Genomic DNA, 144,179 nt, shown 5'->3' on the forward strand with positions numbered 1-144,179 from the left:
GTTTAGTTTGTATAATTTATGTGTTTAGTCTGTATTGTTTTTCGTGTTTAGTTGGTATAATTTATTTATGTGTTTAGTTTGTAAGTGTATAGTGTAAGCTCTCTTGGACTGGCTCGCCAAGTGTAGTAGACCTTCAGCTCACCCTACACTCTCCTGTAGGAGGCCGTTGCCCTTATGGGATTTCAGGCTTTTCATATATATATATACAGAGTGATCCGTAACTAATGTCATTATTTCTTTGAGATATTTCAGACAAAAAAATTTAATACAATTTTGCTCCTTTTTGCTTCCTTTTCGAGATAAAAATAGTTTTATTTCTTCGTCTTCCTTTTATGTATTAAGTCTGGTGGCCTGTTACGGTCTCACTCCATCGTTTCAGTGGATGGCCCATCTTTGCAGAGAGAACAGTTCGACCAGGACCATACCTGGACATGTTGAAAAACTTATTCGAACCCCAACTGCAACAGGAATACAACATGGGTATTGTGTTCCAACAGGATGGTGACCACTTCATTGGGCAACAGACGTCCGTGATTATCTGGATGACAACTGGTGTGGTCAAGGAGGGTTAATTATGTGGCCTCCTAATTCCCCAGACCTGACACCACCGATTTATTTCTCTGGGGTTTCGTGAATAATGATGAGTATGATCTCAGAGCAAAGATTTTCTCAGCTTTTGAGAAAGTTACCCCTGGGATGTTAGACCACACGTGGGAGGAATTAGCCTCAAGATATGAACTGTGTCTTGTTCACAATGGTGAGCACACTGAGGTCTAATGTGGACAAAATTCCCATTCTTCTAGAATGCATGTACAAATTATTTAATAATAAATAGCAACAGTTATCATTTTATCACGTTTTTATTTTATGTCTTCCTAAATGGATCACTCTATATATACAAATCTTCGATTAACAGTACCGTAAACCAGGGTTAGATTGACCCAGTGCGTGTTACTTTGGCCCACACATGATAAAAAGTTTTTCGCACTGCGATTTTCATCCACATCATTTCTATGCGTCATACAATAGTCAGATATTTTAAGAATAACTTCCACTATAAGGATTGTCTGTAACGGCCTTTGTTGGACACCTGTGATGTTCATAGCGTTTGTTGTTGTAGAAGTAGTAAATTAATATTGTGTAAACTTACTCCTTCTCAGCCGATACCGGTGATTGAAAAAATCAAGTAAGTGTATTTTTTGTAAGCTCAAAGTATTGGCATACAAGATATGAAGAGTCCACTGCAAGAATGATGGATGTCATTTGGAATACATTTTGCAGGAGAAGCAATTGAAAGTTTGAAATGCTTAGCACTCAAAGCTTAACTGTGATTTTCCGATCATTACTGGACAATGACTATCAGTGTTAATGCCATATAACTCTGTATGTACATTCTATATGTCTTAAGCTATGCATTGACAGTCTTGGTTCATTTTCGACAAGAAAGTGACATCCATCATTCTTGCAGTGGACTCTTCATATGTAAAATAATATTTGATTATTTTAAAACCTCTTGACAGTATTTTTCATCTAAAAATAAATAGCACCTATTCATGTGGATAAGGGCTACATTGATCCAGGCCAAAGTAATCCCTAGCGCTAAATTTTCTTTTGTTGTAACCAATGCTGTCGTGGAGGCCATACGGGGCCATAAATTGTATGGGAACCTATAATTTTTTTAATTAATCTTATGGGGAAAAGAAAATTTTGTCTGTACGGAGCCATATGGCATATGGGTGCCTAAGTTTTGTACACGGAGAACTGTGCAGATCTTAGATCATCTCTTGCTGTTCCTAATGTAGTTTGTTTGATGTTCATAAACAAAAATTGTCCACCTCTGCATTGCTGGAATCCAGAATTAATATAAAATAGTGGTTGAAAAACAAGAAGTGCTGCAAATACACACTCCAAGATTCATCAAGACAAGTGTGCATCTACTGTGGAGCTACATGGTGTATTCTTTATATAAAGCTTGTTTTACAATTAAAATGTAAAGCAAAACATTTTCTTTATTTCTTCTTTAATATAAAAAAAATCATTAAATGACAGTCAGATAGAGAGAGGGGAGTGAAATATATTTCAGGGGAAAAAACAAGGGGTGGAGCGTATGGCCAAGAGAAAAATTACCATGACAGCACTGGTTGTAACTGTTTGCAGGTCATGTCAGACCATTGAAATTAAAATACCCAATCATTGGCTGTTGGAAACTTTGTGTAACTTGGAAAAGCCAGTTATATCCAGCTGTTATCACGAAAATGGAATTTAAGTTGACTATATGCATGCAAGTCCTACTGGTCGGTATTGGGTATGGTCCCAACCAGGACCTCCTATATTAATATAGGAGGTTCTGTCCCAACAGAAGAACATTTTATTTTACCAGTGGAAAAGAAAATACTCCCCCACCTCCAAAAAAAAAAACAGTTAAAGAGGAGTTTTCTCAGTCTTCAAGGCATCAACTCAATATAAAAGATCTGTAGTTTTGTTTATTATTTTGTTTTGCAGCCTTATCAATGTAATATATCTTTGTGTACCTCATACCATACCATACCATTTTAACATTGTACTGTAAACATTTTACTTGTAAACAAGAATTTGTAGCATAAAACATTGGAAAGGTTTAAATATTTGTCTCAAAATAAATATCTTTCATGTTTCACACAGACTTATTTTTAAGAATATTACTCCTTAATTTCCCAGATGCTGTATTACATTGGCCCAGTTTAATTTTACTATGGTTATATATGAGAAAACATAGGTGGGTCGAAGTAACCCCATGTGTCAGGTAACTTTGGCCCACAGCTTTGAACTGAGTTTTATCACATGTACTATTATCAGTGACTATTATGATTGTTGAAATCCTTTTAGGAAATGCTCCTGCACTCGCATATGAAATTTGAAGCTTTATCTCCGACATGTTTACAAGAAACCAGCAAAAGAACATTTAAAAATGTATTTCAGTGGGTCAAAGTAACCCTGGTTTAGGTACCATTAAGTTTAAAAGTGGCTTCATCTGATCGCGTAATTAAATCTTGAAGTTGCCTATCTGGATTGTGCTTTTTCATTGCATGAAGCAGTATTGGAATGTCTCACTCAACAAAATGCAATGAACAGTGAATCTGCAACACCAGTCGCTTCTTCTTCTTCTGATTTAAGGATGTATGCAGTAGAGCATCGATTAACCAAACAATTGGGGAGGAGGGGTGTACGGATAACCGATAATTTACGAAAATAAATTGTATTGGTGTCATAGAAACAGTATGAAACAAAGAAACACTGATATTAAACACAAAACTGTACATATATATTTTGTATTACACGTCTTACAAATAACACAGAGAACTGACTAGCCTAGTTTGACAAGTTCAAAATGACCATTAAAGTAGACCTACAGTTTAGGAAAAGAAGTCCAAATTCTTTTTTTTGTTTCAGAGCTGAGATTCTTTTTTGCCACCAAATCTCGCAAACAGCGCCAGCAGAACTTCTACATGGTGCACGCGCAAATTTGAATTTGCAGACTAGAACGCTTTCGGTTAACCTATGTTTCGGTTGGTCAGTATTCAGATAATTGATGCTCTACTGTATTACAAATATCGCACTTGGGCACAAAGGGCTCGTTGTGCACCCCATGAGCTGGAAATCAACCCAGAAGACTGCAATGTGGCATTGGTCTTGTGATGCTACTGGGTTTAATTTCCTGAAATTCCGAATGTTTCCCAAGATAACGATATCTGATTTGGCTTATAGCTGGGCTGTCCAGGAAATGTGAGGTGATGATTCAATCTCCGTCCCACATTTCCTACAAGTTGAGTCACCACTAAGGCCCAATATATTTTTTTTAAGCCCAGATCACATATATAACAGACTGCTCAGTCTTATAGGCTTTGACAGTAACAACTTTTGTTAGGTTTACTACACTGCCATCTAGTTGTTACATAACGAGTCACGTCATAACTCCATTTTAATTGCATTAACGACTGTACTGCCATCTCGTGTTCGTTTATGGCGGACAGGTGGCGATCCTGGCGGTTGTTCTCTTCAAAGTGCTACCGCTTTTAACATAAGGATGAGCAATCTATTATATATGTGATCAGGGTTGTTTAGTCAACTGTCCGAAGACAGGTCTGAACCTCACAAGTGATACCAACATGACACCACTTTTGAGGCTACTAGGCCAGGCCAGGAGATAATGGGGTAGGGTATAGGTGCTTATTTAGATGGCAATGTCTAGTCAAAAGTCTGGTTACCCATCTTAGAATTTTCCTTTCCAAGACCAGGGGTCGATTAGTTGTCAGGTTTTGGTTCTCCAATAAGAAGTTTAGCTTGTCTCATATCTGTTGCAGATCTCTGCAACAACCTATCATTACTGAATTCACTCAAAACCTGCAGAGTGATTTGATCTAAAACCCAGTCTGTAATCTGCAGCGACCTATTACACAAAAGATCTGCAACAGCATTGTTTTTGTACACTAGTTACCTTTAGGTAAGGTTATTTTACTTTCAAATTGAACGTAACTTTTAGCAAATAACTCCTCCTCTTCTCCCACTCCCATGGAGGGGAGGAATGATGCTTTTGATATTGCGGCCCATCCATAGATGTATTCTGAGGCCATTCACTTGGTTTATCACTCTCTACAGATCATAGAACTGGTACCTACACTGTATTGCAATAAGTTTAAAATCAGAATTAGCAGCATTTCACTTTATTTTTCACAATTAAGCATTGTCATCTGGTGAATTAACAAAATCAATGCCTAGATTAATATCAACCAAAATTGATTGTTCGAAACTAGTCATTTTGGGGATGCCACATTTCTGACAATCCGTTTGGACCGAGTTCCACCAAGTTGATCAGGTACAGACAATGAGGGACGTCACCAAAGAAACATATGCACATTCCTGGACCTCTTTGCCACACAGTCCCTTGGCGAGAGAGAGTGTGAAGCGTGCTGTGGAGTAGGCAACTGACAGGGATGTTCTTCCGATCCTATCCTTGGCATTTATGACATCCAGCACTGTATTTCAAATGCAGCATACAAGGAATGTGGACACATCTTCCTGAAAGCATAACAGATCCATCTCAAAACTAAAATTATTCATCCATTTCTCTATAATTGACATACATAGCAGTGGAGATTTGGGGAAAAAGAGTGAAAAGATGTAATTCGGGCAGCAGAGGTAATATATATACTTTATATACTTAAGAGAGTAGGTACAGCTTTGTGCACTGAAAAATTGACAATATGACTTTTTTTTTTCAGTGTACCGGTACATAGTTGATACATGGTTGTAAATTAATACACAAAAAACTCTATGCTTTCATTATATTAAAATAATGATTTAAATGCATAATGTAATTATTCAAAATGGCGGCTACTCCATAATACAGATTTTGCCACAGGTGTAGCTCAGTCGGCTAAGGCAATTGCCTGCCGATCCAGAGTTGTTCGCGGGTTCGATTCCCACTTGGGCTGATTACCTAGTTGGTAAGGCAAATGTCAGGTAATCTATTGCGAATCCTCGGCCTCATCTCGCCAAATATCTCACTATCACCAATTACATTAATGCTAAATAACCTCGTAGTTGATACAACGTCGTTAAATAACCAAGTAAAAAAAATACAGATTTTCGTTCTTAACCAATTTTCAACATTTCCATGTTCTGTTATTTTCATTTTAAAACTGAGATATAGCTCTATAAGACTGACCATAATCAGTATATTTTTAATTTATGTAACAAATTTTCTAGATATTTTACCTTAAAATAATTTTTTAGACAAAATAACACATAGCTGCAGGGGCAGATGCAGGATTTTTTTTCGGGGAGGGATTTGAGGAGATAGTAAAAATAGAATAATGAGAAATAAGTTTATATACTCACAATTTGTTTCCGAGTCACAAACATTTACAAGTTGGCCTATGTAGCGTAGTCGGTATAGCCTTCTGTGCTCGAAGTTGCGGGTTCTGTCCCAGCACAGTTCGATGGCATTTAAGTGTGCTTAAATGTGACAGACCTCATATCGGTAAATTTATTGGCATGTAAAAGAAGTCCTGCGGAAAAAAAATTCTGGCACACCAGTGATGCTGATATAACCTCTGCAATTGCGAGTGTTGTTAAATAAACAATGACAGAGTGATATTTACAGAAGAAGGTGACGAGACTTCTTAGACATTTCATCCAGTACTTCATAAGCTTCTATTTCTACATTTTTATGTATCATCATCAAGACCAGTCCATTTAATCTGTCTGCTCCTCAAGTAAGTCTTCAAATACCACAATGTTGAGAACGACCGTTCTGGTGTTGCTGTAGTTACAGGCAACATACAGAAAAGTTTTAGTGCCTTGTAAGTGCAGGGAAAAATATTTTCATTGCACCTGTTCAAAGATGATATAAAATCAGTAGGCATTAGGTGAAGATTTTTCTGATCAAGGAAATTTCTTTTCCACATCTTCAATTCATTGAAGAAAGACTCTGGTGATGCATCAACATCATTGGACCACTGATTTACTATAGCCTCAACAACAGTTTCTAAATCTTCATCTGATGCTCGCACTATGTTTTAGGCAACAAAGTTTGTATGGACTTTAGGATTCCCTTATGGTTTAAAAACCTGTCCTTGAGCTGACTAATGAAATAGTCTAAGAAGGTAAGGAGAATTGGAAGCCTAAAATACTCTTCAGGACTCTCTGTCTTGAAGTTAGAATGCTGTGTTTGTCTCCCTGCACTTCTTGGAATTTCCAGCGTAATTCCAGTCAGTTCAGCAACACTTTTTGCCTCTAGGTTCACTGACTGAAAATTTAAACGAAAATCTTCCAGTTCTCTTTCTAGATTCTTACATAGTTCAATGCATGTCTTAAGGTCCATCTGTTCTGACTGTAGTAGACTGGCTAAACTATGTGACAGGCTAAAAACATGGCTAGCTACATTCATAGATACCAAAAATGTTGGTTTCTGTATGGCTTATATTATGATGTACCGAAGTACATATGATAATATTTTAGTGCAGAAATTCTGCGTCATCATATGATGATGGAAGAGTGGAACAGAGAAAAATTCTCTCCGGCACCGGGATTTGAACCCGGGTTTTCAGCTCTACGTGCTGACACTTTATCCACTAAGCCACACTGGATTCCCATCCCGATGTCTGATCGAATCTTCTCAGTTTAAGTTCCACCTATTGGGTTCCCTCTAGTGGCCTATCCTCATGCACTGCGTCATAGAGATGTATGACAATGGCACAATGTCCATACATGTGCAGAGGTGCATATCATGATATGCGAAAAATAATCACTTTGTGATTTAAGATGGTGCTTATTCCGTCGGATCCTGGCCACTTTGTCACTCATAACGAGTTATATTATTAGTCCTCTTGCATTGGAATAATAATAATATGGGACAAGGAGGAGACGTTTGTAGTGCTATAAATTGTAGCAACAGTAAGAGAAAGAGGCCAGAGTTATCCTTTTTCCGAAAGATTCAGAAGTAGTAAGTGCCAGAGAACAGTGCTACTCTTCAGTGGGCAGCAGATCAGAGTTGCGAAGCAGAGGCAAGAAAAATCCCAGATACAGGGATACATTTATTTAACATTTTAGCAAAGAGAATATACCTGGAAAACCCTCTAATTCCTATGTACATTCACGAATTAAAATCAATATCATTTTTGTTTCTTGTTTCGTATTTTTTCAAAAATTTCGGGAGGGGATATATCCCCTTAATCACCCCCCTTGCGTCCGCCCCTGCATAGCTGATACATGGTTGTAAATTAATACACAAAAAACTCAATCTTTTCATTATATTAAAATATGTTTCAATTTTTTACCAATGATTTAAATAATGTAATTATTCAAAATGGCGGCTACTCCATCATAATACAGATTTTCAACATTTCCATGTTCTGTTATTTTCATTTTAAAATTGAAATATAGCTCTATAAGACTGAGCATAATCAGATTTCTAGGCAAATATATTTTTAATTTATGTAACAATTTTCTAGTTAAAAATATTTTTTTAGACAAAGTAATAGAGGGGGCTTGAGTCTGGTCATTTTGGTATATAATGTACGCTATGTAAATATGCAAATCAAATTTTTTTCATAAATTTCTGTTTAATAGTTTCAGAATTATCACTGATATGGATTTTCAAAATGTAGTTAACCGGAAGAGAGCATTGAAAATATAACATGCAATCACAGTCTACTATTAGTAGACTGTGTTTATAGTTTTATGAATGTGTCCACAAAATTTTACGGCCGAATTCCAATTATAAATGGGCTTTAAAAATTTAAAGAGACATGGCCGCTCTGTGCCACGCCCACTTTTTTACCAAATACTCCAGTCATCCTTCATTTTCTCTCTTTTTGTACATGCAAACACCCGGAAATGCTGTATGTTTGAGTGTAGATGGCTGTGAGCAGGTGTACCACGTGATTTTAGGCGGGAAGAGCATGCTTGCTTTGATTTCTTGGTTTGGAGGTAGTAAACACGCGTTTGTTGTGAAGTTGATTTTGTAAGTTTTGTCTTTCACGAGTGTTATTTATACAGTATGCCTCGTTTCAGTAACAGTGTGTTCAGAAAAGTGAAAAAAAGTATTATAACTAATACAAAAAAGAAACGTGTGTGTGTGTTCAAGAAAAGGTTAGGGCTGTACCAACTCTCAATGTAGAAGGACAACTGAGCAGGTCTAGCATAAAGATTGGAGAAGGAATTGAATTGCAAAATAATGTTGATGAAAGTAAATTGAATACAGGGTTTAGAATAAATGATTTGTCCATTCTTTCCTCTGCCATAAACAATGCCTGTTGTTGCTCAACTTGTGGCTCCAAATCATTCAAAATTCATGATGATGAAAACAGGTTTGGTGTTGTTTGTACTCTCCATATAGTGTGTGACAATTGTGGATTCGATTCACAATTTAAAACTTCTAATAGAAAAAATAATGCATATGAAGCCAATGTTAGATTGACTTACAGCATGAGATGTGTTGGTGCTGGGAGGGAAGGAACAAATTTGGTTTGTGATCTCATGAACATGCCTCCACCAACAATACGTTACACTGATACTAATAATGTGCTACTAAAATCCCTGAAAAAAGTGTGCGATGAGTCTATGACAAAAGCAGTACAACAAGCAGTCTCTGTAAATTATTGTGATGGAAATGATCTATCTGTGTCCTGTGATGGTACTTGGATGAGGCGTGGATTTTCCTCCCTCTATGGTGTATCGACCGTAGTCAGTATCGATACAGGTAAAGTATTAGATGCCCAAGTACTGAGTAAGTACTGCACTACATGCCCCACCAGAAAGAAAAGTGGAAATAAAAATGAAGAGGAGCAATGGGAAGAAAATCATAAGTCTTGCTGCAAGAATTATCATGGTTCTAGTGGTGGGATGGAGGCAGCAGGAATTAAATTAATTTTTCATCGTTCCCAAGAGAAATATGGTGTACGCTATGTAAACTACTTGGGAGACGGTGATTCCAGTGCCTTCAAAAGTGTGTTTGAAAGTGAGCCATATGAATCAGATTGCCCTATTGAGAAGCTGAAGTGTGTTGGACACGTCCAGAAACGTATGGGTTCTAGCCTAGATCATATACAAAACAGATCAGCCAAGCTTATATTAAATTTAGACGCAACTGGAAAATAACGGACGCTATGCGTCGCTAGTGTCGAGAAATGAGCTTGCACTAACCAACACTAGATGGCAGAGTACCTGAAAAGTACATAGAGTAATACGACTGTGGGATGACTTTTTTAGGTCATGCCACCTCCAAATATCTTTCTCATTGTAATGTGAAGTTATGTTACTTTGATGTGTCGCTAAATTGTAGCATACAGAAGCTTGTTTTACCAAAATTCATCAACACACATAGATGACATTTTGGTACATGGCTGATATAATGTTATATAATATCAGTTTTTGTTTACCACCTGTGCTTATCTTAATATTAAGATAATATTAAGATTAAGATAAGCACAGGTGGTAAACAAAAATTGATATTATAATACAGTGAGCTTATCGGCATCTCCAAAATGAAACTGATATAATGTTGTTTGCGTTCAATATATAATCTGTCATCATTTGATGTACGATATCTAATTGTTTTTAATTTTCAGTATACAATACCTCACTAGCAACAATTAACACAAAATACTAAAAAGAGCAGATTTGTCTGCGTTTGTTGAATGCACATCATGATGCTCACGAAAAGGCACTAATTTATTTTGTGTGCACAAGATTACAATTTTTTAATATGAAGGAAAAGCAGGTATTCGTCTTCTGAAATTTATCCGATAGGGGAAGAATTACAACTCCCTCCACCCCCCAAACATGTTTCCTCTTTGCTAGGCCTACATGTTTTCATTTTACAGGTGTATTATATGATGCGATATGGAAGCAGATAAATAATAACTGTACGTTTCTCGTCCACATTAAATTCAACGTGTTCATAACGTAGGCCTGATATATTGCTTCATGTAGGCTACACAGCTGGCAGTGTTCTTTTTACGAATAAGCGGTCGTACAAATCATTTTCTTTTCATCTGAACTATTGCTAGAATATGCGTTTGTTTTTTTATTTGCTCTGTATGTTGTTAAATAACTACTGAACATCGTCTTTGGTTAACAAATTGTTCTAGTATTCGTTTCATATCAGTCTTACGGTATTGAATTATGTCCATAACGTGGGCGAGATGATATCAGGCTGGAAAATTCGCTCTGAATGCATTTTTTTACACAATTTTCTAATTTTCAGCAGATTTACGATATCCTATGTGGTTTCTCTGCCAATGCAGAGTTAATTGCAATATACGGTAATTCTGTTATTTTCCTGGCACTTTTATATCCGTTCTCATAAACGTACTGATTTAGATTATTTACCCTACTGTAGGTATTTTGCTATCTACAAATCATCGTTAGTCAAATGAAATAGTCTATAATAGTTGTTTGTAACGAATTAGTAGACAACCTCAATCCCTCCTGATCGCCTCCCTTACGAATTTCTTTCTCACTTTAATCAAATTTCATTTATACTGGTCCTTAAATTACATAAACTAGTGCTGAGGTAGTTACGGTGATTTCTGAAGTGAAAATCGTTCAATTTATAAGGGTGAAATCAAAAATAATTTTTGTAGCCTTTCCTTGTCCTTAATTGAAAATTTGAGTAACTTCATATTACGACAATATTTCTTCCTTCTTCTGCAGTTAACATAATCGCAGATGGACATTTCTAAATGAAGTTTGTTACACAGAAACCTTTGAGACAATATTGACACTTGAAGTTCTTTATATATATATATATATATATAGTTCATCTATAAGAGTTAAACTAGCGCTGCATTATGCCATGCACCCCACCCCTTGTTTTCTCCCTTGAAATATATCGGTGCCGGGTAGAGTTCCCGGGTAGCTCAGTTGGTAGAGCGTTGGTACGTTAAACCAAAGGTCCCGAGTTCGATACCCGGCCCCGGAACAATTTTTCCCTATAAATTATTCAAATCAACTTTGCAGGGAGGTATACCTGAAAATCTTGATTAGCGCTGAGGTAGTTTCCTTCATACTCAGCTTCTTCACCTTGCATACATGAGTCTGTAACAGGTTAGGTTTGGTCAGTGCTGTCATGGTAATTTTTTTCTTGGCCATGCACCCCACCCCTTGTTTTCTCCCTTGAAATATATTTTACTCTCCTCTCTCTATCTCTCCAATTGTCATTTAATTATTTTTTTTTTAATATTAAAGAAGAAGTAAAATTGTTTTGCTTTACAATTTAATTGTACAAGTTTGATTTAAAGAATACACCATGTAGCACCACCATTGATGCACACTTGTCTCGATGAATCCTGGAGTGTATATTTGCAGCACTTCTCGTTTTTCAACCATTATTTTATATAATTCTGGATTCCAGTGCTGAAGAGGTGGATAATTTTTTGTTTATGAACATCAAACAAAATACCGGTAGGTACAGTATGAACAGCAAGAGATGATCTAAGATCTGTATAGATCTCCATGTACAAAACTTAGGCACCCATATGCCGTATGGCTCCTTACAGACAAAATTTTCATTTCCCCATACGATTAATTAAAAAAAATTGTAGGTTCCATGCGATATATGGCCTCGTGTGGCCTCCATGACAGCACTGGGATCAGTTAGTTTAGGCACTTTTACACCTTGCATATACAATCAAATGCATCTCCACAAAAAAATTCCTTATAAATTGAACAGTTTTCACTTCAGAAATCACAGGAACCGCTTCAGTGCTACTTTCACCCAGGTAGTAGTTAGCAGTTAATCATTTCAAAGCTCTTGTTATATTATGAAATAGCATCACACAATGCTACCAAAATAAATGTTCCCAGTGTTAAAATTACAGAGTGTAAATTTCGCTTAGGACAGCTTTTGCTCTGGAAAATTAAAGGAAACAAACCGTACGTCAAACCAGCAGCTGAGACACAAAGCACCTGAAATTCGAAAATAGTTAAAAATTTTTATATTTCGTTCTTTCTTATTTACCAGCAACAGAAGTACCTGTATCAGATTTTTTGCAGAGCTAATATCAGAGGCCCCTCCTATTAGAGAATGTTTTGAATATTATTATATTCTGGAAAACTACATTGGCACATCAACCTCCCCTCCCCCCGCCTGAATTCTGAGCTGAAGCACGAAAATTTCAAAATGTACAAACTACAGATGCGGCAGAATGTTACCACAGTGGTCTTCAGCAAGAATTTTGTAAGACATATCCAAATATCTTCATGGTCATTATATGTATTAAAGTAAAACATATACTACATGTGAAGTACCTACTAAAAATGAGAGAAATAGAAATGGGAAGGACAATAAAAAAAAGTGGAATGGACAAACACTAAGAAACTATTCATCTTGAATCAGTATGAACAATAGGACACTTTTTTTTTTGGTGTTAGTGGTATAGAATATAAAATTAAGTTGCATCAATAAGTTTTTCGAGTTTAGCATTACTTTAAGTGTTTATTGTCCCCCTGTTGGAAAGATGGAATTACTTTGTTTGAAACTTGATGAAATTGTATTGTACCTTAACTCAATTTATTAAGGTACAATAAAATTCAAAATAATAACTGCAGGCCATTTTAAAATAAATCTGTTGGATGTAAATTATTTCTTAATTTATTAGGACCATAAAGGTATTTTTACAAGCGATAGATTGAAACATTTTTATCTTAATAATTTAATGTAGGATGATTATTTCGGGAATTGTTATGCTCTAAATTGTGAGGATATTTTAATACTTTTTTAAAATATAAATTTGGAATATTTTTCCAGTTAGTAAAGAGTAATTCAGAGAGACAGAGGTCTCAAGCATATTTATTGACACATGCCAGAATTAGATATGAAAAAAAAGAGTTCTTGCACTAACATACTGTTTATAAAGTAACCAAATCTTAAGAAATACAGTATATGTACTGGTATTCTATATAAAGGCATAGGAGTGAATATAAATCTGTTTTAAGGAATTCCTATTTAATATTCCTGCTATAGGAACATGACAAAATAAATACAACGCAGCATGGAAGCTAATTCAACTCTTTATCGAGTATTGTTGATGAGATGTGTTATGAAGGTAGACCGAATCATTCAATATAAATGTATAAATAGGACGAATAATAATAGATTAATTTCAATGTATTTAGTATCAAAACTGAAAGCGGTAACTAGTCTATGAATGATGTCTTAACAAGTATAAATAAAATGGACTCTTGACAAGAGACACACATTTGGCTTCAGTAATAACTAGGACTTCAAGGAATTTATGGTAGCTCACCTGTCAGGCAAAACTCTGAATAGTCATCATTGTCAAACTATAGAAGCGCGATTAAAAAGTATTTTTTTCCCCACCCATTACATATGATTGCTTTTTTCAAGTTCCGGTAATAACTTTAAATTAATTATCCCACATATTTGGGTGGGGCCTTTCTTTGTTTCTGACATAATTTATGAGAGTTTCTCTTTTACACTTCAATAGAGAAATACAACTTTCAGTGGACAATGAATGTGTAACTCTAATGGAACTCTGAGAACCACAGCATTAATGTTTTCTTCTTTTCTTTCTTGCCCTTTAGTTTTTGATGCAGATAACATCATGCTATTGGATAATTATACATGCACCTTTCTAATAAAATTGGCATATATTTCACTGGTCTCAGAAGTAAAATTAAATGTATAATAGCTTCTCGGTGAAAAATATTTACTGAAAATTATTGTAGGATTTGAATAGAAATGCCACTTCTCAGGCAAGGTTATTCGTGGATGACTGTATGATATATAGAAAAAAATTAGTGATAAATCTTATATCACCACCTTGCAAAACTAGCTTGACGTTATTGAAAACTGGACTACAACAAATAAAATTAAAATCAATGTGAGCAAAAGTAAATCAATATGTATCCTTCTGTAAAACAAAATTAAATTCGTCTCACATACCAATTAAATGGATCACCAGTGCCACAAGTAAACACTTAGGTGCTGTATATATTTTAGTAACAAACTGGTTGAAATAAGTCACTAATATTACAAGGATAGCTTGGAAAGCACTACATTTCTTTATGTGTATTCTTAAGAAAGCTAACCGAAAGTCAAAAGAATTAATGTACAGTTTCCCTGGAAAAGGATGAGACGATTGAATATTCCCAAATCTCAGATGTAAGACACTGCGCATGATCGGAGACCAGAGCACTGATACACAAGATAACGAATATTGAGTTACTTAAATGCAGGCTATTTGGTTTGTTACTACCATCGTTCCGAAATTCACTTCAAATACTGCAAAAAATATGATAATATTACGTAAATAAAATATAAATATATACGTAAATCGTGTAGTAAAATCGACAATGGACCTTCATGACTAGATCGACACTCCGCACAGAAAGGAAAGCTTTCGTGTCGTTTCAATAGCTCAGATGCTAAGACTTCTGCCTGTTGTGTAGAAGAGAGCGAGTTCGATTCTTAGTCTACGTCAACGAATTTTTTTTGTCTAAATAATGTTGAAATAGTTAAGTAACGTTAAAATAGAGTTTTACAAAGCCCTGAAATTAAAACTGATCACAGACAATACAAAATTACAAGTTATAATATTATAAACGTTAATCTAGTGAATGCATTTACATACACACACATATACAATGTAAATGCATATATATTAAAAACTAACAATTAAAATGAAATTTAAAAATATTCCTAAGCCACACAGACAAACTTTTACAAAGGTTTAGAGTCCTTAGGCTATGTCATTTGCTGAGTAATTATTACAATATTTTATTAGTAGCTTTCCCATATGTGTAAGAAATGCACTCGCACAAAACACTTTTTGTTAAAAGTGTGGCTTTGGATTATTTCACTCTCACCCCTTGAGTTGATTTTAACTATTTTATCTACGTGTTTCCAATAGTGTTTAATTTAATGTGCATTCAATTTTATTCATGTTATGATTGAATGAAAAAGCAATGTTGCAATTATTGACTAATTACATATATTAATACTAATTATTAAATGCAACTGTTAAGTAACCAATTGCAGTGTCTTTTGCAAAATCTTTAATGTTTAAGTTGTCAATAATATTTCTGTACCATATACTATAAGACGTTAAAAGAATTTGCAATAGATTTGGAATCCTCTACTTTATAATCACTTGTTTTAATGGAAAAATATTTTCTTTCTTAGAATATCTACAAGTTTAACTTTAATAATATTCCGAATAGCTTTAATTGCATTATCTGAATTTTGTACTTTTCTATTCAAATGTATTCTATTTCCCTCTTTCATTATTTTTGATAAATTACACTGTACTTCTTGTAATATTTAAGAACATGAGGATCATTACATTTCAGCTCATTACATAGAGATTCTTCTTTTTAATACATTAGATTTTTAAGTCCCTACATTATCTACATTTTTTTACTTTTGAATTTTTTCACAACATTCAGTGGAGAACATCCACTGAAGTGATTCTGAAATTAAGTGAAAGATACAATACATTTACCCTTAATACCAGTAGTACCAGTATCATATACGTTTTTCCAAGATTCATATTGTAGACATAAATGTAAATAATCACTAGATACTTGAAATTGCTCAGTGACATTGGAAACACTTAGGATTTGTTTATCATGTTCAGAAAAGCCATTGATTATAGATTCTGTCGAATAGAAATTCAGTCTAATTCTATGTACAAAACTTTTATCAATGGCTGTGCTACTTCAGCTTGTATGCTGGTAGGAAAATTACGCTACAACTAAGGTTGTCAGTTTCAAGGAGTGAATTTAATTTACTTTTACGGAAAAGTTCCGAGAGATAATCTATGTTTATGTCACTACAGAGTAGCCACCTATGCCCACCGACGCCCTCGAAATCGAGACGAATTGTGGAATCAAGTTATTGACACCTGGGAAGATCTCGCCGAGGATCAGAACCTATTGCACAATCTTGTGACATCCATGCCGGATTGACTTAGAGCTGTAATAGAAGCTGATGGCATGTGGACAAGATTTTAAGTTAACAGGTCTCGTTTTGTTTCTTATGATTATTGTTTCAGGAAGAATACTTTTAACTTCCAAGTAAGATTTTTTTTTTGACGAGGTTCAGCCCACTTGTAAGACCCAGAATTTGGGCATAAATTATTCCATATTTTTCGACAAATTAGACAGTCGAGGAACTGTGAAGAAATTAATTACACATCAATAAAAAAAAGTTTTACCCGGGATCGAACACGAGACGTTTCGGTTATATAGTAGAACCGACACGCTACTATATGAGCTACCGAGACAAGACAGTGACAGCAGCAGTCCAGAATGTAGATCCCATAGCAGGCGTTTGCCATTTGGTACAGAGAAGCAATGATATTTTGTGACTCGAGCTATGTTGTGAAATCGTGGCCTTAAATCGCTATCTTCTTCGTGATTCTTATTCTGGTCCTTGCCCTTGTTGTGGTCCTTGTAACAATTCTTGTTGTATATGTCATGGTATTTATTGTTACGTCGATATCGAGTGAACCGTGCTGTAGAACTTTAACTTCCGACGACCAAGAGTCGTCTCATTCCTTTTAAGGGTAACTGTACATAACCCATGTTCGGTCCACTGCTGTGGAGTAATGGTAGGCACATCTGACCGTGAAATGAGTGGGTCCGGGTTCAAATCCTGATTGGGACAAGTTACCTGGTTGAGGTTTTCCCCAATTGTAAGGCGAATGTCATGTAATCTATGGCGAATCCTCAATCTCATCTCGCCAAATATCATTTCACTATCACCAATCTCATCGAGGCTAAATAACCTAGTAGTTGATACAACATCGTTACATAATCAATTTAAAAAAGACGTCAGATAAGCAGAGGAAGTTACAAAAGCTTGTGGTGGCGAATTTAAAGTTTCCGTGATGTTCAAGAAAGGAAAGTACTACAAATGGGAGGAAAAGTAGATAGCCTATATTGGTGTATTCATCACATGATATTACACAGGAGATATCACCACATATGGTTGTAAATAACCAAGGACATTTTAAATCTGAATGTGTATTTTAGTGTAATCAAGTGTTGCTTTGTATAGTAAGAACTGTAGGCACTGTGTATAAATCTCGATATGCTTACTTACTTACTTACAAATGGCTTTTAAGGAACCCGAAGGTTCATTGCCGCCCTCACATAAGCCCGCCAGCGGTCCCTATCCTGAGCAAGATTAATCCAGTCTCTATCATCATACCCCACCTCCCTCAAATCCATTTTAATATTATCCTCCCATCTACGTCTCGGCCTCCCTAAAGGTCTTTTTCCCTCCGGTCTCCCAACTAACACTCTATATGCATTTCTGGATTCGCCCATACGTGCTACATGCCCTGCCCATCTCAAACGTCTGGATTTAATGTTCCTAATTATGTCAGGTGAAGAATACAATGCGTGCAGTTCTGTGTTGTGTAACTTTCTCCATTCTCCTGTAACTTCATCCCGCTTAGCCCCAAATATTTTCCTAAGCACCTTATTCTCAAACACCCTGAACCTATGTTCCTCTCTCAGAGTGAGAGTCCAAGTTTCACAACCATACAGAAGAACCGGTAATATAACTGTTTTATAAATTCTAACTTTCAGATTTTTGGACAGCAGACTGGATGATAAGAGCTTCTCAACCGAATAATAACACGCATTTCCCATATTTATTCTGCGTTTAATTTCCTCCCGAGTGTCATTTATATTTGTTATTGTTGCTCCAAGATATTTGAATTTTTCCACCTCTTCGAAGGATAAATCTCCAATTTTTATATTTCCATTTCGTACAATATTCTGGTCACGAGACATAATCATATACTTTGTCTTTTCGGGATTTACTTCCAAACCGATCGCTCTACTTGCTTCAAATAAAATTTCCGTGTTTTCCCTAATCGTTTGTGTATTTTCTCCTAATATATTCACGTCATCCGCATAGACAAGAAGCTGATGTAACCCGTTCAATTCCAAACCCTGCCTGTTATCCTGAACTTTCCTAATGGCATATTCTAGCGCGAAGTTAAAAAGTAAAGGTGATAGTGCATCTCCCTGCTTTAGCCCGCAGTGAATTGGAAAAGCATCAGATAGAAACTGACCTATACGGACTCTGCTGTATGTTTCACTGAGACACATTTTAATTAATCGAACTAGTTTCTTGGGAATACCAAATTCAATAAGAATATCATATAATACTTCCCTCTTAACCGAGTCATATGCCTTTTTGAAATCTATGAATAACTGATGTACTGTACCCTTATACTCCCATTTTTTCTCCATTATCTGTCGAATACAAAAAATCTGATCAATAGTCGATCTATTACGCCGAAAACCGCACTGATGATCCCCAATAATTTCATCTACGTACGGAGTTAATCTTCTCAAAAGAATATTGGACAAAATTTTGTACGACGTCAACAAAAGTGATATTCCTCGAAAGTTACCACAGTTGGTTTTGTCCCCCTTTTTAAAAATAGGTACAATTATGGACTCCTTCCATTGTTCTGGTACAATTTCCTTTTCCCAAATAGCAAGTACAAGTTTATAAATTTCGCTATATAATGCGCTTCCGCCCTCTTGTATTAATTCTGCTGGAATTTGATCGATACCTGGAGACTTGTACTTTTTCAGATTTTCTATCGCAATTTCGACTTCTGAAAGCGTGGGTTCGGGTATAAATGGCTCAGCAGTTTGTATTTCAATTTCGTCCCGATCATTTCTATTTGGCCTATGTACATTTAGTAGTTGCGCAAAATAGTTTTTCCATCTGTTTAGGATTGATGGAGAGTCTGCAAGCAAGTCACCATTCTCATCCTTGATCACGTTTACCCTTGGCTGATATCCGTTCTTAAATTCCTTTATACCCTTATATAAATCTCGAATGTTTTTATTCTTACTATTTGTTTCTACCTCATTCAGTTTTTCCTTCAAGTAACCTCTCTTTTTATTCCTAAGTGTACGACTTGCTTCCCGTCTTTCATTGAAATAATTATCTCTCTTCTCCTCGACTGGATCCTGTAAGAATTTCAATTTTGCCTGTTTCCTTCTTTCTACTACCATGCAACAATCTTCATCAAACCACGGTTTCTTTTTCTTAGTTTCATAATAACCTATGCTCTGCTCAGCTGCAATTTTGATACTATCTCTGATATTTTCCCACACGCTATTAACATCTAATTCTTTCTCAACTTCGTCGGAACTTTCTAAAGTGGCAAACCTATTCGAAATTTCGACCTGATAATTTTGCTTAGCTTCCTCGTCCTTTAATTTCAAAATATTGAATTTAGTAATATTAACTTGTTGCTCTACTCGCTTGGCTACTGATAATCTTTCTCTTAATTCTCCAATCACCAAATAATGGTCAGAATTACAGTCTGCACCCCTGAAAGTTCGAATATCTACTATACTAGTATGTCTCCGTTTATCTATCAAGATGTGATCTATTTGGTTGTGTGTCAATCCATCTGGAGAAGTCCAAGTATATTTATGTATATCCTTATGGGGGAATGTTGTACTTTTGACAATTAAATTTTTCGATGTAGCAAAGTTGACTAATCTAACTCCATTGTCACTACTAATTGCGTGTAGGCTCTCTTTTCCAATAGTTGGTCTAAAAATATCCTCCCGTCCTACTTTAGCATTGAAATCCCCCAATAAAATTTTCATGTGATATCTAGGGAAATGATCAAAAGTATGTTCCAATTCCTCATAGAAGCTATTCTTTATATGGTCGTCTTTCTCTTCTGTAGGGGCGTGAGCATTTATAACTATGATGTCGCACCATCTACCCTTAAGTACTAAATATGATAACCTGTCACTGATAAATTCGACCTTTTTTACTGCTGATTTTATTCTTTTATGAACAAAGAATCCTGTTCCTAATTGGTGATTATTGTTTCCTTCCCCATAATACAACAAGTAATCTCCTATTTGTGATATGCCATTCCCATCTAACCTAACCTCTTGTACTCCCACGAAGTCTATTCTATATCTAGCTAGTTCTTTAGAAATCTCGATATGCATCTGAAAAAAATAGTAATCAACTTGGCAGAAATGTTCGTGTGTCACAATATAATTCGTAATATTTTATTTGTTAATGGCACTGTTATTTTTATTAAAGTACGTCAGCAGTTACATGTACTACACAAGTGTCTTAATTCTTTGGAAAACAACTATTTATGTCATTTGGCACAATAATATGAACATTTTCCATTTTGGTAATAAATTAAGTGGCAAGAAAATGTTCATATGTCACACCATATAATATTTCATATTTTTTACATTATTAATTATTCCTTTTCATTAAGATTTTCTGTTTATATTTTGGAATGCTTACGTTAAAAGACAGTGATGTCTCTTTCATAAACTCTTAAGTATTTAATTAAATATCCTGTGACGATCATAGTTACTTCGAAAATGTTATGTGTGTCACTATGGAATGACCCATCAGTATTGATAGTATTGTTACAAATTACAAAACCTGAAACTGTTAGAATGGGATCAGGAGTAGTGACAAAAAAAATGTAATGTTGTAGGCCTACATCAACATGACTATTTTAATCCAGTGTCTAATAAGGTGTGAAGGCCTTTTGAGGTAAACAGTATTGAAAATGTGAGGGAAGGGGTATTCCTTGGTAATGGATTAGGCCTGTATACTTTATAATATTATTAACTATATATTGTTAAAGTACCTAGTAAATATCGTAATATGTATATTATATAATACTGTAAACGAGACATCACAGGCTGCAAACTAGATTATTCTTGTGTTTGTATAATTATACGAATATGTATGAAATAAACAAGACTACTATTGCTTAGGTTAGGATAGTATTATTTATATATTGTAATCAGGCTATATGCACAAATTTTCCAATATACTACTATCATAACTAAATAGGTAATGTTAACATTAATTTTCATATGCTTTTGTGGTGCAAGTTAAAATAATTCAAAGTAAAGTATAATAAAACTCTGACAACATTATAATCATGAATGTCAAATTCTCTTATTTCATTTATTTTTCAGTCCCTTATTTTCCATGGTTCTTTGGATTTATCATTAATAAAATATCAATTAACGGATAAATTATGTTATACACTCAGTTGATAATATAAATAATATTCACGACAAATATATAAAAACAGAAGAGATAACGAATCATATTATTGCCACCCGATACGGTACCATTACAACATGGTCTACATATTGCTTTGCCTGGCAGAAATTCTGAATTATATTCAATATAAAGGTGTACTTTATCTTATCTCTTCGCTTCGCCCACGTGACAACTATAAATAGCTGCCTCGTTCCGAACTTGTCTATGTTCCGAACTTGCCAAGTTGCCAAGGTCATATAGGCCAATAATATTTATCCATGGTCATCAGTTGTCGACAGTACATACCGAGATTATCCCGTAAGCAAGAAATAATCTATTTAGAGTTCGTGTCTCGTGATGGTGTTGGTCATTGTGCCATCTGTTGACGATTATTGAACTACATCAAGCCGGCCTCGACTGCAAACCCTAAAGCCTATATAAAAGAGCTATCTGTTAGTATATATGATCTAGGGTTCTAGGCTGCTGAAACTTACCAAGGATATGAAGGGTAAGAAACTGGAAGATGGTAAGGTGATTGGAGGAGCTGGACGACTAACTAAGAAGAAAATCCAGTCAATACAAATGTATTATGGAGCTGCCATCAGACAGAATGTGGGTAATTTGGACAGTATGCAGCATGCTGTATGGGCAATCTACTTCCACAAGTTATCCACAGATGCCAACCCCCAGCATGGTTTGTGTGGCGAGTGGTGTCCGTACAAGAAGGCACAAAACAATGCACAACAATACAGCCATACACATAGTCTACCAGAGACAGTCATGAATGCCATGAAACCAACTTTTAGGGCTCTGGCCAAGCCAGATCTCCTAAAGAAATGCATTCATGGCAAAACTCAGAATCCCAATGAGTCTTTGAATCAGCTGATTTGGAAGCGCTGCCCTAAAACTCTGTGTCTTCAACAGTAGTACAAATAGCCACATTGGATGCTATTTTGGTCTATAATGATGGCAATGTAGGGAGAATAAGAACTCTTCAGGAACTTGGATTTGAACCAGGTGCGTTCACAATAAACATACTCCAAGGTATCAACAGCAGGAGAATCGACAGTGCCAACACTGCTCTTCAAAAAATACAACAAGAGGCACGGCAGAGAAGATCCCTGAAGAGGAAGGAAGCTGAGGACCTTTAGGAAGAACAGGAGTATGGTGCAGGGGATTTTTAGAGGTACAAAAATGGATATGGCATGTCGCATGTGTATAGAAATCTTTACAATAAGTTTTCCGTACTTTACATTTTTCTATAGTTAAGGAACATTTTCTCAGAAACTATTTAAGATAAAGCAATGAAATTTTGCACATATATTTATCACTGAATTATACAAGTTTTCCTGCAGAAAATTTTATTTCACATGTGAATTGAAAGTTTTTACATTAGATAAAGTAGTAACATTTAATAAAACAAATTACCATACATATAAAAAAAAATATTTTGAAAAAGGTATTTGATATTTTAAACTTCTGTCTGCAGGGATTGGTTAGATATAGTATTGAGAAAATGTACACAAAATTTAAAATCAATATGTCCAATAGATATTGAGAAAATGTTCCTTATCTTCCTACACATCAGGTTAGGATACATTGGCTTTTAACTCCGCTTCCATATATGCTAGGATATTGTGAATCGGTACTGAAGCACATACATTCATTGTCAATTATCCTACCAAATTTCAATTTATAGCTTCAAAACTGTGGAAACCATGATGAATACAAAAAACGGTGCGTTTCCGGCCTAGGCCTACATCCCCCCTTAATTCTCTCCTATTTTTCTTTACAAATTATGATCACTAATTTTTAAATATAATGTAATAATACCCACCCAATATATTTAGACCTAGATACAAACTGGCATTAATATTGATAGTTTGGTAGGCACCAATGAATACAATTCTTTACTGATGATCCAGTAATCTTTCATGTAACTGTATGCACATATGATTGTAAAGATTTTGTTTTTCAGTTTGCATAGTAAGAAAAACATAATCTTGTTGACAAGTATAAATAATTTAAAACTAAGAAACATGCATATTTTAAAATATTGTTGTACTGAATATTGTGACCTAAATCATATTTGCATTATAATTAAATTGACAGTTTTACATAAACCATTCCATCAAATGGTCCCACACCGTGGTGTTGCGGTCTAAGGCATCCTGCCTAGGACTCGCGTTACGGAATGCGCGCTGGTTCGAATCCTCATGGGGAAGAAATTTTCTCATGAAATTTCGGCCAGTGTATGGGACCGGTGCTCACCCAGCATCGTGATGCACTTGGGGAGCTACGATAGATAGCGAAATCCGGTTGCGAATGCCAGCTATAACGGCTGGGGGGATCATCATGCTAACCACACGATACCTCCATTCTGGTTGGATGATCGTCCACTTCTGCTTCGGCATGTGGGCGTGAGGCCAGCAGCCGGCTGGTCGGTCTAGGCCCTCCACGGGCTGTAGCGCCACGGATTATTATTATTCCATCAAATGAATCCTGACTTCATATCCCAAAAAATTGCTCCAAAATTTGTCACGTCTAATTGTCCCGTATTTTTTGTGGTCAAAAGTTGGTTAAAGTTTATGAGAGATAACATGAACCTCCCATATTGTTTGATAGTTGGGTTAAAGAAATTGAATGATCCAGATTGAAGCACTGACTTAAATTGTTGTATCACTACATAAACATTTTCCATATTGTAATTTAGAGATACACAATATTCATGTTCATTTTCAGAAGTTATTTGAAATTTTATTTTAATGGAGAGAAAATTTGTAATACATGTGAGCAACATTTATAGTTGAGGAATGAAATGTTTTATCCCACACAACAACTTTAAAATGTTTTATTGAAATTGTTTCTAAAATAATATCGAGTGATCGTACAATTGAATTGGTCATTTGTAAAACCACATGAGTCACAGAAAATAAGTTTCGAGAAAATACAAAAAAACTATCTATAGCTAATGGATTTTATGTTAGCTCTGTGAAATTTTTACAGGATGACCATACTTTAGTATGTCTGATTTTAAAAACATTGTACAGTGAAACCTCGATTCATCGTTTTGTTCTGGACTTCTGAAAAAAAATCGGTGGAAACGGGAAAACGATTGATACGGGAACCTGTCTAAAATGAATATAAGCAGTCAAATTTACTTATAGTACACACATGTATTCATATACTAAAGAATGTGTCATACATGAATCATTTTTTGTTGAAAAAGTCACTAATTTTCATTTGCTTACTTGCACCTTTACTTTTTAAGCTAAACAGTAGCTTCTCAATATTAATAATGTTCATTTGGTCTCTGTCTGCGATCTCGTGAGCATATATGAACGCTGTCATGGTCTCGAACGCACTTAGTGCTTCTTGAAAACTCGGCACTGGTTTGGGATCAGCTTCATCATTATCATCCCTGTCGACTTGTCCCTCCTCCATGGGACTTCCACTCGCCACTTCCTCACACATTTGTTCCACAGACAGCACACCACATGTCGCGAGTTCTTGGTCCACAGGCACATAAGCATCGAAATCAACGCCAGCGATTCCTGTCTCCAGCTGAGTCCAGTCTTCGTCTTCATCATTTCTGTTGACTTCCGACATGTCTGACTCTTCATTTCTGTTCCCATAACCACATTTTACGAAACAGTTCTGAATTGTGAACTGAGTCACTTGTTGCCATGCCGAAACAATAAAGTGAATGGCTTGTAATATGTCTATCTTCATTTTGACCTCTTTCCTTTCATCCATAAAAACATAAAGCCCTCTGTACTAGCTGCTTCCTATACGCCTGCTTGAAGTTCTTTATAACTCCTAAATCAAGTGGCTGTACAACACTGGTGCAGTTTGGGGGATAAAATATCACCTTCACATTCTTCAACGAGGATGTGTCTGGAGAATGTGCAGCACAATTATCAATAAAAAGGAGGATTTTCCTGCCTTTTGCACCAAAGAGAATTTATCAAGAGCGTGAAGATTGTCTCTGAAAATCTCCGATGTCATCCATGCTTTGGTATTAGCATAGTATTTCACAGGTAGTTTCTTCACGTTTTTGAAACACCGTGGTTTTACAGACTTGCCAATAACAATGGGAACTTGTTTGTCTGAGCCATCAGAGTTTGTGCACAGCAGTTCAGTCAGTCGCTCCTTCGCACTTTTGCCTCCGTGGCAGGATTCTCCTTTAAGTGCCAGCGTACGGTCTGGAAGACAGTTGAAGAAGAGGCCTGTTTCATCTGCATTATAGATGTCCCGAGGCTCGTACTCTTCCAGCAGCTCCGGGAGTCTTTGCAACCAGAGATCCGTGGCGTTGGTGTCCACAGCAGCACTTTCCCCAGCCAGTTTCTTAAACACCAAGCCATGGCGTTGTTTGAAACGAGAGATCCAGCCATTCGATGCAGGAAAGTTCTCAATCCCCTTTGTTTCATCTATTTTCAGAGATTTCTCCTTCAAGATGGTCCCATCAATGGGAATGCCTGATGCTCGTGCCTGTTGATACCAGGAAAAGAGGACATTTTCTAGCTCGCTGTAAGTTGACTCCTTGCCTGTCTTCCTCTTTTTGGCTGCTGTACCACACTTATCAGCCTGCTGTCTGATTTCTATTTTCTTTGCCATTATGCAATTTAGAGTTGAAGGTGGCAGGCCAAGATGCTTAGCTATGTCAATCCTTTTCTCTGTTGGATTTTACTCACCTCTTCTATAATACGAAGTCGTTCTTCTAAAGTCCGAACTTTTTTACACGGAAATGCCATACCTGAGAAAATCAGATTAGAAACTGCCAAATTAAAAATACGAACTATCGAGAATCGAACACGTGTGAAAGACTGCGTACACAACTTGGTGGAAGCGCGGACTGGAATGTTTTACAATAGAAAAGATCGATAGGACACATGGACCCTTCTACATTGTCTTGCCAGGCAAGCTGTGAGGAAGGTCAGTGCGTAAGCAGGCCAATAACCATAAAACTTCACAATTGGAGCTTGCAGCACAACATTCTGAAGACATCAACTGCTACAAGCATTTGTAAGCTTGTCGCTATTTCTTAAAACTGATCAATCCGGGATTTACACACTTCAGGGCTAAAAAATCTGGCGAATAGATGGGGGAAAACGATAAATCGAGGAACGATAGATGCGGGCTTTATAGTCGTAGTTTAAATAGCATTTGTTCAGGGACCAACGAATTTGAATGATGGATCCGGGAAAATGATACATCCGGGAACAATAAATCGAGGTTCCACTGTATCTTAATTATCTCATTTCATACGATCTTAAAATGTTTTTTAAGTTCTTGGACTCATGTTGTTTTAACAAGTACTAATAAGAACAACTCCAGTATCCTGTTACAATATGTAATGCATCATTTGTTGCAGAGTAAAATGCATTATTATACAGATTTAAATCAATTTATATTGTTATTTTTATTTGAGATTAAAAAATGGTTCATTTCATTCACATTATAAATACAAAATATCATAGCCGATTTAAAAAAGTTATTTCTGAGTAATTCATTTTCAAAGCAGTATGTCACATGTTTAAAAGAAATGTATGAGTACATACAAATCTTTAGTTAACAATAAGTAAATAACATAAATTGCATATTATCCCTCCAAAAAAGATGGTGTTTCTTGTTTGCACTTCTACAATTGAGGACCGTTTTTGCAAAACTTGCTACTAACTGAAAAAACTAAATTTTACAGGAGAGACAAAACACTATAGTAAGCGAATTTTGCTGCTAACTCTCACTTAGGAGAAAGCAAGTTTTGAAAAAACGATCACACTTTGACACACTACAATGAAGAGAAATAATCCAATTTTACTAAGACGCCTTTAACATAATGTAAAGGCCTGCCTTATGTTAACGAATCCATCAAAATCTCAATTTTGCAAATTTTGCAGTTAGCAAGTTTTGCAAAAACGGTACTCAATTCTTGAAGGTACAAAACTTGCTCATTTTTGCTTTCAAATGATGTAGTTTTGTTAAAAATCTCTATTCTATTTGGTACAGGTATTTTCATAGAACACTGTTGCTTGCGCCTGAAAGCAACAAAAATGACAATATTAATATCTGTGCCATGTTTCTGATCATAACCCTATTTAATTTCACATAAATGCTTCTCGTTGACAGAACTAACAACGAGGTCATTGTGACAATGTAAATATTCCCATAAAAACTTCATACCGATAACATAAATTAAACATTCATATTGTACTTACATGCATGAATCTCCTTGCTTCCTTGCAACTATATTATTCCCTCTGTGAGAGACCCTTCTCTTTGCAATGCTTTATCCTCTCTTTTGTACACATTTCTGTTAATGACACCTTTTTGCGTATTTTTTCTTCTACAGAACTCTTGGAATTACAGTAAAACCCCGATAAGATGCTGTTCAAGGGACCGGGTGTAAAACGCGTATTAACTGGGACCGCATATTAGGCGGGTATACTAATTTTGACTTATATATAGCCTAGTATCTATTAGCATTTTTCTTTGTTGAAATACATAGTTCATGAAAGGTAATACAGTATTACTTCATTATGTAATTACTGTACTCTACGTCAAAGACATTTACATTATGTACTGTACTTAATTCTTTCGAAAAAAAAAAACATTTATAGTTGTTTGCCGTGTGCGTGTTCTCCAAATCCTCATGTTTACCACACTTCACTTTCTGCACTTACATCCTCCCGACGTCGCAGCTGTAGTGATTGAGTCGCCATTTTTTATTACCGTTCTTAATGTCGATGATGGGATTCTTAATGCATCAGGGAGTTGTTTCTGAGTAAGAGTACTGTTCTCATCGTACTTTCGTAAGATTTCCAATTTTTCCAACACAGAAAGGACTTTTCGTTAAACACTCATTGTAATCACATTCACAGGCACTTCAGTACACAAAAGGACAACAAACTGCGCAGCAAAAATTTCCAAAATTTTATTACGGCCAAGTGAGGAATGTTGTTTGAGAGAGAGGGTTAGCAAAAGGTTGGGGTATTGTAACTGAATGTAGACTTTAACCACGCAGGTAAGGAGTCGAATAAGAGAGCATAACAAGAGGGTGGGGTATACTAAGTTATGAAGTATGAAGGTTTAAATGCGCAGGTAAAGGGTCGAATACCAATACTTTTCAGGTTAATGGCACCAGTGAGCTCAATGACCAAGATGTTTCAATGCTGTTACAGTACATTGCTGAAATTTACATCGAAAATATTCCACAAAAACAGCGTATTATGCAGGACTTGAGCTCAACAAACTGGGGTATTTTATAAAGGCGTTACATATGAAATGTGCAGGGACCGGACAAAAAAAAGCGTATTACACGGGATAGCGTAATAAGCAGGCGCGTCTTATCGAGGTTTTACTGTACACTCACTGTCCAATATCTTGACAAAGAAGTGCATGGTAGCAAATACATCAGAGTGCATCATGCGTTAAGTGTTAAAACCACATGAGTCTGGGACTGATGTGGTTTTGAAAGAAACTCTATATATTAATATTTTATAGACTGCTTAGTAATGATCGAACTCATGTTGTTTCGACTGGAAATGATGCGTCTACCTCTAGTGCTTGCCATAGTACCAGTAACTCATTTTCGTAAAGATGTGGACTCATGTGGTTTTACAAGTGACCGATTCAATTTTACATTACACTACCTGCTCCCATCTAATGATAGTGTTCCTCATAATAATTCATGCTCTTTATTTGATTTAATTTTATTTCAGTTCTTTACATTTGAGCAGTACAAGAAGTTCTTCCTATTTGGTTCACCTACACCAACACCATTGGTATGTTTTCAATCCATTATATAACTTTTTAAAACTCTTACCAGAAAGTTGGGGTATAAATGTATATGGATCTTTTATCTTTGCAGACATTTTCACTAGCTGGATTGGATGCTGGTGTAACAGAAGCTGTACTCGTAAATCCTTTTGAAGTAGTGAAAGTGACTTTGCAGTCTAATCGTGCTCACCTGAAAGAGATTCCAAGCACGTGGACAGTTACCAAACAGATTGTCACCACTCAGGTATAATTCAAATCCTTCTTGTTTCGCTTCTCTTTCGTCCTATCCATCATAATTTCCTCGTACTTTTTCTACTTATTCTTCTCTTTTGCCTTTTCTTCGTTCGTTTTCATGTTTTTCTCTTCTTCCCCTTCTTCTTCCTAGAGGAAAAAATGTTTAAACTGAGACTAGAGAGCGGATTTTTATGACCTGAAAGCTAAAAAAAACACTGAGTATATCATTAACTTTGCTAAGGGTTCAGATCCATTGTGGGCCAAGTGCCATTTACTAAAACCGTAGAAAACAAGGGTTAAATTGAAGTTATCACCATAATTCAATGGAAACATATAGCAAATAATATAAAGTATCTGTCGGATACAGGAGGGAGAGCCATTAATCCTTCCCATTGAAGGCTTTAAGGAACCAACCTGGACAGATACCCAATGTCCCATCCCTACCTTCCTGTGGTGCAGCTGTTAGTAAGCATAATTTTACAAGCTGAACTAAAGGGAGGGGCTACTCATCAATTAGCACTGGTCAGCTTGATGAGTTAATGACTGAATTTGGTATAATTTTCCTCTATTCAATACCTAATTCTCTCTTTACCCTTTCCTATCCAGTCCTCTGACTGAACTCTTACTTTCTTCGACCCCGACGGCATTAGAGCATTCAAGGCCTAGGGGTTCATTTCACTTTCCTTCCTCCTCTTTCTACTTTTCTAGTGCTGGCCTGCTATGGCACTAAAATCGTCCTCCAGTGGCTTCAGGAGGGGAAGCTGGTGATCAACAAGATCTCCCAGCTAGGTCCAATGGACCCGTCGACCAACAGCAGGTGTGATCTGCAGACATTCTGGGGGTTGTGTGTGGATGAAGTAGCCACCAAAACATTAAAATATGGTGTTCACTTAAATCGGCTACAACTTGCCATTTTCACTCCAATATGAAATGAGTACCATTAAGGTAAAATTATCCGGAGGTAAAATAGTTATTTTACAGACCTGTTACTAAATCTACATATTACTCTGTGAAAAGATTTATTAAATCTACATACTTAGACTTCAACAAACAAAATTTGATAACACAGTCACAAGGGAAAAAAATGGAACTCTCTGCATCATAATCCACAGTTAATTCCCGATTTACCACGAAAATCGTCTGTAGCTGCATTTAGATTGGCAACAGGCCATGATTGTTTAGCCAAACACCTGCATAGAATTGGAATATATCAGTCCCCTAACTGCCCATCGTGCAATTCAAACCAAGAAATGGATTCGGAACACTCAAAATCTGTGCTTCAGTGGCTGATCATGATAATATCTTTGAGAAATATTGGAGTGCAAGAGGTCAAATGACTTTATTGTCAAATGCCTGGCATTAGAAAACAACAACTTATTTACAAATTACTAATTTGACTACTCCTTAACTAAAATAGCCTTTGTAGAGAGAAGAATTCTCTCACATTATAATCTGTCTTCACATTATTCCTTTATTTTCTTTTCCCATCTAATTTTACTGTGAACAGAAATTTACTTAAATTATTTTGCTTGTTGATGTTTAATGGCCCACTTAGTATTATGAAAGCTATCTTCTCATTCATCTTCAAAAATTTATTTTCTTTTCCGCTGATTCTCAGGTTATTTGTTGCTGTGCATTTTAAGAGTATATGGATTGCGTCTTCCAAACACATGCATAGGGGACAAATATCCTTACCCACATTACTTACTTACTTATGGCTTTCAAGGAACCTGGAGGTTCATTGCTGCCTTCACATAAGTCCGCTATCGGCCCCTATCCTGAGCAACATTAATCCAGTCTCTACAATCATATCTCACCTCCCTCAAATCCATTTTAATAGTACCCCCCATCTTCGCCTTGGTCTCCCCGAAGGTAATTACCCACATTATCTCTTCTATTTTTGAGTCGGCATACTGACTTCACCAAATTGTCTGTTATGCTGTCAGGAGCAGGAAATGGATGTGAATCATCTGGCAAGCTGCACAGCCCTTCAAATAGCTCAAAACGTTGGGAAGCACGAAGGAGAATGACTTCATTGTTAAATCAAGGGCATTAGATACATAACATAACATTTTTGAGTCTCCAAATACCTAATCTCCACCATGATAACCTATTCTCACTTCTCTTGTGTTTAATCTGACATACTCTTCCTGTAGCTAGAAAGTTTTCATTTCTCTATAATACCTTAGTGAATTCAAGTTCGTTATGTTACTAAAAACCTCCTCTCTTGAGATTTCGTATTCTTTATCTTTTATAGTTTTTTCAATAATCTTGGCATTTAGAGTCTCTGTTTCTTTCCATAATTGTTTTAGACCTAATATGTTTACTTCTGATTGTAATTCTTTTAACCAGTTCGATTTAAAGCAATTTTATCTAGAAATACAATAATTTTTTTTTAAATCGACGTATTATCCCTCACCATAATGTTACATAAATATTTTATTTTCCTTTCGAAGATTATTCCTAGGCTACTATCAATCCCCATTTCCAGTCTCGCTACCAAGTTGGACACGTTGCATGGTACACCTAGAAATTTTTTGCACAGTTTAGCTCTAAATTTATCAATATTTATACTAGTCTCTCTGCTGCCTCATATTTCAACGTTATATAATATTTTCTTAATGCCCTGTACACATTTAGAAAATCATTCACTCCCAAATTTCGGCCATTTATTTAAACATTTATCTACTACTTGTAGATCTGTCTCTGATTTTTTGAAATTCAAAAAATTTTATTGAACATTCTTAAGGATTCAATCCAAATATTACATTACCATTTATATTTTTTGGCCATTAATGATTCTATTGGATTTTCATTTCTCTGGATTTTTTTACTTAATTCCTGTATTTGATCATTTTTGTCTTTCAAATTATTCTGTAGTGCTTTTATCCTGGATCTTTATGGTCACCCTCATTGAGGGCAGATTATTTTGTTAAAAAATAAAACCCCCTTTCCTTTATTTTACGTTTCGTTGTTGGAACGCATTGCTGTGAATGCATGATCTTGGTCGGCGTGCAGTCAGCCCGGGTGCTACGGAAATCAAAGATAGCCATATGCAGTTATGGAGCATGATGAGTGCCGTTCACAAGCGTGCGGCCAAGTGTACTCAAGCGGACGGTGACATTTTTTAAAATGTGTTGTAAACTCGCCAAGACTGTAAATTAGGATGCAAAATTGAACTGCAAATAATTAAGTCGGTGGAAGTGGTGTGATTTGTAATAATTGTTGTGATAAGTGCGTAAGAATAATGTAATTTTCTAGTTGAAAATAGAAAAAGATGTCTGTACGAAGCAACTAAGGAGTTCACAGTACATTTTTAGCCTCATAATACTTGCCAATTAAAGAAATGATACTTCTGAATGGTTCATCTTCTGTTTGTATTATTCTTTTACCTTCAAACTAAAGAAAAAACGTATTTTACAAACAACTTTAAATCTGTGTAACTCTGAAAATATTGAGAATAGGAACTGTGTTTATATGACTTTTTTGCTCAAAATGTCTTTAGAAATAAGCTCCGTAAAGGACGGTAAACCCTCGTGAATCACCCTGTATATTGTTTACATTCACTATCAAAGAATTAGTGAATAGTTTTCAGAGTAGATGTTCATAAGAACATAACAAAGTATCCAGTGACAATGGGGATTCTACCTGGGATAGAGGAAATGTTTGCTGAGCTTGAACTGTAGCCTATTATGTTACAAAGCTAATTTTTAGGTCACAGAAATCCGCCCCCTATGTAATTACACTTCGTCGGAACATGTATTAAAATTTTTTATACCTAACTATATATACTGAAAAATCCTAATTGTTTTCTTTTTTGTTTTACAGGGCATTGGCTTCCGAGGTCTTAATAAAGGGGTGACAGCAACGATTTTAAGAAATGGAGTATTCAACATGGTTTACTTTGGATTTTACCATTCTGTGAAAGGATATCTACCAGAATATGAGGTTAGTTGTATATTACTGTGGTCGCATGTTGTGAGATCATATGTAGGCCTAATGCACGAGCTTGCTCTATAATTAAATAGTGATAATTGCGTAATATTTATAATTTTAAAATTATCACTCTTTAATTTAATGTAAAAAAACCATAATACATACAAATGTTCGCCTTATTTGGATAACACTACATACTGTATAAAGATTGAAGTTCTTACACGTAATTCACACCAAAAATTAATTTTGATTCTCATTGTGATTAGTAGAGCCCGGATGTTTAGACATTTATAACAGTTAAAATAGGTACGCAAAAAAGGCACAATAATCTTTGAAAAAGGCATAATATATTTTAGCAATAAATTTAAATTATATCAACATAATTCACATATTTACTTCGTAGGTGACACATGTTGACTTATAAAATACTTTTTTTCGTGATTAACTATCTTTTCACAAACCTTACATAACAAAACTGTTCCATCAGTTGAAAACACATGGACACCAAATTCACTAACATAAGCATGAAGTTTACTTTTCAATGGTTTACTGAATTTAGGCATTCTAGCTAACCAATCTTATACCTTCTGTCACTCGACAATAACTGACTGTTCTTCACTCAGATTTCTTTCTTCTACAATAATAAACACGTGTAGCACAAAATTGTAACAGTAAGACTTGAAAATATGAAAGCAAACAATTGGAAATGCTACGTGACAACTTCTATGAGAACGAGCTTAATATATAAAATTATAAAGCTGATTGTTGGAATCATGATGACATGACAATATTACATTTGTAACTGTGGATTGCCGATCATTATTCATATTATTATCGCTGCGCTCTCATGGTTAACATTCAGCAGGTCTTTGAGTGGCCTCGTGCATAACATTCGGCAGGTCTTTAAAATTTAATTGCATTATTGTTTTCAATTTCTTATGTCGCCGCTCCAATCACTCGCCTCAATTTCAATATTGCAACCAATAAGCTGCTTCCATTATTAAATGACACCTACTTGTCTAATCCACATGGACTAAAACCGAGGTTGCAATGTCTTGTGGTGAGGACGAATATTAAGGTACATATGTGATTAAAAATTATTATTAAGAGTTAAGGATGTCAACGTACTTATATATGAAATAATAATAATGATAATTATAATAATAATAATAATAATAATAATAATAATAATAGCCATTTAACAATATAACAAACTGGTGCTTATTCTTATCGAGGAAGTAGACATGACAACGTGACGCTTAGAGTGAAGCCTGCAGAGCAACAATCGGTTGGCAAAATTATGTTTTAAAAGCACACCGCACGTTATTGTATGATGCCGACATGTTAACTGTGAGAGCGCGACGATAATACACCAATAGTGTTGAAGCACGATTATTAGCAGATTAAGCATCAAAATAAATTACTTTTATTTACTGTTGTTAGTAAAGTTAGTCATTGTTTCAAATATTTAAATTTCATACACATTACATTACAATTAATTAGAAAATAACCAATAAACAAGAAATATTTCAGCATGAGGAAAGTTAAATTTCCAGGATTAACATAGTCGACCTGGTTGGCAAGATGGTATAGCGCTGACCTTCTATGCCCAAGGTTGCGGGTTCGATCCCAGGCTAGGTCGATGGCATTTAAGTGTGCTTAAATGCGACAGGCTCATGTCAGTAGATATATTGACATCTAAAAGAACTCTTGCAGGACAAAATTCCGGCACATCTGGCGACGCTGATATAACCTCTTAAGTTGCAAGCGTCATTAAATAAAACATAAAATTTTAACAGGATTAACATCAGAAGGCTATACACATTGCTCTCCGACAATTATTAAATCTTCCCTTAAATAAATATAACAAGACAGTAATTCTTTCAGATTCTAAAGCTGCAATTTAGGGAATATGTTCAAATGCTACAAAGAAGTCAACAAAAATAAGAGAATGCTACAAAATGTTAACACAACTCCAAAAAGTTAATAAGATTGTCCATCTCCAATGGATTCCAGCACACTGTGGAGTCATGGGAAATGAAACCGCAGACACACTTGCAAAGAAAGGCACAACAATAAAACAAAAGTCTAAATTTAATTTCTCATATTCCTCAATAAAACGCTTGATCACTACAAAATTTTCTCATTCATACCTACAAGAAATAGAATCAAATGCTAAAGACAAAAAATGGATTACACTACTTTCCAACCCAGATATAATCCCCCAGAGACCAAGGAAAACAGCAGTTGCAGCCTTCAGACTATTGACAAATCATGACTGTCTAGCAAGTCATCTCTACAGAATAGGTACCTCAGCTTCACCCATATGTGTCCTGTGTAACGATCCAGCAGAAATGGATGAAGACCACTTGAAGACCTGTGAAGCATTAAGATCAGAAGAAACTACAGTTCAAAAGTATTGGAAAGCACGACTGCTAATGACTTCATTGCCAAATGCAAGGCACTAGACAACAACAACAACAACATCAGAAGGAACCTACACTAAATTCTATTGATCATCTTCTGCATGAATATGATAAGCTCTTTTGTACTTTGATAACTTTCATACTGAATTTAATCTTTTAGTTTCGCTGTTGTCAAAATTCGGTCAGCATCTTTCTTGTCCTAATTTTTGTTACAAAATAATGCTTATCCTTTATTGGCTTATGAACTATTTTGTTTCATATAGAGATTGGAGTGAGCATACCAAATTGTCAACAGTTTTCAGGTGTTAAATGTTATAAATGGGTCCCCTTTGTTGGGATATGGGATGAAATTTGAAGGAGAGGAAGTGACCTCAATTTTAATATTTCTCGCTTAAATCCATCACCAGCTCATCTGTTTGTTAAAATAACTTGAGTAGTCGTCATTGGTATACCATGCCTTCTATTGAATACAAATAATAAAGATGTAAATCTGGTTAAAGAACATAATGTTTAAAGGGACAGTAATAGCCTTAGCATACTCTAACTTCCTTCAAAAAGGAAATAAAAGCCTTAAGTTTTAATTTTCATAATACAGTGAAACTCTAATTTACAGACATCGAAGGAACGTAACAATCTGTCCGCATCTGGGAGGTGTCCTTTATTGGGAGGGAGACTCCCCAACCTAACATTAAATTTATAATAATATGCTAGAATTTATAAAACAGTTATATTACCGATTGTTCTGTATGGTTGTGAAATTTGGACTCTCACTTTGAGAGAGGAACAGAGATTAAGGGTGTTTGAGAATAAGGTTCTTAGGAAAATATTTGGGGCTAAGAGGGATGAACTTACAGGAGAATGGAGAAAGTTACATAACATAGAACTGCACGCATTGTATTCTTCACCTGACATAATTAGGAACATTAAATCCAGACGTTTGAGATGGGCAGGGCATGTAGCACGTATGGGCGAATCCAGAAATGCATATAGAGTGTTAGTTGGGAGACCAGAGGGAAAAAGACCTTTGGGGAGGCCGAGACGTAGATGGAAGGATAATATTAAAATGGATTTGAGGGAGGTGGGATATGATGATGGAGACTGGATTAATCTTGCACAGGATAGGGACTGATGGCGGGCCTATGTGGGGGCGGCAGTGAACCTGTAGGTTCCTTAAAAGCCATTTGTAAGTAAGTAAGTATTATGTATCCCTTCACACTTTAAATGAAATGTATTACTGTAGTTTAATTCTAAATACTACTAGTACTACAGTAAATTCTTTGCAACTTTGAACTACAGTAGATAAGACTGAAAAAGGAAAATACAGTACTCTCGAAACAGAACAACTGATTCTATCTTCGTAGTGTATCCAGCTATTTGCTGACAACATGTGTTCCACTATGTTTCGCTGTGAATTTCCTCTTCTTACAAATGTTGGGTAAAAAGCACGATGCTGGTTGTATATTTCAGCAGCCACATTCCAAAGATGAGGTGTATTAGGGATTGCAGATTTTAGATTAGTTCTATGGATGTTTGTGACAGAGCAACAGAGCAGTTTAAGAGGATATGTTCCAAGAACAATTGATTGAAGTGAAGAGAATAATCCTACTAACCTTATCATGTGTCGAATACAATTTCATGATTGCAGAAACTTTGGATCCATCAGACAGGTTAAATTTTATGACTTCGTTTATCCACCCACTTCCAGTTAACAAGGGGTAGGCAGCTGAGTTAGTGGTAGCCTACGAAACCCTTATTGTCTTCTTTCATGTTAAAGAATTTCTGTACACTTCTCAAAACTAAATTTTCCATTTTTGTAACACTTTAGGTTTTGAAATTCAAATTCTGTCCGCAGTCAGGAGGTAAAACAAGCTTTAGGATTGTGAAACAGCTGTCCGTGTCCGTGTGTGTCTGTAAACGAGAGTTAAATTCATCATTATTTCTATATTATTTCAGTTGGGACATAAAAATCTGTCTGTATATGAGGAGTGTCCATATCTCGGAGGTGTCCATAAGGAGAGGTTTCACTGTAGTTGGCAAAACATTAGGTACTTCTGAATTGCAGTTGTGAATCATTGGTGGAGAGAGAGAAAATGTAGAGAGGCGAATTCATTAATAATTCTCACCCTTAATGTGTTTTTTTTTTCATTAATGTGTGTTTGTAATAACTGTTAATTTTAATCAAAATGAATGACATTATTGCATGTTGTTTTACTTTCATAGTGCGTGATTTATTTTTCCTAATGCATACAAATCTTGAAAAATTCTGTAAGAAAGATTTGCACATCCCTTTTCTTTATATATTTTCTAAGTCATACTGAAATAATAAAGGACGTGAGGATTAGAAATAAATTGACTGTGTCAGATAAAAGAAGGAAGCCATTAAGCCTTGTAATAAAAGATTCATTGTATGTGAAAGACACTTTGTTCATGAATGAATATGAACAGAGGCAAAAGTCTATGTGTAGCCCACAATCACTAAATTATTACAGTTCGCGTCGCCATTTTTGGTGTGTGAAATAAGTAATGGGAACATTAAGTGCTAGTGTCTTACCTTTACCGTAGTCAGTCTGACAACTATGTGTGGAAAATGGCTGATGTGACGTTTATAGGAAGTGGTACCATTCTCAGCTGCACTAGCAACATGTTCACAAACTGGGCATTATACTCTAGGACACACGCCATATGTATCAACTCCTGGTAACAGTTGTCATCCCACTAACAATTGGGCATAATTCCTCTGATGTGCTAGCATGAGGTGTAAAATTGAAAATGGATATCAATTAAGCTGACACGTTGAGAAGAGCCACTGATTTCGTTACCAAGTACTCAGCATTAGGAAACAGAAACAACATAGTTCAGAATAGAGAATTTAAGTGAAGTTATATTCAGTTATGGATGAAAAGAAAAAGGAATGTGGCCTAATTTCCGTATGATTTTTGTTAATGTGAACATTGATGTGCAGTATAGCTCCTATGTTCACATACAAGTAGATTTACAAGATGTGATCAAAAAGTTTTCGGAATGACTCCATAAAAACAACACAACACTTCAATTTGTCTATTCCACACCAGTGGCATTTCCCCATGAAGGATATGAGGATGATCCTACAGTTTAATTTCGTGCCTCTGAGGATAGAAAACATTTTAATTACAGATTTTGATTTTTAATGCGTCCCGACCTAATAATTTCCTTAAACTTCCAGTTTCTGTCGTGAGTTGTCGCCACTGCACATCTCAGACCTTAGAAATACTTTCCGAGGAACCATCCAAATATCTTACAGCAAACATTTTTTTTCTAGCAGTGAAGTTATGGACAGGGGAGGGTGAGGAGGGCAGGGTATGGCTTAACTTTAATTGCCTTTGAGAATGTGACTACGACCCTTCTTTCTGGGTGGTGAAGACCTTGTCAGAGACTACAATACGAATTTTCAAGTACCCTTGCAGCCTCCTTAAATGCAGTTCATTGGTCATTTTAAAAGATCAGAATAAACGAAATAATAAATAATTTTAAATGACCTTAAAAGAGAAAGATAGAAAGGTATCCCTGTAACATGCCATGAAGGCACTTGGGGGGCATGGAGGTAGAGCCCCATGCTTTCCATGACCTCGGCACTAGAATTAGGTGGTGTGGTCGGCACCATGCTCTGACCGCCTTTTACCTCCGGGAAAGACCCGGTACTTAATTTTATAGAAGGCTGAGTGAACCTCGGGGCCATTCTGAAAGTTTGGCAACGAGAAAAAAAACCTGTTACCACCTGGGATCGAACCCCGGACATTTCAGTTCATAGCCAGCTGCTCTACCAACTGAGCTACCCTGCCGCCTCGACTATAGGTAGCTGAAATGCAATTTCTTCGAAGTGTAGTAGGAATAACTCGACTGGATCACATCAGGAATGAGGAAATAAGAAATAATCTAAAAGTTAACAGTCTGTTAGAAACTGTAGATGACTATAAACAGAAATAGTGGGAACACGTACAACGCATGAGCCAAGATAGAATCCCGAAAATAATTGCTATGTACCCACTGGAAAAAGAAATATCGGCCGACCAGCAAAAAGGTGGATACAAGAAATAAAGGAGCCGCAACGGGCTTAAAGCTTACAGCTTGAAGCAGAAGAAGAAGAAGAAGATAATATAAAAATAAAAGGAATAAAAACCAAAATTACATGAAAATAAATAAAATAAGCTATAATAAAACACAAGAATTAACGAGACTTTCAGATGACAGGACTGCCGAAAGATTGTCTGAAGTTGTATTTGATCATTTAGAAGAATTTAGCTGTAGCAAGAAATTAATTGTGTATACTCTATTACTATTATTATTATTATTATTATTATTATTATTATTATTATTATTATTATTATTATTATTAGTTTCTGTCTTGGTCATCAGTCATCAATCTCATATCCTACATACAAAAAAATATCACGAGTCGCCACTGTTCCACACTGTCACCCTCGAAGTAGTTTCCTTGGGATTTGATACACCTGTTTCAGTGCTGTTACCACTGCTCGAAGCACTTCTGTAAGTGTTCCTCTTTAAACACCTCCAAAGCCTTCTGCAATTCGTGCTGGGTAACAGTAATACCCTCAAAATGATGTTTCTGAAGTCTCATTTTAAGTTGCGGGAACAGAAAAAGTCAGCTGGAACTAGATACGGAGAACAGGCGATGTGGGGAACAATAGACATCTTATTCTTTACGTCTTTTCATGATGCAGGAACCCTGCCATCAGCACTCCATTTTTCTTGCCCTTTGCGTCGCACTCTCTCCCTCAATCTTTGTGATACTTATTTGTAAATACTTGATTCACTGTTTGACTCTGTGGTACAAATTTTTTTGTGAACAATGGCTTTAATGTCGAAAAAAAATCATTGACTTCACATTGGATCGAACTTGTCTGGCTTTTTTTTTGGACATGGAGATGAAGGCCTTTTCCGTTGGGAAGATTGTTGCTTTGCTTCTGGATTATATCCATAAATTCACGTTTAATTGCTTCTAATAACCTTCTCCATAAATCATGGGTTATTTTGAAGGTGTTCTTTAAGATCTGTGCAGGAAATCACACGGTTTTGCTTTTGGACATTTGAAAGGAGGTGAGGCACGAACTTTGCTGCAATTCTTCTCATGTTCAAATAGTCTTTCAAAATGCTTTGAACACTTCCATATGAGATTCCTAGTGCATCAGATATTTTCCGTATCGTAACATGTCTATCATTTAACATGATATCTCTCACCCGAGCAATATTTGCATTAGTTTTGTTTGAATAGGATCGTTCTTAACGATTTGCATCCTGAACTGACGTCACATCACTTTTAAAGTTAGAAAACCTCTGAAATGCTTTAGATTTACCAATTGTTTTCTCCCCATAAGCTGTTCTTAGCATTTGATACGTTTCTGTTGCACTTTATCCTAGTTCAAAGCAAAATTTGATGCATGTTCGATATTCTCTGTAATCCCGAAATTTTGCGAGACATAAATATCGCCACATGCATAAAACATGTGTTCACTTCACAGGTTGTAACTCTACACTGGAAGGTCATAACAGATTGCGCCACCTCTCATTTTAAACAGAAGGAATTGCTGCATGTATAGTTTGGGAAAAAATAAAAGACATCTCACTGACAAATTCTTTCTGAAGGAATTCCGAAAACTATTTGATCGCACCTCGTATAATGGAACAAGAGGATGTAAAATATAATTTTAATTATATTTCTGTATTTAACATCCCTTTTTAATGATTGAGACTATTCAGAGATAAGGCCTGGTGATAATGAAACAAATATGTAGGCCTAATGATATGATATGATATATTTATTTCTACAGCTCTTATTTAGTAATGGGTCGCCATCACATCTCTGTATTCGTGCTCCCTATCACCTTCTAATTACAATAACACATACAAACTTTCATCAACATGTGCAGTCATCTTATTTTACCTTCGCTACCCCTATTACTATAATACATACCCTCAATTTGCTCTCTAACCTCTCACCATAAAATTTTCCCTCCTATCTAATGAACACCTCACCACTTTTATGGTTTACTTATATTGAAGTACTTGCTATCGTCTAAAATTTCCCTAATTTTAAACTAACTTTCACTAACACTATTTAATCATAATCATTCACTTTCATCTCTAATTTACAATCACTTCTACTTCTGCTCACTTCTGTCATCACTCTTATCCCCCATTTCTCCATTAGTCACTGAATCACATGTTTATTTGTTCACTTTCACCCTGATAAATTTTTAGTTAGGCATTATTTTTGTAAGTCAACTCAACCTTCATTTGTAAACTTACTCTCTTTCTATCATTTCAATTTCTCTGATTGTACGCTAACTTAGTCGACACTTCCAATATTAGTAACATTTCACTACCAATTCCTATTTCTTCTAGTCACCTTCTTTTTCATCTATTGTTTCTCTGGACACTAATTTACTTATTCGTTCATACATTTTCCCTCCAATTATTTTAATAGTTACTCTTACTCCTTGAACACTCACTTAATTGTTTCTATGTCTTTTGCCATTCTTTTATCACTTCCCCCCTTAAGCACCAACTTCGTAGACTGTAGTTCTGCAGTTCCTTATTTCCTCCTTTCTTCCTCTCACAAGTAGATGGACTACCCAAATCTTCTTTACTTCCCCTCCTTGTCGACTCCGGACGTCTTGCTTGTTTCTCCTTAACCACCTTCTTGATCTGTTTTCTATGACCTACTCTTCCCGCCGTCAGCTGATTTGTCATCTTATCCCTTCCGCTATAAATATGTAGTGAAAATAAAAGAGCTTGTCAAAGCACTCAGAAGAACATGATCCATAATTAATTGAAGGGGTAAGAATGAGATAGCCCAAAGCCACAATTTTAACAAAAAATGTTTTTTGTGCGAGTTCATTTCTTGCATACATATGAGGAAGCTACTAGTAAGATACTATAAAAATTACTCTACAAATAATGTAAGTATATCTGAAGAAATTATGATACCACACCTAATATCATTGGACTCTAAGGTTGCTATGCATAGACATTTCGCTAGCCCGCGCTACGAGAGTGCTAAACTAGCCCCGGCTATTGACTGGTTACTTGTACAGGATTCATATCATATAATATCGCTAACACTGGTTTATGAATACGAAAAACGTTAGTTCGCTGATCATCCACCGGAAGCCTGCGCTAAGAATGTCTATGAATATGGCCCTAAGAGTGCTATTCATAGACATTTTGCTAGCCCACGCTACGTGCGTGCTAAACTAGTCCCGGCTATCGACTGGTTACTTGTACGGAATTCATATCATATCGCTAACACTGGTTTATGTATACGAAAAACATTAGTTCGCTGATCATCAACCGGAAGCCTGCACTAAGAATGTCTATGAATACGGCCCTAAAGCTTTAATATGCTCTCCTGTAAAGTTTTGTTTATGTGGCTTAGGACTATATCATTCTCACCCCTTCAGTTCTTTTATCACAGTTGTCACAGGATCTACTTGTCCTTGTATCCGTACATCTTTCTGTGAAACATCTCAGAGAAATATATTATCAGAATATAATATGGGGATCTTGTTTTGGAGATTGGCATAAAACAATGGAAATTTTAAAGTCATTTTAAATCTGAAGATGAATGTTTTTATATTGCGTATTGCATTGCTTTAAGTCTGCATTTTCACATTACTGTATTTGTGCGTGGCATTGTGATTTATCAGTAATTGTTTTTCAAGCTCTCGTACTGAATAATTGCATATCTCTTCAGGAAAAATTAGGCTTGCTGATGTTTTCATACGTTCTTAAACAGTATTTTAATTTTAATAAGGCATATCTTTGGTATGGTTGGCAATTATTTTTGGCCGTATAGTGGCCACCATCTTTTCTTCAGACCTAAGTATTGTGCATTCAGAGCTGACCAACAGGAATGTATTTTCTGGATAAAACAAAATTATTAAACATGGTTTATTTCGGGAATAAAGCCTAGAGTCTCGTGTGATAGATTTATGGAACATAAAAGAATCCACTCTCTGATTGAGAAGATTCTAGGCATTGTTTCAACCAGTTATTTCATATGCCATTACTTTCTTGGTCATATGACTCAAAATCTCAATTGAAATTGACATTTCTACAGAACGTTCCATGAAATCACTGACAAACAAAGCTGGAACAGAGCTGGATAGCTGAATAAAAATTAATTTATTAAAAAATGTTGGGCTGAAAATGCACATTAAGATCTCTATTGATTTTGACCATACATATTCATATTCTGAAGACTGAAAACAAACAATCTGATTAAAGTTTTGTATTTGTTTATATTCTGTCATTCTATATCCTTTTCTATAGCAAAAAATGCTTTATTATGTGTTTCAGTTTGGTTTAGATTCTGTTTACTCACTTTAATTTCAAATGGCTTTCATTTACTCAATTCTTTTATCAGTTTTCAAACATTGAAGTGTTTTGGTAATGTAACTACTTCTTAGGTCATAAAATGCAGCATGCATGCATTAGCTTTTACGTAACTTTACTGTGGAACTGTTCAGAAGAGCTACATTTAATAAGATCATTTATTGCAGAAAATAACAACACCTACAGAAATTTGTTGTTGTAAATGTTAAAATATAATACCGCTCCTATACCTTAAAACCCTTTCCTTTTCCCATTTGTTTTCGTTCGTATTGTAAAATCGTTTAATTCTCACCACAATTAGCAAGTTAGGATTAAAATATTGTTTTCACAATATGCATCTGGCGTCTAGAACTTTTGATATCACCAGTTAGAGAAATTTTGGATACATTTTTGGTATACTCTCTGTTAGAATAACAATATTAATCTTAAAATAAATTGTAAAAAGAAAATTGTTAAAAAATAATGCACATGTTGTCACAAAATTTGGCCTACCAACATCTAGGGCGTGTTTTCTGGAGGAGGGGGGGGATTGAACTGAAAACTTATGTGGGGGAAAAAAAGCCACGTTTTCGAAATATCAAGGTTTTCAAGTTGAACTATTGTGGTGTGTACAGCTTCATTTGCTTTCCCTACTGTACATAATAATGTGATTGAAACATGTGGAATTGTGCTAACAAACACTACAAGTCAAGTGGTTTATGTTCTATATGTTTTGTGCTTTATGCTTTCCTGTATACAGATTGTCATTATACCATATTTCATCGCGTAATAAACGCCATAGCATAATGGTTGCATCTTCATTTATAGACAAATTCATCAGAACTTTAAAATTACACTGCATAATCATTGCATGGATATTTCTGTTGTATCACGATCAAGAATTATTTAAAAATAACGTGCCGCTACTGCAACACAAAGTATCTTTACACTCAAGGTCGAATGTGCGAGCAACAGTAGTGGCAGCTGACGAAAATGAATGGAATGGGGGTGCGAGATGTTAGCACCGAGCCAATAGCCAGAAATGCCTTCAGTTCAGTACAATTGTTGGTCCCGAGTGTTCGAGATACTTTTTTTTTAGGTCTGGACCAATAATTTTTCTGCAGACTGGTCCAGTAGTCAGATAATATCGACTTCTTTGTATCAATTGTGCTGTTACATGTGATTCAACAATACCATGAATGTTTTTAGTCAATAAAGGCGTGTTTTAATTCAATAACAGCACAGTAATTTTTATTTTTCAAGATATTGTTCGTGTTACATTTCCAGCGTCGCACACTAATACTGATGCCCCTCTCTCTCTTCTTTATGCGATGAAATTTGGTATTAGTCAATGACCATTAGAATGACTAAAGTGTCAATACTTTTTATAGATATTCGACTTATGCTTCAGTAGACAGGGAATGATCTGCATCTTCTAGTCACATGCCATGATTACCAGAGGTGATGCCAAAACTTAGTGGCCTTTTCTCTCTTTTCTCACAGAAATTAAGAGAAAATAGTGAGAGCATATAGGTTTTCATGGCCGGTGTCTATGTGATGAAGGTTTTACAGGCTGAGATTCCGTAGTCTACTGGTGTCATTTGTACCTTTCAGACGTTTCGTCTGCTACTGCAGCAGACATCATTAGTGGTGAGGTATCCTTGGGCGAAGTGTTCTCCTTGATGTAATTGTGGCAACTGATATCGCAACTGTTTATCTCCTTATTAATAGGGCCGGGGACGGGGTATGATGTTCTGTTGACAGTGTAGTTTGCACCCACTAGAACTTGGTTTTCATTCATTGTTCCATCATTGTGTTGTTGTCGATATGCTCTTGCCATTCCGTATACATTGCAGAACATCTATGAAACTCAGGGTTACCATGAAAAGAAATTTTATAGGAGGACATGGAATCTAAAATCAGAGGACATTGCTGAAAAAAGGAAGACTTTTTAAAAATTGGTATGAACAAAATTAAAGATAAAAACAAGGCTCACCTTAGTTAGTTTTCTCACTAGTTGCTGGATAAGTATTACATCTGTACCCTACTTATCGGTGGAGCCCACTTTGTGCACAAGAGCCTGAAGAGGCAAACTTATATCTTGCAACAAATAACTATGGAACTGTTCACAGGAGATGTCCTTGTAATTATATTTCACCATGATGATACCTCTTGATATCTCCGTTAGCATGCAATTTCGTTCTTTTGTCCATTGAGCAGATATTATATATTAGGGAAAATACTCTCTCAACACTTCCATTGTGACTTGGGATAAATACATTTAATAGAATTGACATATTTTTAACAGTTCTGAGAAAGTTCAGTGCTCGCAGAACTATTGTAATTGAAGAATTTGCACCATTGTTAATCTAAAGTTAAATCGTTGTCCAAATTAACTTGATTGGCATATCTTTGTACATTGCAGAATAAAATGGATAAAATAGCTTAGAATCATGAATAGTGACATTTTTAGATTGCAAGAATTCAATGCATGTCAATAGGTCATCATATTTTATGTTTTTTTATGTGCTCCAGCTTCAGCCATTGAAAGCAGTTAAATTCTTTCATAGGTTTTCACCATTTGTTTAGATATTTTTTTTAAATGCCTGCCGGATGGGATAAATTGATTAAAAAAGAGGACATGTCCTCCTTTTGCCAGGAGGTAACCCTAATGAAACTGCGGGTTGGGACAGATAAGTAAGTGGTGGCAGAACATGCATTCCAAGACGGGAGTAATGACATACTGTTCAAGGACACAGATATCCTCAGCAACACTGTTCATGTTTTCACCCGCTTAGATTGTGAGGTGATCGAGATCCACAAACATTAATAACTTTAACCACAAGGGGGAAGGTCTGGAGCTCAACAAATGTTGGCATCCAGTCTTGAAACATACACATAAAATCCAATCATCAACAACACGACGGAACAACAAATGAAAACAATTTTCCAGCAAATGTTGACAACACAACACCATATCATATCCCCGGTGTATCAGTTGCCACCGGTACATCAAGAAGGCCACTTCGCCCAAGGATACCTCATCACTGATGGTGTCTGCTGTAGTAGCAGATGAGACATCTGGTAGAAGCAACACCAGTAGACCACGGCATCTCATCACACAAAAATAATCACATTTAACAAGCAAACATTCTGATGGGGGCAGATAGAAAAGTTAATTTTTTTTTCTTCCACCATGTTAATAATGTCAAAACAAGTGCTTATACAAATTTTGGCCACTTGACTGCAATTACGAGGGCCGTAAAAAAATAAGTTCGCCGGGGGCCGTTAACAGAGAAAAAACACAGTTTCATTGGAAAAATTTGTTGGAACAGACACAGAAATTGTGGGCTATTTTCAATATATTTCCCACTGGAATTGAGACTTTTTCATATCATGGAATCGACAGAGAGGTGCAGACGGCTGTCAAACACAGATTCCGATCCCAGGCAGCTACTTCTACGACACCAGGATACAAAAATTGATTCCATGGTATGACAAATGTGTCAATTCTAATGGGGAATATGTTGACAAATAGCGCAACAATTGCTCTATCTCTTTTAATAAATCTTTCCATGCAATTGTGCTTTTTTTTTCTATAAACGGCCCCAGGAAAAGTCACTTTCTGGATGGCCTCGTAATTGTGGGGGAGTGGCCAAAATTTGTATGAGCACTTCTTTTGACATTGTTAACATGGTGGAAGAAAAAAAATTAACTTTATCTACCCCCATCAGAATGTTTGCTTGTAAGACATTTCTTTTTTACTCAGTTTGTCAGCAGAACAAGCCCTAATAGTTTGCCAGTCGAATTTCGTGACATCATGTGTAACTCATAATTTTCAACAGTAGCTCTGTCTGATGATAGTGGATGTACTGTTTGTATTTGTTTCTTACCTTTGCAGCAGGTCTTTGCCTGTCCTCTCTAGTACCACTAACCACCAGCTATGAGTAGTACATGTGGTGGGCCTTGTGTGGTCGGATGAGGAGCTTTCTGGGTCGAGCACCGATATATGTACTGTATTAGAAATTGCGGCTCAGTTAGCAACAGGTCTCTGTTTCTCAGGTCTGAAACTGTAAATATCCCACTTAATTTTCAATTCCCAGTTTCATTGATGTTTTCAATTTTTGGTCTGTTCATAAAATCTTTTATTCATGTAGTTGTACAGTTGTGCATTGTGTGATAATTGTAGGCTAGATGCATGCCACTTTTTTGTGTTACATGTTATTCGTCACTTGAAACTTGATACAATGAAGCATTTTAGAGTAGTTGTCAGTTAAGGCTGGTTCACAATAAACCGGGAACGAGAACCAGAATGAAAACGAGAAGCAGAGGACGTGAATATGAAAATTTTTGATTCACAATAAACCGAGAACGTAGACGACTATGCATATCGATATGTATATCAATAACGATATGTAAAGTCGATATTACACATTCTGATGTTACTTGTATATAACTGACCAATGGCGTTCTCTCGTGAGTACAAGGCAGCCAAATTAAACACAGGTTAACCAACTTCGAAATTTCAACTGAAACATCATTAGGTACGGTACTATAAATATGCCCATGATCTTTATTATCATACCCTATTTTAAGTCTATCATAACATAAAATAATTAGAGAAGAAACATTTGTAATAGAACAAAAATGAACACAACAGTAGTTATTGAATTGAAGCGTGAATATGTAGTGTGTAATACAACCAATACAGTAATAAAATATGATTCACTTCCGATCGGTGTTCAAAGATGCAGTTATTGAAAGCCACGTTTTTTCCTTCATTTTCTCATCTTTATACGAGGCGCGCCGCTGATCGAAAATGTGAGGATTTCAATATTAGAATCTCATCAAATAAAACTTGCTCCATGATGCACAGCACAGAACAAAATAATGCATAGGTTATGTCACGGTCTTCTTGCTACAAAATATACGACGACAAAATAGCTTTTAGATGGCAGTAGAATGGATCTAGTGGGCTGTGATCGGAAACATGAACGCCAGAGTTGAAACTTGGCCAACTCTCCGTTCCTGATCTCGGGCTCTGGCAAGCTTTTCGTTAATTGTGAATGCTCACATTTAAATTTCTACATTTTAACAATTTTACCGTTTTCGTTTTCGTTCCGATTCTCATTTCCAGTTTATTGTGAACCAGCCTTTACTCAAGAAATAAATTACTGCTTCTCAGAAACTAAATCTGATCAAGAGCACCAAAGAGAGGAAAGATCTCTACAGGCACTATACTGTATTTATTTAGTGAATAATTGGTAAAACAGAGAAAAATTCTCTCCGGCACCAGGACTCGAACCCAGGTTTCCAGCTTTATGTGCTGTTGCTTCATCCACTAAGCCACATCAGATTCAAGTTCTGATGCCGGATTGAATCCCTCTCATTTTTAAGTTCTACTTACTGAGTTCCCCTTTGTTGGCCTACCCTCGTGCACCATGTCACAGTATGTGTGACAGTAGACACAATGTCCAACCACAAGTACAGAGGTGCACTCATTACTAGAGTTGGGCCGATTCGTGTACGAATCGTTCATTTGAATGACTAATAATAAAGATCGTAAGAATCGTTTTGTGATATCAACGAATCGTTGTTCAAAAGAATAATAATGAATCAACATGGTATCGTAACCCACGATTCTATTTACTTGTTTGATGTAACCTGTCAGCGGACATTTCCGAACTGTGCTGAATGCTCCCGAGGGAAGTGAAATCAGAATACTGATTTATTAAGTGTGAAAAATAATGAAGACGAACCTGAAATTTACATGGTTAAATAGAGATGTAATGTAAAAAATGTACTTGATAATAAGTTTCAGTTAATAAGTTATAATTAAGAAACACTAACTTGAATAATTTTCTAGACTAATGGAGGCCATGATGAATGGTTCCAGCCAATGAGAAAGAGACAATCCAATGTCTCGCCTCATATGCCATCTATGCGAGAGATGTAGAACGTTTTTGTTCTACCCATGGTTTGCAAAGGAAAGTGTCATTTAAGTCGTTCGTTGAAGATTCAAAAGAATTGTTGGAATCGCAGACTAGGAAGAATCGTGAACTCGTTGACGATTCAAAAGAATAGTTGAAATCGCAGACTGGGAAGAATCGTGAATGAATCATTAGAATCGATTCATAATGTATGATTGAATCATTGGAATCGACTTCTGAAAAAGAATTGTGTTGCCCAACTCTACTCATTGCGAGTGACTAAGTGGCAGGGGTCCGACAGAACATGGCACCGTCTTGAATCACGAAGTGATTATTTATGCTTTGTCATATTACTATGATGTACCGAAGTACATATGGCGTTTTAGTGCAGTAATTCTGCATTTCCATATGGTGAAGAATCGGTAGAATGGAGAAAAATTCTCTCCAGCACTGGGACTCGAACCTGGGTTTCCAGCTTTATGTTCTGATAAGTAGAACTTAAAAATGAGATGGATTCAATCTGGCATTGGAACTTGAATCTGGTGTGGCTTAGTGGATAAAATGCTAGTAATATACTGTGACATGGTACACGAGGGTAGGCCAACAAAGGGCAACATAGTAGGTAGAACTTAAAAATTGAGAGGGATTCAATCCAGTATCGGAACTTGAATCCAGTGTGGCTTAGTGGATAAAGTGCCAGCACGTAAAGCTGGAAACCTGGCTTCGAGTCCCAGTGCCGGAGAGAATTTTTCTCCATTCTACCGATTCTTCACCATATGGAAATGCAGAATTACTGCACTGAAACTCCATATGTACATCATAGTAATATGCATTTATTTAGTCCATCTGAGTTAATTACCTTTGATTAAATGCTTTCCTAAATTATCATAAATGTGTTTGTGTATTAATTTAGCTCTGAAAATTGCTTAAATTAACGATTACCTTCTAACCGAACTAACCTTCACTTGGTTTCTGAACTGAGGGACTGTTGTGATTAAAAGCATGTTTTTATCAACATTTCAATTTAAAGGAGAACTTCGGCATTCGAATCTCATCCAGTCACTTTTTCTATTTCATTTTTCCTCAGAGCATTACAATTTAATTAAAATTACTGTAAATGAAATCATTTATTAGCAGGCCTTCAAAAATACTCTTGTGATCGTCTTGATTTAAAGAAGAAAGAAAATAAAATAAAATGAAAGGGAACAATTGCAATAAAAATTAGTTTTTTTATTAAACACTAGCATTCACTCAAAAATTATAGTATACAGAGTGGAAGGTAACCTTTTACAATCTTTCACACACATAACAGATGATGTTATTTGGTAATGTTTTGTCAAATAATATTTTTTCATACGACCAAAAGTTTTTGTAATATTTCAAGAAAACGAAAGTCGCAATGTTGCAACATTATAGACAGCATCAATGTTTACTTCGCGAGTTCATAGCATCCCAGCATACTGAATGCTGCTCCACTCATCTACTTGGCAGGGGTTTTGAGAGAATGTACACACATACCGTTTTGTAAACAAAAACATCAGTTGAGAATGCAGTCAAATCAAAATTTATGTAATCGTAATACATGAACTATGTTATTTGGTATCTATGATGAAACGTTCGTTATTGTATCGTTTCAGCACTAAATTTAGTATGAACAAACACGTAGTTTTCGTTACATTTTAAGGCAATTTCATCAATAATACAGTAGAATGAAAAATTATGCATAAAACAAAATTAATCCTTTAAATACAGTATTATTTTACATTGAGGATCACAAAGTTGATGTCACTCCAACTCAATGACAATACAGTGTTTGAAAGAAATAAACAACTTCGAAACTAAATGAAAATGATACGCATTAATGTGGGGTACACTGTTAAACTTTGTACACCATTCTCTACAGTGTCTTTTAAAAGTACTGTTCAAAGTGTCCATCAGTTGCGTGTCTACAACTTTCACACTCCTGATCCAGTTATCTGTCACGGTATACCCATAAGCAAGCAGCTGCAGCGGCATTGTGACCAGTTTCGCCATAAATTAATAACATGTCCAGATACTCACGATTAGAAAACTGTGGCATCTTGTTGTGTTTCAACTCCTTCGAACTGCACATAGCCTGCAACTAATGACGAAGTGAATGTAAGTGTATCGTCCACTCTGTACATCTAGCTTGCTTGGCCACATGGTTTGCGTATGTAGGAAACAGTGTTGCCAGCATGTCACAGCTCTGTTCCCATGCAGTGTGTACACGACTATTAACGCGATTTATTCGAAATCTGTGTTATTTTCCATGCAAATACTTCTGTAACATGGCCATACATAGCTTACTCTATCATCCTACATGAGATAAAAATCCAATTTTGAGCAGTTTCATGAAAAACTCAATCATAATTTCAAGTTACAAAAGCCCATTTTTTTTTCGAAAACCACCCTTCTGGGAACAAAATATTATATTGGACTTCCCTGTTTGTCATAATTCGAGATATCATATCCCAGAAGGATAGTAAAAGGTTACCTTGCACCCTATATATATATATATATATATATATATATATATATATATATATTCAATGTTCCATTCAGACTTAGGACACATAGCAACATTTGATTTATTAATAGGATTGTAACTTGATTAATGCTGTCGTCACTTTGTTGGGCCTTTAAACTGGGAACTAAACCAAACAGCTGGTCAGAAACAATTGTGAACTTTTTTGATGCCTGACATATTTCCAAATGCACATAAGTTATTCTGCAATGCCAATGCCTCGTATTAAAGTGATTAAAGAAACGGAATATTTTTGTGTTAATTTTAGATTTCTCACTGACTGTCCATTAAAGGAATATGGACAAAAAAACTTCTGCAATAAAATATTTATTATCCACTCTAAAATAATAGAAGAAGTTGAAGTTCAACAGAGCTGTCTTGTAGCATAGGAATAACATATCTGACTCATATTCTGAAGATCCCAAGTTTAAATATATTTCCAGTACTATTTTACATATTTATTTCAATTTCAGAGCAAAGTTCACATTTATGTATACATTATTTTTAAGCAGCAGCAAGAATTGAACGTCAAACACTGTGTTTAGTTAATATCTTAAGGCCACAGCCAATAAAATTATTCTTAATATGTTTTTGGGAAAATAGAACAAAATTATAACAAATTTGTAACCCAAGACTACTTTGTGGGAGGTGGATATGTATGCCCTTATCCAGATATCAATCTACATGATATTGTATTTGATCTCTTGTGGAAATTCATCTATCTCAGCTTTGCCCACTAGACTAACGTCTGCCATCTAAATGACTTCGAAAGTGACGCAATAGATACTTCTGATACATTTCCATGCATCCATGCATGCATACAAACATACATACATACATACATACATACAATACATACATACAGTGCTGTCATGGTAATTTTTCTCTTGGCCATATGCCACACCCCTTGTTTTCTTCCTTGAAATATATTTCTATTTCTCAGACTGTCATTTAATGATTTTTTTAATATTGAAGAAGAAGTAAAGAAATTGTTTTGCTTTACATTTTTATTGTACAACAAGGTTGATTTCAAGAATAAACCATGTAGCCCCATCATAGATGCACACATGTCTCGATGAATCCTGGAGTGTGTATTTGCAGCACTTCTTGTTTTTCAATCATTATTTTATATAATTCTGGATTCCAGTGCTGCAGAGGTGGACAATTTTTGTTTGTGAACATCAAACAAAATACATTAGGAACAGCAAGAGATGATCTAAGATTTGTACAGATCTCTGCGTACAAAACTTAAGCATCCATATGCCGTATGGCTCCATACAGATAAAATTTTCTTTTCCCCACACGATTAATTAAAAAAACTGTAGGTTCCCATACGATGTATCGCCCTGTATGGTCTCCATGACAGCACTGCGTACGTACATACATACATACATACATACATACATACATACATACATATGTATGTATGTACACACACACACACACTTAAAAAAAATTACCTCACAAATAGTGCTGAAAATTTCGACCAACAAACTTAGAGAGATAAATAATCGATAGGATTACAGCAAGTAATTTTTAAGAATAAACCATGCTTTAAAATACCACATTTCATTGTTAAGAGGTCGTTAAAATCGACAGTATTGTGTCCCTTTAAATATGCAACCTGGACAGCATATTATTGTATCCTGTGCTTACAAAGGGACATTTCATTGGTTGTAATGACACAATTACAAGGAAGAGTTGTACACATCATATACAGTAGGGTAGCATTCGCAGGAAGTGAGAAACTGAGTCTGGTGATGTAGATTGTTACTGTTGCAGACTCCATTAGGCTAATGGCAGCATGTGTGTGTTAGCATGTCTGGTAGTCCATGCTGCATCAGTACTGCAGACTGGTGGATTCTAATTTGGACAATTTTTGTGAAATTTGCTGTGTTCTGTGGAAAACTTGCTACAGGATATTTGTTTTTCTTTAGTCTTATGAAAAGCCTTTTTAATTTATGTCACATTTGTATTCGTTTTTCTATTAAAGGTTTATTGTAAGCATCTGAAATCTTTCCCCCTTCTTCACTTCTCACAAATACAGCCTGCTCATAATTACATTAACTACTCATAACCATAAACTACTTAGGCATTTTTAAAAAGTGTTCACTTCAGTACTTCTAAAAACATAGGGTGCGACGCACACACACACACACATATGCACATGCACGCATCATAAATTATCTTAAAACATCAAGGTGCACAGTTTGGAAATCACTTAATTACGAAATGTTTTCTTGTACAGTGACGACACATCTAAATGGGACTTAGACAAAATATATCAGTAATGCCTTAATATGATATGGTCTGAAAGCCGCTTCATATTCAAATCCAGATTTATTCATATAAAAATACAGTCACTAAAATACAGTGGATCTAGAAAGAGCATTATTCGCGTCGGTTCATTAGTTGAAAATATTTAAAAAGCTACAAAAATCAATGATCTTGTCTTAGAAAACAATAACATAATGTAGTAAAGACAAAATGTAGAACCATTTAATAATTAATTATAATTAGTAAAAAAAAGAAAATAAATAAACAAAATGCAGTAAAAACAAAATTTAGAACCATGTAGTAGTTATTAATCGTAATCAGTAAAAAATAAAAATACCAAACAAAATGTAGTAAAATCAAAGTATTTAGTAATCATTAGCTATAATAAATATACAAATAAAAATAATTGACCAATATGTTTGTAGTTTGATGATATAACCTGCCATAACTGTATTGCAATTTCCAGGCATAAATAGGTATATTGCTGAATTTTTTACCAGTGACTTCTAAGCTCTTATTTATTTTGAAAAAAATCACTTTTGTTGATGTTTTAATGCTTTAGATATCACGTTAACAATTTGATAAGTGCATGTAATCTATAGGCTATAGCATGTTGACTGTCACAGTATCTCTTATCTTCTGCACATTGTTACGAATTTCTGGGCTTCTAATGATATAGATAATAACTGAACACATTTGCACTTTATTTAAACAGGCCGATGAATCCAAGGCCACAGCCTGAATAACACATGTTCATGTCCTGCACATATCTCGTGTATTGTTAGCAAAAGCATCAATACTAGCAACAATATAGCGATATTTAGCTGCCGCAAAATAAAGCAAATATTACATAGTGTTACATGATATGAAAAAAAAAATTATCTTTCTAAAAAGAACTATGACTAACTATCTCTGCATTCAGTATAGTTAAATGGATAATCATTTACACATTCAAATCCAAGTTGTGTGCATTAGTTTTGAAATGGTAACTTTACATTAAGATTTGGCGCGAACTTTAATTTGTGTGTTCATGAAGGTCTGCGCTTGATGGTCCCCCCCCCCCCCCCTAACGTCTTAGAGCTCTATAACGTCTCCAACAACCCTGCCATCTGGTGAAATTTCTGCATTACTGCTCTCTAGCGGGCAGAATGTTAACTACTGAGTCAAATTGAATTCGGCTCAGTGTCTGCCATAAGAAACGCATATAAACTAGAATCAGTAGCCTTTTGTGCAGTGTTATATGGACGTAGACAGTGCTACACCGAACTGGCTCCAACGTTCGGAAAAACGCTGCAAGAGTGCGTCCAATCTGTGTGCGCGCTCGTTCAGATGAAATACGAATGTAGAATGTGTAGAAATAAACAATTACAACTCCCTTTTATGATATTATTTTTTGTTTCTTTCATTGGTGGTGTTATGGCACACTGGCACTGCCTCACAAGCTGCCCCTGTTAAATGGTCATATTCCGATATACTGTACTGTACCCCAGTCAAGCTATAACGGGGGGAGGGGGTACATGGTGTCCCCATAACCCCGTTATATGGGGATTCTATGGTTTTGCTTTGCCCCCCCAAGGAAACGGTTCTTTCTCCGCCTATGGTGCAGTGGTGTTATCCAGCTGGAAGTAAGCATACTGTTTTTAATCTTCAGTCAACATTGCAAGAAAAGGCTGCAGCATGTCTCGCACTTAACATTGCAAGTTGACTGTATTGTAAAAGAAAATGGAGCCAATTACTCTGCTTGCACTAATGCCACATCACACACCTACTTTCTGATCGTAAAGAGGAACTTCATCCACTAAAAGAGAATGTTTGATGTCCCAGTGCCTTGTATTCTGAAAGTTGACATAACCACTTAAATGGAACCAAGCTTCGTCATTATTGAACAGATTGCAATATCCACTCACAAAAATTCACGTGAATAGCTGGATCCCCTTGCTGTAATGGATGAACCACTGTAATTCTATAAAGATAAAAGTCCAGCATTTTCAGTCCTCTTAATGCTGATCTTTATGACATGTCGCATTCTTGTGCTAATCAACGTGATGATTTTCTAGGACTTAGCTGCATTCTTGCCTGAATATCTGTAAGTTTCCTCTCTGTCAAAAGTGTCCTCCTTTGGATTCTCTTTTTGTCTAAAACAGACCCTATTCCTCCCACTTTCTGAACAATTCAGTTATGCACTGTCTTGAAAGACTGTAGCTTCAGGAAAACGATGTCGAAATATACATGCACAGTTGTCTTAAGAGTTCTTCTTTAACAGATAAGACTCAACAATAATATTCATTGTTCGACATTGTATCGCACCATTGTGATATCGTAACTTGCATGTGTTAGAAATGACACTGAGGGATTCACTCCTGTAGCGTGGTGATACGTTTTCTTACTGTAAGGGAGTGTTCAGAAAATGTAATCAGGCAAGTGCTGAGTTAGATTATAGATAGAGAATTGCAGAAGGTGTTTCAGAATTTTCTACAATGTGACTCTTGCATCTAGAAAGGTGGACATCATTTTCAACATAATGCTTTGATAAAAGATAAGATTAACATAACGTTTTCTTATTACCTCTTACCAGCGCATTATTTGTATGGGACTATAGGCCTAAATCACAGCCATTCACCACTGATTCGTTTTCTTCCCATGTGAGAGAGCAGTCAGATCTCCGCACTAAATATATGCGCTACAATTGGTCATAATGGCAGTATGTTTTATGTGTTGCACATTGTAGAATACAGAATATGCATATTTGTGGTCAGTAAGTCGTGGATGTGTTTGTTTCCTTCAATCTGCAATTAAAGGAACAATTAGATATCCATACAAAAAATAATACGCATAATTACATGTAAGGTAACAATACAAATCATGTTACCATATAATAGAACTAAGTTACGCATTACCACCTCCTCACATTGGCACTCTAATAGATAGTACATCCTTTAAAATCCAACGGCTATATGCCTTGGTTGTAAACTCTGCCAACCACACCAATGTATTTGTGGAGGAATTGCTGATATTTACGGCCATCATTCACTCAGCTGTGCGAGGAGCAAGGGTCGCATTCCCAGACATACATCACTCAATGATATCATTAGAAGATCTCTGACTTCTTGTGGCATCCCGTCTCTTTTGGAACCATCAGGTATTAGTCGCGAGGATGGTAAACGATCCGATGGTCTCACCTTAATTCCATGGTCTAGAGGAAAATCTTTAATTTGGAACTCCACTTGCATTGACACTCTACTTCCATCTCACTTGCCGAATACCTCCAGACACACAGCATCTGCTGCTGAATTAGCCATGAAGAAAAAAGTCAATAAATGTGCTCATCTTTTAGACAATTATATCTTTGTCCCCTTGTTGTGGAGACCTTCGGTCCTTGGAGTCATGATGCTAAAGTTTTGGTATCTCAAATCGGCCAAATTTTGATCTCCATTACTGGTGATCGTCGTTGCACTACTTATTTGCGTCAACGCTTAAGTATTGCTATTCAACGCGGAAATGCAGTGAGCATCTTAGGTACTCTTCCCGAGTCCAGCCCTTTGGATGAACTCTTTCTCCTGTAAAATTTATTAAATATTCCGTATGTAAATATTTTTATATAGTTTTATATACCATATGTGTAATATAATGTATATTAGTTTATATAACTCCATCATATACAATATAGTTACGAGAAATCAAAGTGTTTTCAAACTGCATAAAGTCTTGTTAATATTGTTATGAGATTGTGTTTTTAGTTTATTACCTATAACCTTTTTTATACTGTAAAGGTTCGTGTGCTAAATATTTTGTGTAATTATTATAGTGGTCTGCCAATGCATTTACAATACCAAAATCCACTCTTACATGCTTTGCATGAAAAGTTTTGTACTTTTCTTTCAACTTGCATGTATTTACTTTCTATTAGTTTTGTGATGTTTTGAATTTCTTAGTTCTTTTGTAGACTTCTTATGTTTATTCATAAAGCTTTTATCAGCAGCTACTATGCACTCATATTCTTCTCAGATTTCTTTTCTCAAGTACTTTTGACACTAAGGTTTAGAACTTGTATATACCTACAATTAAATGTAATTTTTTTTATTAGTTTGCTTCCATGAAATTCGCATTTTGAAATATATGCAGTATCCACATACAAGTTTTATATTTAGTTTCTAATTATTATTGGAAATATTTCATATGAAATAATTATTTCATTTAATTTTAACAAGTATACTGATATTAATCATACAAATGACAAATACTTGTACAGTAAAACCTTGGATTATGAGTAACTTGGTTTGTGAGTGTTTTGCAAAACAAGCCAACAATGAGGAAACATTTTTGTTCGATAAATGAGCAATGTCTTGCAATATGAGCAGTATGATTTGTACATAACTTGCGAGCAACAGCAAGAGGCAATAGAGGGGATCTCGTCTGAGAGGAAGAGGAGAAAAGAGCAGACAAATTCCTCGCTTCAAATGAGATTAAAGAGGTGTGTAAAAAGTGGTAAGCAGTACAAAATTTTGTTCAAATTCACTAGCCTGATAAGGTTGTAGCAGTGCGTGTGATAAATCTGTTTAATGAAAATGCAGTGCCACATTTCCGCAAAATCCTCAAAACTAGGTAAAAGCTGATGTCATTGGATAGGTTCTTAGTCAAAGCAAAAGATTTCAGTCAGTCAAACATTCAAAAGTGATTCTGTTAGTGATAGTGAATATATTTTCTTTAAATAGTCAAGAAGTTTACTGAGCAGTAAAACAGATGAAAGACACTCAAAAACAAAATACAGTGAAGTAATTTGTGTTGCATTTATTATTTTTATTTTGAATAAATTTTATTCAGCTTCCTCCAAGTGAAGGCTGCCTAGAAGACAAAGCTTATCATAAAATCGTTGTTAGTAAATGGTAGGTAAACAATTATAATGGGGGGGGGGGGAACAACAATGAAGAAGGAAAAGAAAAAGAAATAACACAATTATAAATAATTGAAGACGACTAAACATAATTAATTCCAGAAGAAACATAAAATTTCCTACTATCTATTTGCAATCAGGTGATCACAGTCGTCTATTTAGCACATCGCCATAGGAAAGAGATCAATCTATTTAAGTGTAGAGATGGTTTCTTCTGCAGATAGAGATACTTCAGTGACAAGAGTTTGTCCTAGACCAAACTGCTTGCAAAAATGAGCGAACCGTTTTGTGATGGTCCCTCTAGCCCCAATCAGTAATCCAATAACTTCGATCGACGTTAGATGATATTTTTCCTTATAATATGGTATAGTGGGGTCGTGTATGTCGCATTTTTCCTGATGTAGGTTGATATTCGTATGTTTCCATCCTTACAGTTGGATCAATTATGAATCCGCTTATTGATTTTGTTGGGATAGCAATGATGTCAGTGCGCCTTGAAGACCCATTTGTGGACAAACCACGGACCTTCTCTTCTACTTGGTCATTTTTTCGTCGTAGGCCGATACTAGGAGGGATCGAATCTTGTGATGATGACTATTTCTCAGTAGTTCTCCATGAGGACAGGCTCCCAGAATGTGAGCAAGTGTTTCTTTCTCATTCCGACAATGTCGGCAGTGGGTTCCATTCTGAGACCTACCTGGTATATTGAATTTTACCTAAATTATACTGTATTTTATATGAATAAGAGGTTGTGAAACGAATTAATCTGAGTTTGCATTGTTTTTTATGGAGAAAATCCCTTTAACATGCGAGTGTTTTGAATTAAGAGCACGTTTTCGAAATGAAGTATGCTCGTAATCCAAGGTTTTACTGTATAAGTAAATAAAATAAATATTACTTAGATTTAATATGTATAAAGTAATTGAATCTGATTCATTTTTTGTGACTATTAATTCAATCATATGAAATGTCAATGACAGTTTTTTTTAAATAATGGACACCCAAAATTCGAAGTCAAAATACTTAAGTTACAGTTTGTCTTTTTACGTAGTGAAATGATTATTTACTTATGTAATAAATTCCTGGAATTGTACAGACTCAGAAACAAAATTTGGGCCACCTTAATTTTTCAAGTTCCAGTTATAACATACTGTTCATGCCAGTAAGCAGTTTTGCAGTCATAAAACTAGAGACTGCGAACTAATTACTAATAGTTAACAATAGTCATAATAGCCTACATATTCTCCCAGGGCCTCTGAGATCATTAAACTCAAAATCATGTTTATACTAGCTTCCAGAGGGAAATTATAACTCATTGAAATTGCAAAGATTTATATGGATCACTCTGTATAATAACATTTAATTCTAATCTTAGCAAAGTTTTTAAATTACAGCTATGGAAATATGGTACATGAATAAAGTTCTAATTAGTTGTATTAAGAATGAAATATTTGGCTTCTTGTAGATACAAGAATAGTTCCAAACAATAATGCTCTATAGAACTGGTGATTTTTGGAAGTAGGTAATTTGAATTTAACTATTAAAGTCCGTGTAATGTAACAGAAAAAAGAGATTAGTGAAGTATTGTTTTTTTACAGCTGTAAGACACATTTTGTAGGACTGAACTAAAAAAAATAGAGATTTGGAATAAAGTTTAAGGGGTTAGGTATAGCGTACAGCAGTAAAATTTTTTAAATATTCAACATTTTTTTCCTCCATTACCATATCTTGTACAATAATGAAAATTAGTATGTGTGAAACACTGTTTTTCTGCTACATAAAAAAAAAACTTTTTTTTTTGCCCCCCAAATTCAGTTCACTGTGCAGTGATGAAGCATTTCCCACATAACTCAAAAACTATCCAACATTCTGTGATGAAATTTTTTTTGTGTATTTATGCATGTCATATCTACAATATGATGCAAGATTACTTCTCTACCTTTGATAGATTGTCTGACGAAAAATAAATTCGTTTTAAAAAATGATCAAATATCACTATTGTCTTCTAACACAAAATAAAAAAAAAATATTATTTATTAAGGAATGTATTTGAAAGAGCATGATATTGTAAACATGAGTTTCAGCAATAAAATAGAAGCGAAAGAACATGAAGAAGTTAACAAGTTTATGAGTTATGAAAGAAATGCTTCATCATTGCACAGTAAACTGCCATCATTTTGAATTAAAAAAAAATAAATAAATAATAATTTTTTTTAATCGTAAAAATATTTTTTTCAGATAGCAGAAAGACAGTGTTTTACACATACCAGTTTTCATTATTGTACAAGATACAATAATGGAGGAAAAAATGTTGGATATTTCCAAAAATTTTACTGCTGTAAGTTATACCTAACCCCTTAAGTCACTGTGAATTGAAATGTTTAAGCTATTTATCGTAGAAGTATTACAGGTTGTTATAAAAAGCTTAAAAATTGCATTAACGTAACTATAATTTGATTGTAATTGATGAAAACACATAATTACAAAAATAATTAATTGTATATAAATTAAATGCTTCTTGTGATTACATTTATTATTGACAACTCGAGAATCTCTCATATAAAATTTAACCTGTTTAATACTGGAATGCTATTGGAGATTTATTTGCAATTCACTAATATGTTTATAGGATCATCTCCAAGAATTTTTCCGTAAAGTGGGCATTGGCTTTGTATCTGGTACTTTGGCATCTTGTGTCAATATTCCATTTGATGTTGCTAAAAGCAGGATCCAAGGGCCACAGCCAATAGCAGGACAGATTAAATACAGGACTACATTAGGTTCTATGGCAATTGTATACAGAGAAGAAGGGTAAGTACATACCTTTTTTACTCTTTTCTTCAGTATTAAACTTAAAAATTATTATAAGAATGTAAGATACTGAACTATAGACGTTTCATTTATATATCTGTGTGTGTATGCACTTGTGCTAATATGGAAGCAGGAGGATTAATGTATTAGGCTAACATTCATCATTCTGCTATTGTAAACATAAAGATTTTGTGATTGGTATACTGCTTAGGCTAATATTTTAATAACAGACTTATTTTACTAACATTTAATGGGGAAAATTGGGATAACACTTATTTAATTGCTAGCAGTGGAATTAACATAGCGAAAAATTGGCTTGATTGTAATCTCTTGTTCTTAAATACAATAAAACTACCTATATTCCATTTTCTTTAACAACGAAAGGTTTACCTACACCTATGAATAATTATCACTTAGTAATACATAATATTTCATGTAATGAATTAACAAATAATTATTGTAATTGCCCACATCTGACATCTTCCACACAAGTCAAATATTTAGGTATTATTATAAATCAGCATTTACGTTGGGATAAACAAATTGATTTCATGTGTACGAGTATAAGAAAGACAATTTATAAATTCATAATACTTCGAAATTTTATGACTAAGGAGGCATTGAGAATAATATTTTTAGCTTTAGTACAATCATTAATACAATATGGTACAATAAATTGAGGTGGAGTAACATCATCTGCACTTAATCCATTAATTTTATTACACAGAAGATTAATAAAAATTTGTCTAACCAAAAATATGGATTACCCAACAAATTTAATTTATACAGATTTTAAAGTATTAACTACTGAAGAAATTTATAAATATAGTTTACTAACTTACTACCATAGAAATCAAATAAAGCATAAATCTAATTGACATGAATATCGTACTCGAAGACAAAAGTCTGCTTTCCCATTAATTGAGCCTAAATGTCATACAAGTGCAGCTCTTAAACATGGTGCTAGTTTCGGCCCAAGATTTTATAATAAAATTACAAACCATTTTCCAAATTTGAAATATTTAAAAATCGAAGCTTTTAAAAAAGAAATTTATAAAATTATTCATGATATATTGTCATCTGAATGTAAGAACTAGGTAACTCGAAATTTGGGTTTTTTAGCTATCTCTGTTATAGCATAGGAAAAATCGCACAGAATGTAATCCAAGAACTAGGTAACTCATCGAATGATACCAGCGACATCTATTTTCCACTGTAACAAATAGGTAAAAGAAAATGAGACATATTCCTTAGTGCAATATGTAAGTAAATAGGCAATATCTCAAAATAGGAAGAATCAAGTTACCTAGATCTTGCATTCAGGTGACGATATAATATTAACAAATGTGTGTATTTTTTTACCTTTTATTTCTGTCGACTATATTCATGTTTTTATTGAATATCACTGGCTTCTGTCTGATTGTCAATTTATATTAAATGTGTTTTTCTCTTTCTTCTTTGTTTTTGCTCTTGTGTGTTATTTATTGGTTTGAATTAAGTTACTTACTGTATTTACTGTAAATTTTATGTTATATTATTGACTAAGACCACACCGTACATGAGCCTGGCTCTTACGGTAGTAGCTAGAAACATTTTTGTTTTATAATTTTAATTTGTACTCATTAGCTAATTCAATTAATTATACTTAATCACTCATTTAAAGTTTGTGTGACTGCAACCTGTGTATATTTTTGTGTGACTTTACTTTGTTTATAGTGTTTTTTTTTTTTTTTTTTCCTTTTTATTTCTGTTATTGTATTTGTAATTCTGGTGGTGTGGAAGAGAAGGCCTAATGGCCTTAACTACACCAGAATAAATAAATAAATAATTAAATAAAAATTGTTTTCAGTTTTAGGGTTAGCATATGCCACTACTTTATACGTCAAGGAGGATATTACTAATCTGTATTTTTAGCAGTATTGGGTAATAACTGTTCAATGCTATTTCTGTTATAGGTGGCATGCTCTGTATAAAGGTCTTCTTCCAAAAGTTCTGCGACTTGGTCCAGGTGGTGCAATAATGTTGGTTGTGTATGATTACGCATACCAATATCTGACACTCAGATTTCCAGATTAGATGATCTGAGTTGGGTTTTATTTTAGTGGACATAGCAACGATGATACTATCATTGTTAACTAATGCAATTGTCTATCATGCCAGCAAAGTGCCTGTAAGATTTTTATACTTAGTTGCTTGCAAGCTTGATGCTTAAATTGAAGTTAATCTGTTACACATTAGGTAGAGATAACTTATTGTAATTTATATGGTCTAACAGGTGTATAGAAGGAATTAATTTGGCAGAAGGTTACGGTGTTTCTAAGGTTGTCAAAATGGTTCCTTTATCTTTTGAAATATTGGGCATCACGAAAACACAATAAGGATTCAGTGAAATATACTTAATTCATTTTACAGTGAAGGATGCCAATTTAGTTTTGTATAATTTATAACGAGCTATTTTGGATGTCTTTGTTATTAAACATTTCAAATTACAGTAGAGCATTGATTATCTGAAACAATTGGGGACGGAGTGTTTGGATAACTGATCATTTACAAAACAAATTGTACCAGTGTCATAGGAGCAGTATGAAACAAAGAAACACTGATATTAAACACAAAACTGTACATACAGTATATATTTTATATCACATGTCTTACAAATAACACAGAGAACTGACTAGCCTAGTTTGACAAGTTCAGATCGGCCATTAAAGTAAGCAAGTCCAAACTTTTTTTTTTTTTTTGCTTCAGAGCAGAGACTCGTTTTTTTGCCACTAAATCTCGCAAACAGTGCCAGCGAAACTTCTATATGGCGCACACGCAAATTCAAATTTGCCGACTGGAATGCTTTCAGTTAACCAATGTTTTGGTTGATCGGTATTTGGATAATCGATGCTCTACTGTATCTGCTTTTGTGCTAATGGTAACTTATGTACTGACTCTGGGTCTTATGAGAAGTTATCTTTGGAGTCGTAACAATAATAAAATATGAAACTAATAAAAGGAGGGGAATAAAAATAAATATGAATAATCTTGCGGTCAAAGAAGAAAGATCATAAAAATATTAATAAAAAGTTATAAACACAATTTCTTGAAAACAAATTTATACTTACAGAAAATATAACTAATTAAAAACTTGAAATTGTTTAGTCGACATGTTAAAATTGTTAAAATTTAAAATAGGTTATGTACTTTAGACAGACGACCTGTTTCGACGCCGGTGCTGCATCATCTTCTATGTCTAGTACAGTAGTTCGTAGGACACTGAAGATGACACGGCACTGAAACAAGCTGTCTGTCTAAGGTACATAACCTATTTGTGGATAACTCAGGGAATTAAAATATCATGTGCTAGAAAAAGGAATCTATATTTAATGAGTAGGAATAGTGATGATCCTCATGTTCTTAATTACTACAAGAATTACTGTAAAACTTTGACAAAAAAGTTATAAAAGATGCAAAGAAAATGTATCTGAATGAAAAAATACAAAATTCAGATAATAAGATTAAAACTATTTGGGATATTATTAAAAATGAAACTAATCGATATTCAAAGAGTGAAAATATTACTTGCATTAAAATCAATGATAGTACAATAGATAACCCAAAATCAATTGCAAATCATTTTAACGACTTCTATATAAATATTATTCAGAACTTAAACATTCAAGATTGTGCAGAAGATGCTGCACTTGGTTACCTAATTGATGCATTTAACACTGAGTTTTTAGGTCTCAAATTTATTCCCACTACCGCAGCAGAAATCATGCATGTGATAAAACAACTAAAAACAAAATATTCCTCTGGATATGATGAAATTCCAAGTAAAGTTCTGAAAGCTTGTTCTGAAATATTATCCCCTCCGTTAAGCTATCTATGCAATTTGTCAATGCAATGTGGTATTTTTCCAGAAAGACTCAAATATTCAATAGTAAAACCAATATACAAAAAGGGAGATAAATGTACTATTGCTAATTACAGACCCATATCATTATTAACAACATTTTCAAAAGTGTTTGAGAAAGTTATGTATAATAGATTATATCATTACCTGGAGTCCAACAATATATTAGTTTTAGAACAGTTTGGATTTAGAAAACAAAAATCGACAGAGAATGCTGCTTTTAGTTTGGTGGATGAAATACTAAATTCATTAAATTCGAAACTACATGTAGGTGGGATTTTTTGTGACTTGGCTAAAGCATTTGATTGTGTAGACCATAGTATATTAGTAAAAAAATTGAAGTTTTATGGTATTAAAGATGAGATGTTGGGTTGGTTTACGTCGTACTTATCAAATAGAAAACAAAAAGTAGAAATAAATGTACCAAATAGTCATAAAGTTACTTATTCAGAATTTAGAAATATTAAACATGGTGTTCCGCAGGGGTCAATTTTAGGTCCATTGTTGTTTCTAGTTTATATTAATGATTTAGCCTTGACCATAAACAATTCATCCCATGTAATTTTATTTGCAGATGATACAAGTGTAATTATTTCAAGCAAACAATACGATCATTTTATAAACACTTCTGATACAGTGCTGAATCTAATGAATGAATGGTTCCATGCAAATAAACTAGCACTTAATGTTGATAAAACCAGTGCAGTCAAATTTAGTACACACAATAGTGCTCAGGTTTCCTACAGTATTCGATTAAATGGAACTCATCTCAAAGAATCTATAAGCACAAAGTTTCTTGGTTTAGAATTGGATAATCACTTGAACTGGAAAACGCATGTAGAATGTATTACTCGTAAATTGAGCTCTGCCTGTTATGCATTAAGATCCTTATCTACTATTGGTGATATAAACTTACTTAAAATGTCATACTTTGCATATTTTCACTCTGTAATGAAATATGGATTAATATTCTGGGGTAACTTCTCTGAAGCTAAACACGTTTTTGTTTTACAAAAGAAAGCTATAAGAATAATGGCCGGTGTGCATAAAAGGACCTCATGTAAAAATATTTTCCGAAACTTACAAATCTTGACTTTACCTTGTGAATACATTCTTTCCCTAATGATGCTGTATATTAAGAACCAAGATAAATTCAGTACTAATCAAGACATTCATCATTTTAATACAAGAAATAAATCAGATCTTCATCTACCCTCTGTTAGTCTAAGCTGTTTTAAAAAAGGAGTTCGCTATTCATGTATAACAGTCTTCAATGCACTGCCTACTTATCTTAAAGATTTGAAGAACAACGAGAAAAGGTTCAGAAAAGAATTAACCAAATTTCTACATACTCATACCTTCTACACAATTGATGAATTGTTTATGCTTGTGAATTGAATTATTCTACTTAAATGACATGTACAATTTTATATAGCTCAACTAAAATATGTTTTTATATTGACTTAATCTGTTTACTATGTATTGTATTTTTTGTTTAGCATAACTGATGAATTGTATGTACTGTAAATTGAATAGTATACTGTATAGGTCAACTGATGAATTGTTTAAGCTTATAAATTGAATTAATCTACTTCATATGAATTGTATAGCTTAACGAAAATAAGTTTGTAAATTGAACTAATTTGATTTTATATGTTTGTATAGTTTGGCTGATGAATTGTATATGTTCTTAAAATGATTACTAGTCTGTGTAGCTCTACTGATGAATTGTATATAGACCTACTGTAAATTGAATGGTAATATGTATAGCTCAACTGATGAATTGTTTATGATTATAAATTGAATTAATCTAATTGATATTAATTGCACAAATTTGTATAGCTTAATGAAAGTATGCTACTTTGTATTGTATATATTTGTATAGTTTTGGCCGATGAATTGTATATGCTTTAAATTGAATAGTAATCTATATAGCTCTACTGATAAATTGTTTGTGTTTGTAATTTGAAGTAGTTTGCATGATATGTATTATCAATTTCTGTATATCACAACTGGTTGAATTGTTTATGCCTTAAATTTTATTAAATTGTTTTGTATTATAATACAGCTCAACTTATGAATGATCGTTTGCGTTTGTAAATTTAATAATCTGATTGGCTATGTATTGTATACTTTTAGTAGAGCCATCAATGTAGCTCAGGCGACAGACTCGCTGGGCTGCTGATCCGGAGCTGCGTACGGGCTTGGGTTGGATCCCCCTTTGGACTTTGGTTTCTTCGGAGGTTTTCCCCAGCCGTGGGACTGAAGCCGGATGGTCTATGGCGAGTCCTTGGCATCAACCCCTTTGATTTGATTACCCCCTTTGATTTGATTACCTGGTTGGGTTTTTCCGAGGTTTCCCCCACCGAAAAGGCAAATGCCGGGTAATATTTTGGCGAATCCTCGGACCTCATCTCATCTCACTACATCTCGCCAAAATGTAAAAAAATGTAAAAAAAATTGTACAAAATTGTAAAAATTGTAGAAAATTACGAAATTATAAAACTATAAAAATGTGTAAAAATTGTAATTGTAATATTGTAAAATGTTGACATGTTCCACATCTTAAAGCTTCATTGCTCATGTAAGATCTATGGAATAAAATAAATGAATGAATGAATGAATGAAATTTTAACACTTTTAACATGTCGACTAAACAATTTTAAGTTTTTAAACAAAATGTTAACATGAACTAGAATTTATAACTAATTAATTTTAAGTAATAAGATCTGGTGTGTGTAAAAATATTTGTGTACTTATAAAAATATTTATTGCATTTTCAGCATTTCTTCTCCTTCAAATAAAGGATGATCTGTATAAACATTTACCATTTTAATCAGTTATAAGTTCACTTTTGAATCATACAGTAATTGTGGGAGAATCAGACTTATCTCCCTTCAAGTCACAGCAAATGTTGGAAGTGTCCTTCTTCATCTAAAGAGAATTCTACCCATTACATCATATTCTGTGTTTGCTGGAGTTTTATGGTTGGTAATGCTGCTAATTTCATTCCTGTAGAGGCTTTTTGGAGCTGAGCATTTGTCCTTGGACGATTTACGTACACTCTGATTTTCAGGTAAGCCTCAAAGAAAAAAGTTTGAATAGGTTAGGTCTGGTGATCTCAGAGGCCACAAGTTGTTTGAAATGACATGATCACTAGAGAAGCTGATTATGAGCATCATGGACACACTCGATGTGTGGCTCGTAGTACCATCTTGCTGGAAGTATCCCTCCATCAGCTCGATGTCGTCAACTGTTCCATGAATTTTGTGAAGATGCGACTGTAAATCTCAGAGTTAAAGTCTCATTGAAGAAAATGGGAGCAATGGTTCTTAAGGCGGACACTACTTACCATACTCAAACAACTTTCTCAGAATGTAATGTGTATGTGTATCTAATGCTCAGGATTTAACAATGTAGTTATCTTCCTTCTTGCTTCCCAATATTTGGATGTAAGATTCACAAAACTGTCAAGAGATTCGCAATTTGCGAAGTGTTCCATGTCCATATCCTCTTTCTTTATGCATAATAAGCATTTAGGAGAAGTCAGTAAGCCTATTCGAAGATGATGTTTACAGAGGCAGTCGTGACCAGTAACCAATCTGAACATGGCCACAGCGGATTTTCGAGATAGATCAGGATTTAAGTTAAAATCTTTCAGTGAATTTTTCCATCTTGAATTTTAGTGTTTCATTACTGCATTGTTGTCATGATTTGAGTTACAGTCCGTGTCACTGTTTTTGGCATGTGAAATAAGTAATGAGAACGTTAAGTGAGAGTGTTTTACATTTGCCGCAATCAGTCTGACAACTGAAGGGTACACGGGAATAACGATCAAGGTCCATTTTAGAAAGTTTCGAGAAAAACGAATTTAAAGTTTAAGCACTTAATACTTTGTTATATGTGTATTTAATAGAAATTGACGTAGTGGAATGTCAAGAACGATGATTTCTTATTACTAGCTAGACCACATGATAGTACTTCCTTTACACTATAAGATAGCATTATTAACTCAATTTCGATTTTTGATGGACCTTGATCATTTTTCCCGTGTACCCTTCAACTGTGTTTGACAAATGGCTGATGTGACGTGTATAGGAAGTGGTACTATTCTCAGCTGCACTAGCAACATCCTCACAAACTGGCCACTATATATCTAGGACACACATCAAAAATACTGGTGCCGGCTGTAATTTTCCTTTTTATAATCCTTTTAATAGATTCATATGAAAATTTGTAGTTTGTTTTCATGTTGATTTTAGTTCCTTTCTTGGCTAACATATCAGCTTTCTCATTATCATTCAGCCTATAGTGGGCAGGGAACCATTGGAAAAACTACAGTGCAGTCAGTTTTGCTTTCCACCAGAGTGTTTTGCCTGTGGGCGAGCTCGCCGCTCGTTAGCCAGTTATCCTGGTCTTGCTGATTAGCAAGAGGATAAAATGATAAAACATGCCAACCATGCAACAATACCAAATAAATTTAAGAGGCTCATTACTTACCAAATTATCAAATGAGATGTTGCAAATGGCCGCTTCATTCTCCACACATTTTTCGCATCCCTTTAGGAAATAATTAACCACGTTATCCAGAATCCACTCACAAAATGTGCGCCTACATACGGAGTCACCTGGCTGAAGATCATGTGGCACAGTTATTTTATTCGGCTTGAAGTGCAGTAATTTAGTAGCCTTTTGCACAGACCCATATGGAAGTCCCACTTGTTGTGCAAGACAATGAAGAGATTTTCTAAGAGAATTTTCTAAATGATTACGAATGTCATGTAATCTTCCTTCGATGAGAACCCTACACTGCTTTTTGGTTTCTTAATCTGGGCACTTTCAATATAATAAATTTATTCCAATGCTCAATCAATATGATTTATCTATTTTGCAAATTTTATTATTTGCTATTACATCTCAAAGAGATATTAACGTTTTCTCCTGTTTGGCATCATCAGATATTTTAAAAGGATGATGGCGAACAGGCGAAAATGTTAATATCTCTTTGAGATGTCATAGCAAATAATAAAATTTGCAAAATAGATAAATCATATTGATTGAGCATTGGAATAAATTTATTATATTGAATTGGATTTATCTGAAAACCAAAAATGAATTGTAAAATGGACACTTTCAGTTTCCTGAAATTTATGATGAAGATTATGGACTGTTTTATGATCTGGAGTGTCTATACCCGCAAATCTTTCTTGAAACCTTCTTCGAACTTCACGAGCTGACTGAGTTAACACATATGAATCGTAAATAAAGACACACTGTGCCGTTGTAAACTCAAAATGTATATACTGTCAAATTAAGAAATGAACAACACAACAATCCTGCCATCTATCTGCAATATGTGGAACCTGAATCACGTAAAGTGAAGTGGGTAGGCATTGGATACATACATACACACTCTTAGGAACAGCTGCGGTATGACTACGACATTCAGCAGGTCAACAAGTAAGCAAGCAGGTTTGCTACTCCTCCCAGTGCGCTGCAGACGAGTGGGGGCTCGCTCATAGGAAAAACCGCTTGCTGCGGGGGAAAGCATAACTGATCACACTGTACATTCTTATTTAAATTTTGAATTTGTTGTACCATGCAATGGATTTCTTTCATTTTTTCGCTTTCAGGGGATATAGTTGAACTGATGGCCTGGATTGCAGCTTTAAAATCGAATAGGAAAACTATGTTTTGCATTTGTGTAACCAAACATATTTTGGAGTGATGTGTAAATGATTTCAACTTCGCCATCAAAATTTGTTGTATATCTGCCAACATTTTTATAGGAAGAAAAATACAACCAAGTAGCTCCTGCTCCAGCTCCTTCATCTTGGCCCATGATCCATGTGTACAGAAAGAAAATACAATTTTTATTGGAATATAATAATAATAATAATAATAATAATAATAATAATAATAATAATAATAATAATAATAATAAAAGGTTGCCAGATTTGACAAAACGTATTACATATAATTTGGAAACACACCTTAAAAAGGTGAAATGATATACATTTGAAATGGTTAGGGAATCGAATATACAAAATGTCAGAAAAATTTACACCTAATTAGCGTTTCTGCTCATCTATAGTTAAGAAAGGGGGGATAAAAATATCAGATAGGTTAGAATGATTTGAATGCCATATACCGCGAGAAAAATAATAGTACAGATTTATTGGCATTGATATCTAAACTAATCAACAGCCATTGGTTAAGATAACTTGAAATTTCCATTATCACTCCCATACAAGTGATTTCTCAATCTCTGAACCGATACTTTGAGGGCACTAATAGCTATTTCCTTCACAATGCTGTATGTTAGCCCCAGGTTTTTACATTTGTTGACAAAGAAGAAGGGTATGGTACCTCGTGCTCCCACCATCAGATCTATTACATCAATGTGGAACAGGCTATATTTATCTTTATAGAACGGGATTGTTGGTTCATAGATCCGTTTCTTTTCACTGTCCACCTCATGCGGTTGATCTGCATGTGTCTCAAATCTTCAACTAAATAATTCCACTAGAATAGAAATCAATCATAAAAAAAACTAACCCCATAGATTTACGAAAAGGAGTTATGCAAGGATCGTCCCTTTCACCTGCATTATACAATGTATGTACTGATCACATCCTTAATGAATTGTCAGAAGACTTGATCGCTGCCGAATACGGTTTCAATCTTGTTTGAGATTTAAAACCCATTACTGTACTTGGTTTTGCAGATGATATTATCATAGCTAAAAACAAAAACTATGCTTAACAGCAACTGTTGAGCTATTTTTCAACATATTCCCCATTGGAATTGAGACATTTGTCATACCATGGGATCGACAGGTGCAGATGCCTGTCATACACTGGTTTTCAACAATGGACGCAAACAGTAAACGATACTCATGTGTTAATTTCAACTATGACCACCTATACTGTTTCTCCCAGAGCCATTACTGTGATAAAATGCCATTTCATGTTTACATTGACTTCCACAAGGAAATTACAAGTGATTAAAATGGTAAAGATGTACTTTATTATGGATCATCCGGTATTTAACTAATTCAATACTTGTATTGAATAATGTCATAAATAGCTATACATTTCGTTTTTCAATGCATGAAACTTTTTAATATGGCCTATTTGATAAGATGTTTAAATATTGATTACCATACTTCATTAAATATTATTTTGTTGCTTGTGCGAAATGTTTACCATCAAAGAAAGGGATTGCTAGCTATGTTCACCTTGAAGTGAAATGTAAGACTCATAAATCTCTGACATTTTACTTACTTCTTTCTGTACATAAACCATGCTTTTTGCAGGAAATGTGTAAGCATTTTAAAATTTATTTATTCGTCACACTTGTGCAGACATAAAAGAAAGAAGGAACTAAAGTTGTATAGAAAACAGCATTATTTTTGTTTGAAAGGGTAGCAACAGATATGGTGAGAGGTAAGTATTCTATTTTTTTCACTTATGATTTGTGAACCCCAGACGAAATTGTTACATACTGTATGTCACTTATTTAAATTACTTAGTAGGAAACATCATACTTACATTCGAGAACTAAATCAGTCATTTACACATTTATTACTAATACATTGGAATGAAACTGTGCTAAAGATACTGTATTTCATAATTATCAACTTCTTTAATAACTTGGATTATTTCGAAAAACGTTAATACATGCTGGTGCTCATTCACGAGTTGAAAGTGCACTTATGAAACAAAATTGCCATATACAGCCTGAGAATATAAGAAGAGTTATGTGAAATTCTTTGTACGAATTGTCCTTATTGTTTGTTGTTTATACCTTAAACTTCCAAAGAGTTTATATTCATCTAGTCTTAAGTAATTAGCCTATGATTCTGATTCTGTGAAATGTTAATTTGTGTTTTCTTGCGTATAGTATATAATTGTACAAAGGATATATGTTGAATTTGTATTATTTTTAGATCTGGATATCTATAATGCGTTGCACAATTAAAAATAATATTATACAACCTCAATCTCTTCATTTATGTAAAGATCTCTCTCATTTTCTTAGATATATATCATACTCTTCAAAATCTCGTGACTTATGGTGTCTCATTGATGCATGTATGTATTAGAAATGATGTTACACAGACCGGGAATGGATTCAGTGGTCCAAAGCAATGATATTTGCTCAGTATACTAATGGCCAGATTCACGTCATGTGTGGTAGAAACCAGAAAAGTTCTGTTTAATGTTGTTCCCAAGACACTATGATATTCTTAAAATGCACTTCTGTTACGGAGAGTGGGCTTATTTTTAATGCATGCCTAATGCGAGTAGTAAAGGCAGCCACATTCAGTCTAATTTTATAACTATCATTGTCAGTAAAAACTGTTACACTTCCAAAGAAAGAAATATGTACTGAGAACAGCACTCAAGCCCAAGACGAATATATAACTTTGACAACTCAGGTCTGCCAGTGTATGTACATATAGTTGGCCATGCACGTAGGCGGAGAGAGAACAGTTTCCTTGGGGGGAGGGGGGGGGGGAGCAAAGCAAAACCATAGAATCCCGATATAACGGGATTATGGGGGACATCATTTACATCCTCCCTCCGTTATAGCTTGACTGTGGTATAGTACAGTATATCGGAATATGATCATTTAATAAAGGTATTTTCGAGGGGCATGTTTCTTTCAGTGTTACATCCTTATCCGCAGACCAAATTTTATAGGGCTTGAACTATAGATCTACTACAAATTATAATAGGGCATAACTTAAAACAATCTCTTTCTTTTTCTCTCTCGTACAGAAACACATGCATACATCAATGAAACTACGTAACTGTGCTAACAGAAACTTTTTTATATTAAGCTTTCCTGAAGATATCATATGAAATATAATCTCTAATTAGCCTATTTTATTTAATCTAGTTTTTAAGTTTACACATTATACTGGGATTACTTTTCTTTTTTGTACATGATTATGCAGTATGTTATTCATATTTCTCCAAGTGGCGGCTTGAACACCTGCAGACTTCTAACACATGAGTACAGGCTGTTACAAAAGAAACATTACAGTGCTTCCATTCCTCAAATGAGATATAGTAATTCTTATATATTCAGAAATTTAAAATAAATATTATAGTACAGATACATGATCTGAAGACATTAATTCATCAATTTAAGCAAAAAAGAGTTGAGACAAGTTTGGGGGGGGGGGCTGTGCCCTCCCATGCCTCCCTGTAACTCCGCCTATGGCATGCATTTCCAATGCAGTTTATTTAAAAAGTCGCCTTGAACCAAGCTCAAGCATTCGGTGTATCATTAGTATTCAAGTGTCCTGCTAGCTGTAACTAGAGACAAGTGCCTTCACAGTTCACATGATATGTTTCCGATCCTAAATATATTAAGCAAATATTGTCACTTTGGGCCACTACCCACTCCTGGTCTTTGTAATATAATTTCTGATATGCATTGTGTACCAGTGTGTGAGTAAAATTGCGTGCATAATTCAGAAATTAATAACTTTTCAGTTCACAATATCAAAATTTGTATTAGAGTTGTTTATATTTTATCATCTCTACAAATAAAATTTACGAACGATTTTTTGTGGTATTTTAGTTTTTAGCCTCATCTATTGATGCCCATTGCTTTCCTCTCTTGCTTTGGACATGAATAGGGATTACAGATTATGATTATGTAAAGATGCAGTCTTCTGAATTACACCAGGTCACAGTTTGCATGGGTATTCTTGTGTCCACACCTAAGTGGATTTCTGTAAATCTGAGTCTGGGAAAAGAGAGAGAGAGCGAGCATGTGTGCATGTCTGGTTTTAAAGGCAGCTTTAATATTTCAAGGAGTCCAATTTGTAGCTCAGAAAGATATTATTTTGTAGATGAATTCCCATCTGCCAGAAGACAAAAAAAAATGTCACAAAAAATGAGATTGGAATAGATTCCTCTAACAAACGTTCAACATTCATCATCATCATCATCATCATCTCTTCATGGATTAGTAGATTTCTCCTGTTCCGGCCTCATGTCTCTCTCTCAATCTCTTCATTAGTCTTCCAACGTCTTTTCTCCCACGTGTTTGATAATATATCATTTTAGGGTAACGAGTTTTATCCATCCTCTGTAAATTATTTCTCCATCTATTTCTATATTGTTTTATTTTATCATTTATTGGACAAATGCCTAATTCTTCTCTTATTTCTTCAGTTTTTATTTTATCCATTATTGTACATCCTTCTATAGCTCTCAGATATCTCATTTCTGCCACATTTATCTTATCCCATTCTTTTTCTTTTATCGCCCATGTTTCACAATCATATGTTAACATTGGAATGACCGCTGTTTTATAAAATTTAAAACTAGTTCCCTTGTTTTACTTTTTAATGTTCTTGCTAATATTCCACAAGTGTTCGGGAATTTACTTATTTTATTATATAGATCTTGTTTACATTGATAAGTTATATTACATCCTAGGTAGTTAAGTTTCTGTACTTGTTCTAATACTATATCGTTTATTACTATTTTGGATCTATGAGGGTACTTTCCTTGAAAAGCCATTATTTTCGTTTTATTAATTGAAATTTTAAGTCCATATTTTTCTAACACATTTCCAAATTCAAAAACATTTTTCTGAAAATCATTTTCTGTTTCTTGTATTATTATAATGTCATCAGCATAGAGTAGCATATTCATTGTCTTATTCCTATTTATTCTAATTTCTGAAGGTAATTTCCCATTTATTTGTCTCAAAATTTCATCCACATATGCAGAGACAAACGGCATCCTTGTCTTAGACCACTTTTAACTTTCATTTCCTGAAAAACGTCCATTTCCTAATCTTATCCTTATTTTTAGATGCTTTATATATATTTTTTGTAATACTTTTATTAAATGTCTGGGGTATCCCTTCTTTTCTAATATTTCCCATAGTAGGTTTCTCTTTACCCTATTGTATGCTTTTTCTAAATCTACGAAAGCTATAGCCTATGTGTAATGTTCAACATTTATCTACCAAAATATAGCTGGCAAAAACTTTCTTAAATTTATTAGATGCTGGAAATTGATTTAAATTTACAAAATTATAGCATTCATGATGTGGATGAAAATAAAAGGAGCTGATGACTTAGAGGTTACACAAAAATGCTTATATGTAATTTAGTCTGCTTGTAGTTACTCACCAAATTAATTGGAATTCGATCGATCTCAGATGTATTTTAAGAGATATATGGAGACAAAATGGCTGTGGTTAAGGTTGTCTCTTATTATTTCTATTCTCTTGCATTTCTCACTCTATTATTTTTCCATTATCGCTCTTTTATCATGCCTCAGTACACGAATAATTTTAATATAATAAAATACATTGATAAAGGCAATAATTTCATTGACTATGGCTAATTGAATAATTAGTAAGCACTTCAAATACATCCATCTTCAAAGCAGTATTCCTCCTCTATGAATAACTTCTGCCAGTAGGTAGGAAACAATCTTGAAAAGTTTTTTTTATTTTTAATCAAAGAACTCTCAGTGTATAGTATGGTAACTGTGATAATTTTTTCTGCTCAGAAATTGTACACCTAGATTATATTCATCTTGTTTCACTTAAACCCAGCTCTGAACTCCATACTTTTCTCAGCATATACTTGTTGGAGTGTTTTCAGAGCTTCAATTACTGTTATAAAACCTCTACGACTTTAAAATGTTTTTATTGCATGTGTAGGGAGGCCAGAAAGTCACGGACAGGAGTCTTCCTTTGCTTCAAAGATATATTTATTAAGGGAAATCTGAACAAAAATTGTTTGTAAAACGAAGAAGTATATTTTGGTGCCTAGTTGGCAACAATAAAGTTAATTATCACATGAGTGGCGGGAACATAGCTCATTGAAAATACTTCCATCACAGACACTTAGTCTACAGCTGTGCACAGAAAATGACAGCCAATACACCAATAGGTTAGACCGCACTAATATTGTAAGTAATGCCATTTCTTGTAAACTTATTGAAGAAATGATTTTCATTTTCAATATTACATTTTACCTTCACCGAAATAACATCGAAATATGATCTGATCGTGACTTTTGGGATACCCTGTGCAGTTGATTTTGTAATATAGTGAACAGTATTATTCAGCCGCTAGTCTACGAAATTATTGACTTTATTGACTCTTCTATTGAGTGAGTGTATTATCCTTGAAACTTGAATACGACATGAAGTTCACAAGCCATGATGTGTATGCTCCCAGCCAGAAATAAGATTTCGCAGGGCACTAGAGTGACTAACTAACGAAATAAAAATAACACTTTTATTTTTAAAATGATGTACTCAACATGTCATGCAAAGAGATGCTCGAACTGCCTACCGGTACCTTTATTTTCCACACATTTCTGGCGTCTGCTTAGAAAATTACCCTTCATTTTTCTTTGACAAATTGAATTAATCTCTTGATGGATGTTATTCTTTAGTTCGTCCAAGGTGTATGGATTTGTCCTATACACTTTATTTTTTAATGTTCCCCAGAGATGATAATTGGAAGGGATTAAGTTGGGAGATCAAGGGGGTCATATGTTAGTAATAGATTTGTTCCAGCATGGTTCAGATTCGATGCTGAACTGCCTACTCATGCACAGTATCTCAGTGTGTGTTCCAACAAGACTTGAACTGATTCTGAACCTATTGTGAACTCCCATTTCCCTGTTCCAATGGACTTTGGAACGAGTGAAATTGGTTCTCAATTAAGAGCAGAAACTGGGAATTCTGAACTGTTGATGCATGCACAGATGGCTTAATCTGAGGTTGAGGTTAAAATGCTTGGAGACTGAGCAAGTTAAAATTAAAATATAGTCGATCATGAGTGATTTGGAAAGTGACAGTGATATATTTTATGACAAATTAAGTTCAGAAGATGAATATAATTTCAACATGAGAAGGAACTCCGAAGGCAGTGAAAGAACAGTTAAAGAAATGTTCCAACAACGTAAAATCTTGAACTAGTTCTGAGGACATACTCAACTAGTGTATGTATCGAAAGATATTCGGTATTAGTTTGTAATGCGTTCTGAATTGCTTGCTGGAACAAATCTATGTATGTATTTATTTATTCACTGCAAATGGGAATATACCCAGTAGCAGTGGTAACTAATTACACTCAATAATGACAATTAATAATAAACAGAACTAATGAAAAATAAATTAATAATAATATTAATACTAATTAATAGTAATAATAATAATAATAATAATAACAAGAAGGAGCATACTAAATTAAATGAAACACGATCACTTAAAATAATATTTAAAGTCAGTCTAATTTGTATCTTAACCCTAAGTTCGAACTAAACCCCCGAGTATAGTAGTAGTAGTAGGGTTTAAGAAGGGCGCGTCAGCTACTATGGCTATTTGCGCCCTTATCTAAAATTCTTAATGTAACAAATACATAAATAACATAATAATCAGAGTGCTAAAAGAACTAAAAAGCGTTGTCACCATAAAACGAGGCACACAAATGCAGTATACATAAGGTGATTTCTACAGAATCATAAAAGTGAGCAATTCTACCACATTAGGTGGTTTTCAAGACGAACAAATAAAACAATAAAACTAAGGCCACCAGAGATAACTTGTCAATCATATTTTAAAACCATACAATTTTATAAAATATTCGGATGTATAAAGTCCGAAATGTCAACAATGTAAAATCAAATATAAAACAACAAATGTAACCTCCGGATGTAAAGGGTCTGGAGGATGAGTAAAACGGATCAATAAAAAACTAAATCACCTTATCCAAACCTGTATTTGATAAAAATCTCAGAACTGCATTTGCACAATTAAAATCATTTCCAAGCCCCGAGTATATGTTCATACATGCATAAGCACCACTTATTTCGCTGTCAATTCACTCACTGCACTGGAACTATAAACTATAAAACTTCACTGACAGAAACACACTTCTTCACTGATACAACACTTCAAGTAACAAAATATCAATTACACCCTTTAAATAGTGTGTATAATATAGTACCGTCTATTAGTAAAGTCCTTAAGCCTATTTTTAAATACATTTTTGGTTATTGGTAAAGCCTTTAGTAGGTCTGCAGATAAAGCATTCCAGTCCCTGATAGTACGATTGAGAAAAGAAAACTTTCTAGTGGCCATCCTCTGTCTTCTTTCCCTCAATTTATATGAGTGGTCGTTCCTTGAAGAGTAATTTGGCAGCTGCAACCTATTTCTTTATTTCTCTCCAAGCAGGCTCACCTCTCTATGGTTTGTGTTCTCCTGTCCATGAGGATTTATCAGAGCCTCATCATTGAATTCTTCATTAATTGCCTGCACGGAAACATTGATTATATGTGCCATTGTAGACCCCTGCTGGAAGAATGCGAAACAACATTTCCTCACAGCTAATTCGGTAAAAAAGGGTTGCAAAATGTTGTATCTGTCACTATTAATCGTTTCTTTTAAAAAGCTGGACGTATTATTCTGTCATTGCTAAGTGTTCACCACATGCCAATTTTTAGGTCATGAAGGAGTACAGTATCTCATGGAGCAGATTAAGTTTTTTAGAACTTCAGCGTCGATTGTTTTTGCATAATCTGAAAACAAAATGTTCATCATGCACTTTATTCGAAATCCATTTACAAAATCTACTCCTATGTACTGGATCACAGTAATTTTATATAGTTTTAACTTAAGTAACTTTGTAGCCTCTCATATGGAAGGGTAGGAAATTCCCGAGATTTTTTAGGGGAATTTTTCAGCCAGTGTCCAGTGTTATCCAAAGTTTCTTCTGTGAGCAATGTACATCGTATTTTTCGTTTCTTATCTTGAACACTTCCCATTCCAAAAAAAATTAGTAACCAGATTATGAATCGTAGTAAGACCTGGAATTCAAACACTAAGGAATTTCTCTTGAAATATCCTGACAGTATTTGTGGATTCAGTATGAACATATTAATCATAAGTGAACATTTGTTGAGTAGTAGTGGTGGTAGTAGGGTTTCTGCAGCTAATGCTGTCTTCCTATTCCTGAATGCAATCTCTCTCGGTCATAAGCATCATCTTCTTGCAGACACTTGTTGAAGGATAAAATAATTAGGCCTATTATTATGATTTCGCTAAACTGGGATAAGTACAGATTTAAACTCTCCACAATTACTTTATTCTTGTGTTAAAGGGGTTAAATCATTCTTCCATCCATGATGCAGTTATAGTACTCCGTATTTTGTGACAAAGGGGTTTTGTTCAGTACCAAAGGAGAGAAGTTTACATACCTTACAATTTGACTTAACCCCCTTTACACGAGCACCCGCGATATAATCACCAATAAATACTACAACTAAGAAACTCAGTACCGGTACTGTTCATCGCCGTTTTTATTTACAGACCATAATTGGTACTTCATTAAGAGTACACTTGTTTTCTCTGTACAAAACAATGTTTACAGTTATTTTCAGCATTTCATTTCCTCCTACAATGCATCTGGCTGCTGCTGTGTATTTTATACAGTTAGATGAAAGTAAGATATGTAGACCAATTAGCTGATAATATTTTGTTATAGAGTCACTCTAATGCTGCGAGTTTAACCACAGTCTAATATATACAGTCACGAAGCTTGAGTTTATGAGGGTACTAGGAACAATAGACTGTGCAGGTACTATTTTGCATTGTCTGTAATGAGGCGATAGTAGCGATTCCAGTGGTTAGCAACTATCTATGGATGCATATTTAGTACGTATTGAGCTTCGTGACTGTATATACTAGACTGTGGTTTAACCACAAAATCTTGTTGCTGGTGACCCGGAGTGTATGCTCTGCAGCCCATGATCTCCATGCTGCACTCACATTTCATAGATAATCTGCTCACTTTGTACACGTAACATCTATATGCTCCCTTAGGACGTCGCATATTATTGCTGTTAATGATGTGTAATTGAAAATTGTACTTTCTAACGAGTATAGTTAGAGTGATATATAAATGCTTTAAAAGTTTAAGTGTTTACAAAGTGAAAGGTATGGAAGAAAATTGACACCAGGTACAGTTAATTGCTGTTAGATCATTCGTAAAGTACACTCGAACACCAGTTGTGAGACCAGAAATTAAAACATTCTTTTTAACTAAAGATAAAATATTTCAGGATATTTTGTAGATAATGATTAGTGAATACACCTGATAGCTCTATTGTGAGTTTAAAAAATATAATTAAAGGTCATTGGTATAATAGACATTTTGCGTAAAACTAGGTACAGTTCCAAGATGAACCGCAAATAATCTCGTAATTTTTTACTGTATGTACAAAAATCGAATTAAAAGCTTGCAATTGATACCAATGTATCAGTACTTATATAAAGGGAGATACCAAAGATAACTATAGCTTTTCATTGTGTTGTTGGTTATAATGAGTTTTGTTACATTAGAATTAATGTTTATATTGTACAGTAGTTTTACTAGAACATAATATAGTAGTGAATTTATAATTGTTATTTTAATAAACATTAAGTATAATCAACAATAATTGTAATTTCTTATTTCATCCTGCATACAAAATCTACTTTCATATGATGTGTATATTCATGGTTTGAACAAGTATAAATCAGGTTTGCAAATAAGCACATGACCCTGTCTAAATTATCTTCTGATGAAGGATGAGTGGAACAGAGAAAAATTCTCTCCGGCACTGGGATTTGAACCTGGGTTTTCAGCTCTATGTGCTGATGCTCTATCCACTAAGCCACACCGTATTCCCATCCCGATGTCGGATTGAATCCTCTCAGTTTAAGTTCCACCTCATGGGTTCCCTCTAGTGGCCTACCGTCATGCACTGCGTCTTAGATGTATGACAGTGGCACAATGTCCACACATATGCAGAGGTGCACTCGTTATGAGTGACTAAGTGGAAATATATGTACATCGTAATAATATATGTGATTTAAGACTGTGCTTACTCCGTCGGATCCCGGCCACTCAGTCACTCAACAAGTGCACCTCTGCACATGTGTGGACATTGTGCCACTGTCATACATGTATGACACAGTGCATGAGGGTAGGCCACTAAAGGGAACCCAAGAGGTGGAACTTAAACTGAGAGGATTCAATCCAACATCGGGATGGGAATCTGGTGTGGCTTAGTGGATAGAGCATCAGCACATAGAGCTGAAAACCCGGGTTCAAATCCCGGTGCCGGAGAGAATTTTTCTCTGTTCCACTCATCCTTCATCATATGATGACGCAGAATTTCTGCACGGAAATACCATATGTACTTAGGTACATTGTAATAATATAAATTATCTTCGTCAGTGCCTAAGATACTAATCACATGGGCATCTGAACTTTCAAGAAAATTGCCGAAAAATGTAAGTAACGTTATGAATATTCCATAGTTTTAAAACTTTGTATTATTTTGTGATGTCTAGTACATTTTCTCTTAGAGCATAATTGAGGACCGTTTTTGCAAAACTTGATAACTGTAAAAACTAAATTTTATAGGAAACACAAAAAACTTAAATAACTGCAAGTTTTGCTATAGCTCTCACATAGCAGAAAGCAAGTTTTGAAAAAACGATCACACTTTGACACACTACTGTGAAGGAAATAATAAGATTTTCCTAAGAAGCCTTTAACATCATGTAGAGGCCTGTCTTGTGTTAACTAATCCACCAAAATCTCAATTTTGAAAATTTTGCAGTTAGCAAGTTTTGCAAAAACGGTCCTCAATTCGTCGAGACTGTTCTTCAGTGTTATACAGTGGACTGTTAAGGGGGTATAGACCATTTGTTGTCTCGTGAAACCAAATGTTTAAGTGTGTCATAGCTTATAGTAAGATTTTTATGATTGGTATGGAATGGAATTTATGGAAGGGGGAGCTCAGAGAATGACCTCGACCTTAATGTTCCTTCAGCGTTACCAAATGATGGTGATCAATTTCTGGACAGATTCGTGACATGAGATGAGACATGGGTACAGTTCGTGAATGCTGAGACCAAAGAACAGTCAAAGCAGTGGATGCACACTCAATTCCCAAACAAGCCAAAAAAATTCAAACAAACATTCTCGAACCGAAAGATGATGGCTACAGTTTTTTTTTTGGGATCACAAAGGAGTATTGTTGACAGTTTATGGTGCCTGGGACCACAATAACAGCAGATGTTTATTGTGAAACACTAAAGAAGCTTCAGAGAGCAATCCAAAACAAACACCGTGGATTGCTCTCCAAGGGTATCATTCTTTGCCATGATAATGCAGTACTACTGCTTGCACAAAGGCTTCATTGAACAAGTGCACATGGAAAACTTTCGAACAACCCCTCCCCCCCCTACAGTCCAGACTTGGCGCCGAGCGACTACCACCTCTTTTCCAAGATGAAGAACTGGTTAATCACTCAGTGCTTCAGTGACAAGGAGCTCATGGACAGAGTGAAAACCTGGCTGAGCACACAGGCGGCATCCTTTCATGAAGGAGGCAGGGGCGGCCCGTCCTTATGTGCTACAGTGCTACAGCACAATGACAATTTCTGTTCAAATAATATATTTGACATACCATAGTATTTGCTCTGTCATATGACAATTTCCCGTGCTTATGTTCATGACGCGTTATAGAGTATTTAGTCTTTGCTCTTCGCTCTTTGGTGCCTCAGGGGATTCGTTGTGCTACTGAGAATTCTACATGAGAATGAAGACAACTATGCGCATGTGCGAAGCTGAAATCAGTGCTCTGATTGGCTATTTTTACGCGGGAAAGTGTTGTAGTCAGCTTCAGCACGACACAGCTTGGAGATTGCAAAAGTAAAGCGTAATGAAAGATTGCTTGTTTGTGAAAGAACTCGGAACTATGTACAATGTATTTGGTAATCCAAGTATCCGACTACTGCTGCCATCTACTTGTTTGAGGTTCTTACTAAATCTGCCAGCAAGCGACAGAAAATGGAATCCCAGAAAATTGAAGCCCCCCCCCCCAAAACTCCAAAATATTAAATTAGTATTTCCAGTAGCAGGTCATTCATTCATACCGCTAGACTGTATAATTGGCAATATCAAGAAAAGAATTAGGAAAATCGTCACTATTGTGAATCCTAGCATTATTGGACCATCATATCAAAGCATGGGACTACTGAAAATGGGAGAAGACTGTGAAGTAAGAGATTTTATGCTCGACCATGCCGAAATGTAGTAATCATACACCTGGTAGCAGTCCTTTAATGCATGTCATTAAAGTACACCTGTTCATTAAAGTTCAGGTTTTCGATTATTCTCGGATATGCAATCGAAAGACAACAACGGAAACGTCACGGAGGCTGGAAATCCAATACTGTCGCAGAAGGTTATGTTCTGTTACTATAATAATTAGCGTTAATTGTAAATAATATTCAAATAAATTCAATTTGTCATCTCGTTTTTCAATTCTAAATCAATTTCCAGGTTATATCAAAATTAGTTCATGTTATTCTCTACATTACATCAAGGTCAATGACATTATTGTTCCTCGGAAAAAATCAATACTTTCGCGTCTGCGCACATCTCACAATTTACGAGCTATGCACAAGGTCACTTCTGATCTTCAGTCAGATACAAATAAAATGCACAGTATAGAGAACATAACTTCTTATACTGTGTAAAATGAATACTTCTGAATAATTTCAAGTTAGAAATATGGTCGAGCATGAAAAGTCGTATGAAACTTGCCTATAATGGTAATTAAGACGCTCGTATGAAAATTATGAAACTCTCTTGCGCTCATTTCATAAACATACTCGCGTCTTAATTACTATCATTATAGGCTCGTTGCATAATGTACTATTAAAAAGGCTGCATTTCAATACGAGTTTAAAGAGACTGTAATGGACTTAATGAAAAATGCAAGTACATGACATTTTAAAATGAATGTAAGAAGTTTTTCTTTAAAAGAAGTTGCAAAAATAATGTGCAGATGATCCTTCTAATGGGAAAACAAAGATATTCAAATCTTTTGTTTTGTGGACAAAGTCTATTTTGAAAGTTTGGTCTTCACTTTTCTTAGAATGGTCATTAAACATTGTTACAACAGATATGCTTTTCCCTTGTCAAGACATAATTTCCGCAGCATCTCAATATTGAGTAAAAAGGAGGTTTAAACTTGATCCTTATGCCATAAATTACAACTCAAAGAGGAAATGTGTTTATAACAACAAATTTTTTTGAAGAACGATGCTTTGAGAGATCTGTTCTGTAAAAGACTTGTGTTCTTTTTATCAAACTAAATCACTGTGTAGGGTTTACTAGAATGTTTTTGTATAAATTTTATTATTGAAGAATACCTTAGGCCGAAATTAAAATAAAGAAAAAGAAATGTTAAGAATCAACTTGTGTTTATGAGGAGTTGGTGAGAAGGAGAGTTTGTGTGGTAGAAAAAAAAATATGATTTTTAGATGGGAAAATTTTGGCGGATTTATTACTAACAATATGATGGCAATAAATATTGCTTCACTTAAGTTATGTATAGTCCAGGTTGTTTTCCCTGTGTCACAGTCATAACTCTTTTCATAATGAATTTTTCTTTTGAATGTACTCACATCACTTGTGGATACGCAAGCCTGGCTCGGTATCACCCACATATGTATGAGCCAATAGCAAGCTGGTGGTGAGCAGAGCCTCACGGAAGGCCCTAATGAGCCCAGCTAGACTCAGTCGATCCTGGCTCATAGTGACCCACACTAAGAGTGGGTTTAGATCTGACGAACCTACCAGCCAAACACGATAACGCTAAACGAGCTGCGTGCTAAGCATCAGACACTAATGAGACGAGATGCGATGAGGGAATGTTTCGTGTTCACTGAGGAATGGCGGGGGTATCTTCCATTGTCTGTTGGTTCGTATAGGTGAGGGTGAAAAAAAAAAAAAGGAAATGCACGCCAAATGCCACATTCCAGTTTCTCATTGTTTGTGTGACTGGTGTGGTTCAGTAATTCCGAACTAACGATTACTCATTGTGTATTTAGGGAGAACCGCAACTTGTATTTATATTAAGAAATATGGATGTGTCTAATACACATGTTTGGTTGTGCCTTAATTTTACGTATGTCTTTATATTACGAAGTGTGGATGTGTCGAATGTACATTACTAGTTTTTATTTTAAGGTATGTATCCACGTTTTAAAATGGGGTTTCTGGTCAAAATTGTCTATTACTTTTTTCATAATATGAAAGACATTCTAGTTTCCAAATCTGTATCATTTATGTGCATATTCCGCCCAGAAGTGCTCGTGCCCTATTTGGAAATTTAAAGGAACGGGCGCGTACGTGATTTACTAGCAGGGGGCGTGGCGCGAGCCCTGTGTCCGGCACCAATTTCTTAATTTATTTTTGGCTTAAATCAAGTTAAATTACGCGGGTTTTTTTTTTTTTCAGAAATGTATATTTATTTAAGTACCAGGTCGCAAAATGGACCCATGCCTTTTACAAGATGTATGTAACCTAATACATGATTCAGTATAAAAATATATATAATTTACATTCAACACTTTCACCAGGAGTGAAGTGTTTTACAAGAAATCACTCATACATTAAACACTAGAAATTACTAAACTATTGGACAGTGGATTTGGATGTGTTTTTACAGATTGTATAAATTTGGTTCTGGCATTTTGAATATAATCACTAAATAGCATTATATTTAGTGACTCATATAGTTGAGAGTTACTGATGTCATAGTCTGCTCCCTTGATTGTCCTACATACTGATCTTTGTATTCCGTCCAGTGGTTTAATATGACGTATATGTGTATTTGACCAGATTTCGCAAGCATATAGCATGCATGAACGGATCAGACAAGTGTATAATAAAACTTTGATTTTAAGAGAGATCCGACTTTTGAAAAGAGGATACAGCAGCATGAAACGTTGAAAAGCTCTGTCTCTGATTAAACCTATATGTTGTCTATAAGTCAGTCTTCTATCAAGATAAATGCCGAGATATTTTGCAGCCGAATTGAAAGGTATGTTTTGTTGTTGAACTGTGAGTTCTTCTGGTAAGTGTGGGAATCTTTTAGTGAAAACCACTGCCTGTGATTTAGTTCCATTAATCTTTATTCGCCATTTTGTTGACCATTGAGTAGGTAAATCAAGGGCTGCTTGCATTTGTTGACAGGCGAAAATAATATTATAATGTCTTGTATAGAGAAATGTGTCATCTGCATAGAGCATATGTAAGCATTCAGGTTTCTTTGGAAGATCTTGTACGTAAATGGAGTATAAAGTAGGTCCCAGAACTGATCCTTGAGGAATCCCAGCTTCAATGACTCGAGAACTTGAAAGTGACGATCCACATCGAACTCTGAAGGTTCTGTTGTATAGGTATTTAGAAATGAATTGAATGTAGACATTAGGTATGTTAAGTTTAAGAAGTTTATATAATAACCCATCGTGCCACACGGTGTCAAAAGCTTGCTCAACGTCAAGAAAAGTAGCAACAGTATGCTGTTGATGATTGAAACCATCTTGAATGTAAGACGTAAGTATGAATAACGGTTCCTTGGTACTGTGTAAATTTTTGAAGCCAAATTGTTCATGATGAATGCGCTCAGGTGTGTTTAAGAGTGGATTAAGGCGAGACAAAAGTAGCCGCTCAAGAATTTTGCCAAAATAATCCAAGAGACTGATTGGTCTGTAATTTTGTGGCAGTATAGGATCCTTTCGTGGTTTAGCAATAGCTGTAATTATTGCACATTTCCATTCTTGAGGAAAGTAGATCAATCGAAAACAAGAGTTATAAATTTTAGTAAGGTGTACAATAGCTCGCCTAGTGAGTCGTTTCAATGCAATCGGCTTTAAACCATCTGGTCCAGCAGCTTTGTTCAATGGGAGTTTTTGTATAATGGTTTTGACTTCGTTTGGAGTGATATGGGGTATGGTTTCTGCAGGCTGTTGTTGACGGATCTGTTCTGCTATTGTTGTGACCTCATAATTGTTTATAGGATCAGATGGATGTTGATGTGGTTGAAAACGTTGTTGAAAAGAATTTGAAAGTACTTCAGCTTTTGCTTGAGGATCATAGACCATCTCTCCGTGAGCATTTTGTAGAGGTGTCACTCCTGAATGGGTAGTTTTTCCAAGAAGATTTTTTGTGAAAGTCCAGAACTCTTTCCCACATGGTTGTAATGATTCTATCTTATCTGCAAAATCTGTAATTATATGTATCTTGTGTTTACGTCTGATGGCTCGCTGGTAGCGATAGAATGCTCGTTTAGCTTGTGGATCTCTGAACTGTTGCCATTTCTTTCTTGCAGTATTTTTAGCTTTGAGTAGTGGTGTTAAATCATCAATTGTATCGTTTGTTTCCTTCATAGGAGACAAAGTCGTAGTTTCTTCAAGTGTAGAAGTGATAGTGTCAGTAAGAAATTTCACCGCCATGTCTATATCCGTTGGCTGGTGAATAATTGGGTTTGCAGGAATGCATAAGTGAAGTCTTTTGGTGTATTCATCCCAGTCAGTATTCGTCGATAATGGTGTCTTATATGGTTGTCGAAGGATTGGAGAACTAAAAGTCAGAAGAATAGGTACATGATCGGAGTCAAGTGCTTGTAGACATACTTGTTTTTGAGGAATTTGTTTTGTCTTGTAAAGACAAATGTCAAGAACATCAGGTTGATGTGTTGGAATCCAGGGATAACGAGTAGGTTCTGCTGGCCCAGTAACTGCATAATTATGTTGAGTGGAATGATTTAGTAATAATTCCCCCTTAGGTGTAGTGATGCGGGAGTTCCATATACGATGCTTTGCATTGAAATCACCACATATAATGAAATTTGTATGTACAGAAACAAGAGAGGTTAAGTCTGCCTCATACATCCGATAATATGGTGGATAGTAAGCAGATGCAATTAACGTTTCTACTCCATCTAGTTTTATATAAACGCCAGTAGCCTCCAGAATGTTGAATGTAGGCAGAGTAGCAAGACGATGTGGTACTGATTTCTTAATAGCAATTGCTGTACCACCACCTTCTCGTTCCAATCGATCAGAGCGATAAATGATATAATTACGTAGTCTGAATTTCATATGTGGCTTTAAATGAGATTCAGTGATACATGCCACATCAATACTATGTATATTTAACAATTGCTTGAATTCGTACAATTGATTGCTTATGCCATTGGCATTAAAGTTTAACAGAACCAGATCTTTGAGTAATGATGCGGATTTAAGGGCCATATTCAGATTTTTGGTTTGTAGTGTAAAGTGCAAAGCCTTCTATTATTATCAAAAATTTTGATATAGGGTCACTTGCAGTTTTTAGACGCTGTAAAGTGTGCTGGAAGATATTCAGAATTTTCTTAATATTTAGGCCTCGCATTAAAGTTATAATATCTTTGAGTGATTCTGTCAGTGATTCTGAACCAGAAGAAGAATTAAATGTGTTTTGATATGCATGAACATATAATATGGGATCTGGTTTTGGTAATGTAGGAAAGTCAAACGACTGCCACACAGGGGGCGTACTCTCCTTAATTGTATTTTGTTTGTTTCTAATCTTTTGCTGTAGAACAGCTCGTTTTGCAACTTGTATTGGACACTGTCCATAGCTCGCTGTATGGTTTCCATTACAGTTTGCACATTTTGGCAGAGTTGAAGGACCCTTAAATGGACAGTCTGCAAATAAATGACTATTGCTACATTTAACGCATTTGATTTGTAAATTACATCTCTTGGAAGTGTGGTTAAATCCCTGACATCTGTGGCACTGAATCACATGTGGTTTTGGTTTGTATGTTTCTATTTTTATTATGTGATGATCTATATCTTTTAATTGAAAAATTGTCCTTGAATGTTCGTTATTGGGTAAGGTAACTATCCAGACTGGTATTGGACGTCTTTGTGTACTTCCATCCTCTGTCAAGATAGGGACAGATAATTGTCGAACATGTTCAATCGCATATGATAATTTTTCTAGTTCTGTTTTCAATGTTTCTGCTTCGACGAATGTGGGAAGTCGTTTAATAACTACTTGAAGCAATTTGTTTTCTCTAGGCTCATGAGAATAAAATTGTATATTTTCAGCTATAAGAATTGAATATAGCTTATCATAGTCAGACCTGTTGGCAGTGTAATAACTTATACCTTCGGGTGTATAGCTAATTGTCATGGATTTTGTGAGCAATGATTGTAATTTATTATTTTGGGCAAAGAAGTTTCCATCTGGTAATTTACTCACCGTTATCGGTGGCATTCTTGGCTGTTTTGTGTATTGAGGCTTATCTCTTGGTGTTGTTTCTTGATTAATAAGTTGTGAAGTTCCTGTGTCAACACTATCAACTGTAGTTTCAAGAGGGGAAAACCGATTGTTGAGAGTTACAGAAGGATGTACTATATCTTCAAGTTTTGAAATAGAAGATTCTGAAATGCTAGATGTAGCAGGATTTGGTTTCATCTTTTTAGGTTGATCTTGCTCTTTCGTTACATTACGCATTCGTGAATAAGTCTTCAGATTCGTAGGAAGCTGGAATTTAACGCTCTCTGACGAGACGGTATTAATTGTATTTTGTGAATCACTCATAATATTTTGAATGTGTGGCCCTTCAGCCATGTAAAAGTTTACACTGTCGGTAACACAATAACTTAAATAAAATTAAAAGAAAGAAAAAAAAAGACAACAAACAGCAATTCCTTAACACTGAACACTATAATATATTTAAACTTTATGTTGTTTCTATATTCCTTAAATATTAAATTAAAATGATAACCTAGGCAAAATGTGCGCGTTGTTTACTTTTCCAATTACGCGGGTTTTGAGCTAATCACGTAGTACGCATATTCACCAACAGATGGTAGGACCTACACTGTTTTGATTTGTGTCAATAAGAAAAATGTCAGCTTCCATAGTTTGAAAGCATGTGTTTCTTTGTGTGAAGTTTGGCTGATAAATTCAGAGTGAAAATGGGTTCTAGTAATCGAAGTGGAAGAAAAATAAAGAGAAGTTTTCATGGTAATAGGTTTATGAAGCAAACTGAAACTGTAAATAGTAATACTAATGTACACATTAGCGATAGTATTGTATAGTCCTACCATCGGATCTGTGCCCCCGTAAGATATGCGAACAGAACACAGTATAGAGAACTGTGAACTGAACCTTAATTCCTTTTCAGCCACGGCAATTCATTTCTGTCCCTATATTCCTATTTCTCTCTTTTCTATCCCTCTCTCTTTCTCTCCCCCACTACTCACAATTTTGAGCCTTCTTGCGGGACAGTTTATTTGCACTTGCAGTCCAGTGTTGTCAACTCAACATGAATACTGTAGCACGGAGTGGTGAAAGAAATATTATTAAGCAAGTAATAGCATTTTGCGATGAAGATAAACAAACAGGTCAATATTTGTTTCCTATAAATCAGGCAACGAAAAGAGCAGCTGCGATCACAGGTGAGGCTTATTTTATTTCAATTGATTACGTATTAAAATTTCTTACTTAACTAATACTAATATAATACTATTTTTTTATGTAGTTTATATAGGCAGGTCAGAGCGCCTAATAAAGAAAATCAGAGAGAGAGATAGTCTGTGCAGGAGATGAAAAGCTAGAGTCACCAGGAAGGAACAGACCGAGGGAACCTTTAATTCTTGTAGATGTTAAGGACGGATGTATTTTAAGAAGAAAGATACAAGAATTTTATACATGCAGAAAGAAGTTCCGATATTGGAGAAATTATTGAAGGTTGCGAGAGAAGCAATAAATTTCCAAGGAGGGAGAGAAACGCTACGGAAAGTTTTAGATTTAAAAAATGTAGAAATACAAGATGTATTTTGATTGAAAGAAATGATATTGTAGCATGGAGGGCAGTTATTTAAGAAAAATTGCGAAATTTCGCAGAGAAGGAAAGTATATTGTGTATTTAGACGAAACATGGATACATCCACATTATACTGTTAAAAAATGCTGGCAAAGCGATGATGTTTCTGGCGTTACATCTTACGACAGTCCTGGCGAATGGCTGATAATCACTCATGCTGGAGGAAGCAAAGGTTTTATTGATGGCGCGCTACTCATTTTCAATTCAAAAAGGAAAACGGGTGATTATCACGACGAAATGAACAGCACCAACTTTCAGAAGTGGCTCCTGGAGAAACTGATAAGAAATTTACCTCCCAACTGCATTGTGGTGATGGACAATGCAAAATATCACACACTTCAAGAAAATAAGCCACCGTGTACTGCAAACAAGAAGGCAGAAATTCAACAATGGCTGCGAATGAATGCTATAACCTTCGAAGAAGATATGACAAAAGCAGAATTGTTGGAAATTGTAAAAAGGAATAAACCTGAGCTGACTTATATAGCTGACCGCCTCCTCCACGAACACGGTCATACAGTGTTGCGATTGCCACCGTATCATTGCGATCTTAGTCCTATTGAGTACATGTGGGGTTTGGTAAAACAAAAAGTTGCAAGTAAAAACATAAAATCTAGTTTAAGCGAGATAAGAACTATCACAGAAGATGCTATTTCATCAATAACAAGTGATGTATGGAAAAAAGAATGTGAACAAGTACAGAAGCTAGAGGCGGAATATAGAGAGAAGGACGGATTAATAGAAGAGGAAGTGGCTCGATTTGTTATCAATTTGAGTGAAGACAGCAGCAGCAATAGTAGTGAATCAGATTCAGATATGTCCGGGATATGCCCTCTGTAGTTTCATGTATAGGCCTAATTCAAGTCTTGGTCTTTTGTAAATATGTAAATTGTCAATTATTTTCATAAGCATAAATCAGAACTCCTGCACATTATCATTATCAGTATGTTATGTTATATAGTATGTAAATATGTAAATAAGGTCTATCATGTAGTAACTTCGCCATGGCCGGTCCCTAGCGCGGATGAGAAAGAAGGAGGGTACATGACTATGTGTTCATTCATTCCCAAAAATTTTACAATTTCATTAGGACTTCAAGATCACGTTCCAAACCTAACAAAATAAGATAATGAGGTGAAGGAGAAATATTTATGACGAAAACACTTCTCTTTAAAAACGAAATAGATTCCCTTCGCATACTTTCCATTTAACCAATAAATATCCACTGTAATAATATAATTATCTGCAAACAATCGTAAGTCAATCAGCGTCATTAGACCTACTTAAATTAAATTATGAATAAGTAATAATTAACATTACATTATTACAAGCAATATTCAAGGGATATGACACTGTTTGACGTAAGTTTGGCAACATCCCTATTCAGCAAGGATCGTGGCCTGCTGTTTGACGTAGTGGGAGAGAAACGGGTGGAATGGGGTGAGTAGAGGCGTTAACTTTTCCAAGAACGACGACAGCGCTGAAGGGGCATAGATCTGTTGGTGCAACTATAAATAATAGTTCTAGTGTAGGCCTAAGTGAAGTTTGTGGTTCTTCCCACTCTAAAATTTCGGGTCAAGTTTTAGTGCCCTACTGCCACTTCCAACGGACTCCTAACGAATATATTCACACGTTTATCACTGGGATTGTGGCGCTGGAAATCAATTTAGAACACTTTTATCTCAGCCACGACACATTTCAATTTTTATTGTACTTACAATATAAATGAAATTATCACTACAATGACACAATAATTCATGCAGGTAACACAGAAACAACTTCGGAAACGTAATTAACAGAGTCGCAGTTTCACTTCACTTCCACTAGATGGATTCAGAATTCCAGCAGACGATATGGTACAAGTGTAGCAGGGATGCCAATATCGGCAAACGAAATGAAACTGTGAGGAATGTTACAACAGGTGTGCTAAACGTTAGGAATGTTACAATAGGTGTGTAGCACGTTAGGTTAGGTTTTGTTAGGTGTGTAAGATAATATGAATGGTTACCACATTTGGCGACACTGCAATCATTCTCCCACTCCACCTCCAATAACGTCACAACGATGAAATATGGCCGCCTTCTTCCTTCAAGTACGACGATTTTCCTATATATAAGTAAGGAACCTATTTAGGGTGGGTTGGTTGGGACCACAGCTCTCCCAGTGATCACATCGAGTTTCTACTACTCCACACTGCAAAACTAAGGCATTTTCAGTGTTTGCGTTTAATTTCCTATACTGGCAGTACATTAATAAAACTTCACCAAATTTCGAACTGTGGCCTAGATAATAGTAATGTCAGTGATAATTATAATGTGATTTTCGATTCAGACTGCCTTCAAAAATTTAATATCAGTGTTAGCTTGCCCTTGTTGTTTCACATGTGAGTCTGTGACTGAATGTTTCTGAAATACAAAGATTTGGTTGGGAATTACAGCATTTCGTAACTTGTACATATTGTGGTTACAAATCAAAATGCTTCTCAACATCAAAAAGGCAGGGACAAGTTCCTGAAATAAACAGAAAGTTGTTATATCCATGAGATCTGTAGACTGTGGACATAAAATTTTCATAAAATTTCGGCCAGTGTATGGGACCAGTGTCTGTTCAGCTTTGAGATAAATTTGGGGAAATGAAATCCAGTTGCGAAAATCAGCTATAACGACTGGTAGGATCATCATGCTGATCACATACCTCCGTTCTGTTTGGATGATCGTTCACCTCTACTCAGGCATATGGATGTGACACCATCAGCCAGCTGGTCGGCCTTGGCCCTTCATGGCTGTTAGCGCCATGGATCATTGTTATTATTATTATTATTATTATTATTATTTTTACTGCTACTGCTGTCTTTATTTCGATATAATTTTACTATAATCAACCAAGAGACAAAGAAACCCGAATTTTGCAATAAGGCCAACGGAGTTTGTATCATTGGACAAAATGTGTCATCACTTTTCTTGTAACAGAAAGACAATTGCAGATCTTTCTAGATATTGCTGTTATAAGTTCCTGGATTATGTGCATAGAAAATAAGACTCGGAATAATGAAAATGTATTGTCGAGAAAATTGTTTCTTTTCCAACTATGTGAGGTAAAACTGGAACTACCAGAGTTGAACTGTTAATTCAAAAGGAAAACAAAGAAAAATGTTGGCACTGAAGAAGAAGAAGAAGACGAAGAAGAAGAAGAGTAGTGTCCAGTACCTCAGGAATACGAAAAACGTACTGTGTGTGCAATATGCCTTGCAAAGAAGCGGGAAATAACTCAGTCCTATTGCAAATGCTGCAGAAAACCTTTCGTAAAGAACACAGGGCTTTACTGCGTCTTAACTCTAAGGAGGGCAAAATGTGACTTAATATTGGTAGTATACTCATGTAACATTAAATTCAGTAGAAAAAATGTTCAGTGAACAGAATTTCATAGTTTTTTAAGATGTGAAAACAGGTAGTAAAAATTACGACCGTTTACCTTTCATGTACATGAAATTGACCATTAGCCTACCTGTCTATGGTTAATAACAGTGCTAAGTGCCAAACTAATGAAACTGAGATACATTAAAAAATCTGTTTATTAATATTTACAGTATACATAACAAGCAAATGTAATGAACGATTGTGACGATTGTGGACTGCAATTTTGGGGACAACACTGAAACCTGGCCTCGTACTTTCACATGTTTGACCCTTTTTATGCAGATGGGTTCCTTGCTAGGCAAGTTCAATGCTCCTGGGTATCACTTGAAATGGGAAGGCTGCACTATTGGCTTCTTTTGCAGCCAAACAGCTTTTGTAGTCTGTTCCAACGTTCCTGCAGGTTTCTTCATCTTATCTGGAAATTCAACAGGTGGCTTTGGAGGCAACACTGTTTTAGTAGCCAAACCTGGCCCCTTATTATCACATACTTGACATTTTTTCCATGCAAATGGGTTCCTTGCTATGCAAGTGCAACCCTCTCGGTTATCACTTGCAGATTTGGAATTTGTATTGAAATGGGAGGGCTGCACTATTGGCTTCTTTTGCAGCCAAACAGCGTTTGTACTCTGTTTCTGTGTTCCTGCAGGTTTCTTCATCTTATCCGCAAACTCAGAATTGGCAGGTGGCTTTGGGGACAACACTGTTTTGGTAGCCTTACTTTTACAATCTTGACATTTTTTCCAAGCAAATGGATTCCTTGCTACGCAAGTGCAATGCTTCCGGTTGTCACTTGCAGGTTTGAAATTTCCATTCAAATGGGAGGGCCGCACTACTGGCTTCTTTTGCAGCCAAACAGCTTTTGTAGTCTGTTTCCATCTTCTTCCAGGTTTGATCTTATCTGCGAACTCAAAATTGGCAAGTAGCTCTGAGAGCCACACTGTTTTGGTAGCCAAACCTGGCTCCTTATTCTCGCGTTCGTTACACTTTTTCCATTTATATGGGTTCCTTGTTAGACGAGTGCAACGCTTCCGGATATTACTTGCAGGTTTGACATGGGAGGTCTGCACTATTGGCTTCTTTTGCAGCCAAACAGCTTTTGTTGTCTGTTTCCATCTTCTTCCAGGTTTGATCTTACCTGTGAACTCAAAATTGGCAGGTAGCTTTGAGAGCCGCGCTGTTATGCTAGCCAAACCTAGCTCCTTATGTTCACGTGGGTTACATTTTTTCCATTTATATGGGTTGCTTGCTAGACGAGTGTAATGCTTCCGGATATTACTTGCAGGTTTGACATGGGAGGTCTGCACTATTAGCTTCTTATGCAACTGAACAGCGTTTGTAGTCTGTTCCTGTGGTCCTGCAGGTTTCTTCATCTTTTCTGCAAACTCGGAATTGGCAGGTGGTTTTGTGGGCAACACTGTTTTGGTAGCCGTGTTTTTACATTGTTGACATTTTTTCCATGCAAATGGATTCCTTGCTATGCAAGTGCAACGCTTCTGGTTGTCACTTGCAGGTTTGAAATTTCTATTCAAATGGGAGGACTGCACTATTCGCTTCTTTTGCAGCCGAACACCTTTTATAGTCTGTTTCCATGTTCCTACAGGTTTGATCTTATCTGTGAACTCAAAATTGGCAAGTAGCTTTGAGAGCGACACTGTTTTGGTAGCCAAACCTGGCTCCTTATTTTCACGTGCGTTACATTTTTTCCATTTATATGGGTTGCTTGCTAGGCGAGTGCAATGCTTCCGGATATTACTTGCAGGTTTGACATGGGAGGTCTGCACTATTAGCTTCTTATGCAACTGAACAGCGTTTGTAGTCTGTTCCTGTGGTCCTGCAGGTTTCCCCATCTTATCTGCAAACCCAGAATTGGAAGGTGGCTGTGGGGGCAACACTGTTTTAGTAGCCAAACCTGGCCCCTTATTGTCACATACTTGACATTTTCTCCATGCAAATGGGTTCCTTGCTATGCAAGTGCAACCCTCTCGGTTATCACTTGCAGGTTTGGAATTTGTATTGAAATGGGAGGGCTGCACTATTGGCTTCTTTTGCAGCCAAACAGCGTTTATATTCTGTTCCTGTGGTCCTGCAGGTTTCCCCATCTTATCTGCAAACCCAGAATTGGAAGGTGGCTGTGGGGGCAACACTGTTTTAGTAGCCAAACCTGGCCCCTTATTGTCACATACTTGACATTTTCTCCATGCAAATGGGTTCCTTGCTATGCAAGTGCAACCCTCTCTGTTATCACTTGCAGGTTTGGAATTTGTATTGAAATGGGAGGGCTGCACTATTGGCTTCTTTTGCAGCCAAACAGCGTTTATATTCTGTTCCTGTGGTCCTGCAGGTTTCTTCATCTTATCTGCAAACCCAGAATTGGCAGGTGGCTGTGGGGGCAACACTGTTTTTGTAGCCTTACTTTTACATTCTTGACATTTTTTCCAAGCAAATGGATTCCTTGCTATGCAAGTGCAATGCTTCCGGTTGTCACTTGCAGGTTTGAAATTTCTATTGAAATGGGAGGGCCGCACTACTGGCTTCTTTTGCAGCCAAACAGCTTTTGTAGTTTGTTTCCATCTTCTTCCAGGTTTGATCTTATCTGCGAACTCAGAATTGGCAAGTAGCTTTGAGAACCACACTATTTTGGTAGCCAAACCTGGCTCCTTATTTTCACGTGCAATACACTTTCTCCATTTATATGGGTTCCTTGCTAGACGAGTGCGACGCTTCCAGGTATTACTTGCAGGTTTGACACGGGAGGTCTGCACTATTAGCTTCTTTTGCAGCTGAACAGCTTCTGTAGTCTGAGTATACTCGAATGGTCCTGCAGGTTTCTTTAACTTATCTGCTAACCCAAAATTGATAGGTGACTTTGGGGGCAACAGTGATTTGATAACCAAACGTGGCCCCTTTGATTCGCATTCCCACCACGGTGTCCCCGACGACTTGAATTGGATGTCTGAACTTACTTGTGCAGGTGTCGTACTGTAACTCACTGACTCTGCCAACAAATGCGGGGTATCATAGCAATCAAATTTGGTGGTATTGCTTTTGTTACAGATCATGTGCGTTCCACATTCCCAAGTTCCGGGTGCTGGCATGAACTCATCTATCGACATAGTGCTACTGGAACTAAGCTCCATCGGCTCTTCTCTATCAAAGGATACCTCCTTCCTGCCGAAGATGTTCATAACACTTCCAATTTTTAGTTCTGTGGCTGGCTTCACACCAAAAAACATTTCACAGTTATCATCTTTCTTCTGTAACACCCCTCTACTCTCATTTATCATGTGCGTTCCACATTCCCAAGTTCTGGGTGCTGGCATGAACTCATCTATCGACATAGTGCTACTGGAACTAAGCTCCATCGGCTCTTCTCTATCAAAGGATACCTCCTTCCTGCCGAAGATGTTCATAACACTTCCAATTTTCAATTCTGTGGCTGGCTTCACACCAAAACACATTTCACAGTTATCATCTTTCTTCTGTAACACTCCTCTACTCTCATTTATTCCCGATGCAATCTGTATTTCATGTGGAATGACATAATTCATTTTGTTGTAGTTTGGTATAGTTTCTTCTTTCACACTTTCCTCATCCACTTCCATCTCCATGCTCTTTATCATACCACAACTCACAGGACTCACACCTACAATACACAAAAGGGTTGGTACAATTATTCAAATAGTTGACACATACTTTCTCAAACATTCTGCAGTTCTTTCCAAGTTATCAGTAACATCTCCATTCCAGTTTATTCTCTTTAGTTGAATAGCCACTCAGAAGAAGGTTGTAACTCTCATTTCTCATAAATAGACTTTTTCGTAAATAATGGTTGTTAATGATGCACTATGTGTAATGCTTGTAATAATAATAATAATAATAATAATAATAATAATAATAATCCATGGTGCTACAGCCCGTAAAGGGCCTAGACTGACCAGCCGGCTGCTAGCTTCACGCCCACATGCCGAAGCAGAGGTGGACGATCATCCAACCAGATGTGGTTAGCACGATGATACCCCCAGCCGTTATAGCTGTCTTTCGCAACCGGATTTCGCTACCTATCGTAGCTCCCCAAGTGCATCATGATGCTGGGTGGGCACCAGTCCCATACACTGGCCGAAATTTCATGAGAAAATTTCTTCCCCCATGAGGACTCGAACCAACATGCATTCCGTAACGCGGGTCCTAGGCAGGATGCCTTAAACCATGATGCCACGGCGTGGGACGTAATGCTTGTACTCATTTTAAAATCTACACACATGTCTGATTGTCAGTCTTGCACTAAAAATCAAAAGTTATGTAGGCCTACAGTACAATATGTTTTTCCTCTTGTTTGAAGAATTTCGTATTTCCTAGTCACATCCTTGCTCTGGGCAGCTATTCTGTTATCTACTCGAAAACACATACATATAAAATGAAAACATTTTACTCTACACTCAAATAAGAAAATATTTTCATTTTCTACATTACAAACAAAAGCATATTTTTATATTCCGAAACAAGATGTTTGGTTTTATTCTAAGTATAGTAAAACTTCTTTTATATTGTTTGCACTAATGCATATTTTATATATATCCGCTTTTTTTTTTTTTTTTTCCCTGAAATTCTAGCAAAATTCCCATACCTTTCATGTTAATTTATTTGGTTATATACTTTTAATTTGTACATTTTTCACACTTTCATATTTTAAACTTCAGAGATACACAATCAATTTTGCTTAAAATTAGGTTTTCTGTGAAATGTAAGATCGCGAAAATTTTCACATGTTCATTGTTAAGATGCGACCCACTTTGAAATTCGTGTAAATTCAAAGCTGTCCATGCTTGCCTCCAACAATCTTGTGTCCTTTAATGACATTACTGCTTTAGAAACAGTGAAACATTTTGTAATATACTGTGATGTAAATGAACAAATTGTGAAACAGTAATGACAATATAACTGAGGAAGAATCTAGTGAAGTGCTTTGTGTGGAGTGTGGCATTATATGGAGCAGAAACATGGACATTACGATAAAGTGAAGAGAAGCAACTAAAGGCATTTGAAATGTGGATATGGAGAAGGATGGAGCATGTGAAATGGACAGACAGAATAAGAAATGAAGCTGTGTTGGAAAGAGTGGGTGAAGAAAGAATGATGCTGAAACTGATCAGGAATAGAAAGAGGAATTGGCTGGGTCACTGGCTGAGAAAAAACTGCCAACTGAAGGATGCACTGGAAGGAATGGTAAACGGGAGAAGAGTTTGGGGCAGAAGAAGATATCAGATGATAGACGACATTAAGATATGGATCATATGCAGAGACTAAGAGGAAGACAGAAAATAGGAAAGATTGGAGAATGCTGGGTTTGCAGTGAAAGACATGCCACTTGGCAAAACACTGTGTATATATTGATGGATTTGATATTTTCAAAATTTTCAGGAGAGACGAAACTATTTATTATTTATACTTTCCGTCCATTTGAACTGCTGACAAGCACAATAATCAGTAAAAATACTACATTCTTACTGATTATTGTGCTTTCAGTGGTTGAAATAGATAGAATGTATAAGTAATAAACAGCTTTATGCTCTCCTGAAAATTTTGAAAAAATCACATATGTGGTATTAGATCTAGGCCATGATATGTATAATCACAATATGAGGGCAGGGTTTATTTCTTAAAAACAAGCATTTTAAAGTAACTTGACTTTTTGTAAAATAATCCCATGTTATTTGAAACACACTGAAACAACGAGGTAAATCAATTCCATAAAATTTCTGGATTAAAGTTAAAATGTAATATGTCAGCCAGCTTTGGTTCTAAGCAGCTAAGAATATGTGTTATAAATTTGAATACTGCATTATAGACTCAAACCTAGCTTAACTATGAAGTTAAAAATTTCTCTCGTGAAAATTTTACTAAATTGAGTTAACTCATCCCCCCACCACCCTATATAATCATCAAATGTTATTTTAGATGTTCATTAATTGAGCCATTCAGAGCAGAAGTGGTGTAAGTCAAAAATGGATAATGACAGTTAAAGTAAACATTCCGTAAAATACAGCGCAAAGTAGCAATTAATATTCAATTTATTTAAACTATTAGTAGTCTGTGGATAGCAAGAAAGACATATTAATTGCTACTTTGCACTGTATTTTACAGAATTTTTACTTTAAACCTCATTACCTAATTTTGATTTACACCACTTTTGCTCTGAATGGCTCAATTAATTCATTCATTAATATAGTAGTTTTCTCGCCAAGGGCAGGTTTTTCAATGCGAACTCAGCATTGTCCAGTCTTTCAGATGTAATTAAATCTGATTTCAATTATTTTTTACATTTTTCACGCTTATATGTTTTTTTTTTTTCTTTAGACTATAGCTATTGAAGGAAGAGATGATCATAAAAGATTTTAAACCTGAGAAGCACTGTTGTGTTAGATTGTGGTTAAAAATCCTGAACTGGAAATTTAAAAAATGATGAATTACCTTAAATTGAATAGCTGAAATGCACAATTATCCCGAATTTTATTTCCAATCTTCCATTATAAACAATGCAGGGTCCACGGAAAGAATATGCTAAGTCATTTTTTGTTTATTTTTGTTTTCTGGTCCCATGTGCTGGCTCATAAAGTAAACTAACTTTTCTAATAAATCAGAATGGTTAAAAGCCTGCAGTGTAACATGGTAAATTAAACTGAATGATATGTAAGTTCATAATGTTTTATGGGTGTATTTAAAGTTAAGAAATGCTTCCCTGAAAAATTGAAGTAAAGTGACTTAGCATGTTGTTCCAGTGGACCATTCAAATAAAGAAAATTTAAAAAAAGGTAGTGATGATTTCACAGATGGACCATTACCTAAGGCACTGCCGTTACTGGGTGCTCCAAATGGGAAAGCAGAGCCGAAGTTAAATGTTGTTGCAGGACTGGATGTTGATTTTTGTTCATTAAAAGCAGAAAATCCAGTTCCAAAACTTGGAGCTGAACCCATGCTGCCAAAGCCATTGGGTATGCCGAGTCTACCAAATGCTGAAATTGTGCTCCTTGAAGCATCCAAGCTGAAAATGGAAGTATTGGTGGAAATACCGAAACTTTTCAAAGATGATGTCATGCTGGTTAATGGCGGTGTGTTAGTGGTTGTAGTTAAATGTCCAACAAAAGGTGTAATGGTTGCAGCACTTGTTGTGGATCCAAAGCTGGGTGCTGTCTTCTTTGAAGCATTTATAGGGACTGGCTCTGTATTACTACCGCCAAATTGTTTAGGCAGCTCAAATTTAAATGTAGAGATTTGCATGTCTGTCCTGAATGAGTTCGTGGCTGAGGTGGTTGTAGTAGTTGTGTTGCTTGTGGTAGGAACATTCGTGGGTGTGCTGGGTGAGCCAAATGCCGTAATTGTGCTCCTTGAAGCATCCAAGCTGAAAATGGGGATATTGGTGGAAATACCGAAACTTGCCAAAGATGATATCATGCTGGTGGATGGCAGTGTGTTAGTGGTTGTAATTAAATGTTCAACAAAAGGTGTAATGGTTGCAGCACTTGTTGTGGATCCAAAGCTGAGTGCTGTCTTCTTTGAACCATTTGTAGTGACTGGCTCTTTATTACTACCACCAAATTGTTTAGACTGCTCAAAGTTAAATGTAGATGCAGTCCATGTTTTCGTGTCTGTCCTGAATGAGGGCGTGGATGAGGTGGTGGTCATAGGCTGTTCAAACCCAACACCTGAATAAGCTTCAAATGTCACCGATGATCTTGGTACATCATAAGAAAACAAATTTGAGGTAGATGTGGCTGTGGCTAAAGACACTGGGGCAGCAATCATGGATGTCGGAACAGTTGTGACAAGTGCAGAGACTGTTGTGGTAACAGTGGTAGTGACTGCTGCCATTGTATTGCTGGACGTAAAGCTGAAGCTCAAAGTGGTTGTAGTTGGCTGCTCTGAGCTGAAATTACCAGCACCTAATATCGCTGCCCCAAAATTGAAGGCAGATTTTGTACAGACGATAGTTTTTGATGTTGCAGTAGATGTGTTTGTGAATTCAAATGAAAATGAAATTTTTTTCTTTCCGGACTTCTGGTCACATTTCTTGTTTTTCACATTAAGTACAGGTTCAAGCAATTCCGAATTTCCTTCTAGCTGATTCAGTTTTGAACCTTCTGTATCACCTGAATCGTAAGACCAACGCCTTTTTGACACTCTAGATTGTCTCTTATCTTCATTTGATAGTGATTTGGAAGGCTGTGGGACTTCAAATGATAATCTGCCTTGCGGAAGTGAGCTTGTATCTTCAGGTTCAAGCAATTCCGAATTTCCTTCTAGCTGATTCAGTTTTGAACCTTCTGTATCACCTGAATCGTAAGACCAACGCCTTTTTGACACTCTAGATTGTCTCTTATCTTCATTTGATAGTGATTTGGAAGGCTGTGGGACTTCAAATGATAATCTGCCTTGCGGAAGTGAGCTTGTATCTTCAGGTTCAAGCAATTCCGAATTTCCTTCTAGCTGATTCAGTTTTGAACCTTCTGTATCACCTGAATCGTAAGACCAACGCCTTTTTGACACTCTAGATTGTCTCTTATCTTCATTTGATAGTGATTTGGAAGGTTGTGGGACTTCAAATGATAATCTGCCTTGCGGAAGTGAGCTTGTATCTTCAGGTGATGTCACATCACTTGAAGTTGCAGTTGTGAAAATTGTCCTCCCATCTGATTTCTTTCTGAGATTATCTGTCTCAAGTGGATGCTTATACTTGCTACATAATGGGGTAGAAGGCTCAATAGGGATGCATTTAGCATCTAGAACTGGTGTTGATAGCTGTTCAAACATCTCTATGATGTGATGTACTCCCGTTCTCTTGATGTTTAATGAGTCTGACACACGTTTAGGAGGCGTCACTTGCACGCTGCATTGCTTCTGTTCCATTGACTGTAACAGCAAGTTTCATTAGACATAAACTTTGCAAGACCTGGAATAAGATTTCCGTAAGGCAACAGTGAGGCAGAGTGAGACATTATGAATCAATGAATTAGGCTTCCGAGCTTACAGAATGGTTCATCTTCAATGGTCAATAGGTCAGACGTTCGTGGGTTCAAATCCAGATTATGATAAATGTTTTTTAAGAATAACATAATTTTTTTTTCACACTAGACCTAGAGGCTTATAAGGCTTTGGACATCAAGGACTGCCCATTCACAGGGTACTCTGACCATAGTGAACTGGGACTGAGTGGAAAGCAAATATGAATGAAAAGAAAAGAATGGGTGGTTCCTTGCTATAACACTAGCGACAATTAGTATTAAATATCAATGAGTAGGGACACTCGATTTTCGGGTATGATTTTTTCACAAATTTCTTCTAATTAAGTCAGAATGTTAAAATTTTTATATGTATGAACGAGACTCATTCTGAAGACATGTTTTACGATCGCAATTTGTCGCGTATTTTGCACTTTTTTTTTTTTTTGCGAATTCGGCAATTTTTTTTCATGAATAATGCTGAATCGTACATGCATTGGTCACGAAATTCCATTATTTTACTTTCGACAATAAGAGATTCAAAATAAGTACAGAAATGTGAATATTATTGATTTATTAATTTGTCCTACAGAATAATCTCTGTAACGTTGACAATTAATATTTGAGGAGAAAAACTCGCTCCGGCGCCGGTGATCGAACCCGGGTCCTTGGTTCTACGTACCAAGCGCTCTGACCACTGAGCTACGCCAAATTCAATCCACAGCACCGGATCGAATCTTCCTCCTTCAGCGTTTCCCTTTGTGGCCTGACTCCAAGTTAGGCATATATGTTAACGTATATGTCTAGTGTCAACTGCCATTATACTAGGAGTGCACTCAGTTGAGTGACTTATTTGGCTGGGATTCCGCAGTTATGATGCACTGCTATTTATGAGAATATTATGAATTTATTCATTTGTCCTACAGAATAATCTCTGTAATGTTGACAATTAATATTTGAGGAGAAAAACTCGCTCCGGCTCTGGGGATTGAACCCGGGTCCTTGGTTCTACATACCCAGTCACTCAACTGAGTGCGCTCCTAGTATAATGGCAGTTGACACTAGACATATACGTGAACATATATGCCTAACTTGGAGTCAGGCCACAAAGGGAAACACTGAAGGAGGAAGATTCGATCCGGTGCTGTGGATTGAATTCGGCGTAGCTCAGTGGTCAGAGCGCTTGGTACGTAGAACCAAGGACCCGGGTTCGATCCCCAGCGCCGGAGCGAGTTTTTCTCCTCAAATATTAAGTACAAAAATGGCTTTGTCTTTCATCATGTGGAAAGCATGGCTGCTCATGTCAGTTGTGAAAAATGAAAATCTATGTGTCGAACATGTGCAGTACTTAGGTTCATTAGGTACACACTAACACTATAAGAAGAAATGTGTAAAATATATGTATATATTTTTTTTTATCCAATGCCACCAGGTTGTCTTTTCGACATTTCTGGTCTTCTCTCCTGGCTGTGGCTTAATTGTAACCCACTTCTGAGGTTGGGGCGCCTGGAAGGCGGAGTAACATTACCCCGATGATGCGATAGGATGATTATAATAATGTAGTGCCAGGAGAGGTCTTAAATCTAAGCTTAACCTAAATTCCAGACCATGGGCGAACACAGGAAGGAAAAATTCCTGTGCTCTAACCGGGAATCGAACCCGGGACCTCATGAACTATAGCCAGAAGCTCTGACCGCTAGACCATGAGGCTGGTTGTCATTATTGTATTTAATTGTAATTGTATTTATGTGTAATAATTATTTTTGTATTATGTTTTTGTTATATTCTTTGTGCTGAACTGTAATTGGCCACTGGCTGTTGTACAGCACATTAAATATACATAATAAATATAAATAAATAAATAAAATAAATAAATTATCATTATCATTATTATTATTATTATTATTATTATTATTATTATTATTATTTATTGTTAATGGACTGAAGAAAACCCCGGAAAAAAACCTGAATCATGTAATTTGTCCCACCCAGGATTTGAACCCACATTAAATATAGATAATAAATATAAATAAATAAATAAAATAAATAAATTATTATTATTATCATCATCATTATTATTATTATTATTATTATTATTATTTATTCTTAATGGACTGAAGAAAACCCCGGAAAAAAAAACCTGAATCATGTAATTTGTCCCACCCAGGATTTGAACCTGAGCCCGCTCACTTCACGGTCAGGCATGCTAACTGTTAAACCACAGTGGTGGATTGATTTATTAGATATTGGAGTGCAAGAGAGCAAATGACATCATCATCTACTGCTCAACATACACATACAAAGGTATGTGGCTAGTGTAAAATATATTTACTAGAGTACACAATGAAGACTAAGGAACAATGTATTTTTATAATCCAGCCAGGTGGGCTGTCATAGTATAGACATGAACATAAACTTATTTTTTTCATATTCACGTGATGTTCTTCTCCATCTAGCATGTAACCAGCCTTATTAATACTGGGGAAGCTTGTAGGGAAATGAGTATTTTATTTCTAATTTTCTTAAAAGTGATTTTCGTGTTTAAATTCAAACCTTTTCTTCATAATTTACATGTTTAAATATAGACATTTTTCATGATTTATTTATTAAAATAACGACTTTTTTTCACGAATTACAGTACAGTGAAACCTGCCTTTACGGTCACTTCATTTAAATGGCCACCTGGCCAAAAGGCCAATTTTCTCTGGAACCAATTGGATTTTCCATAAGATCAATACAAAGTCTCTCTTTATTTAGCAGCCACCTCATGCGCCGGCCAGCGGCCAGGGTCTATTTGGATTGGAACCTGACTATAACGGTCACTGTCCAACAAAAAATCTTTTCACGGACACTGTCTGACCTATTTTTTTATGGTTAGAGGACAGGAAGCAATAGCTAAGTGTACAACAGTACACCCTCCATATGTTTGGGGTTAGTTGGTTACTGTTTTATGACTCTTTTGTCACTTTCCACTCCGACCCTGCACAGCTATAAATTCTTACTCATTTTTTAAGGATTGAAACACGGACATTTTCTATCGAAAATGTCACAGTATGTTTTAGGTAGTTAACCATTCAAATTGTTTTTTTTAATTTTTTTTCTCCTCATTCTATCTTTCTCTATATGGATCAGCTTTTACGAATTTTTCTTTTTCTCATTCACTTGATTCAGAGGAACTGTGAAGTTAGTTTGAGAGAGAAATCATGTCTAACAATAAATTTAGAGTGGTGTTAAGTTTAGAGGTGAGACGAAAAATGATTGAAGAAAGTGAGAAGGGAACTTCTGCGAGAAAAATTGCAGAAATATTCGAATGTGGAAGGACATAAATAAACAGTATAATTAAGAATAAAGATGAAATATTAGAAGAATAGGAGGAAGAGAGAATCTGTGTTTAGTAATGTGAATGATTTCGTTTACGAATGGTCCAAGTGTGCGAGGGCGAAGAAATTGCAGTAAGTGGGCCTATGATTCAAGAGAAAGCTCTTGAAATTGCCAAAGAACTCAATGTAAGAAATTTTGTTGCTAATAATGAGTGGTTAGAGTGCGTTAGAAAACGGCATAACATTGCATTTCGTTCTGTGTCTGGTGAAGGAGGTGACATTGCAACCAATGTTATTGAAGAATGGAAAAAATAGACTGCCTTCAATTCTTGCGGAATATCAACTCAGAGACATTTACAATGTTGACGAAACAGGTTTTTCTTCAGGGCCCTATCTAACAAAACTTAAGTTTTAAGAAAAAAGAATGTAACGGGGGGAAGTTGGCAAAAGACAGAATAACTCTGCTCTTTTGTTTTAATGGTGCAGGAGAAAAAGAACCACTCTTAATGATAGGGAAATCATTAAAACCGAGATGTTTGAAAAATGTTGACATGGGCTTATTGGAGGTGAAGTGGACTGCCAACAATAAAGCTTGGATGACATCATCATTGTTTGAGAATTAGCTATGCGATTTCAATTCTAAGATTAAACGACAAAATCGCAATGTGATCCGTGAAATTGGTGTTTCTTCCCCCAAATACATCACACCTCCAGTCCCTTGATCAAGGTATTATCCAGTCATTTAAATTGAGGTACTGCAAGCGAGTTTTGAAAAGGCTAGTTGCAAGAATGGAAGAGGCTGACATTAATATGCATGATTGTTGTATGCGTACAGTCCTAAAAAATCTGTGAAATTCAGTATTTTCATGCTGATTCATAAAAAAACCGCAACCTTAATCCAGCGGCCACCTGATAAAACGGCCATGTTACAAGGTAACTTCAGATGGCCGCTTTAGACAGGTTTCACTGTAGTTGTATTTACCGACATTGATGTATTTTATTAACTGTTCTACAGTGTCCCTGTCTACTGGGTGTTCAGTTCAAAGTGTGTCATGGCTCGCTGTATGTCGTCATATGGCTAGCCGATGAGCCTAGAGAATTCAATCTTCCTACACTTCCGCAGAGGTGTATTACATATGTGTTAGAGAAGTTGCCTAGCAAGTACAGCATTCATTCAGAAGAGAACTTGCCGATACGTATGGTAACGCTGGTAGTGGCAGGAATGTGAACTGTTTGGAAACACGTACTGAGGTGAGTTTTTTTCTTACTGTCGGGATATGGGGAGAGGGTTAAGACGATTACTTACGTGCAGTATTTGTTGACATTAACTTGGACGGTCAGCGTGGACACGGAGCATTTGATTTGTGTTGTGGAATGTTGCGGTATGCAACCGATGATAAAAAATAGCCTGCGTACGACTTGCCCGCGCAAAACACAGTTCGAAAGAGGTTATGGTAGCACACAGACCGTACAGACTGACATCTGTTGCTACGACGTTTAAGTTATACCGTACACATTCTCAAGTTCAGATTGAACGCCTTGATTAATAGGCAACTTCTCTGACATAAAAGCTGAAACTCGCTTCAAATCGCTGACTCACAACAGTGACGTCATGACACACTTTGAAATGAACACCCAGTATGAGTATGTGGTGATACATTACTTGGGTAAAGAACCAATTGCAGAAAAAACCAGAATATTAACACTTTACTTAAAGCTGTGAAAAAAAAAATTTAACAAAAGGTACAGTACAATAACTAAGCTGCGGATTTATGCCTATATGCCTATTTTAATCCTTAACCTGAAGACGCAAGCTTTTAGGTTACATGTCCATTTTAAGGCATTGCGAGTATTATATGCGAATTCTATAGTGCTATAATTACCTATTTCACTAGTAAATGTCTATTTGCTTATAAATGCCTAAATGTTGCCTAAATATCTGTATTATATATTATATTTCAATTTATTGACTATTTTATCAATATTTTTTAATCTGTAATTTGTCTCTTTTTTTTTTTTATCCAGCAGAGGGCAGTGATGCCATACAACTATCAATAATTTGTGTGTTACGTCTTACTGCCATCAGAGCACGTAGGTTATTGATACTTTTGATGAGAACCAGGTGGCAAGCATAGAAGAGACAAATATTATCCTGGAAAACCCAAAGCTAAGATCTGATCTTGCTTTCATCAAAGCAAACTTTGGAAAGCTGCCTGCTAACATAACGAAACTGGAAACGAGGAGTATTCCACACCACAGTGCTGTGCAAGTTATGAAGAAAGTAGAAACTATTTTTAAAGAAATACCAAGCAGCATGGGAGAAGCAATGAGAAATAAGTATTTGAAAATTGTGAAAAGAAAACCTGTTGGGAGCAAGTGTTATTGGTGGTAGAAGCACTGATTGGAAATGACATTGACATTACTGCGTTCCCACTGGTTTGGTCCCCAGCTGAGATTGGATCCGTGAAGTATTGCCCAATCACTTCATGTGAAGTGAAGAGAAGTTTCTCCCAATTTAAGAACATTCTTACAGACAACAGGCATTAGTTCTCATTACAACATTTCGAGGAATATTTAGTTATTCACTGCCATAAAGGCAGGCCCGATGAGAGGGTATAGAAGGCATGGCTGTAGTCTGGGGGCCCGGGATGTCCGGGGGGGCCCGCGTAACATGATGGTAATACTATATACATATTAATTAAAATGTAAAATTAAAAGTAATAATATTATTTAATTTGTGCGACATTTTTACACACGTGGATCGCCGTGAAATCGTTGCATTGGGCATGGCATCTACCTAGAAAGCAGGTCACTCAACATCACGAACGCGATGGTCAGCCAGGATAGACAGTATTAAGCCATTTGCTTCACACATTTCAGGGTTGAGAACAGCTCTTGCAAAAGTAAAGGATATGAACATCGCTGCAGAGACATTAATAGATACGAACGGTATTGAAACATATCTAACCAAATTTACTTGTGTTGTGATGTCTTCAATACGGATGAAGGATCTCTCTGAAATCGAGCACTGGAATTCCGTTCTGTAGGCTAGAAAGGCGACAACAGACATGGAGGTGGAGAACATTAAGGCGTTGATTCAAAATTTGAAAACATTGCTTACAAAGTGGGACATGATTTTACGGGAGTGCGTGCTTGTGACAGCAAACATTGGTGTACCTCAGAATTTTTCTGAGAAACGAAAAGTTAGAAGATCTTCCCAAGAAGTGCATGACAATGACATTCCAGAGGAACTTTTTAAACGTGACGTTTTCTATGAGCTCATGGACAGTGTCATTGGGAACTTAACAGAGCATTACAAAGCTGTTCCTGTAATAAATGAAATGTTCAGTTTCTTGTGAAACTATCCCTCACTGATAAAAAAGAATTGCAGCAAAGTGTGAAAAAATGGGCTCAAATCTATAAAAATAATGTTTCTGAAGAGGATATTGTATTTGAAATCGATCATCTTAAGACTATTCAACCAGCAAACTTTAAGAATACCTTACAACCTCTTCAACTCCTGAATGTCCTTACTCAACAGAAATTGACCAATCTACTCCCAAATGTCTGCATTGCGTTGAACATATTTACTACATTGCCAGTAACAGTCTGTTGCTGAAGAAGAGAGGTCGTTTAGCCTGTTGGCACATGCGAAGAAAATATTTCGCTCAAAAATGTTGCAAGGGAGACTATCAAGTCTTGGCACCTTAGCTTTGGAAAACAGTCTTGCACGAGTGTTGGACTTTGAAGAAATAATAGACTATTTTGCGAGTCGAAAGACAAGAAAAGCTCCACTGTAGATTTCATAAAAGTAATACTCTCCTAAAATGTAAGTAAATGACTTAGTGTGTGTGTCTATATTCAAAATAAGGAATAGAGAATAGAGTAGTGTAAAATACTCGTATTTGTTCACTTTTGTAATGTTTATAATAAAAGCATTATTCAATGTTATGCTACTTTACATATATGAGTGTTCTCAATATATCATTTGAAAGGGGGCTCCATAGAATCCTAGTCAGGGGGTCCATTTCGGTTCTCTACGGCCCTGCATAAAGGTATTACTATATAAACTAGTGTATAATGCTATGCTATGGTTGTGTTAGTCATTAAGAATTAGAAATTGTTAGTGCCTTTTTAAATGCCTATTTTAGAATTTTACCTGTCTATTTAAACTGTTTTTAGCGCCTAAAAATCCGCAGCTTAACAATAACAAATGGGGTGACATTTGATTTAATTTGATAATGTTGTGTGTAACTTAGCTATGAAATCTACAAGTTCTGTGTTAGTGGACATGTGCCAATTGTCAAAGAGCTGCTGAAATGGCTGAATCAACAAAGTGATTTTGCCTTAAAAAATTGCAGTATTTTACAATATCACCAGCATCATCATATGAAATTTATGGTACCGTGATCATCAACCTTTGCTTTCCAATTCCCATAGTCACATATAACATTTCTCTTGTCCATATTTTTCTCTATAATAATAATAATAATTTATTTATTTCATCTGGCAGAGCTAAGGCCAGTAGGCCTTCTCTTCCGCCCAGCCAGACTCTAATTCTAATTGAAAACAATTGCTTACATAGTTATTACATTAATATCTAGACCATAAAACAACATGAAATTAAATAATCAAAGTTGGATAACTAATGTTAGTGTGACAATAATAAACATTGGTAAGAAATAGTTATAATAATAATAATAATAATAATAATAATAATAATGAGATAATTTAGATATTTATCTGTGATATATATATAACCATTAAACATTGAGAAACCTGAAACAGCTATTATTGTTAACAAGAATTGTTAGAAAAATGTTTCGTTAGCCTATTCTTAAATTGGTTTGATGTCTGACAGTCCCTGACAATACTCGGTAGGGAATTCCAAAGTCGAGGAACAGCCACAGTGAAAGAAGATCTTCTAGACGGAGCCAGGACAACATTTCGAGGGATGGTGTTACGTGATCTGCCCAGCGAATATTGCAGACGAAACGGACGCACATATTATGAACACGTTGTAGTCTCTGCGCCGAAGTAACGCTTAGGTCAGTAAGCAGAATATCACAGTAATCGAAGTGGGGCATCACGAGTGTTTGCACTAACATTTTTTTCATGGAAAAGAGTAGAAAATTCTTCAGTCGCCTAAACGAGTGGATTAATGAGAATACTTTTTTGCAGGTTTCTGCAACTTGAATGTTCCAATTTAAACTTTTGTCCATATAAATACCTAGATTCTTTACTGATTCACTGAACGGAATTTCGATGCCGTATATTTTAATCGGGGACAAATTTGGTATGGTAATAGTGCTTAACAAACGTGAATGGCCCACAATGATTCACTGTGATTTTTCTGGATTTAGTTTAAGTCGGAATTTCCGTGTCCAAGTCAGATTGAGTCCAGATCGTCATTAATTTTAGTTATTACATCATTTATTTCGTCAGTCACAGCTCACACTTGATCTTCCTCGTCTTTTCCTTTAAATAGGTCTCCAATTCATTACTCTTTTGGGTGATCTCACATAGACCATCCTACATACCACATCAATTGCTTTCTTTGAACTTCTTGAATTATATTAGTTTCACTTGTATAATTTCTCTTATTTCGTTTCTTATCTTATCTTATCTTTTTTTTTTTGTTTCAATAATAATTAAAAAACGTGTTATTTTAATATTTTATAAGTTTCATTAGAGTGAGAAATTTCTACTTTTTTACGAAATATTCAAACAATATTTTAATCATCGAAATCAGGGTAAATAATCACCATAAAATCACACCCCTACTTACCGATTATAATTGAACATGAAGGACCAAGAGATATATGAAGACCAAAATGAAATGGAGAGATGTAGTGTGAAGATGTGCTGTGAAGCCAAAACAAGTCTGTATTTTGTGATGTGGAGAAGACTAATACATCTGATTGCAGAAACTATACATTATTACAATGTTTGGAATATTCAGTTAATAGGTGGACGAGATAGTCAAGACACTCCGATCTTGGTAACTGAAAAGTTCCTCGTAACTAGTTTAACAACATGGCACAATAAAACAACATCTTACCTCATTGGGAATAATATAATTTTTCATCCTGCAGGGAGAAGGACGTCGATATGTTCTCATGGGATAGGAAGATGAATTGGTAACTTTATTTGCAGTTGATACTCTGCCCTCCTGTGGATCAAACAAATTTTCTTTGATTAAAGAGAGCACTAACTCTTTTCAGAATATGTAACAAGTTCAATTAAACTCTAGCTGAAGCTATAGGCATGTTATATATGAGCTCTCCCTCCCCTCCACCAAATAAAAAAAATGTAATTTTATTACAAACCTGAATATGTGAACCAAATGAAGAAACACTGATTGACGATCTTCTTCCCTTAATGGAAGAATCTTCACTCTGAAGACGATTATCTGAAAAAGAACAGAGATTAAAATTATCTTAATATTTATTGAAGTCCTTCAGGAATGTTTCTTGGCGACTTATATATTTTCTATCCTTGAAATTGTTAAGGAAAGCTTATGTATATCAAATCCATTATGGAATAAAATATAAACATATCCACTGGTAGTGGTAAGAGCATGGCAACTTTAACACTGCTCCTTAGAGATTTTTCACAAAATTTTAGTTGGTGACATTACATAATTCACTACGGCGTTTGTAAATTTCTTTAGATAATTTTGTAAAGCTTGTTAAAATTTGCAAACTGTTAAGATTTAATTGTACAACGGGTTTACGAACATTTGTAAACTTCTACTTGTGATTTGTATATTGTTAATTAGTAATTTGTTAACATTGTGAAATGGCACCTGCCCAAGAATCTTGAAGGATTACGAACATAAAATAAAAATACATCCTCTTTGGTATCAAAAGCCTTTTTGAGTTTGATGAACAGTTTAAAATCTGTACAAGAACATGCTTAATCCAACATGAATAATGTTTCAACACATTTATTAAGTATTAACGTCATTATCGCTACTATGTCATCCTCTGTTGTCCAATGGTTATACTAGCCTTTAGATTAGAAGTTCATGGGTTCAAAATCTAGCAGAAGGATATATTTTTCGGACAAGTAAATCTATAGCATGACTTCGTCTGGGAAAGAAGTAAAGCTGTGTGTCTCATGATGTTTAATTTGCAGTTTGTGAAATATTCTGCTTAATTTGCAGTATGTGAAATATTGTAACACATTAATCAAATCCTACAATGGCTGTCTTTCAATTGCCTACTATATCTGTCAGTAAATGTAGGAATGAAATTAAAATTCGCAGAATACCAGTACTATAGCAGAACCTCGATTATCTGTCTGTCGATTAATTGTTTAATCGTTCTGACTAGCATAATTAAGCAGTGTTGTTTCTGTCATGGTATTTAAATTCTTTCTTGGCAATGTACTATTTCCTTCTTTTGTTAAATAATGCACAAACATTCAGCTCTATTCTCGTCTCAACTGAATATACTGCTGAAGTCAGCTTGTTATAACTTTTTTCTCTACATAGCCTATCTACATTGTGTACTTGGACTAGGCTATGGTATGACACAGGTAATTTATGGTAATTTATAACTTCACACAGATTGAGTACGAAATCTAGAATTCTAACAAAAAACACATTTTTAAGACCTGAAATCCAGGAATGTGCTGGGAGTTGTATTAATAATGTTTTTGTTTTTCACAATTAAGAAGAATATGGAAAGTATCAGACACAATGTAACATTCTAGATTAACCCTATTGACACCACAAAGGAGTATACATAAATATTTAACTTACTTAAGTTAAGTTTGTTATCCATACTGCACTTCCGTCCTGACAAACTGTTCACGGCAGTTTCACCTGTCTGGAACTTGCAGTTACAATTTGGTTTAAAAATGCATGTAATTCTCTCTGGCCGTTTATCTCCTAATAAAAAGGAAGAGAGGACCACAAATTACACTTGAAACTCAGAAAATCATATGCACTGTAATGGAGTTACCTGAAACTGATTTAACATTTGCTGGGCATGTTATTATAAGTCAGCCAATCTTCACTCCTACTTTTGCTTGGGTTGCCATAGTAATCCTACCCTACTGACTTTTATTTTTTTTTTCCTAGCATTTCCAAGCGCTTTTGCTTTCCTGCCTTTCAATGTAAGATTGTTTATCAAAAAGAAAATAGTCATACTCTATGTAAAAACAACAGTTATAGTTTACGCTGCCCAGCCCATTTAACATATTATTTAATTTACGAAACACAGAGGACAAAAGTTGGAGTCCTCCTTTCTTTATTTTTTTAAAGGCAATACAAATGTTACAAGTATTTGTTTTATATGGACCTTAATACAGAACATCATACAATTGACGTCATTAGAACCAGGATTTCGATGAATTTCTTCTCTTTCTTGGTAAGTCAGAAACATATCTACTTTAATATGTACATGTTTTAAGATAAATGGAGTACTTTAAGACATTTTTGTTCTATTCGGCCATTTTTGGGGTATTTTCGTTGAATTTTGGTCACAAATGCCAATAAGGCCTTTATTTCTCTTTTTATTTCCTATGATATTTTCTCCATACATTTTAGTCATCAATAGTCATTATTTTGGAGTTTTCCACAGCTTTTAAATCGTTTTTCTACACATTGAGTAATGCTGCTAAACTTAATAAAGAATACTGGGGAGAAGCCATCATGACTGTTAATTACATAGAGAACTGTCTTCCAATAAAGAATAAATGTAAGCCACCTTATGAAATATGGTATGGAAGGAAACCAGATTAAATGGTGTTATCAAGTTTGGAGCAAGTGTGCATGTTCATATACCAAAGGAAAGAAGGCAGAAGTTAAAAGACAAAAGTCTGAAGGGAATCTGTGTAGATTATGCTTCTGCCAGCAAAGACTATAGGGTTCTCAACAGAGAAATTGGAAAAGTAATTCTAAGTAGAGACGCAATAGATGTTAATGATGGGGAGTTGAAAAATGTAACAGAAATCCCACCTGAAGATAAAATACTTGTACATCAAAAGGAAACAGCGAATATAGATTTGGAAGAAACTCTAACCACACCACATGTACAAGATTCTGAACAAAAGAATGAACGATGATCAAGTAGAACAAATCAAGGAGTGCCCCCTGAGAGACTAATCGAAGTGATGAGTAAGATAACTGAAAATAAAAATGTATAAGATCCAAAAACAATATCAGAGGTACTTCAACGAATAGATAAGAATCTATGGGAAAAGTCTATGATTGCTGAAATACAATCATTAGAACAGAATGATACTTGGGAGTTAACTGACCTTCCACCAGGAAAAAGAGCCTTAAATTAAAATGAAATCAACAAGGAGAAGTAGGGCTGGGCAAAATACAAGTATTTCAAATACAAATACAAAATACTTCAAATAATTGTATTTGAAATACAAATACAAAATACTTTAAAAAAAAATTAACCAAAATACATTTGTATTTCAAATACTCAAAATACATTTGTATTTCAAATACTCGATACAATATAATATAGGCCTAAAGAAATAATATTACCATACTGAAAATCTAAAATATTATATTAACATTAAAATTACTTTTATCTCGAAGTTTTATATAAATACTGTAACTGAACATTCTTCCTTTTTCTAGTCATCAATGAAATTATGCTACATATGAATAATTACTGCTCCCTTTCAAAACAACCAGTTCCTCAAATGTTCATAAGATAAGGATCGCCTTGCTTGTGAATGAATAAATCCTGCAAAACAGAACAGTCTTTCTACAGGCGCAGAGGAACACAAACTTGAATTACGTTTATAAAAGCTTGTTTCACTGTTGGTAATTCTCTGGAGTGCACAGGGTTGTCCCTTTGCCATTGAAGAATTGTATGAGCTCATACTCCACAGCAGACAAGTTCTTTTCTTTTTGCTTTTCAAAGTCTGTTGTACTTGAGTTGAAAACATAAAAATTATTTTCATCGTCTTCATCGTCTGAACTGACCAAAGATGTAGCAGACAACTGCTCAGCTGATTTCACACACATAAGTTATTCTGTGTCCTCTTCTTATCATTTAGTGAGGCAATGTCAGGTAGCCAGCTCATCTTCAAAGATGGATGGAGGAAGCTGCCAAAATAGCTCAATTTTTTTCTGGGATCAGATCAAACATCACTTTAAATCTTGATGAAAGTGAACTAATTAGGATTGGAGTTACTTGGAATAGATGGCGTAGATTACTAGGCAACAGAATATGCAATCTGTTTTTAAGGGACATTAATGTGGACAAAAGTTGGCCGTAATAGCACGTCTTCTTATTTTGCATTAAATTAAGGGCTACGGCAATGGGCTTCAGAACTGCACAATATTCTTCAAGGTACTGAAACTCAACATCTTTGAAGGTTGGCAATCCCAGTTTTTCACATATACTGTTTATATCATGTTTGAATTGCAATATTTGAGAGATTGAGTCGTAAAGAGAATTCCATCGAGTTGGGCAAGGAAACTTTAATGAATATTTCAAGACATCTGATATAATTTCTGACTATTTGAGTCTCCTAGACGCATTCCATAATGCTAAACATTTAGCAAGTGTTGGGTAATGGATCCTGGATGCTGTTGGGGATTTCTTTATGGCATTAAGGAAATCAGTTGTGGCAAGAAAACTAAGTGTATGGCTAGCAAATCTGAAACGGGTAGGCAAATAAGACAAAAGTTCATTCTTCAAATCCAAATCCAAAACTTGAAGAACAAGAAGAAGAAAAAAGTATTTTGAGTATTTGAAATACAAAATACATCAATTTTATGTATTTAAATAGAAAATCCTTACAAATTACAAAATACAAATGTATTTAAAATACTGCCCAGCCCTGACTGAAGAAGTAGTTAAATACAAGGCATGTTTAGTAGCCCAGGAATTTTCATAGAAATATGGAAAGGACTATGATGAAGTGTTTGAGCTGGTGATAAAACAGTCGACATTACGAATGCTATTCACCATCACAGGAGAGCAAGATATGATAGTCAAACATCATAATGTTGAAACAGCTTTTGTCTATGGAAACCTGTCACATGAAATTTACTTAAAGCAATCTGAGCATCTCACTACAGAGGAAGTAAAAGTTTATCGCTTAAAAAAGAGTTTGTAAGGACTTAAGCAAGAGCTTATGAGTGGAACAGTAAGTTAGAGCACCAGCTTTAAAATATCCAGTTTAAACAGGAAGCAAAAACGATCCATGCCTTTACATTAGGGTAATGTAAGGAGGAAGAAAAATGTATATCACAGTGCATGTTGATGACATTGCTGCAGCTGCTTCGGATGATGAATTCTCTAAATGGTTTGAAACAGAAATAAATAATTCAGAATTCTTACTAAAGAATCTTGAAAATATAAACAATTTTCTATGTGTACTGAATGGTGAATTTACAAAACGACTTAAATCCCTAGAAGTAGTTTTGAGAAAATTAAAGAAAACTGTTTTTAGCCTTGCTGAACAATATATTGTTACAATATAATTTTTTATATGTAAGAGAAATAGTTTTATTATAAGAATTCATAAATAATTGATTAAATGGCGATCTTACTCGTGTTAATTATGTAAGCATGTGTGGCTTACAACTGTTTCGGTGCTACTTGACACCATCCTCATAGCCTTCTGTGTCTCGGTGCCATCTTAACTTCGCTGCCTGTTGTGTGGGTGCGTTCATATGATGAAGAGTTGTGTCAAATAGTGTGTGTGTTCTGAAATTGATCTGTGTGTTGAGAATTTGATTAGGGTGTGTTTAGTGTGTTTGTATATTTCATATTGTTCTAGTGTGTTGAGTTTTTGGTTTTTGGGTTGTATGTGTAGGATTTCCATGTCTGTATTTATGTTATTGTATGTGTGGTTAGCATTAGTTATGTGTTCGACATATGTAGATGTATTGTGTCCTCTGGTTATTGCTTTAATGTGTTCTTTGTATCGAGTTTGGAATGATCTGCCTGTCTGTCCAATGTAGAAACTGTCGCAACTATTGTATGTGAGTTTGTATACGCCTGTGTGGTTGTATTTATTTGTTTGTGTTGTTTGTGTGTTGAGATGTCTTTGTAGTGTGTTTTCTGTTCTGTATGCAATAGTTGCGACAGTTTCTACATTGGAAAGACAGGCAGATCATTCCAAACTCGATACAAAGAACACATTAAAGCAATAACCAAAGGACACAATACATCTACATATGCCGAACACATAACTAATGCTAACCGCACATATAATAACATAAATACAGACGTGGAAATCCTACACATAACACCCAAAAACCAAAAACTCAACACACTGGAACAATATGAAATATACAGACACACTAAAACACACCCTAATCAAATTCTCAACACACAGATCAATTTCAGAACACACACACTATTTGACACAACTCTTTATAATATGAACGCACCCACACAACAGGCAGCGAAGTTAAGATGGCGCCGAGACACAGAAGACTCTGAGGATGGTGTCAAGTAGCACCAAAACAGCTGTAAGCTGCACATGCTTACATAATTAACACTAGTAAGATCGCCATTTAATCAATTATTTATATTCAAATGTTAAAAGCAGTGTACGAAAGATTCAACATGGAAGAATTCATACATTTGTGTTCTTCTTCAGGTCGTAAAAAATTTAATTATCTTCAGGACTAAAGTTATTCTGCAAATTAACTTCAATCCTGCATTATAATTATTAGGTTACTGACACATAAACATGTTTAACTAAATGTATTTATACCAAAATCATAAAATAACCTTATTGCAACTGTTGAACAACATTATTTTGAACAATTTGTTAATCACAAGGGCACAGACAACTCTTAGGAGTGTTATAACGAGACCACCCCTTAGTTTCATCTTTCACTTCTTTGTTGTCTCCCATGCTATAATGTTTTCGTAGAATGTATTCACGTCTTCTTCATCACAAATAATGTACTTAAGCATTTTACGAATATCTTGAATTTTGGTTTCATTAATCGGGGCTAAACCACTGTGTTGGAAAGTGTGGAGAAAGAATGATGCTGAAAATGATCAAGAAGTAGAAAGGGAATTGGTTGTGTTACTGGCTGAATAAAACTGCCTACTGAAAGATGCACTGGAAGGAATGGTAAACGTGAGATAAGTTCGGAAAAAATTACCAGTGACAACAGACAAAAAACAATTTGTCAGCTGAATGTATGATTAAAATTACATATTATGTAAGTTTCTTCAGTACTTGACAGGAAAAAAAAACTTAAATTCACGACTAAAGGCGTTTTACCCCTTAACCAAATATTCTGCTGCTATAAAAACTATACAAAAGTCGTGGATTAGAGTTATTCTGCTACTGAACGATGCCCCTTGCCCCTTACAATATACTTTGCACACTTCCACTCGGTAATGAGTTTTGGAATAATATTCTGGGGAAATTCCACTGATAGTAACAGTATATTTCTATTACAAAAAAGAGTAATTAGAATAATAGCAGGTGCCAAATATAGGAAATCGTGTAGGACTATTTAAAAAAAACTACAAATAATGCCCATGGCTTGCCAGTATATCTTTTCATTAATAATCTTCCTCGTATGTAATCGTGAAAACTTTGTAACTAATTCAACAGTTAATAGCATAAATACACGTCAAAAAAATTACTTTCATACTCCATCGGCAAATCTATTGTGCTATCAAAAAGGAGTGCGTTATATGTCAGTAAAAATTTTTAATAGCCTCCCTATCGATATAAAAAATGAAACTCAAAACATAAAATTATTTAAGGCCAAATTAAAGAAGTACCTAATTTCTCACGCCTTCTATTCTGTAGGTGAATTCATGACATTCAATAACACTTCATGAAATTGATACTAAAACTTTGTGTTGTACTAGTAGACTATATTGTAAATCTCATCTGTATATATTTCATCTAGACTGTGACTATAAATTAAGACTTTATAATAGTATTAAGTTTTTTTACTTTTGTCATATTCTAGCTGTAAGCAATATATAAATTCCATGGAATGTTAATAAATATAATACAATACAATACACAGTAACATAATCATGCTCTCAACTCAAAACCCCCAAAATGTGGACTTAAGTCGTTTTGCAAATTCACCATTCAAATAGACAACACAATAGACATCAGATTACATCAGAAACCTTACATAGTAAAACAGTTAAGAAAGTATGATCTTGCAGATGCCAAACTATCAAGCATTCCACTTGACATAGATTATCAAAAAGAAAGAGAAGTTGCACACAAAGAATTTGCTGTTGTAATGTACAGAAGTGTCATTGAATCATTGTTATATTTAGCAACAAACGCCAGGTCTGATATAACAGCTGCAACATCCATTTCAGCACAAAGGGTCAGTAATCTTCGAATTAAACACTGACTGTAAGTAAAACGTGTATTTCGATATCTGCAGAAGACTTGGATTATGAACTTGAGATTGGAAAGAAATATGAAGAAAGAGGTATAGTATCTTTCTTTGATCCTGATCGGAGAGGAGATGCAAGAAATGAAAAATTCAACAGTTGATACTGTATTTATTTTCATTTATTGTTACAAGCAGAGTTTGGTTGCCCTCTCATCAACTGAAGCTGAGTATATTGTGGCAGAAACTGTACAAAATGCTTGGCTGAAGATTTTATGCAGGTTATAGATAATACCACTTGTTTATGAAGATAATCAGAGTTGCATAAGACTAACAGAAAATAAGAAAGGAAGCAGAAGGACCAAACATATGGACTCAAAGTATTATTTTATTAGGGATATCGTTAAATGTGAACAATTATGTATAGCTTATAGAAATACAGAAACAATCGTAGCTAACATAGTGACTGAACTACATGGGAAGGTTAAATTAGAGAGACTAAGAAATGCTTCAGAACTAATAAATATCAAGTGTTGAGGAATGGTGTTGGATATACAATACTTGAGTGTGAAGTATATTAGGTATGTATGCATTAAGTTATCTTCCGTAACCTATTTATTAAAAAAATTGATGAACATTGTTAGTTTTGGATATGTTCGAAATGCATATTTTGCTTTTTTTCAAAGTGTGTGTGTGTGTGTGTGTGTGTGTATCTAATGCTCTGGATTTAACAATGAAGTCATCATCCTTCTTGCTTCCCAATATTTTGATGGAAGGTCCACAAATGTCCTAAGAGTTTCACAATTAGCCAGGTGCTCCATCTCCATGTTCTCTTCTCTGGTGCACAGTAAGCATTTAGATGAATTCAGTACTCGAATACGATGGAGGTGTTTACTGAGGCAATCGTGACCAGTAATCAATCTAAACATTGCCACGGCAGATTTTCGAGGTAGATCAGGAATTAGTTTTGGATCTTTAAATGAATTTTGATGTTTTGCCTGTTCGCTGTTACTTATTCTTTTTATGACTCGTTTTATTGATTCATATGGGAACTTGAAATTTGTTTTCAAGTTGATTTTAGTTCCTTTCTTTGCTAACATATCTGCTTTCTTGTTACTGTTCAGTCCATAGTGGGCCGGGATCCATTGGAAGACCACTTTTTTATTTAGCATTTGAATTTGTTTTACCATGCAATGAATTTCTTTTACTTTTTCCATTTTAGGGGATGTAGTTGAGCTGATGGACTGGATTGCAGCTTTAGAGTCAGATAGGATGACTATGTTTTTGCACTGGTTTAGCCAAACAAATAATTACATTTCAACTTCGCCATCAAAATTTGTTGTGTACTTGCCAACATTTTTATAAAGAGAAAAGTATTGACAAGTTGCTCCTACTCCAGCTCCTTCATTTTGATCCATGAGAGATCCATCAGTGTAAATATGCAACCAGTCCTTTTGTGGATATTTTCTATTAATTGTTTTTCAAAGTATATTCAGATATGGACTTACTTTGTGAGGAAATTCTAATGATATTACAGACATTTTATTAATTAAAAAGAAGGTTATTCGAATCCTGATAGCTTCAAATAGTAGAACACACTGTAGACCCCTGTTCATACAGACAGGTATTTAGATTGTCATAAATCTGTACATATATGATGTTCTAGTCTTTATGAAAGAACATTTGCAGGATTTTAACATGAGAAGTGAGATACACAATCATACAACGAGAAATAATGAATTATTAGATTATCCATTTTGTAGACTTTGTGTGACAAAAAGATATTATAAGTTGATTGGAATCAAATTGTTTAATAACCTCTCTATAAACATTCAGCTTCTTGCTGTTGACTTATAAAACAAAATTGTATAGTTGGTTAATTAAAAACCCACTTTACTCAATCAATGAGTGAGTTCTTTGAAATTGACATACATTTTTAAATAATGCAGTTTTAAATGTTTTGGTTATTGTTTCTTAATGTATTTTTAGTAGTTATATTTTGAATGAAGCTTAGTGGTGAATCAGTTAATACTTAAATTTAAATGTAATAATGAATAAAGCAAATTGCACTATTTTATGTGCATTTTTAAAGTTATTAACCCCTGTTGTAGTATTCTTAATTAATTATTATTATTACATATGACAATTAGTACTTCATACTGTCTTTTATCTAGTACAGGGATTGCTCTTGAGGAACTCTAGACATCATCTTGTAAGATCCAAAATTTCTGCCGCATTAAGAAATAAGGGCTGGATAGTAGAAGAAGAAATCTCCTGTCTAGCTGAAAATGGGTCAACGAGACGAGTAGATATTTTAGCGTACAATACTGACACTAAACAGGGCATCATTGTGGACCCCACGATACATTTTGAAGTAGAATGTCATCAGTCAGCCGAGGTCCACCTTGAGAAGAGTCGATCTATGAGCCTACAGTCAACTATTTCAAGCTGAAATATGCCTTAATTCACGTTGAGGTATTCGGCTTGCTCATAGGTGTTCGAGGGACTATACGTGCTTTTTTCGAAGAATTTCGATGGCAGTTTGCTCTGCCAACATCTCTGGGGGATGACATTGTGATAATTGTGTTAAAAAAATCCTAATTAATCACATGGTGCCACATTAATAGCAATTGTAATTTTTCACGCCCTTTTCTTTGTTTCCCTTCTTTAAAATTTAATATCTATGTTTACATATGTATATTAATTTTTTTTGAGGATATACTGAGTCCGTGAGGGCTACCCTCAATGAATGAGGGGGGGGGGCAGTTCAGTATTATTTTGTTATTTTAGTACTTTCAACTTTATATTATATAATTTGTAAATATTGTATGTATATATGTTTCGTATATCCAAGATTGTAACACTGGCAATGTCTATGATGAAGTTTTTCATTCAGTGACAATAAAAATTATTATTATTATTATTATTATTATTATTATTATTATTATTATTATTATTATTATTATTATTATTATAAGGCTATCTTTTGCTATAGGTGGCCATGTGTCTATGTACTTCTCTGTATTATTGTTGTTCTCAATTATATTTTTTATTGAAGTTATAGATCTAGAACAACAGCACAGGAATTATTATTCTAACATGATAAACATGCTACTATAGTAAATAAAATTTTAGTTTGTTAAACAAATGATTTCTTTCTGAGCTTACCTCTTTCAAGTTGATCCTTATCCTTGCTACTTAAGGGTGGAGTAAAGGACTGAGTAGGCATGTGTTTAGCATCTAGAACTGGTGTTGATAACTGTTCGTATGACTCTATAAATTGACGAATTCTCGTTCTTCTGATGTTTACCGAGTCTGACTCATATTTAAGAGGCTTCTCTTGTATGCCGCACTGCTTCTGGACCATTGACTGTAACAGCAATGTTAAGTTTCATTAGACATAAACCTTGCAAGATTGGGACGAGGATTTCAGTAAGGAGACGTGTGGCAGAGTGAGACAATATCAGTCAATGAATTAGGCTTCCAAGTTTACAGGACGGTTCATCTTCAATAGGTCAGAGGGTCGTGGGTCCAGTTTAAGTATTTTTTTAAGATTAACAATTATTTTTCAGACTAGATCTAGAGGCTTATATGGCTTTTGATATCGAAAACTGCCCATTCACAGGGTGCTCTGATCATAATAAACTGGGACCAAGTGGAAAGCAAATAAGAATGAAGACAAAAGAATAGGTGATTCTCTCCCATAACACACGCGATAATTAATATTATATCAATGAATAGGGACACTCGATTTTCGCGGATGATTTTTTCATGAATTTCTTCTAATTAAGTCAGAGAGTTAAAATTTTTGTATGTATGAGTCTCACTTTGTAGACACGTTTTACAATTGCGTTTTGTCGCTAATTTTGTTCGTCTTTTAATTTTTTTTTAAATTAATTTGTATCATCTCTTGGGGTGCGATGACTTGTGATGGGGTGGATTTGCTTGCTTTTTCCACTCTGGAATTAATCCCATCCGAGCTTTGCCAGTCTTATTAGGTACACACAAGATACCTTTCTTGGAAATAACGAAACCATGTTTTTTGCAGGCTCCTATGATTTTCACGTAACTGTACTTGGCATCGGAAAGGGTTGTTATGTACCCCTCCCAAAAAGGCTCGATTTTCTTGGGCGTTGCTACAGTGATACACCGTGCACTCTGATTATGAAATCACTCACTACTGGTCTGTCACCTCTCGCCGGTGTGATTTCTGATGCACATGACGTCATTCAAATTCGTTATCAGAGATCGGAAAAACCCTGTAGAGCAAGTAGAATCTTTTACCTAGCTTGGAAGTATAGTTACTAGAGATGGTGGGTCAGATGAGGTGTTAAACAAAGAATTATAAAAGCAGAAGGGGCCTTCATACAGCTGTATCCAATATGGAAGAACAGAAATATCTGTAGGAAGACTAAATTACAAATCTTTAACACAAATGTAAAGTCAGTACTTCTTTATGCATGTGAAACTTGGTTAGTTACCTCTAATATCACCAACTCTTTAGACTTTTATAAATCACTGTCTAAGATGTATAATAAACATTAGATGGCCAGATACTATAACCAACGAAGATCTATGGAAAACCGCAAATCAGCTCCCCATTGAGATTGAGATCAAAAAGAGAAAATGGAACTAGTTTGGATATACACGTAGAAAATTAGATGGATTTTTTGAGAAGAGTGCATTGAACCGGAATCCCCAAGGAACTTGGAAGATAAGCCGCCCAAGAAAGACATGGAAAAGGACAGTAGAGGGTGAAGTTGCAGGAATGAGAAAGTAGGATGGAGAGAACATTGGAAAATTTGACGTATGCTCTATGTTTCAGCAGAAACAAGAAGAATTAAGACAAGTAAGTAATATCATCACCTTCTGCTTTCCAATTCCCGTAACCACCTATTTCTCTTCTAACTACTCCCTCTTATCCATATTTTCCTATATACCACAGCTCAGACTTGATCTTCCTCGTCATTTCCTTTACATAGGTTTCCAATTCTTTACTCTTTTGGGTGACCTCACATCGACGATCCTACATACCACGTCAATTGCTTTCTTTAAACTTCTTGAATTATATTAGTTCACTTGTATAATTTCTCTTATTTCCTTATCATTTCTTTTCCTCTTTGTTTCAATAATATCTTAACGAGGACCTTGAATCTATATCTGCATGGGCCAGAAAGTTTGGTTTGACTCTCAATGCGAGAAAATCACAAGCAATCCTAGTGGGACATCAACGTCTATTATGCAATATTACTCCTGCTCTTCCAGTCAAGTTAAACGACACAATAATCCCTTCTGCTTCCTGTGTTAAAAACCTTGGGGTTTACTTTGAGATGCATTTAAACTGGAATAACCAAGTAACCCATATTACCAAAAAAGTGCTTTCCATACTACATTCCTTAAACAGCATTCGAAAATTCCTTCCGCTATCACTGAAGAAAATACTATTGGAAACACTAGTAATGCCCCACTTCGATTATTGTGATTTTCTACTGACTGACCTCAATGTCAACCAGTCTCAAAAATTATGTGTTCATAATTCTTGTGTTCGCTTTGTCTGCGATGTCCGTCGTGCTGACCACATTACCCCATCCTTCCAAACTCTAAACTGGCTATGGCTTAACGAACGTAGAAATTTTCATTCACTTGTTCTCCTTTTCCAAGTCCTTCACACTTCTACACCTACCTACCTTGCCTCCCATTTCAGCTACCTGTCATCATATCATAATCTCTTCACACGCACGCAAAATAGCCGCATACTAGCCATACCAACACATAAGACATCGTATTCATCATCATACACAATCTTGCTCTCGCGCTTGTGGGATACCCTACCCATTGACATCAGAGACTGTCGGAATTCAGTAGCGTTCAAAAACAAGCTTATTAAACATTTTCTTACTGCGTAGAGTAGGTTTAATTTGTACTTAGTCAATAAAAGAAATGCTTCTCTCTTCTTAACTTTTACAATAAACTGTCTAGCTTTTATTAATCAGTTAATCTTTTAGTACTTTGATTTTTATTGTATCTGTAAATTTAATATTAATTGTAATTATAATTGTAATTGTTTTTCTTAATGTTGTAGTTGTAATCCCCTGGTAGAGGGGAAGAGAAGGCCTGATGGCCTTATCTCTACCAGGTTAAATAAATAAATAATAATTAAAAAGCATGTTATTTTATTATTTTTTAAGTATCTTTACAGTACGAAATATGCGCGCTAGCTTTTTTTTTTTACGAAATGTTCACCGAAATGAAACCATTTTAACCACCAAAATCAGGATAAAATAAACACCATAAAATCACACCCCTACTTATCGATTATAATTGAACGGGGAGGACCAAGAGATGTATGAAAACCAAAATGAAATGGAGAGATGTAATGTGAAGATGTGTTATGAAGCCAAAACAATATCTATATTTTGTGCTGTGCAGAAGATAAATACATCTGAGTCCAGAAACTATACATTATTACAATATTTGGAATATTCTTGGTAACTGAAAAGTTCCGCGTAACTAATTTAACAACATGGCACAATAAAACAATGTCTTATCTCATTGGGAACAATAACTTTTCATCCTGTAGGGAGAAACACGTACATATGTTCTCGCAGGATAGTAGTGTGAATTGGTAACATTATTCTTGGTTGATGCTCTGTTCTCCTGTGGCTCAAATATTCTTTGATTAGAGAGAGCACTGACTCTCTTCAGAATATGTAACAAGCTCATTTAATCTCCAACTGAAGCTATATGCTTGTTATATATTAGCTCTCCCTCTCCTTTGCCAAATAAAAAAAAATGTAATTTTATTACAAACCTGAATTTGTGAACCAAGTGAAGACACATTGAATGGCGGTCTTCTGTTGATGTTAGACCCATAACAAGGGGCTGATAACAATGATCTTCCACTCTGGAAATGAGTAGCTGAAAAAGAACAGATTAAAGTTATTACATATCTATTGAAGTCTTTTAAGAATGTTTCTTGACGATATTTTATATTCTTGAAATTGGCTAGGAGAGCTTATATATATAAAATCCATTTTAGGATAAAATATAAACATATCCACTGGTAGTAGTAGTAAGAACACGGAAAATTTAACACTGCTTCTTAGAGATTTTCCACAGAATGTTGGTTGGTGACGTTACATAATTCATTATGGCGTTTGTAAATTTCTTTAGATGATTTTGTAAAGCTTGTCAAATTAAAAAAAAAATAAATATGAGATTTAATTGTGCAACGGGTTTATGAGCATTTGTAAACTTCTACTTGTGATTTGTATATTGTTAATCTGTAATTTGGTAACTTGTGAAATGGTGCCTGCCCAAGAATCTTGAAGGATTACGAGCATTAAATAAAAATACATCCCCTCTTTGGTTTCAAAAGCCTTTTTGAGTTTGATGAACAGTTTAAAATTTTTACAAGAACATGCTTAATCCAATATCAATGTTTCAACATATTTATTTATATTAACGTCATTATCAGGACTGTGTCGTCCTCTGGTCCAACGGTTATCATATTAGTGTTTGGATTAGAAGTTCATGGGTTCACATCCAGCAGAAGGATAGATTTTTCGGACAAGTAAATCAATAGCATGACTTCCTCTGGGAAGGAAGTAAAGCTGTGTGTTCCGTGATGCTTAATTTGCAGTACGTGAAATATTGTAACACATTAATCAAATGGCTGTCTTTCAATTGCCTACTACACTCGCCAGCAAAAAAAAAGTGAATCACTTTAAAAAATTTTGTTTTACTGAATAGAATGTTAGTCTTATGTCCTAAATAATGAATTATACTAATAATACTAATCAAACATCATGTTCCTTACATGTTAAACACTAAATGCACTTTCAAATTTTATCTCACATTCACTTTATTATGACATTTTGCAATTTTTGTAATTGTTGTTATTTTTACTAATTTGAATTTATTTCACTGTATTCAATTTTACCACTTCCACTGAAGTACACTGTCAAAAAATGTTTTAGTAAACCACTAGAAACATTAAAATCTGATGTTTCCTCCTCTGGCAATGATGACGTCTTGGAGGCATTGAGGTACACTGACCACTAGGTTCCTAATTGCTTCCTGAGGAAGACTGTTCCATTCTACTACCAGTTGTGCCCTCAGTTCAGCCAGGGTCTCGATATTCTGAGACCGAAGTCTTCTCCCAATCATATCTTACACATGCTTGATGGGATTTAAATCAGGGCTCATTGCTTTCCAGTCCAGAGTTTGAATCCTAACTTCTTGTAAATAAAGTGTGACAATATGGGCGATGTGTGGACGAGTGTTGTCTTGCATTAAAATGAAATGGTCACTTGTAAATTGTGCAAATGGTACAACATGATCCCCCAGAACTTCTTCCACATAGCGGTGTGCAGTGAGAAAACTGTCATCAAGTATTACAAGCTTGGTACAGGCTTCAATGTTTATATCCCCCCACACCATCACAGAGCCTCCCCCAAATAGTGTCGTATGGGAGCGAGTTAGGGCGAGAATCGCTCTCTAGGCATCCTCCACACTCTTTCTCGCCCATCTGGAGACTTCAGACAGAAGCGACTCTCATCTGTAAAAAGCACCGTGGTCCAGTCCTGAATGATCCAGTTTTGATGCTGCATCGTGAACTCGAGTCGTCTTCTCCGATGCTGCCCTGTTAACAGTGGCCTGTTTCGGGCCTTCTTGAAGTAAGATTAGCCTCCTGGAGTCTTCGCCTCACGGTTCTCTCACTCACACGGATATTTCTTGTGATCTCTAGATGATTTATCGCCTGAACCACTGTTGTTCTTCGAGCTCTCAAGATTTGGAGGACAAGAAATCGGTCGTCCCTGGGTTCGTAATCCGTCGACGTCCAGATTCAGGCCTCCTTTCGCATGTTCCACGTTCATGATAACGTTCCATGGCCCGCTGGACACTTCTATAAGATTCTCCTACACACGGGCCGCATACAAAAGCTGCGACAGTCTTCAACTAAGGTGATTACACGTACAACATTTTCTCTTCTTATAGGCATTTTGACTCAATAAGGATTGAACAGAAACTGAATAAAATGGCATGGAGCTCCCCTGAATTTACAAACAACATTTTATCAGATGTTTACAGTAACTTTAAAGCTTTATTAGGGACGAGGAACCCTGTTAAAAGGGAGCGCCATAAAATCATAAAAGTTAATGTAAGGGAAAATTATCTCTAAGAGTCGATCAATTCGGACCATATTCACCACACACTTACCAGAATGTGATGAAAACATTTCTTTATTACTCTGTGAAAAGATTTATTAAAATCTACATACTTAGACTTCAACAAACAAAATTTGATAACACAATCTGAAGGGAAAAAATGGAACTCTCTGCGTCATAATCCACAGTTAATTCCCGATTTACCACGAAAATCGTCTGTAGCTGCATTTAGATTGGCAACAGGCCATAACTGTTTGGCCAAATACCTGCATAGAATTGGAATATATCAGTCCCCTAATTGCCCATTGTGCAACTCAAACCAAGAAATGGATTCGGAACACCTCAAAATCTGTGCTTCATTGACTGACCATGATAATATCTTTGAAAAATATTGAAGTGCAGGAGGTCAAATGGCTTTATTGTCAAACGCCTGGCATTAGAAAACAACAGCATTTCTTTATAAAGAGAAACACCACAAAATTAAATATTCTCTTAAAATTTTAACGAAAACAAAATTTTTCAAAGTGATCCACTTTTTTTGCCAGCGAGTGTATATCTGGCAGTAAATGTGGGAATGAAGTGAAAATTCGCACAGTACTACAGCACAACCTCGATTATCTGTCTGTCGATTAATCATTCTATAGATTGTCTGTCACCTATACAGGGAACCAGATTTTTAACTGGTGCACAGTGATGACTTACAGCTGTTTTTATCTGTCAAGATTAAGTGCATAAAAGATTGGAATATTGCTTAGTACTGTAATTACCGGTACCTACTAAGTTTAGGAAGGACATCAAAAACAAAATTAGTTGTAAGGAAGTGCACAAAAAATAAACAATTGAAGCATTGGCTGGAACAACGTTATAAGTTACATTTGGTAAAATTTACAGGAGCTGCAAAAATGTGTGCGCGTACATTGTTCTTATGAGGGCAGCAAACTTTTGAGTGGACAAATTTCACGTACTGCATTGATGGACAGTTGCAAGCCAAGGAGTATAGCAAGGTAACATGACATACAACATTATTACACAGAAACACACCGAATGAAAATTTTGTAACTTACAACGTTGTTCCAGCCGACACTTCAATTATTTATTTAAAGTATCTTAAATGGCATCAGACAGATTTTAAAATTCATAATACGGATTATTCATTCACTATATCCCGCCTATTAAAACAGATAATCGAGGTTGTACTGTAAATAGTATCACAGATTCCGTAATTTCACTCCTGCTTGTGTTTTGACAACACAGATTTCGTGTAGGTGGCATAGACCACAAACACACATCAGAAAGTAGTAATAACGAGTTTATGCATAGAAACAGATTTCAGTAGTATGGCGCATTCTAAAAGTGACATGGGCTAGTAACAGCCTGCTTCACTGTGATTCAGCATGTCCGCTTTCGGCAGTATATGTAATTATTATTGGCTTACTTTTAATAAATGATGGAACTGATCGCTGCTGAAAATATAGCACGACACATTTTGTACTATTTCTTCAAAATATACATATCTTAAATGAAGGTTCACTGTTTCAATGTGTAGTGCACTGCAACAAACTAAACTGAACTGCAATGAACGGAAGTCAGCTGTAGACTAATGCTCTAACCTTGATGTTCCTTCATTCTGCGTTATCTATCAATACTATGCAATACAAAACCTTCCTACAGTCAACCCAGGAGAAATGTACGCATTATTTCCTTGGCACTTGCATTTTATGAAAACAGTAGAAGGCCGACAGCATTTATCGGAGTGAAATGTGTTTCCTGGCCAACACACTGTATAAGCAGCTAATTCTTTATATTTTATTTGTCTATCTGTTGTAGAAATCTGTATGGCAGTTCGAGGGGAGATTTGGTTATGAACTTAGGAAGATTTCCCTCCTGAGTAGAATAATTAAGCAGTCAGTGTTGTTTCTGTCATAGTATTTAATGTCTTGCTTGGCGATGTACTATTTCCTTCCTTTGTTAGGTACATAATGTGCAAATATTAAAATCTCTATTCTCGTCTCAACTGAATATACTGCTGATGTCAGCTTGTTATGACTTTGAGTTCAGATTTTCTCTACATATCTACATCACATACTTGGACAATGCTATGGTATGACATATGTAATTTAAAACTTCACTACAGATTGAGTACGAATTCTAACAAAACACACATTTTTAAGACCTGAAATCGAGGGATGTGCTAGGAGTTATATTAGTAATATTTCTGTTTTTCACTATTAAAAAGAAAGGCTGTGGCCTTTCACCACTTCTGTTTATTATATATATATATATATATAAATAGAATCATTCAAGATTGGTGACAGACACGCCATGGATTTATTTCAATTAATCGAAATTTGCAGCTTGATGCTTTACTTTTCGCTTATGATTTAGTTCTCATTGCACCAACTGAAGATGATTTACAATATTCAGTACACAATTTAAATATGGTCAGTGAAAAATATAGCATGGAAATTAATATTGAAAAAACGAAAATCATGTCATTTTGTGGGAAATTCTTTGTACCAAGTAAAATCTGTTTGAATAATAAAATAATAGAAAGAGTAAATACCTTCACTTACCTTAGCTATAAACTATCACCTTATGATGAAGTAGATATTGCTGAAAAAATATGTAAATATAATAAAACAATGGGGATCATTAATAAAATCATGAAACCTTCACTAGTACAAAGACACACAAGAATAGGCTTGTATAAAACCTTAGCACAGCCAGTATTAAGCTATGGTAGCAAAGCGTGGACTGTGAAGAATAAAGATGTCAGTAGAATAACAGCAAGTGAGATGAGGTTCATGAGAGCAACAGCTGGATATACTCACTGGGATCATAAAAAAAATGAGGACATAATGCAAGAACTTCAAATAGAACCCATTATGCAGTTCATCAGCAAATATCAACTTCAGTGGAAGGGTCATCTCGAACGAATGAATCGATGCAGAATTCCAAAAGGACTGTTTCATTACCATCCGTATGGCAAAATACCTCTAGGCCGTCCAAAGAAGAGATGGACTGAAAATTCTAGTTTGAGACCGTAACAGGCCACTTGGCCTAATACTTGTTAGGAAGACGACGACTATTAAAAAGAATATGTAAAGTATCAGACACAATGTAACATTCTAGGTTAAACCCTATCGACCCCACAAAGGAATATACATAAATATTTAACTTACTTGAATTAAGTTTTTCATCCATACTATGCCGCCGTCCTGACAAACTATTCATGACAGTTTCATCTTTTTGGAACTGGCGGTCACGATGTGGTACAGAAGAGCACTTGCTGCTCTCTGACCTTTTATCTCCTAGTAAACAGGAAGAGAGGACCACAAAATTACACTTGAAACTCAGAAAGTCAAATGTACTACAATGGAGTCCTTATATATTGATGTATAACATATTAGCACAAGAAGCACAGAAAGTGTCACTAGACAAATTCAAAGTAAAAGTAAAAACTTGGCTTCTTAGGAACCCATTCTATTTTATGCAAGAATATTTTGAATTAGAATTAAAATCAAGCTGTAGAGAATTTTTAGGTTTCTTTCTCACGTTTTTATTAATGTTTTTATAATATATAAGTAGTTTCTCACAAAAATTTAATTAATGATCTTCCTCAACTTGGTGAGGTTGCCAAAGACAAAGAATATTAAACAATAACATTTAAGATGTGACATTAAAAATGTCTTACAAGAAGTTTATTTAAAATAAACTGAAATTTACAGTAGATAATGTTAAAATAATGAAAATTTGCAGTAAAATAAAAAAAAAACAGATCAAAAAATAAAATAGACTAAGAAAATTCAACTGTAATTTGAATTGAAGTACAAGTGTCGACGTAAAATCTGCAGAGAACCCTTCAAAGCTATCATAGAAATTTCCTTAATTGTTGTTGTTGGGACTCCAAATTTATGACAATGAGATGAATTGTTTTGTTATGGTCCCTCTAGCGCCTGCCATTAATCCGATGACTTCTATATCCCTGAGTTTATATGATGTTTTGTAATAAGGGATAGTTGATTCATAAATTGCCCTTTTCTCTAGATTGACTTGGGTTGATTCTGATGTATCTCGAATCTGATGGTCGGATCCAGAATATAACCTTTTGTCTCTCCAGGTTTAAATGTTATAATATCAATATGCCAAAGACTTCCGGTATCCCCTATTCCATGGACTTCTTCATAGGTAGTGTAGCCATTGGACTTGAGACATGTTGCGATTACAGACCTGATCTTGTGATGCCTGCTGTTACGAAGAGTTTCGCCAAATGGGCATGAACCCAAGTTAATTCAAGTTACTAAGTTATTAGTAACCCAAGTTACTAAGTTAATTTTTGTCTTACTGTGTATAAACAGAGAAGATCCAATATTTTTTTGGGATCAATGTGTTCTAATTTTCATTTAGATGATATAGGCCTACTTTTGATTATCTTGGGATTGGCAAAAATGTAACCGTGATTACTAGCAATATTGACGTCGGAGGGGCAGCACAGTAAATTGTCTTTGCTTCACCCTCTCCCTTCCATACAACTCCAGTACATAAGAATCTATCAGTGGCGGGTTACCTGCTTAGATTTAGATTGCTTCTTTTTCAAAACATTTAACATCTGTTGGGTAAGTGTGTGCTTAAGGAAGAATGGGAAGAACAGTATTTATTGTGCACATAGTGACAATATAGACGCCTTGTGTGTTCTGAATTGTGATAGACACTTATAAATCAAACATCAAGTGACATTACGACATGTCATGTCATAATGATTACCACGAATTCTTAGGTAAGCATGAATATATCCAATGAATAAGGATAAAAATAATTTTCTTTTCGTAGGGATGGATGGGGCGAAGCAATTACAACATCTAAAAAAAGAAAGAAAAATAAACTAAAATAATAGTTCCGGTTCTAAAATATGATGAAACAAGATATGAGTCAAAGTTATGTTATTGCTTTGTAAATCGCAAAATCACTGAAGTGTTATAATCAATGAGAGTTCATTAAAACATGTCTGAATAAAGTTGTTAATATTATTTGTTCCGAATAATCTGATGTTTTTAACAGTATGAAATTATCCACACGGACAATACAAAGGAGGATTAGGGATATTGAAACACCAGCTGAACGAGAAATAAAATCAAAGATGCATAAACAGTGGTCTAATCTCTCGCTTTAGGTGGAAACGCAGATATTGATACAGTAGAACTAGTAGTGTTCATCCACGGAGTTACGAAGGATCTCTCTGTATAAGAATATTTACTCGATGTCATTGCACTTAAAGGAAATACAACAGGAGAGGAGTTACTCCAAGCATGAAGAAAATAATATAGAAGAAATGAATCCGGACATAAAGCAACTTTTATCTGCAGTAACAAACGGGACTTGAAATATGACTTTAAAAGTCTAGTAGGTGGACTAATGTGTTATTAAGATAGCTGGAAATAAGTGAGGATATAAAATGTTGCTATTGTATAACACACCAGACTGGCTTAGATTTATTTAAAATGCTCCATAGAAAAATATCTATAGCCCTATCTTAGGTCTTCTGCCTTTTTCCTACATGATATGTTTGGCTCTGCATTTTCGAATAATTATTTTTTGAACGAAAACTTGTAAAATCTAAACAAAGATCGTGACTAACAGACGAAAATTTACGAGTTGTATTAAGAGTGGCAATTGTGACATATTTTCTTTGGTTGTTGTGGCATTGTAAAAATTAAGGTGAAATAAAATATAATCTGTCCATCTATAAATCATTATTGTGTAGTCTACGTCAGATCATTGGGGTGAAAGTCCGCCACTGGGATTCGAACGGAGGGCTCTGTACTCCTCAATTGAAATTACCTCATATGTATTACGGCTTGTGTCCAGTGATGTCACCATGAGTAGAAATTTGCCAATATCTGATCTTGACTCTCGATTGTAAACTCTAAGGAGTATTTGGGATCAGTTTGTTTTATCTATAGTGGTGTATGTAAAATAATATTTTGTATTTTAGTACGATAATTTTGCACTTTTATTTTGATAATGTCAGTAGCTTTTGCTATAATGACAGCTAATAAATACTATACTACTACCATACCTTAAATTACTAGATGTGTCGATTACAGCCTTTGTCTAATCATTTATAATTGTTAATTGCCCTTTCTCGTCTAGTTATTGAGATTAATAATATTAATATAGATTAATATGGATTAATCTTGCACAGGATAGGGACTGATGGCAGGCTTATGTGAGGGCGGCAATGAACCTTCGGGTTCCTTAAAAGCCATTTGTAAGTAAGTAAGTAATATAAATCTTAAGATTTGTTTAATAGTATACAAATTTAAAATTTTAAATATTTTTGCATTACTGCTAATTATCTTTTTTTTGTTTTGTATTACTGTAATTATAAACGTTCTTATTTTGTTTGAATGAACGTTATTAATTAGTTTTTCGCTGCTGTCCTAAAATTTTGTATGTACACAAATTTCTGGTGGCGTGGAAGAGAAGGTTTGATGGCCTTAACACTACCAGAAAAAATAAATTTATTATTACTATTTATTTAAGTGAATAAAGCAAGAAAATATATTAGACTTTTACATACTTCGATACATATTATGCACTTTATTTTCTTATGTAATGCTGCAATGCTTTTACGAGACGTCTAAGCAATAAGACAACACTCATACTATAAAACATGCAATGTGATTCGAGTTGCTGGGCAACAGCTATGAACTACTCAACAATGTGGCGTATTCTTAGAAGTTGGTTTCTATTTGAATGTACTCCATTGTTTTATGAACAAAACTGTATTATAAATATTTTTCTATAAATTTTCTTTTTAATAAAGTTAAGAGGACTTTTAAGTCTTTTGCAACATTTCAAGAACCCTATATTTAGATTATATGATTGAGTGACTGAAGTTATGTGTGATACTAGAGAGATATCAAGGCTGGGAGAGTTATACAATGTCAGAAAAGTAAATCCAATGAGATAAGAGTTTGACAATGAATAGCTGAATTATCACAGTGAGATGCGTGAAAAAAAAAAGTATATACGTAACCCATTGCACGAAAAGAAACCTAAAGTCGTAAAAATAAATTTTACAGGAGAACAGAATAATGAATTTGCGGCGTAAAAACTGCATTTCTATGTTTTGACATCTTGCGCTACCTGTAGGCTTTTTTTTTTACATACTAATCTAGGACGCAGTTTTACACAGTGCTTCATAAATACCTATATCTTTCTTATAGTTGCTAAGAAAACAAATGATAACTTTAATTGCATTTTTCTCGAAAGGTACATATGTAATATCAACATTCAATAAGTAATATATTAGAAACTATAGCACCTAGAATCATGAATTCTTTTTAAATGCTCAGTATGTCATTCTCTTTTTGAAACCACCAAAAAAAAAAAAAAAAAAAAAAAAAAAAAAAAAAAAAAAAAAAAAAAAAAAAATCCGACTTTAGGTCCCATTTCCTACAACTAGTCATATATATATATATATATTGTGTAATTTGTTTCTTTTTTTTTTTCTTTTTATCGTGTGTTTAGTGTGGACAGTTGTGTTCGGATTATAATTTATGTATTTAGTTTGCATATTTTTTTTGTGTATGTTTAGTTTGCATAATTTATGTGTTTAGTCTGTATTGTTTTTCGTGTTTAGTTGGTATAATTTGTTTATGTGTTTAGTTTGTAAGTGTATAGTGTAAGCTCTCTTGGACTGGCTCCCCAAGTGTAGTAGACCTTCAGCTCACCCTACACTCTCCTGTAGGAGGCCGTTGCCCTTTTGGGATTTCAGGCTTTTCATATATATATATATATATATATATATATATATATATATATATATATATATATATATACAGAGTGATCCGTAACTAATGCCATTATTTCTTTAAGATATTTCAGACAAAAAAGTTTAATACAATTTTGCTCCTTTTTGCTTCCTTTTCGAGATAAAAATTGTTTTATTTCTTCTTTTTCCTATTATGTATTAAGTCTGGTGGCCTGTTACGGTCTCACTCCATTGTGTCAGTGGACGGCCCATCTTTGCAGAGAGAACAGTTCGACCAGGACCATACCTGGAAATGTTGAAAAACTTATTCGAACCACAACTGCAACATGAATACAACATGGGTATTGTGTTCCAACAGGATGGTGACCACTTCATTGGACAACAGACGTCCATGATTATCTGGATGACAACTGGTGTGATCAAGGAGGGTTAATTATGTGGCCTCCAAATTCCCCAGACCTGACACCACCGATTTATTTCTCTCGGGTTTCGTGAATAATGATGTGTATGATCTCAGAGCAAAGATTTTCTCAGCTTTTGAGAAAGTTACCCCTGGGATGTTAGACCACACGTGGGAGGAATTAGCCTCAAGATATGAACTGTGTCTTGTTCACAATGGTGAGCACACTGAGGTCTAATGTGGACAAAATTCCCATTCTTCTAGAATGCATGTACAAATTATTTAATAATAAATAGCAACAGTTATCATTTTATCACGTTTTTATTTTATGTCTTCCTAAATGGATCACTCTATATATACAAATCTTCGATTAACAGTACCGTAAACCAGGGTTAGATTGACCCAGTGCGTGTTACTTTGGCCCACACATGATAAAAAGTTTTTCGCACTGCGATTTTCATCCACATCATTTCTATGCGTCATACAATAGTCAGATATTTTAAGAATAACTTCCACTATAAGGATTGTCTGTAACGGCCTTTGTTGGACACCTGTGATGTTCATAGTGTTTGTTGTTGTAGAAGTAGTAAATTAATATTGTGTAAACTTACTCCTTCTCAGCCGATACCGGTGATTGAAAAAATCAAGTAAGTGTATTTTTTGTAAGCTCAAAGTATTGGCATACAAGATATGAAGAGTCCACTGCAAGAATGATGGATGTCATTTGGAATACATTTTGCAGGAGAAGCAATTGAAAGTTTGAAATGCTTAGCACTCAAAGCTTAACTGTGATTTTCCGATCATTACTGGACAATGACTATCAGTGTTAATGCCATATAACTCTGTATGTACATTCTATATGTCTTAAGCTATGCATTGACAGTCTTGGTTCATTTTCGACAAGAAAGTGACATCCATCATTCTTGCAGTGGACTCTTCATATGTAAATAATATTTGATTATTTTAAAACCTCTTGACAGTATTTTACATCTAAAAATAAATAGCACCTATTCATGTGGCTAAGGGCTACATTGACTCTGGCCAAAGTAATCCCTAGCGCTAAATTTTCTTTTGTTGTAACCAATGCTGTCGTGGAGGCCATACGGGGCCATAAATTATATGGGAACCTATAATTTTTTTAATTAATCTTATGGGGAAAAGAAAATTTTGTCTGTACGGAGCCATATGGCATATGGGTGCCTAAGTTTTGTACACGGAGATCTGTGCAGATCTTAGATCATCTCTTGCTGTTCCTAATGTAGTTTGTTTGATGTTCATAAACAAAAATTGTCCACCTCTGCAGTGCTGGAATCCAGAATTAATATAAAATAATGGTTGAAAAACAAGAAGTGCTACAAATACACACTCAAAGATTCATCGAGACAAGTGTGCATCTACTGTGGAGCTACATGGTGTATTCTTTAAATAAAGCTTGTTTTACAATTAAAATGTAAAGCAAAACAATTTCCTTATTTCTTCTTTAATATAAAAAAAATCATTAAATGACAGTCAGATAGAGAGAGGGGAGTGAAATATATTTCAGGGGAAAAAACAAGGGGTGGAGCATATGGCCAAGAGAAAAATTACCATGACAGCACTGGTTGTAACTGTTTGCAGGTCATGTCAGACCATTGAAATTAAAATACCCAATCATTGGCTGTTGGAAACTTTGTGTAACTTGGAAAAGCCAGTTATATCCAGCTGTTATCACGAAAATGGAATTTAAGTTGACTATATGCATGCAAGTCCTACTGGTCGATATTGGGTATGGTCCCAACCAGGACCTCCTATATTAATATAGGAGGTTCTGTCCCAACAGAAGAACATTTTATTTTACCAGTGGAAAAGAAAATACTCCCCCACCTCAAAAAAAAAAACAGTTAAAGAGGAGTTTTCTCAGTCTTCAAGGCGTCAACTCAATATAAAAGATCTGTAGTTTTGTTTATTTTGTTTTGCAGCCTTATCAATGTAATATATCTTTGTACCTCATACCATACCATTTTAACATTGTACTGTAAACATTTTACTTGTAAACAAGAATTTGTAGCATAAAACATTGGAAAGGTTTAAATATTTGTCTCAAAATAAATATCTTTCATGTTTCACATAGACTTATTTTTAAGAATATTACTGCCAGTTTGTAGCTTAATTTCCCAGATGCTGTATTACATTTGCCCAGTTTAATTTTACTATGGTTATATATGAGAAAACATAGGTGGGTCAAAGTAACCCCATGTGTCAGGTAACTTTGGCCCACAGCTTTGAACTAAGTTTTATCACATGTACTATTGTCAGTGACTATTATGATTGTTGAAATCCTTTTAGGAAATGCTCCTGCACTCGCATATGAAATTTGAAGCTTTATCTCCGACATGTTTACAAGAAACCAGCAAAAGAACATTTAAAAATGTATTTCAGTGGGTCAAAGTAACCCTGGTTTAGGTATCATTAAGTTTAAAAGTGGCTTCATCTGATCGCGTAATTAAATCTTGAAGTTGCCTATCTGGATTGTGCTTTTTCATTGCATGAAGCAGTATTGGAATGTCTCACTCAACAAAATGCAATGAACAGTGAATCTGCAACACCAGTCGCTTCTTCTTCTTCTGATTTAAGGATGTATACAGTAGAGCATCGATTAACCAAACAATTGGGGAGGAGGGGTGTTCGGATAACCAATCATTTACGAAAATAAATTGTACTGGTGTCATAGAAGCAGTATGAAACAAAGAAACACTGATATTAAACACAAAACTGTACATATATATTTTGTATTACACGTCTTACAAATAACACAGAGAACTGACTAGCCTAGTTTGACAAGTTCAAAATGACCATTAAAGTAGACCTACAGTTTAGGAAAAGAAGTCCAAATTCTTTTTTTTGTTTCAGAGCTGAGATTCTTTTTTGCCGCCAAATCTCGCAAACAGCGCCAGCAGAATTTCTACATGGTGGGCGCACAAATTTGAATTTGCCGACTAGAATGCTTTCGGTTAACCAATGTTTCGGTTGATGAGTATTCAGATAATTGATGCTTTACTGTATTACAAATATAGCACTTGGGCACAAAGGGCTCGTTGTGCACCCCATGAGCTGGAAATCAACCCAGAAGACTGCAATGTGACACTGGTCTTGTGATGCTACTGGGTTTAATTTCCTGAAATTCCGAATGTTTCCCAAGATAACGATATGTTGTCGTTGTTTTCTAATGCCAGGCGTTTGAGAATAAAGTCATTGATCTCTTGCACTCCAATATTTTTCATAGATATTATCATGGTCAGCCACTGAAACA

The 144,179-nt window shown here is 35.2% G+C and overlaps 1 protein-coding gene and 2 long non-coding RNA genes across 6 annotated transcripts; 2 read left to right on the forward strand and 1 right to left on the reverse strand.

Moving 5' to 3' along the window:
* Positions 1-4,433: 4,433 nt before the first annotated feature.
* On the reverse strand, positions 4,434-48,394 carry LOC138701388 (uncharacterized). The gene is made up of 3 exons (XR_011332532.1): positions 48,231-48,394; positions 29,562-29,752; positions 4,434-5,055 (listed from the first exon to the last, which is right to left on the reverse strand). It is a non-coding gene; the product is annotated as an uncharacterized lncRNA (long non-coding RNA).
* On the forward strand, positions 28,609-83,184 carry LOC138701387 (mitochondrial 2-oxodicarboxylate carrier-like). The gene is made up of 5 exons (XM_069828239.1): positions 28,609-29,376; positions 29,463-29,615; positions 33,434-33,553; positions 62,610-62,791; positions 64,747-83,184. The coding sequence occupies exons 1-5, from the start codon at positions 29,107-29,109 to the stop codon at positions 64,865-64,867; spliced, it is 846 nt and encodes a 281-aa protein (XP_069684340.1). The 5' UTR covers positions 28,609-29,106; the 3' UTR covers positions 64,868-83,184.
* A 9,289-nt stretch (positions 83,185-92,473) lies between these two features.
* On the forward strand, positions 92,474-126,466 carry LOC138701389 (uncharacterized). Of its 4 annotated transcripts, none has more exons than XR_011332533.1 (5): positions 92,474-92,626; positions 108,065-108,201; positions 110,233-110,468; positions 114,079-114,265; positions 124,766-126,466. It is a non-coding gene; the product is annotated as an uncharacterized lncRNA (long non-coding RNA). The 4 variants fall into 4 exon arrangements; XR_011332535.1 differs by having other exon boundaries at positions 114,099-114,265; XR_011332534.1 differs by lacking the exon at positions 110,233-110,468.
* The last annotated feature ends 17,713 nt before the right edge of the window (positions 126,467-144,179 follow it).

The sequence above is a fragment of the Periplaneta americana genome, chromosome 6, assembly GCF_040183065.1.
Source record: "Periplaneta americana isolate PAMFEO1 chromosome 6, P.americana_PAMFEO1_priV1, whole genome shotgun sequence".
Classification (NCBI taxonomy): Eukaryota; Metazoa; Arthropoda; class Insecta; order Blattodea; family Blattidae; genus Periplaneta; species Periplaneta americana.

Excerpts from the sequence above, each read along its gene's own strand:
- LOC138701387 (XM_069828239.1), top strand. The coding sequence starts at position 29,107 with ATGATCGAACTCATGTTGTTTCGACTGGAAATGATGCGTCTACCTCTA. Across the intron at positions 29,616-33,433 it reads AACAGATTGTCACCACTCAG|GGCATTGGCTTCCGAGGTCT; the intron begins GTATAATTCAAA and ends TTTGTTTTACAG. Across the intron at positions 62,792-64,746 it reads ATTGTATACAGAGAAGAAGG|GTGGCATGCTCTGTATAAAG; the intron begins GTAAGTACATAC and ends TTTCTGTTATAG.